The sequence below is a fragment of the Sorghum bicolor genome, chromosome 3, assembly GCF_000003195.3.
Source record: "Sorghum bicolor cultivar BTx623 chromosome 3, Sorghum_bicolor_NCBIv3, whole genome shotgun sequence".
In the NCBI taxonomy this organism is placed as follows: domain Eukaryota; kingdom Viridiplantae; phylum Streptophyta; class Magnoliopsida; order Poales; family Poaceae; genus Sorghum; species Sorghum bicolor.
In genome coordinates this window covers 58,181,106-58,322,211 of record NC_012872.2, presented here as the reverse complement: position 1 = coordinate 58,322,211, position 141,106 = coordinate 58,181,106, and the positions used below count along the sequence as shown (strand labels likewise).

Here is a 141,106-nt window from a genome sequence, read left to right as displayed (position 1 = left end):
CACATTCATCATCCGAAAAGAAGGCCTTCCTGATATTGGTAAGATGATACGCTTTTGCTACCTCGTCGAACAAGATAACACAATTCCGTAACCGTGTTCCTGCACTATTATCTTGGCCGGCTGCATTCAGTTGTGTGGAACCCCTGGGAAAAGAAGTCCAAGACGATGACAGACTTCGGCGACGACGAGTACAAGCAGATGCTGTGCGTGGATGCGGCCGCGGTCGAGAGGACCATCACGCTGAAGCCCGGCGAGGAGTGGACGGGGAAGCTGGAGCTCTCCGCCGTGGCGTCGACCAACTGCAGCGACCACCTGGATCACCCGGGCAGGCTGTAGAGCACTGGGTGGGTTCGTCGCCCCTGACGAAAGGCATGTACTACTTTTTTTCATGTATGTACATGGGGGCGCTAGGTCTGCAGGCTGCAGTATGATCTGCCTGCCAGGCGTGTCATGTGTGAGTTTAAACTAAATATGTCAGATGCAAGTATTTCTGTGATCTACATGTTCGATGTTGTTCGAAGTCTCAAGCGTTTATATATCTGCATCTTTCGAAGTCTCAAGCGCTTACAGTCCTGAAGCTAACTTGTACTGCTACCATCAGAGGAAGGCAGAATCCAAGTTGATGGATTTGGCTGTTTACATTATTCGTTTCTGTACACGATACCTATAAGGTTACACGGGATATGATATGGCGTGGTGGGGGCATGCATGGCTGCATGGGCGGCACTACAGACACTCCTGCTACGAGCCAAAGCTAAGCGGTGAACGAGGCTGGCGTAGCGTGGCGCCAGCCTGCAGTGCAACAAAAAGATACTACTGGTGCATCTGACGATCCTTGTCGAAGGCCTTGACCTCGAGCCCGCCGCCGTGCCTCTGTCTCAGGTCGTACGGCGCGTGCGTGCCGAGCAGTCGGTCCCAGACCACGAAGAAGGGCTGGGAGAAGTTGCGCCGGCCGCCGCCGCGCTGGTGGTGCACGTCGTGGTAGGCGGCGTTGTTCCGGAACGCGGCGTGGAGCGGGTTCCAGGGCGCGGCGACGCCGCAGTGGTCGTCCACGCCCTTGACGGTGGCGAAGACGAAGAAGGCCGCGGCGGCGCGCGGGTGCATCCCCGAGGCCAGGTACGCGGCGGCGCCCGACAGCGTCTCCGTGAGCACGCCGTCCACGGGGTGCCCGTACTGCGCCGCGTACGCGTACGGCGCCGCCACGCGGTGGTGCCACGAGTGGAACCGCCGGTACATGCAGGGGACCGAGTGCATGAGCCGGTGCATGAAGTACTGCCACGCGTCCAGCACCAGCATCGCCACGCCGAACCGCGCCGCCACCACCAGGAGCGGCTCCTCGTCCGCCGGCGGCGCGAGACCACCGTCGGTGTCGTTGGCGGTGGCGCCGTGACCCTCTAGCTGCACAATGACGGATTGACGGGCGTAAAAAGGATTAGTATTAGGTGGGTGCGTGCATGCATGCATCCTGCATAAATGACGTACGGTCAGAAATGCATGGATTCCAAAGAAACCGCCCCGTGATAGATACTCCTATGTCACGATAACTCCTACAGTCCTACTGTAGTTCACACGGCGCACGCACGCGCGCAACAAATGTGCATATCATGGAGTGCACGTACGTACGCGTGTACAATTTACAGCAGGCGGCTGCCCCTGTGCATGGCCACGGGCTGGTGCGGGGCGGTGCGGTGCCTGCGCTGCGTGGACACGGCAGGCATTGACCAGCGGTGCAGAGCGCAGACCGGTCTTCAATGCTTGTCAGGCTTAGCCATTCGAGATGCAGGCGAGCTTCCCCCATCCATGGAGTGCCACTTGACCGAAGTCTGTGGAGGCTTTGACACTGTGGGCGTGTTTGGTTGCTAACTACAATTTACCATACTTTACTTTAGACAAGTTTGACTAAGTTGGTAAGTGTTTGGTTCATAACTAAGCTTAGGCATAATTCTTTTGGGCTCCACATGTCATAGAGTTAAAAAGTGTGGCAAGATTTCTTTAGACATGGCAAAGTGTGGTAACTAATTTGCTAGCTACACTTTTTATGACTTGCCACATTTGTCAAAAGTTAGTTGTGGTAGATTGTGTCAAGCACTAGTAGGCGTTTTGGTCTCAACTGTGAAGTCTGAAATCTTAAGCCATGTGAAAAGAATGCACAAAACACCTAGGGGAAGAACCAAGAGCGGGTAGTCTGAAATCTTTCGTTTTTATTTGACAAATATTGTTTAATCATGAACTAACTAGGATTAAAAAATTCATCTCGCGATTTACAGACAAACTGTGTAATTAGTTTTTTTTTATCTATATATAATGCTTCATGCATGTACCGCAAGATTCGATGTGACGAGGAATCTTGAAAACTTTTTAAATTTCGGGGTGAACTAAACAAGGCCCTGGTACTAGCATCACTTCCCTTGTTTGTCGCAGGTTGCTTTGAATGTCGTGCGTGCAAGCATGTACTCCCTTCATCTCAAAATAAGAGTGTTTTTCAAGAAATAACTTTAACTAAATATATATTAAAAAGTATTAATATTTATAGTATATAATTAGTATCATTAAAAATATCTTTAAGTCTAATTTTTTAATAAATTTATTTAGAAATAAAAATATTACATTTCTTTTCTACAAATCAAGTCAAATTTGTAGAAAAAATCTAAAACGACGGGACGGACGACGGAGGGAGTATGCAAGGTTGACCCTAGTTTTGACCAATCCTTGCCCGCACGACGACAGGACAGAGACGACACTCCTTCCCTTTCCTCAACGGGAGCTTCACTGGCTTCAAAATTCAGACACGCTTCATGTGACTGTCCAAGGACTGAGACCAGCTCAGGGTCCATCCAATTAATTTCGGACCAGAGAGAGCGATATTCTATATATTTATCACTGATTGAGACCGAGTATATAAAAATTCTCCAGCACCGAGCTTCTCAAGCATATCCTCGGTATTTTACCACGTTTTATTAGTTAGTATTTTGACAACAGATCTAGTAAATTTATCTCTCGTGTAAACTATGCAAACTCTAGTTTAGAACGACTATATCCTTTTCATTCATAGTATAGTATATAACACCACCGCCCACCGTTCCAAGCACATATAACATCTCGTTTCTTCTTGCTTGCAACGGTGAGACAGAGCCACAGAGATGTGACTTGTGTGGCTTTGGGGCAATGTTAAAAGACAATAAAAACCATTGCCCTATTGTTATTGAAGCTTGTATAACCACATCCTGTATGTCTATATACATCTATGTTATGATGAAAAAAAAATGCGCTTTTAATTTATAGAGCGGTCCACAGCATGCATGCATGCAAAAACAGGGCGAGGACGACAGCAAGTTCTATATCTTGCTTGGTTAATCCTTCTTCTAATAACTAGCCAGATATCAACGATCAGAGATGCATGCAAATGCAATGCATAAGATGGATACTGATGAGGAGGAGGAGGAGTAGGGAGAGCTCTACTGAGTACTGACCTTGAGGACGGCCACGGAGATGGCGACCTGGATGGCCTGCTGCAGGAGCACCCCTCTGACGACGTCCTTCCGGGAGGCGATGTTCTTGGTCTCCTCGTCCCGCCGCGAGTGCAGCCTGTACCTGTCCAGCACCGTGGTGCGCGCCAGCAGCAGCTCGTACATGCCCGCGTACACCCAGTACACGGCCACCGGCGCCAGCGTCACCGCCAGCTCCTCGCCGTTCACGAACGCCGCCATCGATCGCAGCCGCCGGCGAAGCAAAGGCAAGTGACGACGAGCGCGCGCGCGCGCGCGAGGCGGCCGGAGAAGTAAAGACACCAGCAGGCAGAGCTGCTAGCTCTAGCAATACACGCTTGTTGCTGTCACCGCGCCGCCGCCGCCGCCTTGTGTGCTTTGCGAGCCTTTTCTTCAGCCGTTTTGACAGCTTCGCTTTTGCTGCATTCTTATGGGTTTCCGAGGTATATATGGGGCTCGATGGACCTGGACGAACTGGAAGGCGTCACCCTAGGGAGAGGGACTTGGCGACTTGGGCAAGCGCCCTAGCTCAGAACATCTCTAAAGACTCTCTATGTTCTTCCTAAATGCTAGGAATAGAGATTTTGATGAAAAATTACTCTCCAACAGGTTCTCTAAATGGTCATCCAAATATATCCATTGTCTATTCCGGATTTTTCGCTAGCCAAATATAGAAGATAAGAATAACTCTCTAGAGTGCGCATGAGATTTAGCAAAACTGTTGGAGAGTGGAAAGATATAGAAAGCGATTTTTATGCAAATGACTCTCCAAATGATGATTTAGAGAGTGAGATTTAGAAAGGCTCTTGGAGATGCTCTTAGGCTTCTCAAAAAATTTTGGTTTTATTTTTATTTGACAATTATTATTCAATCATAGACTAATTAAATTTAAAAGATTTATCTCATGATTTATAGGTAAATTGTATAATTAGTTTTTATTTTTATCTATATTTAATGCTTCATAAATGTGCTGTAAGATGTGACGTGATGGGGAATTTTGAAAAAAAAAATAGTTTTTGAGGTGAACCCAACAAGGCCTTAGCAGTCGTGCGTGAAGGCGCCAGCCGCCAGGCAATATCGTCGTCAGGTGACGACACGCCCGCGACCCACGGGATAGAACTTGCGTGCGTGGTGTTCAGAAGCAAAAGGCGCAGTAAGGCACGTTCTTACGAGAGCGTCAGAGCGAGAAAGAACTTTTCAACCCGTGGCATGTAAACATATATAATGCTCCCATTCAGCGAGCACAACGTGTTGAAAGTAAGTGGAATGTAATTGTCATTGATGATTATTGTATTGGTCGGATGAACGACAGTAGCTGGTTACGTATACACACAGTAGATATACGACAGTAGCCTGTGCTGACAGCAGCCGATTAAGCCTTTTAACTGCATTGTGGCTGACGACGATCGACAGGTTTTGTGCATCCATGCCAACCGACAAGTCCGAGGAAACAACCAGCTGCTAGATACGGCACGTTCCTGATGCACCCAGGTTCGCACACATTCTCCCTCTTGGCTGGCCGCTGGCTTCCAGATGCTCAAAGCTAAAACTAACGAAGAGCTAGCTAGCTAGCTGCTGCATGCGCGCGTGCCTTGCCCTGGCCCCTCTCGGTGTAAGCCACCACCTGGTATGGAAGTGTGTTTGGTTGCCAACCTCTTGGAGTCTGGCTAGTAAATTAGAGCCGGGTTGGGTTGCACTTGGCCTAGGTGTATATATTAAGCCAGGTAGGCTTTTGGTTTACAGTGTGTAGCTAGCTTGGTTGAGGTGTGATCTTGTTTGGTTGGTTGTATGAACTCCTTGCTGTACTAGTGTAGTCATGATCAATCTTTTTGGTTTGTTGGACTAGGCTAGTTGAAGTCACCATTTTCTTTGTTTAGGTGGACTTACCACTGATGTCCCTTCAGCTTCCCTCCTTGCTCATAAATACGACCACCCCCTCGTTCGCTGACCCCAGCCAATCACCCCCCTCCCAGCACTTTCATCTCCCTCTCGCTGCCTCCTCTCCTTCTCCGTCCATTCTCAATCCCGTCAGTGAGGACTCGGCAGAGATGAGCGACTATGTCCCCGCCGTCGTCGATGAGGTTCGTCGCGGCTTGGCCCGCTGTCAGGGTGGTTCCGGGTGCACGTGCAACTCGCACCCGGAGACGACGGTCCGCCCCGAGTGCTCGTGCACACCATCTGCGAGCCTCGGGCGTCGAGTCACGACGAGAGCTCGCGCAACTCACCGGATAACAGCGCTACTGAGGAGGACTCCGCATCAGAGGTAACGAATCGTTTCGCTCCTATTCTCCTCTCTCCCTAGGGTTTTAGTTGAAGTGGCGAGAACCCAATTTTCCATCCAATCTTGCTTGATTGTTCTGCATACAACGTACTCCAAGATGTCGATTTGGGATAGATTGAACCAAACCCTAAAATTGGTCCGGTTTTTTGCTAGATTTATGATTGATTTCTGTTTTCCCCTTTACTTTCGTAGGAGCAGAGCGACTCGATTATCCATGATGTTGTGATCGAGCATGACTGGTCTGGCATGCGTGTCGTGCGGCTGCGCAAATGCGCACATGGTCGCCATACCATCATGAAGCGTGCTTGGGGTGGCAAGAACACTGGCTGCGCTCTGGAGGTTTCCTTATGTTATTTCATTCCTACAAATGTGAATTGTGTACATTTATATCTAAATGCTGACTGAACTGAACGTTTGCTCAATTCGAAATGACTCATATGTATGTACCTCCCACTAACATAGGAGCAGGAGGAGCACTGTCAGTTCATCGAGTGGCAGGATGAACCTTGGCCAGAGCGCCTTCAGCGCGCGAGAGAGCATGAGGGCAAGAGGGTGAGAGAGCGTGCGAGAGCTGCGACGGAGTGGATAGATGAGTGAACAGTGTCCCATGAACAGTATCCCAAGAACCCTAGTCGGGCGGTGAGAGCTCCCTTTTTATTCGGTGGCTAACCTTGTCCAAGCGACCCACGTCCAAGCTCGCGGTCTGAGCTGGGTCTGGCCTGGCCCCAGAAGAATCACTGATTTGGTGATCCCAGTTGGGCCTGGTTAACATGGTACGACTGGCTTCTTGTAGCCAGGCCCCAAGCCTTGGCCAATGAACCAAACACCTAGTTTTAAGCCCGGGTAAGCCCATGGCCAGCCTGAGATGGCAACTAAACACACCCATGGTCTCGCATTTCCGTCGCCGTCATATCGGATGGACGAATGACGTTGCGCATGTTCCTCACATCTGCCGCCAGCCCGTGATCGTAGCCGTAGCTATAGGATGAAAACAGGTTGGATATGAATATATTTATTTTTATATTTCGATTCAGATTCAGATTTAAATACATATAGTGTCAATCATGCCATGTAATATATGTTTAGATATCGATATTATAAATATACGGTTGATTGTTTAGATACGATACACTATAATAGATGTTGAATATCCACTCTCAAATACGGATAGATGTAAACCTCTATAAATAGATTGAGTCTCAAATATTGTGAGAAATATCCGTAACATTTCTCATCCCTACGTAGCTATATATCAATCGAGGTTCAATTAATAATAATCCGGTCATTCAGTTCTCAAAGAAGAAGAAGAAGATTCAAGGACTAGCGCTGCTCCGCGGCACTGCGGTGGACCGCTGGAGGAGGGCAGATCACAGATCACCCTGCCTCACTTGCTACCTGGTGGGAGCATATGGCAAACAAGGTGCCAAAACAAGAACATAGACGCTTCAATGGAGTTTGCATATATATATTGTGTGGAACCTTTAGAAGGAAAAAAACAAGAGAATCTTTTAAAACATGCACATGACGGTGCAACAAGTTGCCTCCATAACCAAAGATGACATAATACAGAAACATAGAGCCATGTCAATGGGTGGGCAATCAATTTAGTAGAGTTTGGTTCTTTCTTTCACTCTGGTCCAAAGACCATATTTTTGGCATGTGTACTAACGAAGAGCTCCTTCCTTTACTTAAAAAAAAAAGGAAAAACAGTCAGCAGCGGCGAGAGCCGGGCATAGCTTTAATTTGCCGCTCGCGATGGCGTCATGGCGATGACCCATGGGGCGACGAACGATGACCGAGCCAGCGGCGGATCGGAGTCGCCGTCGCGTGTCGTCCACCAAGGTCCACCACGGGCTGAGCTGTGCCACCGCCCCACACTGCAGCCACAGAGTAAAGCACGTACGCACGCTATCTCGTTCCGCGCTTCGGCCAAATGAAGCCGCCATGGAACGAGGAAAACCGGGTCCTTTTTGTGGGTCACATTGAGTGTTTGTGAGTTGCGACACTGACGCACTGTAGCATTTTTGTTTGTTTGTGGCAAATACTATTTAATTATAGACTAATTAGGTTTAAAAGATTCATCTCGCGATTTACATATAAATTATTCAATTAGTTTTTGTTTTCATCTATTTTTAGTGTTTTATGCATGTGCCGTAAGATTTGATTTGACGGAAAATCTTAGAAACTTTTATTTTTGATGTGAATTAAACAAGTGCTAGAGTAACAAAATCCAAAAAAATTTTACATCGCCTCAGTCCTCTAGATCCAGTCTTCAACACATAAGATTTGGTTGTTTTTTTGACATAGATAGCAGACAACAGCAAATTCACAGTTTCAAAAAAAAGAAAGAAAAAAAGACAATAATTTGGGTCCATAATTCAGATGAACATGTACATAGCAGCTTACCAAAGCACAATAAACACACAAGTTGCTATGTACATGTGACTTGTTGTAGCTACGTTATAGATGAAGCAAGTTGCTATGTACATGTACATCCGAATGATGGACCAGGATTATTGACTTTTTTTTCTTTTTTGAAACTGTGAACTATCAACTATGCTGTTTGTCTACCATCTATGTCGAAAAAACAACCAACGCCTTGTTTAGTTCAATCCAAAAACCAAAAACTTTTTAAGATTTCCCGTCACATTGAATCTTGCGGCACATATATGGAGCATTAAATATAGATGAAAACAAAAACTAATTGCACAGTTTGCCTGTAAGGCCTTGTTTAGATGGGGAGTGAAAATTTTTTGGGTGTCACATCGGATGTTTCATAAGATGTTAAAAGAAGTATTTGGATACTAATAAAAAATAAATTACATCCTAATTAACCCATCATTAGCACATGTAGGTTAATGTAGTAGTTATGGCTAATCATGGACTAATTAGGCTTAAAAGATTCGTCTCTCAATTTACAACCAAACTGTGAAAATTAGTTTTTGTTTTCATATACATTTAATACTCTATGCATGTGTCCAAAGATTCGATGTGATGGATGAAAAGTTTTTGGGTGGGTAACTAAACTAGGCCTAAATCGCGAGACAAATCTTTTAAACCTAATTACTCAATGATTAGACAATGTTTGTCAAATAAAAACGAAAGTGCTATGTAATACCCGATTTTAAGGACAAAACCAGATATACACTATATATGAGTTTTAGAAGTCAATTCTCATATATAGCTACAAATAAGGGGTAATATCAAAAGACAATGCATAAACATATAATGTACTTAGTATAAAAGAGATAACCTTTAATAGCAAACAGCGGATAGATAACTCCAACTTCGGGTATTAAATCCACTCTACAGGATCCAACTGACTGGTTGATCACAAGCCTAAACTTCTCCTGAGGTTTGGGGGGAAATAGCAAGAGTGAGTCCATGTCGAACTCCACAAGTATAGCAACTAGATTGTATAGCTCCCACAATCTCATGATCAATGTGACATAAATAATGTAGAGCACTAAACAATAAATAATGAGCATATTTAACACACAAGATTCATCACCCTTAATGTAGATGTCCCCAAGGCCGCTCCTGACCGTGAGCTCGGCTAGTATACTAGTTTTTAACCCTCTGCAGAGGTTGCACATCTTTACCCATGAGTCATGATTTACCCTTTCGCCCGAGGTAGCTAGTCTCTTAACCCCCTTCCTAGGGAGGTCGACAGGGATCACTATGAAGTCTTTCAAAGGTTCGTCTAACAAGCTAGGGCCGCTTGGTTTCATTAGTCAGTCCGTGTGATTCACCCGCAGGAATCCACGGTCTGCTATTCCCCAATTGCGCCACAACGGGTAACCGCTAACGAGCTAGAAAAGTTACTCATACTTAACTAAAGCCAGAGCCATTATAGCCCTCATGGTTGCACTGTTGTCCCGGGTGATCACGTACAGACAAATCATCAAGTTGCTAAAAAGTTATTTTTATCGTTTATTACTTAACATTAATCTAGCCACACGATCATGGTCACAGAAATAAAATCCAAATGCTATACTTGCCTTGATCAAAGCTTTTCCTACTGGTCTTTGCTTGTAGTACCACTCTTGATCATCCACGAACTGCTCACCGTCTAATCACGATCATCGATCACACAAACAGTCGAAAAAAACATACATGAAACAAACAAGGCTACAATTAGAACAGTACACCAATCATATGAAAACAGTATGAAAAGTTTATAAAAAGATTCTACGCATCGCTACGATTTCATGGACGTAAAGATCGCGAAAATCGGAGTTGAAACGGAGAAGATATGAATTTTCTAAGATTTTATATAGAGAAATAATTAATTAATTAGGGTCACGAAAATAAAAGGTCTCAAACTGAGTATATAATTTTCCTAACACGTAGAGCTCATTAATATGAACCTAACGCGATTTGAATGGGTCAAAACGGAGTTAAAATGAACATTTTATGGCTAAAACAGTTTTAGTGGCAAACTTGTAATTATTGAAAACGTACTTTGAATCAACCCGAGGTGGATTACGCTTTCAAAGTCAGATTGCGTATTTTCTAAAACATGTTATGGAACGCGGGTTCTAAAACAGAAAAAGGCAGGGTCTCTTTAGAAAATTTTACCCCGAAGGGGTATCTTCTATTGTGGACCCTTGATCTCGATCTGGACGGTGGAGATCGGTTGGGGGGGGGTTTAGTCGCCGGAATAGTGCTCCGGCCGGCGGTCCTCCATGGCCGGTGGCGAATTTCTCGCCGGGGCTCGTGAACTACGCGCTGAGGTCCACTAAAAATGGAACCGAAGGCATGGGAACGAAGCGGGGACTCAAGCGAACTCACCTAGGGCTTCTTTTGGGTCGGGGAGAGCTTGGAGGTGCCGGACGTCGCGCGAAGGCGGTTGGATGAGCTCCTGCAAGGTGCAGCAGCCATTAGGGAAAACTGAGGTCCGACAGAGAGCAAAGTCAACGGATCGGCGACTTCGTAGGGGTGATGCGAAGCTCGTCACGGACCCAAAATCGGTGGAAGGGCAACGCAGATCGACAAGGGCGACGGCGGCTTCACTGCTTCTCCAATGAGATCCCAGAGGCGGTCACGGGATGGAGCTGGGTCGCTCGACTTCAACAGATGGAGAAAGGAGAAGGCGCAGGGAAAGGCTATGAGTTTTATAGCGGTTCGGTGCATGCTTGGGGCAAGAAATCCCGAACCATCCGGGATTTTGTTCTCGGACAGAGTCCGGCTTGGCCACGCCAAGGAAGAAGAAGGGAGAGGGCGCTGCCAGGTGGGCCCGATCCGTCAGCGTCTGGAAGAGGAGAGGAGGGAAGCGCTGGGTGAGCCGAGTGGGTTGCGGCTCGAGACGAGGGGAGAGGGGGAAGGGCGCGGGGCAGGCTGGGCTGCGGCCTGGTTTCCAGGGAGCGGCTTCCTCCTTTCTTTTTTTTTTCTGTTATTTCCAAACCCTTTTTAAATCAGTTTGAAAACCATTTTAAAGTCAGTTGGAATTATTTCGAAATTTGGGATCAAATCACTCAGCAAACAAAAGATGAATTCTCCAGCATGAATTCACATTCAGGTTACTAAACCCTAGGATTAATTTTATTTAAATGAAAATATTATTTTCCTATGTTTCATGAGCACAGAAATTCATAATTAAATCATTTTAGCTCTAATTCCCAAAAAATTAATTTTTAGGGTGTTACATGCTACAGTGTCAAAATCCAAAAACTTTTCGGTTTGTGGGTATTATAGCATTTTTATTTGTATTTGATAATAATTGTCTAATTATGGACTAATTAGGCTCAAAAGATTTGTCTCTCAAATTACAGTGTCTATATTTATGCTTTATGCATGTGCCGCAAGATTTGATGTGGTAGGAAATCTTGAAAAGTTTTTGGTTTTTGGACGGAATTGCAAAATGGGCACTGTTATTGTCCAATCATGAACTAACTAGATTCAAAAGATTTGTCTCGTAAATTACAGATAAACTATGCAATTAGTTTATTATTTTTAATCTATGCTTCATACATGTGCCATAAGATTCGATGTGACGGAAAATCTGAAATTTTTTGCAAAATCTGTGAGGAACTAGACAAGGCCTAACAAAGCCCAAATCTCACGTGTTGAAGGGTTGGATCTGTTTTGAGCCACTGGATCTGATTTGGAGGGATTGATGGAGGATACGTTGTGACTTGCTGAATCCCTGTCCGGTGTTTTTAAGGATGGAGATAACACTCTAAATGGATATCCGTGGTTTTTCTCTAGTGTTGATTTAATAAACTAAATAGATAATTATTTTTCTTATTTTTTTATTTAGTTCATTTGGGTATCAGCACCATCCCCATCCTTACGTGTTTTCGTGTAGCGCTGTATCGTATGGTGGAGCACAGGGGCGCATTCGCGGCCTGGGCTTTGGGGGCCCGGAGGCGCGGCCCAAGATGTTTGGGAGCAGCTCTTCACAAAAAAAATGCAGCCCACCAGCCCCCTGCGAGGCCCAGATTTCCAGCCCAGCAGTCCTGCAAGCCGCCGGCCGCCGCATCCTGAGTTCCTGATGCCACCATCCGAACGGCTGAACGTCGACGCTACCGAGCCGCCGCTCCTCTCTCCTCTGCTACTCGCCTACTCCGCCTCCGGCCTGCGCCCTTCGGTCGTCCGCTCGTGCCTCGACTGGCAGGCGTCCCCGCCGCTCCTCTTTGTTACTCCGCCTCCGGCAGTCCAGCCTCTGCGCGCGGCCGGCAGGATCCGCTCGTCGCCCGCGCGTGGCAGGATCCGCTCGTCCCCGACCGGCAGGACCCGCGCGGCCGGCCGTCCCGCCCCCACGGCCCCCCTGCTGCCTGCTGCGGTATATTTTTGTCTCTAATTTTCCAATCTTGACGTCCTATAAACAGATACCTACGTAGGTGATTGAGTTCTATCAAATTCCGTCAGGCTGATCTCTTACACAGCTGAACACAACTCTGACTTTGGTACCAAAATCACAGCGTTTTTAGCTGAATTTGAGCCCCTGCAACTTCTAAACGGTGTAGATTTTGATCATGTCCTTAAACAAGACTGGTAGGCCTTTGTGTCCAAAACATATTTGTTTATGATAGACTGAATCGTCAACACGTGAATTTAAGAGGAATTCTTTGATGAACATAGGATCTCAGTCTTGGTTATGAGCTCTGAACTTATAAATTGCTATTAAAAAAAGACATGATCTCATTTCTTATATCAAAACATATGACCAGTCCATGTTTCTGAGACGATTTTCCAATTGCTGCAGGACCTGATTTTTGGGCGGGCGCAGTTGCGGAGATGCAGAGGCTGGGGGATTTCAGGCTCCCTCCCTTCTTTAACTACCCGCCTTACTTCACGTAATCTGTCCTTTTTCTTGCTCTATCCACTACCTTTTATTCTCTTTCCAAACACTTCAGTGACTAGGTCTTTGCCTGCTCTCAGAAACAATGCCACCAATGTTTCTATTATCTGCAACCTTGCAGCTGTATGTGTAGGGATAATCGATGATGCTGAATTGGTTACAGTTGTAGTCTCGGTCAGTGTTTTCAGGACGAATAGTCCAATGCGAATTTTCACTCCTATACTTGGTGGTTTAATGAAATGGATTAATTACTTGTACTTGCTTTTATGCTTGCATGTTTCATACTAATGGTGCTTGCTTTCTCTTTGTTTTTTTTTTAAAAAAAACAAAGATTGATACAGAAGATGGATAATAAGGCATAAAATGACCTCTAAAAATAGAAAAGCAGTTCATGGGCACCTACTCGTCGGCATGTTGGCCCTGTTAAGGTACATTAGTCAAGGGGTATTAGTGTAATCTCCCTAGTCTAGGGTCTCTACTGTGTCCCCATGTATTCTATATATAGTCCCTCTAGGCCTCAATAGTATTAATCTAGTTCAGTCTCCCTTTATTCATAACATGGTATAGAGAAACCCTAGACTAGGGAGATTACACTAATACCCCTTGACTAATATACCTCAACAGGGCCAACAATTATCTTGTTAATTAATGACAACACATACACTTTGGGCATGTTCTGATTTGGCCCAACTTGTACGAAATGCATGTCGACCAACAATCTTGTCAGGGCCTGAGAGTTTCTGGCCTAATACAAGTGGATAGATGCTGTCTCCTGGCCCATTATGTTTTTATTTTATTGAATGGGAATTTTTCAGTTACTAGGTGTCATGTCAAGAGAGCATGCGGCACCATCACCATTGATCTAAAATTAGCTAGGTTATTATTATATCGATCGGGGATAGCCGCTAATAAGGACCAAACATTCTGTTTGTGTTGGCAATGCATGCATGCAACAAAAGTGTCAGAACACCACTGCTTGCTTGCATTGCATTGCTCGTCGCTGGATCTCAGTCTATATAAGAGGAGGCAGCTGATCGAGGAATGAAATGAAGAAGTAGGGAATTAAACTAAATAGCGATATATAGATCGATCGAGTGGATGTCGACCATGCTGGTGATGAGTAGACAGAAGAAGTTACTACTCTTGTCGTCCGGACTCCACGGTCACGGTGCTACTATCGTCTGCGCCTAGCCCGGGCAAAGATGGCAAGCCCCTCGGCGCGGACGGCAGCAACACCCTGACGATGGAGTCCGACTACTTCATTGCCTGATGGCTCCATGTTCTGGTAGGGGTGGACTTTTGGTTTTCTGTTCGGTTCTGGATCGGTTCTTCAGTTATTGAAAACATTCCCAAAAAAAAAATTAGGAATCGAGCATTTTGGTTTACAGTTTGGTTTCGATTCTAAACGAACTAATTGGATTTTGTGAGAAGAGGTTAAGACAAAAAAGTATATGCAGGTTCTAAAGTAAATTTAGGAAAAACTATCTCTATTTTAGATAATAATAATTGATAAAGGAACAATAGCAATATAGTAACACAATACTTGGCATTTAATATGAGACATCACACATAAACTAAATAGTCTTACAGAATACCAGTAAGTGAACTAAAATTCATGTATTTTGGTTCTTTTGGTTAATTCAGTTATCTGAGAGTCGGAACTGAAATTTCTTTGGTTATATATTCCTTCCTATCTGGAATCTATAAGGAGCTGAATATTTTGTTCCGGTACTTTCGGTTTCGGTCAATTATGCCCACTCCTGTGTTTAGGAACGACGCGTCGCTGCCCAAGCAGAATGCACAAAGCAAGATCGATAGGTGGGATGGCGAGGATGAGGCAGCTATGCTGCGGGTGCTGGGATCCAAGGCAATAGTGATGATTAGCTATGGAACAAAATGTGGTGGCTATCACACTAAGAATAATATTTTTTTAGTAATAGCACAACACATGTTTATGTTGTGGTATTATTTTGTTCTAAAGAAAAGAAAAAGGGAAAAAGAAAAATAGGAGGGACATGACTCCTGTCATGTTCCCTTTTGGATTCCTACTAGGGTCGTAGTAGATAGGATAGATGCTCTGCCTCGTCGCTGCTCTTCATCAGGTGGTATGGATAGAATCCATGAGTCTCCTGAGACGAATTATGTCCCAAGAAAGGGTGTGACCTCAGCGTAATTAAGTTGAACTCCTCCCTCAAGTGCACCATCCACGGCGGACAAGACGCCCTGTATGTCGACAAGGGTCTGCATACGTCAAGTCCTGCACCATCAAGGGTCTGCATAAAGTGTAACATATTTGGGCATTCTCTTTGTGCATTATTGCATTTACTCACTTTGTTAGTTATCAAAATTGCTGTTCCATTATCTTCAAAAGTCCATTTGAACTTGTTTTCATGCACTCTCTCAACACCAGAACTGAAAATTATAGCATGCTATGCTAACATATATCCCTCAGTTTGCAGCCTGTGCGTGAAACGCGGGAAAAGCAAGTGCAGTTATGGAAAGATCTGATACTCGATTACTGTAGAAGTCAGAAGATACATACAATATCCCTGGAAGAAGATTTCCCCTTGTTCTCCAATCCAAAGATAGAGAGTAATACACATCTATATTAATTGTAGTTTTGACATATGTTTCCTACAATTTCAGCGAAACATGTTCTATTAGCATATCTGTTGGCTCACTGAAAATTTGTGCCTTGCAATCTGGTGTGATGATAATGTACACAGAAAACCTACCATGAATCATTTTGAGCATACTGTACTAGTCAATACATATATGATATATTGAACCACTAGATAGTTACTTTGTTTTTGTACACTTATTTTAGTCATTGCACTGCATTTACAGGCTTTTTGTAATGCAGGATCTCTTAGCCATGAAGCAAAGGAAGTGTTCCTTGCAGCTCTCGTCAGTGAAGGTTCATTCTGTAACTATTAATACTTCTTTATTTAGCTTATGGTAGATTTTATAGTGTGCTATACTGTTTGATAATCAGTATGTGTTTAAATTTTTTTGCTGAACCTGCAGGTCGTGCAGAGTGGATGGACAAAGGTCACAAGAAGTGCCTAATTCTTTGGCTAAGGATTCAGGATTGGGCCAATTTCATATTAAACTTTGTAAGATTCCTATGTATTTCCTGAGGTGCTATCTGTTTATGAACAAATCGGGCAATGGTTCATTGTGCCATGACATTTCTCTTTGCATTTTGATTGTAGGTAAAGGATAACGGGTTGGAAGTAATGACTATCGAAGAAATACGATCTGGAATTGATACACGTGGAACTGGTGAGTTTAGCAAGCTTTCATAGTAATAAGGCCAGATTTGACATCTTCAAACATCAGTATTTTTGTGACTGGGAAACTGACCTCAAACCAACTTGCAGTAAAAAGCACTATGGTGCCTATATGTTTACTTGTAGGTGGTATTTCGTCAGTAGTATAGTACAAAGCATGCACTAGCAAATAATAGAAAATCCTTTTATCCTTTGAAAACTGGATTGCCCTTTTTCATTTATTTTCATTGTATATGGACTCTGTTACAGAACTTGAGGGAATTGATCGTGGTGTTCTCATGCGGGCTCTGCGGCAGTTGGAGCAAAAGGGAAAAGCAGCTATCTTCAAAGGCACCTCGGCCGATGATGAAGGTGTAAAATTTTCGGTGTAATTCATTTTGCAATCCCCAAATTGGCAGGCCAATAATCTCGATCAGTCGGTGTCCTTGAACATGGCATGGTGCATCCATAACCTCGATCATTCAGTGTCCTTGAAAATGGCATGACACATCCCTGCCCTGTAAAGCAGTATGGCTTCTGGTCACATCCGTCCTGAGTAGTATGTTCTTCAGTGCTGCAGTTGTTAAACTTCACAACTCATCTTTGCTGTAGTGAAAAATTGACCAAGCCTGATTAAAAATCATCTGTGGTGGCAGTTGAACTGGTCATTCCTCTTATGCTGATTTATTTTCCTATATCTAAGCAAAGGTGTTCAGGAAAGGTGTGCCATGTGTCAGACGAATTTTGAGTTCACTCGGAAATGGACGTAAGTTTCCCAGGTCGAATAGTACAGAGAACAAAATTTATCTGTGTTTGTTGGAGCAAAGGAACGTTTCATGTGAGGGGAAAAAAAATCCTTGCAAATGTTGTATGTTTGTTATGAAATTTTTTGTGAAGCATAGAAGTGCATGCATACGGATACGGTGTTATCCTCCTTTGTGTACAACCTCAAATTCAAAGATGCCAACGTTTTCGTTGCTTTTTCCCGTGGAGCCGACACTTTCGTCGCCTCAAACTCCTTGTACGCCCCGGAACTCGAGAACTTTCCTAGAAGCGAGCTGTTGATCGCCCAGTTCACGAAAAAACGAGTCAGAGTCCAGATTCTCTCTTGCTAGTTTTGCTAGCATCCCAGCCGTCCGTCCGCTCCAAGCAGAAGCAGAGGCTGGGATCCACGCCGGCGATTGGTTTCCACGCAAGAATTGGATTCGGCCGTCCGGCCACTGACAGATAGGCCACGAGGAATCAATCAGCCTGTCCCAATCAGAGGAATCTGTGGGCGGGCGAGCATCTGGCAGCGGCGAGTGGATGAGCGACAGTTTGCCGTCAATCTTGCACGTCAGCTACAAGCCTACTACGGCCTTGTTTAGTTCACCATAAAAAGCAAAAAGTTTTCAAGATTCTTCGTCACATCGAATCTTATGACACATGCATGAAACATTAAATATAGACGAAAACAAAAACTAATTATACAGTTTAGCTGTAAATCACGAGACGAATCTTTTGATCCTAGTTAGTTCATGATTAGATAATATTTATCACAAACAAACGAAAGTGCTACAGTACCGAAAACTTTTCACTTTTCGGATTGCTCCACCAATTTATTTTTGTTCAGAAACGAAAAATGGACGCGAGAATAATTCTCTGCGACCAGTAGCTAGTGGATAGCAAGCAATTGGCGTGTTGATTTGACGCCGGCTGCTCTCAACGATCAGCCAGCCATGATGGTAATGGCATCGCATAGTAGCCACTAATAATAAGGGAAGCACGAAGGAGGCCCCAGGAAAGAAGCGCTGGTTCGATGAAGCTGCATAAATAAAGCCAGCACGCAAGCCAGCAGAAGCCCATTTACATATATGCCCTTGTCCCGGTGCCTTTCCCCAGCCCCAACTCCATTATTTGCTTGATCCTTGACAAGAGAGAGAGAGAGGGAGGAAGACGAGAGGCAGAAGCAAGGGAGAAACTGCAGTTCTTCGGTTAGGCAGGTTTGTTTTCTCCTCTCTCTCTTTTTTTCCCCCAAAAGAAATCGGGGGAGCTTAGCTTTTCATGGCAAAAACTTGATTGCTTGTTTCTTTTTTTTTCTTTTCTTGCTGGAAATAGGAGGGCACAGGAAGGAAGGGGGGAGATGGCGTCAAAGAGGATTCAGAAGGAGCTCAAGGATCTGCAGAAGGACCCTCCCACCTCGTGCAGTGCAGGTCCTACTCTTTCTTGCCTACGCATCTGTCGATTTTTTGCATTTTGAGCCATACCCCTGTGTGTGTAGCTGTCAGATTTTGTGCACATGCTTCTGAACAGGCTTCTTTATTCACAGCTTCACATGTTTGCCTCCTTTGGTAGAAGTAGAACTGTACCAGCAAATTTCTAGACAAGCCAGGCAGACTGATAGTCGGGTAGATATGAGATGTTACAATAGTTATTACATGGAAATGAATTGGTTCCATTCTCACTTTTAGGTATGGTCGTAAGGTCGTTGACGGACGCGCAGGGGTTGGCCTTGACTATGTTGTGCAAATCCTTTTTTGATTTTTACCTTTCTCTCAAATGAACGGGATTAGTTAGCAACTTTAGATTTATATGTCACATGCTTAGTTTCCCTGCCAAAAATGGGAAGATGAGGGTGATATGTCAAATCATTTCATTTCTCCATTCAGTGACTGATGTAACGAGTAGTTAGCAACATAAACACAAACATTCAAGGAATATTATTATAATCACACTGAGGAATAGCTAGCATGTAGGACTCATCCTTTTTATGCTTGCCATTAGTGTTAGTGTTATTGCGTAACTAGAATGAGTTGTTCATAAAAGTACATAAAAGTTGTCATAAAACGATATATATTCTGGGGCATAATCATTGGAACACATCAAGTTACATGAATGGACTATTTTCTAGTTCGACAAATCATTCAACAATGTGACCTAGAATGATGACAGAGCAGTCTTCACTGGAAAAATGATTAGCATATCTTATTTATGGATAAAACTATATGTTTCCATTGAGCTCAGTTTTCATGTTTAAACTAGCTATACCCATGCTGTTTTCTGTAGGTGACATGCCAGTCTTTTTTTAAGTTGACATGTCAGTCATTTGTTTTTTTCCCAAAACAGTATAAAGTGTTAGTATACCATTTTCTGGAACCCTAGTTCTATTTTTAACTGCTCTGGGGATCAGAAAACATGTCTTTGTTTCTTTCAGTTGATGTACAAGCATTTTAATTCATAACTTGATGTTTCAATTACACTAGTTGTTTGGCCTGTCGAGATCAGGACATCGAACTATAACTGGAAGAGCCATGGTTATCAAATTGCTAATAACTTAATAAGTATTTTTTTTCTCACTTTCTTGATTGTGCTGTTGACCTTGGTGATGTTGTTGATTCACCGTGACAACACCATACATGAAAATAAATTATGGTTTGGAGTGCATATATGTACTGGCTACTGCTGTGTGCACGTGAAGTAATAAGCTGTCAGAATTTGTGGAGAAAGAAACTGTCCCTTTAGTTGCTTTGGTTTACAAAGAATAGACTGCGAACTAAAACTTGTTTTTCCATTTTTCTCGTTCTAATAGAATCTGTGGCAAAGCTTTTACCGCCCTTTTGGGAAAAAACAAACTAAGGCCTGACAAATAATGTCGTTCATCTTCCTTAAGTGCTATTTGGTTTTTCTTGTTTGAAGCTCTTTTAGTTGTTTTGTCTAGTAAGTTATGTTTCCCACCGAATCTCTAGTCCTAGACAGCTAGACCATATGCCCATCAGATAAGATGGCTTCAGTCTAGTTTGTGACCCTGGCTTTTCTTCATTCAAAAAACCATTTTGTGTCCCTTGTTGGTGACAACATAATCTTATTTGACAGGTCCTGTTGGTGAAGATATGTTCCACTGGCAGGCAACAATTATGGGTCCATCTGATAGCCCATATTCTGGTGGAGTTTTCCTAGTTACAATCCATTTTCCTCCTGATTATCCTTTCAAACCACCAAAGGTACAGCAAACGGTTAAGCATTTGGCCAATGATCATTCCTTATTTTTGTGCATTTTTTCCTTATTAATTTTTCCATTGAAGTTGTAAAATAAACAGATGCATAAGCTCATTTACTTCCCAAGAACATTACTCTGACATATGCACTTTATACCTGCGTCTTTTTTTGGTTGGGAAGGGGGGGGGGGAGAGCTGATATCTGCGGTGTTTAGTACCTTGATAATTCATATGATCTAATGTGCAATAGCCAGTAGCTTATCGGTGAGGTGCCATGCCACTAACCGCACTTGCTGAAAACACTGACTTTTTTTTTGGATTGGATGGACTCTTATTAGTGCAAGCTTGAAACTTTTGAAGTCTGAAATTCATATGCGTTACCAAATCCAGATATCCTTAAAAATGTCAGTCATATTCCAAATCGTGTAACCTATATATTCTATGCAATACGCAGGTGGCATTCCGCACCAAGGTGTTCCATCCAAACATCAACAGCAACGGGAGCATTTGCCTTGACATCCTGAAGGACCAGTGGAGTCCGGCACTAACCATCTCCAAGGTCGGTGATTACTCTCATGGATAACATTATCTTTTCCATGGTTGTAGGCTTGGGAGCTTACCTACCAGCATCCTCAATCTGCTCGATTTCAGGTGCTGCTGTCCATCTGCTCCCTGCTGACTGATCCAAACCCCGACGATCCTTTGGTCCCCGAGATAGCTCACATGTACAAGACGGACCGGCACAAGTACGAGAACACCGCGAGGACCTGGACCCAGAGGTACGCCATGTAGTAGTACCTGGCTGGCCTTTGGGGCCGCCGGGTCTCCGGAATCGTCGCTGCTGCTGCTGCGTTGTGTTGCCGGACCTGGACGTGTCTCCATGTTTTCGATCTGTCCTGTATAATGAATGATGAATCAAATTGGGTTTGCAGTACAGTGCACCACCGTGTGGTGCTGAATGCTGCTGTATTGTGTCACTTGGAAGCTGTTATTCTGAATGTCAAAAACTGGTGCTTGGAACCGTTTTGCGTCGGATGATGCTGCAGGCTAGTCCATGTTTGCGTCCTTTTTCCCTTTCACCTGGCTAGTCCCTGTTTTGCGTCGGATGAAGCTGTGTAAGTCTGTAACCAGATAATCTGGGCCGGTAACTAGAGGCCCATAATGGAGAAACAAACCAAAGCCTAATAATGCCACCATCGCGCAGAAAAGAAAAAAAAACAGTCGTGGACTGGCGGAAACGGCAGCGGACGGCGCTTGTCAGCTTGGGCCTTGGGATTGGGACCTGGAGAGTTTGAGGCCCCTGCCTGCCCTGGATCTTGAAATCTCTTGACTCGTCCACTGCACGTCTGCACCAGCAAGATGTCTCCTGTTCTTCAGTTTCTGATGCTTACAAAACAAAAGCTCTGCTCGTGCTCCTCGCACTTCAAGATTTTTGCACATCTCACGTACTACCCACATGTTATCCTAACTCACATACTCACATGTTATCCTATCATTGGGGAGAAATCCAAAATCTATCTACTGCAGACTATGTCTATCTCGGCTCATGAGCCATGCCATGTAAGCAACATGATTTAGCGGGTCTCATGTGATCTGATGCCGTTGGCTGTCGCATGGCTTTGTAGCTGGTCATGTACACTTAGAAATTTATTTTTTATAGTACACGAGAACATACATTTTATACCCCCATCTTGTCTCCTGCCCACAACGCTACCATTGATTGAGACGAGGAATTAGAGGCAGAAGCAAAGCGGGGTCAGTTTATATTAGTAAGACAGAAGCTCTGTTTCCAATGCATGTCCTACTAATGCTAAGAAAGCTTTTGGTAACATTGGCTTTACAGTTTCGCTGTTCTCTCTAAATTATTCTGTTATTCAGGTATATTGAAACACAGAGCTCCTGCCGTACGTTCCCAATAAAAAAGGATAGCATTGCAGAGGATTCAGAAGGAATTCTTAGACACGCAGCTGCTTCTTTTTCACATCAGGCGTGTATATTTTGAGTTACTCTTTTATATATCTTTTTACTATATTGAAATGTTCAAAAAAGCATAGTGATCTGAGCTTAGCATGCAAGTACCGCGAGGAGTATTCGCCTATTCGGTCATGTCATGCTCGTACGAATCTGAGACACCTCGCACCTGGCGCCGATTATGGCCACTTGGCCATCATCATAAACGTCTTTAGGTCCCATTGCCTTCTCATCAGCCGGACTCACTAACATACTTACAATTTACAAATGATGGAGGGACACGAGATGTCACATACAATGACAGACTAGGAAAATATAAGGCCAAGATATGCTCTGTAGAAGGAAAACATCTTAGATTGTGAAAGAGTAAGGTGGAGAAAACATATATGCTCATCCAACAATATATCGCAATAGGCTGGCATATGCTTTTTTCTGGTATATCATGATTGTGAATTTGACTGGTATCTGTATAATATTTTTTTTAGATTACTTAAATAATACATGCTGCCTATTGAAGAACATCACCATCTGTGCATATAAATAGATCTCTGTAGAAATATGATGGTGCATATACATGTCCTTAAATGTTCATGTAAAGTGGTAATAAATTGCCGAAACTTTTTGGAGCAGTCTGTCTTTACAATTGCTCTTGTTTGCAAATGAATAGAGTACCTAATTGCGCAAATAAGAGTTTCCTTTGGGGGTATTTGTTCACTGCTATATGATTTGCCTTTGAAATTTTCTTCCACTCAAATAAGTACCCTTTCTTGATGGAAATGCAATCTTAATTGATTGACAGATCCTAAATGTGAAATGAAACCATCTGCTTTTGGCAGGCAACAATGTTTGACCCATCTGCCCATATGCTGGTGGAGTCTTCAGCTCCAATATTGACTTCCGGTGATTATTCTTTTAACCACCAAATTCTAAAGGTAGTAGAATTTGTGATAAGATCTAAGTCCCTTGCTTCAATGCAAAAATGCATCTGCGTCATCAATGCTTAGTGTTCACATAGTTTTCATTCTTTACAGCGTCCTGCTTTTGATTTCCTAGATTTCAGTAAAAACTAAAGAAACATTCCTTGCTGGATACAAATTTCAGAAACAAAATTGTGTTCTATTGGTGAAAGATGACAGAAAACTTGTTGTTATATACATACTAACACCTTGCAGTTCAGATCGACAGTTGTGCTTATGGAATCACTGCTGCATGATCGGACATTAGCACCGGTCGGGAAGGGCCTGTTGTCCCGGTTCCCGAGTCGGTGCTGCCCTTCCGGGACTAAAGGCCCACCCTTTAGTCCCGGTTCTGGCAACCGGGGCTAAACCCCCCCCCCCCCCCTTTAACACCGGTTGGTACCAACCGGTGTTAAAGGGTTTCTTTTTCTTTTTTTTGGTTCATTTCTTCGGTTCTGTTTATTGTTTATATATAATATATAATAATAGGTTTTTCAATACATGTTTTGCTGATACAATAATATATTTATATTACACGCATATGAAGCATATATAAATAAAAATTATAGGCTTAGCTTAATAATTAAGCTTTGCCTATAATAAAATGAATAGACCACATCAAAAATTAAATAGATATGTAAAACGCTTTTTATATATATAGTTTTATATGTACAAAATTCGTAACACATATATACATAGAGTTTTTTCTCCCAATGTCTACAAACGATACAAATGATCATCGTTGTTTGGAATAAGAGTTTCGTTGCCGTTGAAGTGAAACTCGCCGTTTGGATTGATCACTTGGTCGCGGAGAAATCCTGCTATCGTCTCTTGGATAGCTTTGATTCGGTCTTGTTGTAGGACCTTTTCCCTCAGCCATTTCGTCTTTAATTTGAAATAAATAAAAAAGGTATTAGTTATCTAAGTTATTCAATATAATTCAGGAGATAATGAAAAGAGACATGTAACGTACTCTGAGCGTCTCTATGGATGTTTGATTGACTTGTGCCATCATGAATTTGCACACGTAATATGCACATAGATTGTTCCCCCCTTCTTGTCTTAAACACCACTGTACGATATATATATAAAAATATTCACGACCACGACAATAAGAAGGCTAAAAGTTAGCGAAAGTTTGTTAGCTAGTAGAACTTACTTGTGGATGTATTATGTTAAGCGGCGCTTTACATCCACTGAGATGTTCAAGGTCAATGAATCTTTTCCAAACCCTATACACAGCCATTGTGGATCGTGAACTAATAATTACAGAGTCATATTATGTTATTTTTGTAGCTGAGATCGATATTACGTACCTTTAAATAATGTTTACCATTTGTTGATAATTTTCTTGTGGTTTTCTCATTGAGTCAAAGATTATCAACCGGTTCTTGGGAATTTCAGTGACCATGAGTATCCAGTGAAAGTTGTTTACACACACATATATATATAGTCAGTCCTATAATGTAAAATAAAATATGCATGCACTTAATAACTATATAACTCACTCGAAGTTGAAGGGGAAGAGTATTTTTTGTTTTTCTTTTTGGTTCACAAAGAACCTCATAAGATTGGTGCAGACTTCTGTCTCATGATCTGCTGTCCACACTGCCTGCGGAGCCTTGAAAACAATATAAGGGTCAACGAACCCAATACTATTGTCATTTCTCATTCTGACCTCTCTCATTTGGTGCCTGCATATATACATACAAATCCTAAGTGCGTAAGGATTATATACATGTAATTAAAGAAGTTAGAAGTATAATAAAAAGAAAAAAATACTTACAGACAAAAGCAGCTGACAAGAGATTTGTCAAGAGCGTCGAGGTGGCATAATTGGTGCAATTCTTCGAACTCCACGTATATGAAGTCATCTCCACGGAAGTAGTGATGTTGTCTAATACGAACAGAAATCCAATTCTCTCCCCTTTAGATGCCTCAATGCACCATTTGTTTATTGCAAACATTTGTGTGCCGAGCTCGTGTAAACGCTTAGGGTCGAATAGACTCCTGCCCGGTTCATATCTTGCCCTCCATTGATCAACTACCTCGGCTTTTTCAAATGTTTGGCATCCAGAATGGCGGCAATTTCTTCCATATTTAAACCGCTCTGTCCAAAGTAACGCTCAAGCGAGTCTAGCTCAGACAACACTAAGGATTTCTTTGGCATCAAGTCTTCATTTGAGCCGTATTGATTTGGCACAATCAAAGGGGGCACCGGTTTTGATACTTCTCCGAGCTATAGGACCCTCTTTCCTACTCTCTTCTTAGTAGGCTGTGAAGACTTGACCAGAGACCGCTCATAGTCCGAAAGTGCTGGCTTTTCCTGAGCTTCGCGTTGCTTCTTTTGATGGTCCGCCACCTTCTGCCTCAGTTCTGATGGCTTCACATAAAAGTACGGCTTTTCTGGGTTAAGCCGTTTTTTCCTATCCTCCTTTATTTTATCAAAAAATTGTTGGACCTCAGCTTTGGATGTAGCAATTACCTCCTCTTCACCCTTTTCGTAAGGTAATTTTTCTGGCGTCTTAGCTCTCTTTGCTGAGGCAGCCTTCTTTGGAGGTGGGACCGATGACTTCGGTCCTTCTTGGGCGGACCGCTTCTTACTACCTCGCTTTGGAGGCGAGGGGACGGACTGTGCACTCTTTGGAGAGGGCGGTGCAGGCGGTGGAGGTGGTGGGACCGATCTTTTTGGCGTTGGAGAACGCGGTGGAGGAGTTGGAGACCTCGGTGGAGTTGGAGACCTCGGTGGAGGAGGTGGAGACCGTGGTGGAGGCGGTGGCGGGGTCGGTGTGGCCACCGCAGGTGTTGGAGGAGATCCAGCATTGTCACCGCCCGCAGCACTATGATGCTGAAAGGTCCTAATGTGGCTAGAGGGAGGGGTGAATAGCCTATTTAAAAATTCTACAAACTCACTAGAGCAAAAGGTTAGTAAATAACAAAGCGAAGCCTTTTGCTCTAGCTCTAAAGGGGTGTTTGCAAGCCACCTACCCAACAATTCTAGTTGCTATGATCTCTATGCACACAAGAACTAAGTCTCTACAAGTTACACTAGAGAAATAAGCTACACAAGTCAAAGTAAGCAACTAAACTAATTACACTAGTTTGCGGTAAGTAAAGATAAGATGAGATATTTATACCGCCGTGTGGGGATGAACCAATCACCAATATAAACAATCAAGCACCGGAAGAATGCCAATCAAACACAATTGAGACACCAATTTTTTCTCCCGATGTTCACGTGCTTGCCGGCACGCTACGTCCCCGTTGTGTCGACCAACACTTGGTGGTTCGGTGGCTAAGAGGTGTAGCACGAACCTCGTCCTCACTAGGACACCACAAGAACCTACCCACAAGTGAGGTAACTCAATGACACGAGCAATCCAATAGAGTTACCTTTCGGCTCTCCGCTGGGGAAGGTACAAGACCCCTCACAATCACCGGGAGATGGCCACGAACAATCACCAACTCGTGCCAATCCTCCTCCGCTGCTCCAAGCCGTCTAGGTGGCGGCAACCACCAAGAGTAACAAGAAAACCGCAGCCAAATCGATCCCCAAGTGCCACTAGATGCAATCACTCAAGCAAATACACTTGGAATCACTCCCAATCTCACAAAGATGTTTAATCTATGAAGGAGATGAGTGGGAGGATTTTGCTTAGGCTCACAAGGATGTCAAGTATGTTAGAATGCCAAGAGTGTGAGCCCTAAGCCGACCAAACACGTATTTATAGCCCCTCAAGCAAATAGAGTCGTTGGCTCTTTCACTGGGCAAACTGCGGGGTCACCGGACGCTCTTAAAGAGGCACCGGACGCTCAACACCTGCGTCCGGTGCTCCAACATCAGCCGCGTGTCAGAATCTAACGGTCACCTGCAGTGCACCGGACGCTGAGCAAGTTGGCACCGGACGCGTCCGATGCACACCGGACTCATGCGCAGAGAGCTCCGCAAACTCGCAGGGTCACCGGACGCGAGCCACCGGACGCACCCTGAGTGTCCGGTGCTCACCGGACTCATGCGCAGAGAGGTTTGCAAAACCTCCTCACACCAGACGCACACCACCGGACGCTCCAAGCTGCGTCCGGTGCCTATCGTCCGGTGCCTAACCCTAACCGAGTCAGGCTGCCTGCTCACCTGACGCACAGGAACAGCGTCCGGTGCTTCCGAGTCAGCGTCCGTTGAGTGTTCCTCAGTGAGAAACACTCCCGCGACTTCTCCAAATTTCCCACCGGCGCAATAGAAAATATGCACTTCATTTTCTCAAAAACCCATCCTCTCTCTACCCTTGAAACTCCACCTCCTTCTCAAAGTGTGCCAACACCACAACGTGTGTACCAACAAGTGCACGTGTGTTAGCATTTTCATAATCAATTTTCTTTGAAGGAGTTAAGTTAGCTCACTAGGTTCTAAATGCATGCATATGATTAATGACACCTAGTGGCACTTGATAACCGCTTAGCCAAGGAATTCCCTCTAAATGTGATCACACCCTCTGTGGTGTCTTGATCACCAAAACCAAAACCCTAAGCAATACCTTTGCCTTGATCTCCATAGGGTTTTGTTTTTCTCTTTCTTCTTTTCCAAGTTGAGCACTTGATCACCTTGTGGTCATCACCATTATCACCATGATCATCACTTGCTCCATTACTTGGCATGTACCAACCTCATTAAGTCTACACACACACTTAGCATAGAGGTTAGTACTAGGGTTTCATCAATTATCCAAAACCAAACTAGGGCTTTCAGATGCGCTGGGGAGAGAACTGGACTTAGGTTGGAGGAGTCCCTGCAAAGAAAACAATTACAAGTTTTGTGAGCAAACTTTTTTTAAATTTCAATACATAATAAATAATATAAGAAGTAAAATCACACACAAACCTATGCTGAGGAATAATTATGAAGCGCTTGCGCCAACAAATAAATGTCTTCTCAGCTTCACCTAAGGTCTTCTCTCCGTCTCCCCCTTCTATGTCTAGTGGCACATTGCCACAACCTTTCTCAACCCTATCAACTGAGACGCTAGCATATCCACCAGGTACTGGTCGATTATGGATTCTTGGAGTTCTCGTTCGGTCGATAGAGTTGACAACAGCGATAGCCACCTTTTTGGTGGCATTCCCATCTGGTACATGTAGCTCACAGGTAGTAAAAGCCTCTGTGACATCATCCACAGGGAAGTGTAGCTTCGTGTCATCCTGAATGGTTGGTACTTCCGTGGATGCACAGCTGCTTTTCAACTGGCCTGGGGGGCTAACATTGACCTCAGGCTGTGATGTACCTTGCCCTTTCGTCATTTGACTAAGTGTTGCTTGCACTTGCCTTTGAATCTCTGCCTGCATCCATTCTTCATGAGCTTTCTCGCGCTCTTGTGACTGTAGAACAAAAGCTTCCAGGCGGTGGATCCGCTCTGCTTCCTCATCCTTCTTTCTCTGGCGGCTTCTGTAGGTATCTTGATCGGCTTAGAATGATTGCAGCCACGGAACTGCCCCATAGCCTCTCGTACGCCCACCGTGCTCAGGATTTTCAAGCGCATAGGTGAGTTCATCCTTCTCCCTGTTAGGCCTGAACTCACCAGACTGAACCGCCTCTCGTGCACGGACTAGTCTCTCTGCTGCTCTAGAGATTTCTTGGCCCCAAACTAGCGCCCCGGTGTCTGGGTCCACGCTTCCCCCATGACCGTAGAACCAATGCTTGGAGCGCTCGCTCCAATTCTTTGCTATTGTCTCAGGTGTGACCCCCCTAGCAAGCATCTCCTGTTCCATTCGGTCCCACTTGGGAATAGCACTCTTATAACCACCTGATCCCATATGATGGTGGTATGTCTTTTTACTGGCATTCTCTTTGTTTCTATTGGCTCGTTCCTCGCCCTCTTCTGATGTTTTGTACTGCACAAAGTCATCCCAGAAGGCCCTCAGCTTTACATATTGCTTGAGGTTGAAACTTGGAGTCTCGTTTTTCTTGACATATTTATTGTACAAAGACTTCTTCCAATTCTGGAAGAGTACTGCCATCTTCTTCATAGTCCAGTCATAAATTCGCACCTTCAACTCTTCATCGTTGGTGTCGAAGATAAAAACGTCTGTGACGGCTTTCCAAACTAACTCCTTGTCACGATCAGAGACAAAACTGATCTCAGGAGCACCTCGCTTCTCTCTCCATTCACGAGCACTGATCGGTATTTGATCTCTCACAAGATATCCACAGTGACTAACATATTTATTTGCATGCTCACCAAGTGGTCTGCCTGTAGCTATCTCAAACTCAGAGATTACATAGCGGCCCTCCAACGGCTTCTTTGGCCCTCGTGGAGGTACGCTTCTCCCTGTAGAGGTCGATCCAGAAGGCTACACGTAGATATAGAAATAAAAATACTAAATTAATAACCAAGTAATAAGTCTAAAACCTAATGTAAGAGATGCATTAATTATATATGTTTACATTTACATACCTCGCCAGTATTTTCTTCTTGTTGCACGACAAGTTGTTGCTCAGGGGCATTGCCCTCTTGTTGCTCAGTACGATTGCCTTGCATGATCTCGTGGTAATCAACAAAGTACTGACTACCGTCGTCGGTCATATTTTGAATGGCATCTTCCATATAATCAGGATCATCATGAGGACGGTCAGCCATTTCTATGTCTGCAACCATACATATATATTAGAGACTTCCATATAATACACTAGAATAATATACTAAAAGAATAATACTAGAATAATAGTACAAACAATAATATATACAAAACACTATAAAATAAAATAGATATTAGAGACATATATACTACTAGTACTACTACAAATGAAAGTGCTGGAGTTCTCCAAAAATAATACTAGAATCTTAAGCCTAGTAATACACTAGAATAATATACTAAAAGAATAATACTAGAATAATAGTACAAACAATAATATATACAAAACACTAGAAAATAAAATAGATATTAGAGACTTATATACTACTAGTACTACTACACATGAAAGTGCTGGAGTTCTCCAAAAATAATACTAGAATCTTAAGCCTAGTAATACACTAGAATAATATACTAAAAGAATAATACTAGAATAATAGTACAAACAATAATATATACAAAACACTAGAAAATAAAATAGATATTAGAGACTTATATACTACTAGTACTACTACAAATGAAGGTGCTGGAGTTCTCCAAAAATAATACTAGAATCTTAAGCCTAGTAATACACTAGAATAATATACTAAAAGAATAATACTAGAATAATAGTACAAACAATAATATATACAAAACACTAGAAAATAAAATATAATACAAGAATAATACAAGAATAATATACTATAAATATATACTAAAAAATAATACTACAAATAATATACTAAAAAAATAATACTACAAAATAATACAAGAATAATATTAATATATTACAAATATATACTAGCATAATATAATTTATAACAGGTCAACACTACACTTATACTAATGTACTAAAAACTATTACTAGAATAATATACTAACATCATGCATTATTTTTTAGTGTATATATATATACTTAATATATATACTAGCTAGCATTCATTAATTATTATTTTTGTGTAAAAATATATAGAAATCACTAAAATTGCAAAGTGATTGGCATATAATTCATAACATTTATTTATTTTATATATATAAACTACAGTGGAGTATTTATTATATATATATATATATGTATATATCGATCTCGGTTTTGGATTATACATGGCGTGTGATGCGCGGGGCCGGGCGTGGAGAGGCGTAGATGGCGGCGCTGGTGGAGATGGTGGTCGCGGCGGCGGCGCTAGTGGCCGGAGCTGGCCGCGGCGGCGCTGAAGACGGCGGCGCTGGAGATCGGCGAGGTCTCGCGCGGGCAGATGAACGAGCGGCGGCGCTGGATACGATGAACTCGACGAAGACGAAGATGAACTGCTCAGATCCAGTGCGCCCATGACTTAACTAGAGGCGGACCCTTTAGCACCGGTCCGTGGCTGGAACCGGTGTTAAAGGGTCCCTTTAGCACCGGTTCCAACCACGGACCGGTGCTAAAGGGTCCTAGGCGGGCTCGGGCGGGGTCCTGAAAATTTTCAGAACCCTTTAGCACCGGTTCCCACTATGGGCCGGTGCTAAAGGCATTGTTTTTTTACTTTAGGTCATTTTAAAGTGTTTAGATATACAGTTTATATTATAAATTGTATAGTAAATTAAATATTTTGCATAATATTTTTTAAACAGTGACATATATTGTAATTTTTTTAATGTACACATGAAAATTTTTAACCTTAAATATCTTGTTGTATATTTATAATTTGCAATGATTTTGCAAGAAATGTTTAGTATTTTGTTAATGCAAAAATATATTATTCCAATAAATTTACAAAAAATTTATCCAATCAACTGGAAATCTATTTTCACATCATATTGACGTTAAACTTTTTATTTTTGTTAGTTATTACTCGGAATGGTAGTAGGGTATAGTTTAAATCAAATAAAAAATCTATTTAACATATAAAAATATATATCTTGATGAACACACCCTTTGACCAAACCGTAGATGGTCCCAAATGGAAAAGTCATGAATACAAAGTTTGTTACACTCATCAAGTTGTACATTTTGTCTAATGGTCAACTTTTCATTTGGAAAAGTTTGAACCACTGAATTTTGAATTTTCAGAGAATTCATAGCCACGCAGCGGTTTCGTAACCCTAGATGGTCTCGAATGAAAAAGTCATGAATACCAATATTGTTCCACTCATCAAAATCTACATTATATATATATATATACCATTTTTGCATTTGAGAAAGTTTTGGGAAGGTGTAGTTGAAAATCCACAATTGACACATATAGTTTCATATAGTTTGTGTGAGATTCAAGATTTGGTGGGTATTGTTAACTTAAACTTTATCAAATGGAAAAGTTGTGTATATAAAAAGTTTAGATCTTGATGATATCTAACAACTTGGTATTCAAAAGTTTTTCATTTTAAGTAATTTAGTTTGTCATTTGACCAAGTTTGACCAAAACTCGTCTTGGATTTTAAAGAAATGTGCTTAGGATTGGCTCAAACATATCCAAATGGAAAAATGGACAATATATAAAATGTATATCTTAATGATCTCTAACAACTTTATATTCAAAATTGTTTCATTTGAAGTCATCAAATGGGCCATTTGATCAAGTTTGTCCAAAGTCAAAGCATTGGTTTTTACAAAAACACCCTTTGACCGAACCCTAGATTGTCCCAAATGGAAAAGTCATGAGTACAAAGTTTGCTACACTTATCAAGTTCTACATTTTGTCTAATGGTCAACTTTTCATTTGGAAAAGTTTGGACCACTGAATTTTGAATTTTCATAGAACTCATAGCCACGCAGCGGTTTCGGAACCCTAGATGGTCTCGAATGGAAAAGTCATGAATACCAATATTGTTCCACTCATCAGAATCTACATTTCATATATAGACCATATTTGCATTTGAGAAAGTTTTGGGAAGGTGTAGTTGAAAATCCACAATTGACACATATAGTTTCATATAGTTTGTGTGAGATTCAAGAATTGGTGGGTATTGTTAACTTAGACTTTCTCAAATGGAAAAGTTGTGTATATAAAAAGTTTAGATCTTGAAGATATCTAACAACTTGGTATTCAAAATATTTTCATTTGAAGTAATTTAGTTTGTCATTTGACCAAGTTTGACCAAAACCCGTCTTGGATTTTATAGAAATGTAATTAGGATTGGCTCAAAATTATCCAAATGGAAAAATGGACAATATATAAAATATAGATCTTGATGTTCTCTAACAACTTTGTATTCAAACTTTTTTCATTTGAAGTCATCAAATAGGCCATTTGACCAAGTTTGACCAAAGTCAAAGCATTGGTTTTTACAAACACACCCTTTGACCGAACCCTAGATTGTCCCAAATGGAAAAGTCATGAATACAAAGTTTGCTACACTCATCAAGTTCTACATTTTGTCTAATGGTCAACTTTTCATTTGGAAAAGTTTGAACCACTGAATTTTGAATTTTCATAGAACTCATAGCCACGCAGCAGTTTCGTAACCCTAGATGGTCTTGAATACAAAGTTTGTTACACACATCAAAATTCAGAATTCTCAAATATAGTTTCATACAAAGTCAAGCCGACACAACAGTGAACTTCTTCTTGATGTATGACCCTTGGTTATGATCCTACCGTAACCATGGAGTATCCTCATTGTTTAACAGAATGCTTGGGTCTTTGTTGACTATGAAGGGCGGAATTCGATCATCCCTTTCGTAATCGCCTGACATGTCTGACTTGTCCTCAATTCCGACAATGTTTCTTTTCCCAGAAAGGACAGTGTGGCGCTTTGGCTCATTGATGATTGAGTGGTCATCATTTTTTCCTCTCTTTGGTTTCGTAGACATATCTTTGACATAGAACACCTGACTCACGTCTGCAGCAAGGTCGAATGGTTCATCTTTGAACTCACTATTGTTAAGGTCCACGGTTGTCATCCCATACTCATTGTCGACTGTTACCCCACCTCCGGTCATCTTCACCCATTGGCACCGGAACAAAGGAACTTTAAAATTAGCTGCATAGACTAGTTCCCATATGTCTTCTATGCGTCCATAATATGTTTGTCTGTTCCCATTTGGATCCATGGCATCCACGTGTACACCACTATTTTGGTTGGTGCTCCTTTTATCTTGGCCAACTATGTAAAATGTGTTACCATTTATCTCGTACCCTTTGTATATGAGGACATGCCATGATGGTTGCCTGGCCAACAAATAAAGTTGCTCATCAATGTTTTCATCACCTTGACATTTTTTGCGCAACCAATCGCCAAAAGTTTCCATGTGCTGACACATTATCCAAGCTTCATTCTTCCCGGGCCACTAGAACCGTAGGAAATCTTTGTGTACCTCAACATATGGTTCCACCAATGAGGAGTTCTGGAGAACTGTGTAGTGTGCTTTATTGAAGTAATCGTTTCCCGTACCAATATATGTTTTCTTCCCAAGTGTTCCCTTTCCGCTGAGTCTGCCCTCGTGTCGAGATTCAGGAATGCCAATTGGGTCAAGGTCTGGAATAAAGTCAACACAGAACTCTATGACCTCCTCTGTTCCGTAGCCCTTGCCAATGCTTCCTTCTGGCCGGGAACGACTATGGACATATTTCTTTAGGACACCCATGAATCTCTCGAAGGGGAACATGTTGTGTAGGAACACAGGACCGAGAATACGAATCTCTTTGACCAGATGAACTAGGAGGTGTGTCATGATATCGAAGAAGGATGGAGGGAACACCAACTCAAAGCTGACAAGACATTGAACGACATCATTCTGCAGAGTAACTAGTTGCTCTGGATTGATTGCCTTCTGAGAAATTGCATTGAGGAATGCACATAGCTTTACGGTGGCTAGACGTACGTGTGGAGGTAGAATTCCTCTTAAAACGACCGGCAGCAATTGCGTCATTAGAAAGTGACAGTCATGGGACTTCAAGTTCAGGAATTTCTTCTCTAGCACATTAATTATTCCCTTGATATTGGAGGAGAATCCAGATGGGACCTTGATGCTGCTAAGACATTCAAACATGCTTTCCTTCTCTTCTTTGCTCAGAGTGTAGCTAGCAAGGCTTAAGTAATGACGTCCATCATCTGTCTTTTCTGGATGCAGGTTGTCTCGTTCTTTCATGCGCTGCAAGTCTTGTCGTGCTTCAAGTGAATCCTTAGACTTCCCATAGACACCCATGAATCCGAGCAAGTTCACACAAAGATTCTTTGTCACGTGCATCACGTCGATCGCGTTGCGGACCTCTAGGACATTCCAGTAAGGTAGCTCCCAAAATATGGATTTCTTCTTCCACATGGGTACGTGTCCCTTAGCATCCTTGGGAATAGGTTCGCTGCCTCGTCCCTTTCCAAATACCACTTTTATATCCTTGACCATTTCGAGTACATCATCCCCGGTTCGATTGAGAGGTTTGGTCCGGTGGTCTGCCTTGCCTTTAAAATGCTTGCCTTTCTTTCGTACTGGGTGGTTCACAGGAAGAAACCGACGGTGGCCAAGGTACACGACCTTTCGACATTTTTTCAAAAATACACAGTCAAGGTCTTCATAACAATGTGTGCATGCATTATATCCCTTGTTTGACTGGCCTGAAAGATTACTCAGAGCTGGCCAATCATTGATTGTTACAAACAGCAATGCTCGCAGGTCAAAGTGCTCTTGTTTGTACTCATCCCACACGCGAACTCCTGGTTTGCTCCATAAAAGTTGAAGTTCCTCAACTAATGGTCTTAGGTAGACATCTATGTCATTGCCAGGTTGCTTCGGTCCTTGGATAAGCACCGGCATCATAATAAACTTCCGCTTCATGCATAGCCATGGAGGAAGGTTGTAGATACATAGAGTAACTGGCCAAGTGCTGTGACTACTGCTCTGCTCACCGAAAGGATTCATACCATCTGTACTTAAGGCAAACCGCAAGTTTCTAGCATCATCTGCAAAATCTGGGAATTCTCTGTCTATCGCTCTCCACTGGGATCCATCGGCAGGGTGTCTCAGCATATTGTCTATCTTACGGTCTTCTTTATGCCACCGCAACAACTTTGCATTGTTCTTATTTCTGAACAGACGTTTTAATCGTGGTATTATAGGAGCATACCACATAACCTTGGCTGGAATTTTCTTCCTATGACGTTCTTCACCCTCAACATCGCCAGGATCATCTCGTCTAATCTTATACCGTGATGCCTTACATACTGGACATGCATCCAAATTCTCGTATTCCTCCCCACGGTAGAGGATGCAGTCATTAGGACATGCGTGTATCTTCTGGATTTCTAATCCCAAAGGACAGACAACCTGTTTTGCTTCATACGTAGTGGTGGGCAATTCGTTGTCTTTCGGAAGCATCTTTTTTATGATCTTCAATAACTGCCCAAATGCCTTGTCAGATGTACCATTCTTTGCCTTCCATTGCAGCAATTCTAGTGTGGTACCCAGCTTTTTTTGCCCCTCTTCAGTGGTGGGATATAGCGATTTCCTGTAGTCCTCTAGCATGCGCTCGAACTTGGCTTTCTCTTTATCACTTTCACATTCTCTTTGTGCATCACGGATGGCATCACCAAAAGCATCATCGCCCCGATCATCTTCTGCCGCCACCTCTTCTTCATTATCTCCCCCCATTGCAACGTCATTGAAGCCACCGTACTGAGCAATAATATTGGCATGGTCCAATTCTTCTTCTTCTTCTTCACCTTCATCCATTATAATCCAGCTTTCTCCATGTTTGGTCCAACAAATGTAGTTTGGTACGAAACCTGACTTTAATAAGTGTGAATGAAGAGTTCTTGAGTTAGAATATTCCATCAAATTCTTGCACACGGCACATGGACAGCACATGAAACCGTCCCTCTTATTTGACTCGGCCACACTTAAGAAATAGTGCACGCCATTAATGAACTCTTCGGAGCGCCGATCGGCATTATACATCCAATTACGTGTTACCATCTGCATTAAATATAACATATATATTATGAAAAAAATGCACACATATAGTTTCTCATCTTATTGCACAACATGTCTAAGATACATAGTTGATTAATTTAGAAAAGCTTGGCTACAACAAATACAATCGCAACTAGCACTAAAAAACCAAAACTAAAATGCACTTAAGCAACATAATTAGTTCGCGTCCGATCCCAACTATAATAGATAGATCATTCGCTTGATCAACATCATTGAACTCCTTTCGTCGGCTCACTGCCTCACCACCTTCAGCCTCAACCACCTGTGCAAAAGATTTCTTAATGTGTTCAATGTATTCTTCCTCCCAGTACCAACCTGTACATCCACCGGTACCGTCCCACTGAAATTAAAAGAGAGAATCAAAAGTTTAATTAATATCATTTTAAAAAATATGCACATATATAAGCAAATGTCTGGAAATAACTCACATTACGATCTGGACACTTGTAGAATATACGACCCTTGTTTACTCTCTCTTTCGACACTTTGTACTCCATCAAAATCTTCTGCCCACACTTGCCACAAGTAATGAGAGGGAGTTCCGGACGGTATCGCTTTTGAACCCGTTGAGAGACCGAAGACCCGGTCACGGTTGCCATCTACTATCCATACTCAATTTTTAAACAATTATAAATTCCACATTTACTAGTAAACATGTATGATACAATGGACATTATATGTAGTAATAAAAATAAATCAAGTGATATTAACAAACCAATTAATTTGAACTATCCTACTTTCTAAGATCATAAAAATATACTATAATTCATTCTTGCAAACTACATTAATACTAGGTCAACCATTAAATACGATATATATATATATATATATATATATATATATATATATATATATATATATATATATATATATATATATATATATATATATATATATATATATATATATATATATATATATACTAATTCATGTGAATGATTCAAAATAACAACGTGGATTTGAGCTAAAAATAATGCGAACATCACAAGCCAAAAACAACATGAAAAGACAAGAAAGACAAAAGTTAGTCACCTCCAAGCACGAAGAGACGATGACGGAGTCGAAGAAGATCAACGATGGGCGTTGGAGATGAAGAACAAATAAAGAACAAGCAAGAAGAAGCTCCAAGAACAACAATGGTGCTCTCGGTTTCAAATGGGCAGAGGGGAGGAGGGAGCGGGCCTATAAACCGGAACTTTAGCACCGGTTCAGGGCAAAAACCGGTGCTAAAGGGTTACCTTTTAGCACCGGTTTGTAATAAAAACCGGTGCTAAAGGGTTTGCCTCGGCCCGTGGCTCTGGCCGGTGCTAAAGGGTCTCTGCCCCGACAGCACCTGTCAGTAGCCGTTGGGCAGGACCCTTTAGCACCGGTTCGTGTTACGAACCGGTGTTAAAGGGGTCTTTAACCCCGGGCGGCAAAAAGGCCGAGGTTTTTGACCATTTTGAACATCGACCAATGCCTCATTCTGTAGTAGTGAATATCACTAAATTACATACTAACACGCATGATATTGTTTGTGGTTATGACTATTACCATGCAAGCTTGAAACTCTTTATTCTAGGTCTGCAAATGCATTTGCCATATTGGGTATCATGTCTCTACTAAGCAAAACAGCAACAAATTTCGAAATTTTCTGAACTCTTAATATGCATTGAGAAGGTGGCAACTTTTATGGGCGCCTTGGCCTTGGCATCTTCAGTGGCCGATGGAGCCTTCAACATACAGTATATATTTCCAAGGTGCCTCTAGTTGGGGAGTGAAAAGTTTTTGGGCGTGTCACATCGGATGTTTCATAAGATGTTGAGAGGAGTATTTGGATACTAATAAAAAAATTACATAGCTCGTCTAAAAACTGCAAGACGAATTTATTAAGCCTAATTAATCCATCATTAGCACATGTGGATTATTGTAGCAGCTATGGTTAATCATAGGCTAATTAGGTTTAAAAGATTCGTCTCGCGATTTACAACTAAACTGTACGATTAGTTTTTGTTTTCGTATACATTTAATGTTCTATGCATATGTCCAAAGATTTGATGTGATAGATGAAAAAATTTTGGTTGTGGAACAACAAGGCAAGTAAGGCCTTGTTTAGATCTTTTTTTTTTGGGTTTTGACACTGTATCACTTTTGTTTTTATTTGACAAACATTGTGCAACCATGAAGTAACTAGGTTTAAAAAATTCGTCTCGTGATTTACAGATAAAATGTATAATTAGTTTTTTATTTTCATCTATATTTAATGTTTTATGCATATGCTGCAAGATTCGATGTGACGAGGGATCTTGCAAAATGTTCAAGATTCCCCGTCAAGCATTAAATATAGATAAAAAAACTAATTACATAGTTCACATATAATTTACGAGACGAATCTTTTAAGTCTAGTTAGTCTATGATTGAATAATAATTATCAAATACAAACAAAAGTACTACGGTAGTGTTTTGAAAAAATTTTGAGGAACTAAGACCTTGTTTACTTCCACCCAAAGACCCAAAATTTTTCAAGATTCTCCGTCACATCGAATCTTTATACGCATGCATGGAGTATTAAATATTGACGAAAATAAAAACTAATTGCACAGTTTGGTCGAAATTGATGAGACAAATCTTTTGAATCTAGTTAGTCCATGGTTGGACAATATTACCACAAACAAACGAAAATGCTATAATATCGTGAAATTTTCCCCTTAGACGTAAACAAGTCCTATGCGTTGTTGGTGTCCTAGTAACAACTTTTCACTGCATGTACTTCTCTCGTTGGCCGTCAGCCCGTCAATGCTGAGCTTGTACTGGCCAGATTCGCATCCGTACGTAACTCGACTGACGATGGGATTTTCTGGTGCTAGAGAATCAAATCAATCGATTGGTGTACTATGTTCTGCTCTTGGGGTGGGTGTCCGGGTGATGCGATGCGATACGATGCGAGGGAGGAAGAGGGTTCAAGAGTTGTGTTTACTTCAAGAAAGTATTAGGCCTTGTTTAATTCAGGCCTTGTTTAGTTCCGAAAAGTAAAAAGTTTTCGATACTGTAGCACTTTCGTTTGTTTGTGATAAATATTATCCAATCATAGACTAACTAGGATTAAAAGATTCATCTCGTGATTTACAGTTAAACTGTGTAATTAGTTTTTGTTTTCGTCTATATTTAATATTTCATGCATGTGCCACAAGATTCGATGTGACGGAGAATCTTGTGGCACATGCATAAAATATTAAATATACACGAAAACAAAAACTAATTACACAGTTTAGCTGTAAATCACGAGACGAATCTTTTGATTATAGTTAGTCCATAATTAGATAATATTTGTCACAAACAAACGAAAGTGCTACGGGGCCTTAGAGTGAGGTCTTTAGCTGTTAAATCTAAGAATGTCGCCGAGATGCTTTGCTGTCCTACAGTCTACAACTCCTGCACTGCACGCAGTACCCATGCGTTTTTACTGTGCAACGTACCAACTCCAATCATGCATGCCCATTCTACGACAAGCTGCATGCTGCTCGCAGTCCAGAGTCCAGACTGAAGGAGTCCAGCGTCCCTTCAATTCATCAACCGAAGTAAGGCCTTGTTTAGTTTGTAAAAATTTTGGTTTTTGACTACTGTAGCACTTTTGTTTTTATTTGACAAACATTATCCAATTAAGGAGTAACTAGGCTCAAAAGATTCATCTCACAAATTACAGGTAAACTGTGCAATTAGTTTTTATTTTCATTTATATTTAATACTTCATGCATGCGACCAAAGATTCGATGTGACGGGGAATCGTGAAAATTTTTGCGAACTAAACAAGGCCAGCTCAGCTGGAGCGAGATTTTCTGTAGTGTCGCTTTTACTTTTTACTGCTGCCTCGTACGAGCATGCAATGCGACAGAGAGTTGCCAAATGTGCCACCAAGACTGGTGACTTCAGTTGCCATATTATCACTTACTAGCTGCTAGCCCTTTGGCTTCTCCAAAGGTCGTTCTTCCTTCACCCAGATACAGATGCAGTGCAGGTGAGCCAGTTGTAGCTCTTGTTACTACCTTCCAGAGTTTCAGGTCCAGTGTCTTCAGTCCCTAATCACCGGACAAATCCCAAATGCGGAGTCTGGAGCAATGTGAACACCATTAGCGAAAAAGGCAACACCCACCGCACGTACTGTCACACGAGCCCTACACACCCCAGGCGGCCGGCCAGGCCCAAGTTTTGGAATGCATCTTGCCAATGCCCGGGTAGTGCAGTGCAGAGCATCGATCGGCAGCCTTGCGACGACGGACGGAGACTCTCGCTAGTCGCTCCCGCCGCTGGGCAATAATAATAATACCGGCGGCACGGGCGGTGTTGGTGGTTGCGGCACCCCAGAAATGAGCCGGTAATCATGCCGCGCTCACGTGGCGACCCTCCCCTGCACCTGCACGCCCCCCCCGTCCGTCCTGCAGCTGCAGCTGCAGCTTTCACTACCGCAACTGGTGGAGTCTGGTGGTGGGCGTGCTCGACTGCTCATTCATCATTCATGGATGCACACGCAGGCAGCGGCCCGGCCGGCGGCGGGGATCCATCTCCATCCGCCGCACCTGACCTGACCTGATCTCGCACGGGGGTTTGGTGAGCCGGACCCTGCACGCTGCGTCCTGGTCTCCTGGACAGCACGGCAGTCGGCAGCAGGCGTGGGATCATTCGTCCGGCCTGATCGATCAGCCTCAGAGGGGACAGTGTACTCCATGGCTGGCTTTTGACATTCCATCGCAGATAACAGCCCACTCCTGGCTGGACACTGTACTATACCACCATTAGCAGGTCGTTGGGGGGCAGCAGAGGCGCCACCAGCCTGCCCGAGACCGCGGGCCATCGGACTCCCAGTCCCAGGACTCATCAGGAGGAGAGGAGCTGAGTGAGGACAGTTCATGCGAGTGCAAGAGAGCAACCCCAAAGTAGTAACGGTCCTGCTCTGCGTCGCTGGAACGGATCACGGTCTCAAGAAAAATGAATTGCGCTCGCCTTTTTCTCTGGCCCGATCGACCCCTCCCCTGGTCGGTAGGTGAACAGACTAGCCGACCTTGTGTTCGATCTCGGCCAGGTACTGTAGATCGGACCGTCGGACTAGGTGGACGCACACGTCATCTTCTTCTCCCCCCCTCTCTCCCTTTTCGTCTACTATACGTTGCCACACCCTCACAATGAGTCGCGTGTCTGTCTGCCACTGTAGTAGTAGTACAAGGTTAAACCGCAACGCCGATGAAGCCATGCACGCTCCCCACCGCACACCAAGACCGAGTGTTTGGCAATCCCAATCCCAATTGGAAGAAAATTTCGGACCGGAGCCGCTCCTGCTGCCCTGCTCAGCTAGAGCAGGGGAAGCGGCTATCCCAGCCCGGCGTGCGCCGCGCCGCGCCGCGCCGCCCGAGAGACAAGAGAAGAGAGTATAGAGAACCACAACGACGAGAGGCGAGCGCGCGGCGCCGCAAGCGGAACAGGACGAGCACCGCCCCGCAAAGCACGCGATGCACCCCGGGCCGGGCGCACCGCAGCAGCCTCCAGTGTCCAATCCAACGCGCACTGCCCGATCCATTCGTCCGCTTCTCTTCTCCTCCATTTCTTTTTTTACTACTACGTCCCCTCCCCGGCGCGTTGGACCGCTCGCCGGCCGGTTGCCCGGTTGGCTGTTGCTCTCCACGCGCGCCGGTACCGGAGCGGCTCCCGACGCAATCTGCTGCCCTCTGGCTCCACCTCTGATGCCCCCTGCGTGCACGGCTGGACCAACGCTCTGCAGGAGCACTTGTTTGGCAAGAGGGCAAGGCGTCACTGCGTCAGCAGACTGCAGACTACTAGCAGTAGTCAGTCAGTCCCCATTCGCCCGTAGCTCGGACCAAGGTAACGGAAAGTACTCACGGGCCACCGGAGCGTACTACTGTAGTACACGTCATAAAGCTCTCTGTCTGTCTCTGCCTCCGCGCGGCGGTCCACGCACGCCGTCCGCTTACGTGGCGGGCCGGGACCGGGACCGGGACCGGCGCGCGGCGAGCCGGCGGCTTCAGGATAGCGGCGAGCTTTTGGCCTGTTGTTGGTTTTGGCCAATGGGCAAGAGCCATTAGCAACTGTAGCGAGTCTCCACAAGTCACACGGACCTGCAGAAATATCTACTCCTACTACTTTTGGAAGGATACTAGTACTAGCCTACCGATCGTCTTGTTCATGCCTTCGGCGTCTGTCCTTGTGATGCAAAATCATACATTCTCTCTCTCTCTCTCTAAATAAGTATATATGACGCGTTTTGAAAAATCAAACCAAATTTTGATTTTTGACCAATGTTATACCAAACAAAGCACCATCTGGTTAACCACACCATATAATTTCATAGTATTTCTGTAATTCTAGTCAAACTTAAGACTATGAAACACAAGATATGTGTCTATGTTAGGACAAAAGAGTACTGCATTACTTCTATACTCGTGATTGGTGCAAGTGCAACAAAGAGGAATGCTCAGAGCGTCTCCAAATATGTCCACAAAATTAGCACTGACTCAATGTTAAGGTCTATATGGTTTTATCTAGGGCTAGTTGTTAGTTCACAGGTTGTTACTTGTTAGAGCATCTCCAAAGTTCCAAAAAAATGGTGAATCAATGTGTTTTTCGAATGGCTAAAAAAAGTTGGGAGCACATTTGTTAGGTTCCTCCGATAATTTTCTAAAATCTTGCTCCTAGAATATAAAAAACAATTTTACATCAGCAATCTCAGACAATTTCTAAATCATCCTAATAATTTTTATACTTTTTTCCCTTACTATTAGGAACCCTATCCTAGTCCTTATTTTTCTCCACGTCCTTCCACCCCGGATCGGCTCATCATTATATGTGCATATATATTTTCGCGTGATTGGGTTGATTTTCCTAAGTGGATAAAGATTGGGAGTTCAAATAAGGAGATGCTGGAGAGAACTTTTTTAATCTTGCCAAAAAATAAGATTATTCTAAGTGAATTTTGGGAACTCTTGGACATGCTCAGAAGTAATTGATATGTGACTACATTTTATTCTTGTGTTGTTTTGATACGTTAACTTGTGGTATGTAGCTATTAGCCCACTTTAGCTTTCCTTTGTGAATTAGTTGCTAGTTGAAATTTGGAATTTAGATTTTCTAACGACCTTCCATGTACAAAAGTCTTTCAAAAATTCTAAATCTAAATTTTCAAAATTTTAGAAAATTAAAATAGTTTTTTGGCATTATAAATAAGATTAAATAAAAAATTTTCAAATACAAAGTTCTAGACCTCGTTGACCTCTATATTTTTGTTATATAAAGGTTGTTTTCAACAAATTTCATATGCAAAAGTTTCGATTTTTAGATAATTATTAATTGTTGTGGTATAATAGTAAGGAGGAATAATGGCACTTTTAATTTCTCTCTCCCTTATTGACTCCTAGCAAATATTGTTTTAATTATCATAGTTTCTAAGAGCCAATTTCCACAATTAATTAATTAATTAATTAATTAATTAAAGGGTGTCATATAACAAAAATAGCATCGAGTAGCGCCCATCAGCAAATATCAACATTGAAGGGATTTCTACCGCAAATTTACACAAACTTTACTTACCCCAAAATGCATATTTTCAATCTTAGGGCAGCTTCAACAATATAACCAATAGCTCTAATAAACTGGTAAACGTGGTGTAGAGATACATCAATAAGCATATCACGTTGCGTGATAGAGATCGTATTGCTAGTCTCTCTTCTTCTTCTCCTTCTTTTTCTTCTTCTTCTTCTTTACTATCAACGAGTTGATTGAGCTGGCTAGCTCTAATAAGTCGGACCATTGCATTGGGAGCACCCCCTAGATAAGTGTGTAATGTCATTGCGGTTGAATCAGGCTCTCCATAGCGCTAAGTTCATACTTCCTGCTACGTAGTACCTGTACCTCATCATCATCTTCGTTGTTAACCTAACAGGCAGTCTCTTCACTTGCATTGTCACTTTAGCTGTTTAGCAGTATAGACGACTATAGAATCGGATGGGTCCCAATTTTTTATAATTTGGCCCTTTTTTTGAAGAAAAATCTCTTTTGGACCCTGGAAAACTTAAACTCAGTTTTGGACCCAGGGGGTCGACGCCATGCTTCATAGCGTCGAGGTTACACGTCTCGACGCCATGAATCACGATGTCGAGCTCCCCGGACGAGCCCAGCGTGGCGTCCGACGTGGCAGAGAGGTCGACGCCGTAGATCACGGCGTCGAGCCTTCAACTACAAATCACCAGGCTCCCCGGGGCGTAGTTGTAGACGACGAGCATCTCGCCGTGGTCCGTGCACCACCCGCGCAGTTGCACGAGGTTCCTGTGCCGGAGCTTGGCCAGGTTGCAGAGCTCCCTGGCGAAGCGGACGCGCAGCGCCGGGCACGTCTTCATGCCCAGACGCTTCACGAGGACGAGGACGCGGCCGTGGCCGGTGTCCAGGAAGCCCTCGTACCCTGTCCCGAAGTCCAGCTCCGCGACCACCTGCGACTCGAAAAGTCGTTGGTGATGGCGACGATCTCCTTGTAGGGTATCTCACGCTCCATGTCGACGTGCGGGATCGCCGCCATGGTAGATTGCCGCGACGATGACTGCCGACCGGAGCTGGAGTCAGCGGACGCGGACCTGGAGCCGGCCCTACTCCCGTCTTCCGCGGTGTGGTAGATGGTGTCCGCGGCCGCGGTGGCGTAGACAGGATTGGACAGAAACGTCATCGCCGTGCTCCGGTCGGTGGTGACGGTCGTGGCGCCGGAGTCGGAGGCCGTCGAAGTGGTGAGGGAGATGTATTTCGGGAGCGCCACGAACGACGGCAGACGCGGGAGTTCGCCGCCGGAGCAGCTGTCGGAGAGGTTCTCCACCACCCACCTCATGGTCGGACGCGCCCTGGGGTCGTGCAGCGAGCAGAGGAGGTCGAGGTGCATGACCCTTCCGACGTCGAACAGTGCGGAGGCGCCGCTGTCCGGCAGCTTCGCGTCCGCGGCGTCGAGCAGCTTCCCCTCGTCGGACAGCCGGCGCACCCAGTCGAGCATGAAGATCTGGTTGTCGGTGTACGCCAGGTCGACGGCGTCTGCTGGTTTGTAGTTGAAGGCTCGACGGCGTGATCTATGGCGTCGACCTCTCTGCCACGTCGGACGCCACGCTGGGCTCGGCCAAGGAGCTCGACGTCGTGATCCATAGCGTTAAGACGTGTAACCTCGACGCCATGAAGCATGGCGTCGACCCTCTGGGTCCAAAACTGAGTTTAAGTTTTTCAGTGATACAAAAGAAAATTTTCTTTAAAAAAAGATCAAATTGTAAAAAAATTGGGCGGATGCGTCGACTCTAGGGGTCCATAGTCCACACCGCTTCAAAATGCAGGGGTGCGTGGGGCGAGGCCGCGAGGGTGTCCATGCATGCATGGGCAGCTGGGCACGGAGTGAGAGCTGAGGCGGGAGCAAAAGGATTTCTCAAAGCTGAAATGCTGTACGGACGGACGGGCAGGGCCAGCCACACAGGTTTGTCCCCCCTTTTCAAGCGTCTAATTAAAGGCAACTCAAACCAAATTTAAATAAAAAAATATAAGGGAACGAAGCTAAAACTAGATTTTAATTTGGAGGGACGACCTCAAACCAGAAGCTATCTCTTAGAGAGTCCAGTGAGCTGAGGCGGGAGCAAAATATTTTCTGACGCGTCACACTTTGTCAGCCAGCAAATGCTATATATAGCAGGGTACTCCCTGCAGAGGTTGAGTCACCGTTGAGGTTCCTCTGCTAGAGAGTTTGCTTGTACATTACTGTACATAATGTTGTACTAATAATAATGCCTGGCTTAACATGGCTTTGGATATAAATAAAGAAATAATACCGGACGGTCGCCTAGGCTGCTTGTGCCACGCGTGTTGGGAGGTCGAGGCCTAAATCGCCACTCATCCATCACCGGCACATTTACATAGGGACAATGGCCTTCTTCCTATTCTCTTTTTTATTCCTTGGATATAGGTTCTTCGAGCTACTCTTTTCGGTCCACTGCTGTTAGCCATACCGGGACCTTGACCGTCCTATTATGCAGTATCCTAATCCTAACACACATGAAGCTCCAAAAAGACAGCACGCACACTAGGAGGCATCACTAGCTTAGCTACTAGGGGTCTAAGACGACTAGCTAGTCCTCTAGCTACACTGTTTCGAAGCACACCATAGTGTGTGGCGAGGAGCCGTGGACGTGTATACACATGGTGTCACGGTGCATGCATTTGGACAAACAAACAAGTGCTTTCTGTGCAAGCATGTGCACAACCACCCCTTGGTATAGTATGAAGTGACGTAGTGAACGCGAAATTTGGAGCAGCAAGTAGACAGACACTAGACATGGACTTTAGATCCTGCAATGCAGTAAGAAAGCAACGTCCTTACACAAAACCCTGGATTTCAGGAAGGCGAAGAGTACGTATTGCACCATGCACGTTCCCTGCGACGACTATTTTCTTTTCCGATGTATAGGAGCGAGTATGTACAGCCAGAGCAACAATTAAGCATCGGCATTGCACTTCAGATCTAAATTACATACGGCAGGTAATTGCTTAGGCTGTAAGCATATATTTCGCTTAATTGGCCTAGCTTAGCTCTGATCTGATGATGATTGTGCTAGCTCTCTCTCTTTCTCTCAGTATGTACTCGTGCGGAGCAGAGCAAGCATATGTTAAGTTGTAGGCACGTACGTACTACGTATAAAGGGGGCCGTGGAGCGTACGTGGCCGAGGCAAAGAAAAAGGAAAGCGTACGGAAGCACCGCTTTAGTGATTAGTATTATGTTAATATAAGCCTGATCTAGCTTATTAGCTTGAGCGTTGCTTGCCATGTGAGTCGGGCGTGCGCGCGAAAGGTACACACGGTGATGGTATGAGTAGAACGGTCCCACCCGATGGAACGCGACGGCACACGTGTATGGTGTATGCGTGCACCGCACGGGTTGCGGCCATGCACACAGGCACACAGCACACAGCTGGGGAGGGGATCGAGCGCGCGGTGGACCTGTGGCTCACGTGCAGCTGCAGGCAAAAGAAATCTCTGCGATGCATATGCATGGCAAATTAAGGACGTGTTCAGTTCACCAAAAATTAAAAACTTTTCAAGTTTTCTCGTGACATCAAATTTTACGGTATAGTATTAAATATAGATAAAAACAAAACTAATTACTTAATTTATCTGTAAACCGCGAGACGAATCTTTTAAGTTTAGTTATTTTATGATTAAATAATATTTATCAAATAAAAACGAAAATACTAAAAGTGTCAAAATCAAAAAAAAACTTTTTAGATGCCTAAAGCCGTGAAAAATCTCAGACCTGCATGCGGCTGCAGATCACCGCCCCGCGCGGCCATCCGGTCGGCCGCTTATGCGCGTCCCGTTCCCGTCCGGCTTTTCTCTCACTCGTCGTATACTCAGCATTCGGTGTATCCCCGTACACCGTACTCCTATGTGTAAACAACAACTACTAGTCTACTACTACTAGCATCGCTTCATTTAGCATTTACTGAGTTTTTTTTCCTTATTTTGATCCCTTTCATGTTGTTTATTTTTTTGTTTTCTTTCGTTTCATTCTCAGCAAGCACTAGCAGCAGCCAGCAGATAGTAGCCTTGTCGTACTATAGATAGACTCCTGATGCTGTAGTACGACACACACAGGCACACAGCTTTATTAGCAGCCCACGATGAGCTACAGTAGGCTCTAGAACTGAACTGCTGGGTTTTTTTAAAAAAAAATATATTTTTTTGAAAGTTACTACTCGTATGAGGTAGTAGTAGTTCTGCAGTACAGTAGAGTGTGCGGCCGGTAGATAGTTTGAGCAGCAGTGTCATCGCTGAGTCACTCCAGATGCGTACAAGCAGGCCGAACTGTAAATTAGCTCTCGACCGTGCCTGAATAAAAAAAAATCGTCTGGTTTCTAGGAGCTCAAAGGATTAGCTAAAGTGCGCCACGGCATGCATGCATGCATGTGTTCAAACTGTACGCTGATGCTGCTAAGATATCTACAGTATACTTATATATATATTACTCTTATCGGCGATGCACGCTCGCAGCTCGCTTGAATTCAAAGGGGGACCTTCACTCGAATATACAAAACAAATAAATTAAGCAAACAAAGATCTCTCTGTGGAATTAACTAATGGGAGAGTGCTCACGACGTGCGTGTTCCGCGTAAGTTTGCACCACATTGCCGGCCGTTGCTACTGCTGATCGAACTTAAAATCCTCCGGTACTTTTAAGCGATCTCAGAACATCTTCATCAGGAAGACTACCTATCAACCGCTCTACTCATTTTTTTTATAATGGAGGCTAAAAAAACATCTCCAAGCAGACTTGTTTGTCACCAAATTTCCTCCTCTCATTACTTATTACTCCTATTGGGCAGTCTATTTTCTGGTTCGGTGGTTTTAAATCCGCACCCGACTTCCTCGCATCTGTCGTTGAAGTCCGTTCAGCCACCACCAACTCCTTCATCACCGACGCACGTCCCCCTCGTTAGATTTGGAGGTCTGGTGGTGTCTCCTCCGTCTTCTTGGCATCTCATCTGCCCATGCAGGTGCCCTCTTAGCGGTGGCTCTCCCTCGGCGCTAGGTCTCTTCCTGACGATGGCCCTCCCTCGGCGCTAGGGGCCATTCCGATGGTGGCCCTCTCTTGGCGCGAAGCCCTCGCGAGATGGCTTTGTTCGTGATGAGGAGATAGGTAGTGAGGACGGCCCGCCCCAGAAGTGACGTCCTCGTGAGATGGTCATGTTCGTTGATGGCCACAAGGATAGGAAAGAGAATGACATATGGTTCTTACATGTCATTCTCTACTGAAATGAATCTTGAGGATCGAAAGTCCTAGAAAATAGCACAAAATATGCCTCTTGGAAGTAGGTGGAAATGAACACCTTGACCTCATGTAGTAAGACATCACATTGTCATTGGCGTTTACCAGAGGAAAATACGTTTGTAAATGTAAAACTGTGAACAAATTTGGCCTCCCTACGTCATGTCCTATTATTCTTGTTCTTATTATCTCCTTTTCTAGCTCTCGTCAATGGCTAGTGGAAAGACGAAGAAGTAAGATCCTCTAGTAAAGATTTTTTTCGCAAAGGAAGGATAAAATTATATTAAAACTCGACACAATAGATCCCTAAATTACATATAAAAAATCTAAAATAGAAAAGATCTGATATTTTATCCAGATTCTTCCATCGTCTTTACCTAGTGCCTTTTTTGATGTACATAATCTTGTTGAACATTGAAGTGAGAGTACGATCCTTACGTTGAATCCAATGGTCAACACCCCAAAACATTAGATATGCCGCAACATCCAACATTCTAGAACAAGTCCAAAACGTATCTGAACCGAAAAGAGCATTTGGAGTTCCATTTTTAGGTACAACATAGGAAGTATATTCATTAGCTCCAAACCTTGATTCTTCCTCCCTGCAACCATTGACAATGAGATCGATGACCTAGAGTAAATGTTCACGTTGGGAGTGCCAAGGAGCACCCCCTCCCTTTGCTGATAATGGCCACAAATTGACCGTTTGTTGATGAAATCGACGTCTACAACGTCGATCTCCTCGTGGTAATCACTGAAGTCATCACAGGTAACAAGATTCTGACCGAAAATCATCTAAGAGATGGATCCCCTCTCCTTCTTACCACCGACAGACACACCAAGGAGAAAGGAGAGGGGCCTTAGGCGGAGGCAACAACGACAACATTATCTGTTGGCCCTAGGTGACGAAGGCTCTCTATGATCTTATGGTAAACATTTTAGATTTTTAGTGTGTGAAGAGCAAAGATCAGGTCAAAATGACCAAATGGGGCTATAACTTGCTATTGTAGTAGTGTTACACATCAAGGCCATTGGCACTAGGAATATTATTATCATTAAATAGGGTGTCATATAATCAATTATTGGGACATAATAATGTTTTGAAGAAAAGAACTGTTAGATGAGTTTTATATGGATGAAATCTCATAAACATTGTTCCCAAGTCCTAAACTCAAGGAAATCTCAAGAAACAACCAAAGCGAAACTACACATTGTAGAAGGCGGTTTCAACCATTAATCAAATAGTATTTACTCATGTGTCGCACTTGAAAGCAACAGAATGAACCTCCTCAATTTAGGATTGGCTTTTTTTTTTGACACAATTTAGGATTGGCTTAATAATAGTCTTTTCTTTCTACACCTCTCTTCAATCTCATACGCGTGAATTGCAGGATGTGTTGGTTGATTTTCGATTGGTTGAAAAAGGGTGTGACCAAAAGCTAGTGGGAGCAAGGTTCAAAATGTCACTGGACTTTTGGTATTTTGGGGCAGGACTAATAGAACACGACAATACCTAAACGTTTCTCGAATGATTCATATCCCTACCAAACGTTGCCTGAGATTTATAAAGAACAACCCAAAGGGAATAGGTTTAACATGGTCCACGGTGAACCCAATGACTCAGGGGAGGAAGAAAAGGATGAATGATATACAGAATGATTGGTTGTGAAACTAGTACGTTGACTGGAGCGATACAGATACATATCGATCATCTGAAATTTAGCATCTTATTTTTTTCATATACTCTGATCTATGAGAAACCCAGTGATGTCTGATCTGAGTACTTGTTTTTAAGTATGATTCATACAGTAGATCATCAGAGTATAGTTCAAAGCTGTGTTTATAGTCATCTCTGCTAATAATGAGAATTGGACCCGGGACTCAGGATATTATTCAGTAATGCAAAATTTTAATTTGAATTTAAAGAAACTGATGTACAGAAGCATTTGGGAGAAGCGCAAGCTGCACAATGGAGAACAGACATCACAAATGAACCCACTACTATCCAAAAGGAGTGTGCCATCTCTTGCATTACGCGGTCCTGTTCGACGTGAATGTCCTACGCGATGAGTGAGCAGAGCACCGTCGTCTCCGTCGTCCCTGCTGATTAGCGCTAATGTAGTACCAGGAGTGATGGGTTCGTTAGATTAATGGCTGCGGTGCAGAGGGCCTCTGACGCCGGTGCTCCGCCCGACGATTTGACCGGCCATTTTCTTCCTTTCCCCGTCCGGCCCACGACCGACCGGCATCACGTGCCGCCCCACCTCCACCTCCACCTCGCATCCGCATCCGCATCCGCCCGCGCCCCGATGGCCGCCGAGCCAGCCCCACCGCGCACCCCGTAACGCGTCGCGCCGCGACTGGCTCCCCCGCCACCTGACCGGACGGGCCCGGCCCCTCGCGCGCCGAGGGAGAGCCAGAGGCTGCCCGCTGGGTCCCGGAGCTCAGGAAGGAGGAGGAGGAGGAGGCGAGGAGCAGGACCACGCGGCCGCGGGGGCCACGCCCGTAGCCGTAGCAGCGCGTGGCTCCGTACCGGTACCGCGCCCAAAAATATCGCGACGGGACGGGAGCGCTGTGCCGCTGTCTGCTGTTCGGGCTCTAGCCGCGCTCGCGTGTGATCATTGACGTCCGTGACCGACCCACCCAGCGAGCGAGCCGGCATCAGCGCCGTGCATAATTTCACGCCGTACTGATTTCAGTGTCCCCCATTGTTGGAAAGAAGAAGTGCTGCGGGAGCCTCCAATCTCCAACGGGGGGCTGCCCAAAACAGTGGTGCACGGGCCAAAACTGACGAAGGACACAGCACGTAGCCATGTTCAGATCAGACGCCACGCCACCACCTTCGAGTCAAAGCGCAGGCCGGCCGGCGACTCGACCGCGCGCAGATACAGTACAGTGGCGCCCCATGCCGTCCCACTTGCACTGCGCTGCACGCTCTGCGCCGCGCGCGCCAGCGGCCACCGTGCCAGCCAAACATGGCTGCACTGCACTGGCGCAGCCTGCAGCCTGCAGGGTGCAGGGGCAGAGCAGTGCAGGCTCGTGGAGTTTACCTGCACTGTCAATGTGACGGCCCTCCTCCTCCGCTCCTCGTCTGCGTCTGGTGGTGAATGGCCGAGCCGAGTCCGGTGGTATGGTACGCCTCGGGGTGATTAATCTAGCCGGCGCGGGATTTGAAATGGAACCCGGCCCGTAAACCCACGCAGCGGGGAGTAAATGCGGCTGGAGGAAGGGGTTAACCTGCACAACTTAATTACGGTTCGGGCCAGAGCCTGGGTTAAACAAGCGCGCGCGGGCCTGTCACCGCCGCGGAATCGGGCGTGGGTTGCAACCGAGGCTGTCGGGTCGGGGGATCCTATAAGACAGACGACGGGTGGACAGCGGTAACCAATCCCGCGCCTTGTCCACTCCACTCTCCCAAAAACCTCCCCAAACCCCCAGAAACTCCCATCCCATCACGCACCTCCATCCTTCCTCCGCCGGCACGTCGCCACCACCGCCGCCGTCGACTCCCACCCACCTCACAAGGTCTCCTCCTCGGCTTTCTCCACGCCACACCACCGCTGCGGCTGCCACCTCCCTCCCTCCGTCTCCGGCCTTGTTCTTCGCGCTTTTTATTTCGTCGGTGGCTCGGTGCTCCTGCTCCAGCACCTTCTTCTGTTCCTTCCTAGGACCAGTAGGAGTAGCACTCCCGAGAGCGAAGAAGAAGCTCCCTCCTCTCGCCGAGGAGCCAGCAGCAAGGTCACACACTCACGGAGCTCGAAAACCGTTAGAGATAGGACTACTCGTATCCACGGCGGGGGCCGCGGCAGCTGCTGCTGCGTCGGTCTAGTAGTACGAACGGCAGTGGAGAGGACGGGGCGCGGCTTTACTGCTAGTACCTCTGCTTTCAGCTACTACTCGTAGCTGCTGCTCCTGCTCGTCCTGCTGCATTTCCGCTGCTCTTTTTAAAGAGCCCGTCTTTACTGCGGCCACTCCCTTCCCCTTCCTTCCTCGCCCCGGTCTGCCTTCCTTCCTGCTCGCATCGCCTTCGCCTCCCTCCCTCCCCGACCCTTTGCTCTTTATTCCCCTGCCGATCCGCAGAGCAGGAGGGAATCCACCCGGCCGTCCGTTCCGATCGCCCCTGCAGCTTCTTTTCCTGCTGGGGTCAGGGTTGCTGCAGCTTGCGCGGGGGGCTGGTTTTGGTTGGGGTTTCTTGTGTCATCTCTCCTTCCTTGTAGCTAGCTTGGGTTTAACTCCCGGCGTGCCATGTCGCGCGCGCGCACGGTGCGGATCTTCTGGGACGATCCTGACCTGACGGACTCCTCCGGCGAGGAGGACGGCTGCGGGGCCCGGCGGGTCGGCAGGATGGTGCGGGAGCTGCCGCCCATGGCGGCACCAGCAGCAGCAGCAGCAGCAGCACCGGCGGCTGCTGCCGTGCCGGATCAGTGTAACGCCGGGGACGGCGACCGCGGGAGGAGGGTCGGCGTCGGCGTCGCTGGCCCCGTTGGCGTGTGCAGCGGGGCGCGGAGACGGCTGGGCAAGGGTGGTGGCCCGGGCGGCGCGGCGAGCACCAAGTTCCGCGGCGTCCGGAGGCGGCCGTGGGGCAAGTTCGCGGCGGAGATCCGTGACCCGTGGCGCGGCGTGCGCGTGTGGCTCGGCACCTTCGACACCGCGGAGGAGGCCGCGCGCGTCTACGACACCGCCGCCATCCAGCTCCGCGGGCCCAACGCCACCACCAACTTCTCCTCCGCCGGCTCCGGGGCGGCCGGCCAGCTGCAGGACCCGGCGACCCCCGGCGGGTACGAGTCCGGCGCGGAGTCCTCGCCGGCGGTGTCGTCGCCGACGTCCGTGCTCCGCAAGGTCCCCTCCGTGTCCTCCCTCGCCGAGGACTCCTCCAAGGACTTCGACTCCGACGTCGCGGCGGCCCCGTGCGAGCCGGCCGTAACCGAGTGCCGCAGCCTGGCCGTCCTCGAGGAGGAGGAGCTTGGCGAGTTCGTGCCGTTCGAGGACGCGCCGGTCTACGCCACCAGCGGCTTCTGGGACTTCGAGCCCGACGCCGGGTTCCTCTACGCCGAGCCGTCGTCGCCGGAGCTGTCGTGGAACGCCGCGGCCGCTGCGGGCGCCGAGCCCGCCTCGTCTGATGACGCGCCCAGCTGGGCCGCGCCGGCGTCGCCGATGCAGGAGAACAACGACTACTTCCAGGACCTGCGCGACCTCTTCCCGCTCAACCCGCTTCCCGCGATTTTCTGAACAGGCTGGCGGAGTGTGGCGGACGGGGAACGCCGGAACCGGAACGGAGACCCCTCGTTGATTCGTCTACCGGATCGTTTTTTTTGGACGTCGAGAAGTGTGTGGTGTGTCCTGTGTCGTGCCTGCGTTGCGTGCACTGTGTACTTGTACGCCTCTTCCTTGCCGTACGTGTTTTTATTTTTCGAGTCGATGAGAAATGTAACATGCTGCCGATGAGTACGTAGAGTTTTGAGGTGCTGGAGTCTATGAGTTAGTGTATTTCTACGTGAATGTTTTTTGTTAGTACCGTCCAAATTGTGATGCCTACATAGATGCTGGTGTAGTACTTGTACTGTCCCACCTGGTATACCACCAGTCTCGTATGCTCTACACTATCGTACATGCACGACGGCCTTGATTTGGCAACGAGCATGCGCGCATTCCCAGTTCCCATTGCTAATTTTGCTATGCGGCGTGGTCCAGACGGCAGACGCGGCCGTGCTTGTGCTTGAAATGGGGAGGCCATGATGCGGCTGTGCGGAAAGTCTGCTGGTTTTGGTGGCGGTGGCCGGCTGGGTCCCCGCCGTGCCCGCGCGCCATGAGTGGGTCGATCGTCCGCCCGATCCTACGGGGCCCGGCCACGGCGTACACGCGCGCGGGACCTTGCGTCGTCGACCGGTCGGGTACAGTGACCGCACCGACCGCCGGCGCTGGCGGCGCTCCCGCGACGGAGCCGGGGGAGGTTCTGTCCGTTGGTCCATTCGACATGGCCAAGGCTTTCCCTCATAATAAGGCGCCGGTGCGTTCGTGTCCGTCCGAACGTGTTTGTACACCGGGCGCTGCGGCGCCACGTTTCCTCCCGCGGTTGGGAGTCAGGACATGGCTTGGTGCCCGTAGTAGCCCCCGTACGTACGCGCGCGCGTGATTCCTGTGACTCCGGCAGTGGAATAAGCTAGCAAAACGTAGTACGTGCCGCGCGGTGCGCGCGAGGGGCCGAGACACGTCCGAGTGAATGCGCGCGGGCGCCGAGCGGGGCGAGGCGGCAGCGGCGGCGGTGGTCCTGGCTGCTGCTGGCTCCTCCTGATGAGGCGGTCGTCCTCGAAGGCAGGCCCACGACCACGTAGCGACCCGGAACGGGAACACGTACGCACGCCGGGTGACCAGTGACCACACGCGGAAGACAACGTAGTAAAAGATAACGGGAGGGCCGGCGCCGCATGGGTACGAGACCAAGGTACGTGGCGCGGCGGGAGGACAGGCCGGCGCGCGCGGCATGCCGGATTGCATTAAGGTTCCACCGGCGGATAATGGGGGTCACTTTGCGGCCCAGATAGTCGCTGTACGCCATGGGTGGGCCGGCTCGTGCTCCTCCAACGGCGAATTTTTTTTTATTTTTAGCCCATTTTTAAAACAAATTTCAATTTTGACACGTTTTTGAAAAAAATTTCAAATCTAGACCGTTTGGCCCCGCCACCATGCATGGCGGGGCAAAATCACTGGACCCCGCCATGCATGGTGGCGGGGTACACCCTGCCACGTGGCATTTGCATGGCACTCGTGGCTAAAGTGGGCTGACGTGGACCCCGCCGTGGATCTTGGCGGGGTAGGGGTACCCCGCCGTGGATCATGGCGGGGTATGCCCGCGCCCTACTTAGCCGGCCGAACGGCCATCTTTCTCTCATTTCTCTCCCTCACTCAGCCCGAGGGTCTCTCTTTCTCTCCCTCTCTCACACCCGAGCTCCGCTCTTCTCCGGTGCCCCTCCGCGTCGTTCTCCACGGTTGTTTTTCCGGCCACCCCTCGTTTGGAGAAGGTAAATTTCTTACAACCTTTACGTTTTCATAGTTTAAATAACTTCAATTGTTTATTTTTAATATGTTTAGTAAGTCTCTTGTTACGTTACTTTGTTTAGTTATGTGATTTGTGTTGAATTATTTTCGCGTATTTAGATGGAGGACTCGTATCGTGAGTCGATTTGGCGAAAAAAGGGTCGTCCTAGAGAGTTGTACCCCGATGTGTCTTGCAAGGATGCCCCCGTGCCTCCCGAGGAACCTATTCCTAACTGTGATTGTGGACATCCGGCACACGTGAGCCAGTCGAGACATCCGGATACTGCGGCACGTTGCTTCTATACTTGTTATAGTTATAGCGTAAGTCACTGTGCCCTTTATTTTTCTTATTGGTTTTTTATGTTTTTATTCCCAATGAGACAATTGAAACTCTTTTGTAGCCCTACTTCCGGTGCTTTTTCTTCCAATGGATCGACGGGCCGGACAAGTTTGACCCAAGAATTCTGCTTTTCTACCCCGGCGTTGATCATTGCAAACGTGAGTTGTTTACTCGCTGGGTTCCGCCCCCCCTAACCCTCCTCCTATGACGGAGGAAGAGAAGGCCGTCGCCTCTGCACTTCGGCTCGAGGATCCTCCGAAATGTCATTGCGGAGAACAAGCCGTGATAAATCCACGGAATGAACTAGAGTTTGTTTGTCCTCTGCGGCGTGAAGTAAGTTTTGATTCAATCTTAAAATTTCAGTTGGTATATGTGTGTTCTAATGTGTTCTTTTTGTAGGATCGTGGTTTTCGAAAGTGCCGTTTCAAGGAGTGGATCTATGGTCCAAAGAGCCATTGGCCAGAGCCTGAGAAGCAGGAGGAGGTTCTAGAGTGGAAGAAGAAGCGGAGGTCTATTGCGCCTCCCGTGATGTGCAAATGTGGTGTTGAAGCTAGCTACGGCCTAGTTCCTTCAGGTCTTGGGATTGGCCACTTCTGTGGCCACATGATCGACTATGATGAGGTTTGCTAGGACTGTGCACATTTAGTACTACTATACTCATATATTTGTTTTTGTACGCTAACTTTGTATTCATATATTTCCCGTAACAGAGCACTCAGAAATGCAAATGGGAATCATCTGATGATGTGTTTAAGTTCAAAGATGAATATAAGGCAAGAGTAGCAGTTCGCAAGACGAGAGGTTATCCTGCAAACTACGTCACTGATTTTGTGAAGGACCATAAGAAGAAAATGCTTGCATTCGCCCAGGAGTTGCGTGTTCGTAACCCTGCGAGTATTGCATGGAAGAAGTGGTCCGAGGAGAGGGAAAAGGAGATAGAGGAGTACCGTGCAAGCAAGGCTGAAGAGCATGCAAGGAAGGCTGCGGAGGAGGCTGAGCGAGTTGAGATGCAATGCTTGAACGATACTATTGCCTCATTATGTGCTAGTGAGTCATTTAATTTTTGAAAGTGAAACTGTTTGTTTCTCTGAAATGAATATGTTATTAATTCTTTAAATTTTGTACTTACAGAGATTGGATGCACCGGAAACTGGCAAGCAGATGTGGGCCGTGCTAAGTACGCGGAGAATATGATATTAGGGCGGGACGGTGCAGTTGGTGGCACTGCTAGCCGTCCGATTGTGGTCGAAGAGGAGACCGAGGCGGAGGAAGACGACGACACCGGAAGGATAGGCGACCTCATTCGTCTTGCCGAGGAATTGGGGTACCCTCAGGAGGAGCATGACTATGAAATGGGAAGGATATGCGACCTACTTCGTCTTTCAGAGGAGGGTGAGGCGTCAGGGCCGATGCCTGTCGGTGCCACAGAGGAGGGTGAGGCTGCATACCACAACCAGAAGACATCGGTCTACGACTCATGGTGGCCAACAGACATGACCGAGGAAGAGGGACAGTTATACTCTCAGGCGGCAGAAGAGGCGGAGGCAGCTTACTACGAGAGACAGGCTAGTGAGGCCAAGGCAGCGGAGGCGAGCATGGGTAAGGAGGCTGTAGTGGACGATTGGGAGTCCGAGGACGAGTTGCTTACGCAGTGGTGCACGCAGTTTGATTGATGTGGTAATGTATGTGAGTGGCTTAGGGTTGAGACTTTTGTACTATGAAACTTGTCATGTAATAATTTGTACTCCGACGTATTTCAATTTGATCGCTCCTCGCCAAAGTCCACAGCTGTCAGAATGTTTAACTAACATAATAATTTAAAAAGATTTTCTAATATGTTTAACTAATATAACAATTAAAAGTTTTGTTTCTTGCGTGTTTAGGTGCTATTTTTTTGTGTAATATTTAAAAAGCAATAGAGGAAGTCACTTTGATTAGTGCCATGAAAGGTACATGGGGTTCTGGCCAATTTCTGGCTACCCCGCCAAGGCTGGGGGCGGGTTAGGGATACCCCGCCATGGACCATGGCGGGGTACCCCTAACCCGCCCCCAGCCATGGCGGGGTAGCCAGAAATTGGCCAGAACCGTTGCTGCAGTGTCTTTGTTCGGTTTTTGTTAACCGATTGTCCTGGTTCGCAGCTGGTTTGGCAAGACTGAGATTTTTACGTAAATACCAAAGATACTTTAGAACGAACAACTTAAATAATTCTCACTAATGCTTAAAAAAGGTACATCAAATATCTAGAAATATGTCAGTTACCAACGTGCTGGAAATAACAATATGTCACAGGTACTACATGACAAGTCCCAACTGCTAAACATGTATAATCTAATCATCGCCAGGGGTGTAGCGGTTTCGCGGCTTCCGTCGCCTCCTAGGATTGGTAGGCACCACGTTGCTTGTCCACCCCACGTCCGTGCGGTCTCGCCGCTGCCTCTCGCGCTGCCGCCTATGGATACGCTCCATCTCCTGTGTGGACGAAGTACCCTGCAAACAAGCACCCTAATGAGCAATTTTAATTTTTGAATCATGCAAATATAGAAAAGTAAAAGCACAGCATAGGCACCTGGTGCTCGACGTGTGTGTACTCCTCCTGTGTGTACTCCACCCCCTGTGTGTACTCCTCCGGTGTGTACTCCACCCCCTGTGTACCAATAGGAGCACCGCCTAGCTGTGAGGTACCCATCTCCTCGTGACCGGTGAACTCCCACTGTAACTCGTCGTCGTCGTCGTCGCCACTAGTCGTGGAGTACTGAAGGGCCTCGTCGTCATCGTCCACGTCCGCTGGACCCTTCCCTGTGTACTGCGGAGTACGTACAGAGGAGGAAGCGGCCCTAGCCGAAGTGGCTCTAGTGGACATCGAGGCCGTCTGGCTCCTAGACAACATGGGGTGCAACGGAGGCGCATATGTCGTGTCTGCACAGCTCAGCTTAGCCGCTAACTTCTTGCAGCCCTTTTTGATTTTCTGCAGGTTAAAATGACAACATGCATTATTCAGTTGTAATTGCTTTGTAATAATGAATTTTTTTATCGAAAGTACCTTCACAAAGCTGCGAAGAGGGTTGCTCTTGTCGTCTCTACTCCGGAACAGTTGCCTACTAGCTTCCTCGGAGTAGTTAGACAACTGTTGTGACTACAACATCACACACAACATTAACTCGATCATTTGGACAACTGTTGTGCCATAAACATCAAATAATACATGAAAGTCCAAGGTACTTACCACATATCTATTTAAGGGGGCCCTAAGAACCTGTTTGTCAACCCTTTGCGCCTCGTCGAACGCATCGGCGATGTCATCCTCACCACCCTCATCTGCAGGGGTGTTGGTGTACGGAACCATGATATGAGTCCTCGTACTCCGGTGCAGCCACTGTAGGTACTCCATCCATCTGGCCGGGTCGTGCGGTGGTAGTGAGTTGACGAGGGGAACCTGCCTGTGATACCAAGTCTGCAAATGTGCATCGTGCCTGACCGCCCAATCCTTTTGCGTGGACCGGAACCTACGATCAATCCTGCAAAAATATATTGCATTAGCAACGAGCCAGTTTATGGAAACAAACAAAGTGCCATCATACCTATGCAGCTCAGCGTTTGTGGAATACAGCGGTGGAATCCCCTGCAGCCTCCCGAACTGTCTGTAAACCCTGCAAGGGTAGTGCATCTCGACCACGTGGAAGAAGATGAGTGGGCCATCGTAAAGCCAATCGCTATCCTCCTCCTCGCAGCGTGGACTAAGGTACCCCTCTAGCTCCCACCGAGACCACGGTGACCATGTGACCTGCAAAATTTGTAAACTTATTTTTAGTATTTCAAAATAAAACGCATTAATAGTGCATTTAGTACTAACAGTGAATTGAACTTACGTAGTTGTGTGTCAACACGTCTAGCTCGTCAGTGTACTGCCTGTACCTCCTGTCTGCTTCGCCCCTGACTACCTTAGCATCTGTCCAGAGGAAAAGGGCGGTGGGTCCAACATCTTCATGCACCCATACCTGCAATTAACACAAACATAATGTCACAAATGCCTTAAGTGTTATGAACAAATCGAAATAGCAAATGCACTTACAGGCAAACCCGGAGGTTTAGTGGGCCTTCCAACTGGAAAACGCTCCCAAATCCAAACCTGAAGTAGATATGAGCAGCCACCTAGGTTTCCATTCGAAGACTGGCGACGACAGGCCTGGCAAAGCTGACGGTATGTCCATGCAAGCACCGCGGTACCCCAACTGTAGCCGGCAATGTTGTCCAGTGGCTGCATAAGGATCCTCAGGAAAATCCAGCTGATGCTGTCTCCTGAGGAATCAGGGAACAAGAAACCCCCCAAGAAGTGCCACAACCACACCTTTGCATACATCTCCACCTCATGATCTGGAGCATCAGGCGGTGGTCCTGCACCAAAGTTCTGCGTAATCCAAGACGTCGAGACTCCTGAGGTCTTCCTGCAATTACCAGTAAACCAATATTGTATAAATATAGATGTATCTAAAACGGTTGTATTAGTAATTTCAATGGGACTCAAATATGAACTTACTTGGTGCCTTTAACTTCAGCATCTGATGACCGCCTGCCACAAAACTCCTGTACCAAGTCTAGCCAAGTAGACTCATCGACGACCCCAGTCACCGGATGACCAGACAAACTCAAACACAATATCATCTTCACATCCAGCAATGTGATAGTCATTTCTCCACAAGGTGTGTGGAAGGTGTGTGTCTCTGGTCTCCACCTGCATCGTTATAATGTTGTGTATATCAATTATTTGAGGTCACATATTTAACAAACAAATTAAAGTAATGTAAAATGCTATGTTACCTGTCAACAAAAGCAGTAAGAACTGCAGGGTCTAGAGTGGGAAGTCCACTGTTGTAGACCCGGACGATCTCAAGAAAGCCTGCACGACGAATGTACGGCGCGTATCGCTCGTTCCAGCTGTGTACGTGGTGCGTGCGACCACGAAGCACACACAACGGCCTCTGCTGCTCCGACAAGGCCTTGGCCCGGTGGTCCTTGTCGTAGTCTGCCTCAATGAGGCTAAAGCGGGGATGAGGTGCCCACGCCGCCATCGTAGCCCGCCTGTTTCAAAAATGAAATAAACAACATTAGTACAATTATTAACATTAGTAATAAGACAAAGCAAGTACATTTGAAGACAAATAACATAAATGCATGATTACTAAGAATTTTGATAAGCACAAAGATTAATAAACAACCTCTTGTCTACCCCTCCTATGAAATCTAGCGTTATGACCAGGTTTCTTGCAAATGCTGCATAGGTTCTGCGCACGTTCTTCGTTGAAGTCACCGCCACCATACATGTCATCGCCATAACCTTTCATATTGTCCATATCGCCTTTCAGTCGCTTCTTCTTCCTCCTTCCCTTCCCTACCTTTCTTAGATCCGGATAAGGCACGTAGTCCTCACCATAATATGGAGGCCACTGCGACTCGTCAAGGTACGGCTCGAAACTCTTCTCCCAAACATTTAGGGTGTTGGCACGGAGATACAAGGGTGACATGTATGGTTCAACTGTATGGTCAAAACCTCTAAGCCGACAAGACGTAATCATGTGTGAGCAAGGGGCATGCATGATCTGAGGTACGTTGCAACTGCATTCTACTTTTTCGAGATCCACACGGTACGTTCGCCCACCAAATCGTTCGCCGCCAAGGTTTGTGCCCCCTCTAGCTCGTACGCTAAAAACAAGTCTTTCTCGTCCATAGGGCTCACCAACCTGTTGCTTGGACAACTCCTCAGCCTCCTGCAAATATTCGTGTGCAGCCTTCCCCCATCTTCCAAGCTCCTCTTCATTCCTCAGGGCTAGGCCATACCGCGTAACAAAATATTCATTGCACTTCTTAAAAGAGAACTCAACAATACCGGACACTGGTAGAGATCGAACGCCTTTGAACACATGATTGAAAGACTCAGAGGAGTTTGTTGTCATTATGCCACACCGAAACCCACCCTCATCATATGCTAATGCCCACTTCGCTTTATTTTCCATCTGTTGATCTAACCATTCCTTGCCCGCTCGGTTCATCATCTTCTGTAGTTCCGCCATTGTCTCCTTAAACTGGTGTTCCGTACGTTTATTACAAAGTTCCTTTAACTTGTCTGCCACCTCCTTCTTCCGTTGACGGCGCCAGAAATTAGCGGCAAAATGCCTCATGCACCAACGATGCACTAGGGGTGGGTGCCCATCAATGTGTTCACCGGCAGCATTAAGAATTCCAATGTGACAGTCCGATATCAAACAAATGGTGCGAGAAGGACCAAGGACGTGAAGACGGAGCAGACGCATGAACCATGACCACGAATCATTGTTCTCCCCCTCTGCCAAAGCAAAAGCCAGTGGCACAATTTGATTCTCAGGGTCTACAGCAGCAGCCATCATCAATGTACCTCTGTATTTGCCGGTGAGGAATGTGCCGTCAACTAGAACAACTGGCCGGCAATACTGAAATGCACGCTTACACTGATCAAAATACCAGAACACACGGTACAGAATATGCCTCAACGGGTTCTGAAGATAAAACCCTCCTGTGTATATGAACCATCTCATGCCAGGGTTGAAGTGTTGCATTGCACACAAAATGCGTGGAACCCTGTTATAGGCTTCCTCCCAACTACCCCACCGAATTGCCAGGGCAATTTGCTTTGCCCGCCATGCCTTTCCATATGTTACCTCATACCCAACAAAAGTGGCTATGGTCTCCTGCAAGAAAGACACCGATACGTCGTTGTCCGCATCTACAAGACCCAATATACGGCGAGCAAGGTACCGAGCCGTCAACTGGGGATGGTACCGTTTGCCCTTGTTAGTCTGGCATCTGTGCGGCTGCTCCACTGAAGTTACCTTCCACTTCCCATCACTCGACCGTTTCCGTGCATTCAACTTCCACGTGCACGGGAACCCTGCCTTGCATACTATTTGAAATTTTACCTCCTTGTCGGAATGCCGAACCGTGTACGGCCTATGATGATACACAGCATAGTCCTGAAGGAACAACTTCATCTCAGACATCGTATTGAAAAGCATTCCCTTCCTGAGTATTAAATTTTCATGGTTGTACAATGATTCCTTACAAATCTGCAAACCCGTGTCACAAACCGCCATATGCGACATGCTGACATCCATATAATTTGGAACACCGGTAAAGGGCAAGCCAGCCTCCCTCAGCTGTCTAAGCTCTGCCGATGTATAAGAGGGTGGTGCAACGTAAGGTTCCGCCACTCGAACCCGACCCCATCCTTCGTATTCCTCTCCATCAACTGGATACCCTGTGGCTAAATTGCCGTGAGTGTGCGTTGCATGAAGTACCTCAAGCGGAACTCCTGAGGGCATGCCACGAACCGGTGCACACATGCCAGGTGAACCTACTTCCTCATTTTCTGATTCCTCAGAATCAGAGCAAACATCATCACCAATCATTTCATCCTCTGCCGCCTCATTCTCCTCTTGTTCAAACTCGTGTACATCAAAATCATTTCTTATTTGACCAACTGGAGGAGATTGAACCCGCTCCTGCGTCCAATTACCATCCAAGTCCATACTCTCCATAGTTTGTTGGACCTGCACACCACAATCACCACCGTCGTCGAAGGACGGCTCCTCATTCTCAACAGTCTCCAACACCAACTCAGCCATGCCTACATTCGAACCTTGGATGACCCTATTGTATCGGGACCACTCAGCTTGGTTGCACAACTCCATCATCACATAGTGTGCCCTATTCTTTCCAACATCAAACCTACCCTTTAGTGTGAAAGCATCGCCAAACTTCAAACTCAAACGCTCACATAGATCACTAAAACTAGGGGGACCATCAAACCATTCCAAATCCTCAGACATATCCTCAAACTGGCAATCCTCTCTCCTAACACTTCCTCCGTAAAAAACTCTTACACCGTAATCCATCTACAAAACGATTTGACATCTGATCATCAACTAACCAACATGGTAGTACGAAATACTAAATAACTAACTAAATTCTTAACTAATTCTGACATAACCAACTAACTTACTAACTAAGTACTACGTAACTAAGTAACTAACTTACTAACTAAATTATTAACTCTACTAATATTAACTAACTAACTAACTAATTACTAACATAACTAACTAAGTAACTTACTAACTAATTTATCACCTCTACTTATATAAACTAATTCAAAATAGTGTAATTTGGATAATTTAACTAAAAAAATTTAACTAAGTAGCATTTTAACTAAAATTTAAATAACTAGCAATTTAACTAAAATTAAACTAACTAACTAAATAACTAATAATAATCGTTAAATAAATAACTAGCAATTTAACTAAACAAAATTAAAAAAATACCTTCAAACGCCCGAGGAAGGAGGTCTCCGAGCCGGCGAGGGAGGGGGCAGCGCCTCCAAGGCCGCGGGCGGCGCCCCAACCACCGGCGGCGCGCGCCGCGGCGTGCGGCGGGCGGGCGCGGGGCGTGGCGGGCCGCAGGGGCGGGGCGCGGGGCGCGGCGGGTCGCGGGGCGAGGTGCGGCGGCGGTGCGGGCGCGGGTCGCGGCGGCCGGGCGTGGGGAGGGGCTGCGGGAGACTCAATTGAAATCCGAGAGGGGGGGGCGTTTTGTCAGGTCGCACCCCGCCATGATCCGTGGCGGGGTTCCCTACCCCGCCATGATCCGTGGCGGGTTCCACGTCGGCACACAGGACCATGCAGTGGCCACGTGGCAGGGGCAACCCCGCCACCATGCATGGCGGGGTGCAGTGATTTTGCCCCGCCATGCATGGTGGCGGGGCCAAACGGCCTAGTTTTGAAAAATTTTTCGAAACCGTGTCAAAATTGAAAATTGTTTCATTTTTGGGCTAAAAATAAAAAAAAATTCCCAACGGCGGGCTCCCGGCCAGACTTGTAGTCGGAAGTGTTCGGTGAACGTGGGCTCCACGGTGGTGCATGGCCGCAGAGGCGCGTGATTCTTGTGATAACCTGTTGCGTCGCCAGCGCCATGGTGGCAGTGCACCGTGCTCCTGCACGCGTCGACGGTGGGCTGTGAGCCGTGGACGGGTAGAGACATTGCCGCTGTAATGTGTAGGAGAGCACGGGACCAAGATGGTGAGGAGGTGCTGAGAGAGGAGTGTCTCGACAGCGCAATTCATTTTGTGATGTTGATGTGGGAGTTTCTGAACATTCGATAGCAAGAATGAAGACGACTAGACAGACAGGTAAGTACATGAGAGGTCGCCAGGGGATCTTGTCGAACACCTTATTAGGTCCATTCATAGTTCCATGTAGTTTGATTAATTTGGATGTTTGTCATTTATATATAATCATGTATTTGAATTCAAATTTGTGCACTTGAATTTATGAATTTGAATATTTATAGAAACAGAAAGTAGGGACTTTGATTTAGGGCTACTATTAGAATTGAAGGGCTCAAAAGCACGGGAAGCACTAAAGTTAGAGAGTAGAGGCCCTTATTTGGCTGGAGTTACTCTAGTAAGATTAACAGAGTAGATGCCCTGATTTAAATGGCTATGGCTAGAGTTGCTCTTATATACTACAAGGTAAAGAGTGTTTACAACATATACAATCCATGTACAAATATTTAGTAATCAGATTGCAAGGCCTCCAAGGAAATGTTTAGGAAGTTGAAGTTACCCCTTAAAATTAAGATCTTTGCTTGGTTCTTACTCAAAGGTGTCATTTTTAGAAAAAAAAAATCCAAATTGAAGATGTAAATAAGGTCATGATTTTTTTTCAACAAAAAAAATACCCAACATGTGATTTTGTATTGTCATGTTGCAAGATTTGTGTGGAAGATTGTTCAAGTTGCATTTGGTTGACATTCTCTAGAAGTTTTATCAAATGTTTTTAGGCAATGGAATCACCAACTACGTACAAAATTGTGTCAAAAAATCTGGGTGTAAGCAATTTGCAATCTGCTAGTCTATTTGGTTGGTTTAAAATGATTGGTTTTTTTTTAAAAAAATATAATATTCCTAATTTTTATGTAATCTTGAGAGCAACATACTAGATATGCTACTTGCCAATTCTTCTTAAAGAGCACAACAAACCCATAATGAGCGGGCATGTCGTTCGTTGGAGACAAGACAATGAAGATCTTCGCCAAGAGTACATGGCCGTTTTCTAATAAGTTTAATACTCACTGCCTTCGTCAGATTAAAGACTCACAAAAACGAAGTAAAGTTTGGAGACAAGAAGGCTATATGTAGAGACTAGATAAAATTTCCTTTTAAAGAAAAACGAAACAGAGAGATGAGACATGAATTCCTACTTAATACGTGATGGGCCGGGCTGTCCCTCGAGGTCTAGAAAGAGAATGCAACGAGGTATAGCCCAATTGTAGAATTTGCTGAACGGGCATAATTGGTAAATTGACAGGCTGAGATTCTTGGGTATAAACCTAGGCCTTGTTTAGTTCACTCAAGATCTAAAAACTTTCCAAGATTCTCCGTCACATCGAATCTTGCGGCACATGTATGAAGCACTAAATATAGACGAAAATAAAAACTAATTACATAGTTTATCTGTAAATCGCGAGATGAATCTTTTAAGCCTAGTTACTTCATGATTGGACAATGTTTGTCAAATAATTCACCGTTCGGGTTGTTTGGCAGTGTCTACTCTACTCCCTATACTGGGGCTCCAAAAAAAACCACTAGTACTACGGTAAAAGAATATCCATCGTCATCGGCGGCATGGCTAAATGTAGTAATTTGGATATTCTTTTACCATATATATATAGCCACAATGACTTGTGATTTGGACAGTTGGTCTGCGACTGTGAGGAAACCTTATGGTGCCCATCGCCAATGGGCAAGCGGTGTCGAATATCCTGGGCGAAACGACACCATTGCCCCCTAGTTGACTACGCGCGTCCCCGCTATGGACAAACGATCCTCAGCTCAGCTGCAGCTGCAGCCTCCAGCCCACCAGGTAAATCGCTCGAGGGACAAAACTACGTACTGGTCCGTTTCCGTGTATATCCACTGCCCGACACATCACACACAGCCGCGTCGATCCCTCGAGACGACGAGCACCTAGTGATCAAGCCAAGCGGAATATGCTGACAACCAGCACGTCGTCCTTGGCCTCGTTGCAGACGCCCCCCTCTCGTTCATCGACCTTGTGAATTGTGATGGGCTCCCGGTTCGTCCGCCGGCTATAAGAGAGCCCCAGCGAGCAAGCAGCCAATTAAGCACCAATACGCACGGATCAACTTTGCACGCACAGGCACACACACACCTGCCGTCGTCGGTCGGCGAGAGAGATGGCGGCGGAGGGCGGGTCGAACCTGGCGGTGCTGGACGCGCTGGACTCGGCGCGCACCCAGATGTACCACATGAAGGCCATCGTCATCGCCGGCATGGGCTTCTTCACCGACGCCTACGACCTCTTCTGCATCACCACCGTCTCCAAGCTGCTCGGCCGCATCTACTACCCGAATGACAACCTGTACCTAGACAAGCCCAAGCCTGGCACCCTACCCGTGTCCACCAACAACCTGGTCACCGGCGTCGCGCTCGTCGGCACGCTCATGGGCCAGCTCGTCTTCGGCTACTTCGGCGACAAGCTGGGGCGGAAGCGCGTGTACGGCATCACGCTCGTGCTCATGGCCGCCTGCGCCATCGGCTCGGGCCTCTCGTTCGGCAGCACGCGGCACGCCGTCATCGGCACGCTCTGCTTCTTCCGCTTCTGGCTCGGCTTCGGCATCGGCGGGGACTACCCGCTGTCCGCGACCATCATGTCCGAGTACTCCAACAAGAAGACGCGGGGCGCCTTCATCGCCGCCGTGTTCGCGATGCAGGGCGTCGGCATCATCTTCGCGGGGCTCGTGTCCATGGTCATCTCGGGGATCCTCCTGCGCTACAACCCGGCGCCGTCGTGGACAGAGGACCACGACAGCTCGTTGGGTGACCAGTTGCCGGCGGCGGACTACATGTGGCGCATCGTGCTCATGCTCGGCGCGTTCCCGGCGCTGGCCACCTTCTACTGGCGGATGAAGATGCCCGAGACGGCGAGGTACACGGCGCTCATCGAGGGCAACGCCAAGCAGGCGGCCAACGACATGCAGAAGGTGATGGACGTGGAGATCCAGTCGGAGCAGGACAAGCTCGCCAGGTACAAGGCGGCCAACGACTACCCGCTGCTGTCGAGGGAGTTCGCACAGCGCCACGGCCTGCACCTCATCGGCACGGCCACCACGTGGTTCCTTCTGGACATAGCCTTCTACAGCCAGAACCTCACCCAGAAGGACATCTTCCCGGCGATCAAGCTGACGAGCCCCGCCGGTGACATAAACCCACTCAAGGAGGTGTTCGAGATTTCAAAGGCCATGTTCCTCGTCGCACTCCTCGGCACCTTCCCCGGCTACTGGGTCACCGTCGCCCTCATCGACAAAATGGGCAGGTAACTTAAGTAACTAAGGTCGCCACGCCGCCGGCTACACATCAATGTCAATGGAACGACTTGATGCAAATTAAAAATGCACGCAGGTACCTGATCCAGCTCATCGGTTTCTTCATGATGTCCGTGTTCATGCTATTGATGGGCATCATGTACGATGATCTCAAGAACAAATACACCACGCTCTTCGCCCTCTTCTACGCGCTCACCTTCTTCTTCGCCAACTTCGGGCCCAACAGCACCACCTTCGTGCTGCCGGCCGAGCTGTTCCCGACACGCGTGCGCTCCACCTGCCACGCCATCAGCGCCGCGTCAGGCAAGGCCGGCGCCATCGTCGCGGCCTTCGGGGTGCAGAGCCTCACGCTCAAGGGCGACATCGCGTCCATCAAGAAGGCGCTCATCATCCTCGCCGTCACCAACATGCTCGGCTTCTTCTTCACCTTCCTCGTCCCGGAGACCATGGGGCGGTCGCTCGAGGAGATCTCCGGGGAGGACGGCAACGCCGGAAACGGTCCCGGTGTTCCCGCCGGCGCGGCCATGGGCGCTGCGGACGTGAGCAAGGATGACAAGATACCTGTTTCCAGTACTGAGTGGCAGAGCTCCATGCAAGCGTGATCGATGCCTCCAGTAAGCACACACCAAAATTACAGTAGTACGTACCGTACGTAATACTATTGTTGCCGGTTTGAACAGTGTGGAAATTAAGGGACACGAATAAGGGCAACTACTTATATGTTGCCAGCTTCTAGTTCTAGCCTAGCTTGAGAGTGTTCCATAAAGTTTGAGTATTTATGAGAGTGTTTCATACAATTGTAAGGAGGTGTTCTCTGTAATAATACTTAAATTATAATTTATGTCATTATTGACATGCCACAATTTTGTATCTTTTGTTCTATGTATTTGTTTTTAAAAAAACAAAGATCATATGGTTGTATCATCATTTTGTTTTAATTTGTCCCCACCCTTCTGTCTCTCTCCTTCATTGACGGATGCAAAGCTGATATATAGGGAAGCTCTCTACCTCTTCTCCTTCCTCCATCTCCTCTCCTTTTCTTCTCTCCTCCTCCTTTTCTTCCAATAGAGTCCCCACCCACACCTTTGATTTGCCTCTGCCCCATCTGCACCCCAGTCTAGTTTTATAGGTTCATGGCTATGTGGCATGTGCCTTATTGGGTTTGTCCAGCCAAACCACCTCGTGTTTCGTCCGATCACACAATCTCTCGTTACCATCCTATTATTCATGTTTTTCTTTAACCTCCGACTACCTTCTCCTATTCTTCTTCCTTACAATGTTGGCCCATTGTTGTCGGGATCAGCCACTAGTCCAGTACCCTTGTCATGGCGGGATAGGGTTTTGTCAAAGCGCCATGACACTACCCACTAGCCCAATGCTTCAAGATTAATTGGTCACATCCTACCAAGAACAACCTCCTCATAGTTGCGTCCTATCATTCTTATTGTTGCCTCCATCATGATCTTACTCATTGGCTATCCACCACTACCTTGTTTGATAATGTTAGCACTACCTTGCCTCACTGTTCTTGTCCTATCACTATTGTGGATTTGGGCAGCTGTAGGCGTCCTTCTTCTCAAAGAACTATTTCTCTTAGGGAACATCACTACATAACACCTTATACATGCTGACTCGTAACCATTATCCATGCTATCAGAACAAGCATTACTATAGATAGGCATATATAGTTGTTTCGGTCATGGCACGAATAGCAGAGTATATGTGCCAGGTGTTATGATATGGTAGGAAAATTAGTGCATCACTGTTGGTAGATGCAAATATATAGGTATCCCCATTGGTGCTAGTTATGATTCTGTAGGAATATTAGTTTTTTGGGACATGAAATTGTATTGATTTATCATGTGCATTGCTAGCCTTGAAATGCTTGGAAGTAAGTTCTCCAAGTTATAGCTAAATCTTGTGATAGTTATTAACTTTAAAACTTTACCAAAAGCATCCTAGAAAAGGTGCTAATTGGTAACTTTGAAACTATATCAAACCACCCTAAAAAGAACAATTTCAAGCAATACACGGGTGGGGAGGACAATAGAAGATGCTATAATTGTAGTGACTACAATTCGTGTAAAAAATTGTAGTGACTACAATCATCTCTTTTATGATTGCTCTCATCCCAAATAGTGGAAGAAAAAGAAGAAACGAGAATAATAAGAGCAAGGATGACTCCTCAAGCTTTAAAACATGGAATAAACCTTGATCGCCACATTCCAACCCATGATCTCTAGTACTATGCATTTAGGTCATGATGAGTACTACATCTACTCCCTCCATCCTAAATATAAGGATCTAAGGTTGTCCTAAGTCAAGCTACCATAGACTAAGTCTATAGAGAAGATCATTAACATCTATGACAAAGAGATAAATGATAAAACTTATTTCATAATGTATATGATGGTGCTAATTTGATGTTGTAAATAATATATTTTCTTCTATATTAACTTGGTCAAACTTATGACAGTTCCATATAGAACAACTCAAAACCACTTATAAGTAGAGAGATAGAGATAGAAATAGAGATAGTTCGAGATATATATAGAGATAGACTACAAATTATTTTATAAAAAAAATCTACCTAAGCAGACCAATCATCTTCACAGTACACAAGACTGATTAACAACCATCTAGCCATGGTTTTCTCGCAAATTATAGGGCCTGGTTGGATATCCTAATTAAAGATTATGAGAATGTGAATCCAAACATTGAGTCTATAAACTTTGGAGGATCATGGATAAGAAAAAAAAGATGTATGTTTGGATCCCTAGATTATAACAAGATATTATAAGTAGGCGAAGATGTTTCTTCCCATTATCTCCAAATAGTATGGTGGAGGTGGATAACTATATTCTTATAATCTTGTGGTTGTTTTATAAGAATCTTCCCTATAATCCACCTGTTTGGATTTTATTATCATTCTTCATCTCATTCTCATATTTTCTTTAGGTGAACCAAACAAACCCTATGTAGTTTGGTTAACTAAATACCCATAACCACGGATAATAATAAATTTGTAGAGAATTATGTTGTTGGCAATTTCATAAAACTCTCAATATGCTAAGTTTTACCAGAAAGTTATAGGACACACTCAAGTAAAGTACTAAAGAGCACAAAAATTATAGGCCACTCATCAAAAACTACAGGTAAAAGTTGAGAATGTTATAATATCATGCTTATTCTGATTTATATTTACAAATTTAAATGCTCCAAAAAGGGATATATTGGACAATGTTTTCAGCATCATGTAACCAGGGAAATTTCAAAAGTTTTATGTGATATATGCATTATTACCCCGATGATTTGTTTGAATTTTCTACTCTTGAAGATATGCCGGTGGAGATCGGATCAGATAATTGAATTACTGAAAGCACCACTAGTATTGCACACCATTGCTGTATCATGCAGATGAACGAGAAAAATCAGTCCCCCCCTAATGAGTCATTTGCAATAATTTCGGCTCCTTCAGACCTCTCCCCGACTGAAAGACAGGGCGAAAATGTCCTAGAAGTAGCAAGGATAAGATGTGTGCATAGTTTTTTTTTTTCTTTTCTGGTTGTGGTGCAAACTGGATCGATCGATTAATCAAACACCGTTAATGACACCCTCAATTAGCGCCAAATTACAAAGCGGATGATTTTTTTTAAAAGAGCTTGTAGGCGGAGGAGGCGTCCAATGGGTGGATGAGGTAGGTGAGGACAAGCGCCACCAGCATCAGGACGTAGGCGATTCCCTGGTCTACACTTGTTCCTGCCAAAAAAAACGTCAACAAGAGACCAAATCATCATGAAGAAAAACAAATCATGAACTGTCAGGCTGTGTTCTTCGACGCAAACAACGTAGCTGCATAGTGCATCCCTTCCACAACAAATTGCCTGCATCGGCTATTCCTCCCCCCAAAAAGAAAAGAAAAGAAAAGAAAAGAAAAGAAAACACGCAACAAGAGTAGGGAAAAAAAAACACCAACAACGATGAAAAAGGGGATCAGAGAGTTGACCGTCACTGGTAGCGGGTGCTGGGGCGGGGGCCTGGGCGTTAGCCGCGGCGGCGAGCACGGCGACGACGACAGCCATCATCACAAGGACAACCGCCGTGGATCTGGAGATCGGCGCCATTTCCTTGGGGTTGCTCGATCTCCTCCTCGCGGGAACGTGGGGGGCCGTGACACCGATCAAAACGACGGGCTCCTCCCGGTGGGTGCCCCCTCCCTCTCGCTCGATCTGAGGGGGATCAGGACGAGAAGGAGAGCGCGCGCGCGGTGGCGTTTGGCGTTTGGCTCCGGCGATGCAGGAGGGAGAGCACCGGAAGGATTTATACACAGCCTTGTTATTTCGTGGTGGAAACTGAAAACCAAACGGAACGCAAGCATGCAGGGATCATCAACAAGGGCCGGACGAACGGCCTCGCTCGTTCCTCGCACTGGCACTCGCACGCTCGGATTCAGAGCGGTTAAGGTCAGATGGACCTGCGAGCCTTTTCCATTCGGGCTTGGGCGTTTAGTTCCGAAAAGTGAAAAGTTTTCGGTACTGTAGCATTTTCGTTTGTTTGTGATAAATATTATACAATTATGGACTAACTAGGATCAAAAGATTCGTCTTGTGATTTACAGCTAAACTATGTAATTAGTTTTTGTTTTCGTCTATATTTAATGTTTCATGCATGTTCCACAAGATTCGATGTGACGGGAAATCTTGAAAACTTTTTGGTTTTTAGGTGAAACAAGGCCTTCGCCCATGTACTGAACCAGTGGCATTCCCGACGACACGTCCCCTGTGTCCCTGGCTACCAGCTTATGGCCGTTGTCATCGACAGTTCAAGTGTACCAACAACTTCCTTCGGTAGTGCCCAGAAGGTGTTTGATGGAATGCCCTGCAACCAGGAGGCGCCGGCAGCAAGTGTCCTTCATGCCATTGTGAGCAACATGTGTTGGTACCCTGTGTCCATGGAAGTGATGCGTCAGCTGTTTAACCCTTTATGGCGCGAAGAAGGTGCAATTGTTCTTGGCAACAAATCGAGCAGAAGGTCTGATCTCGTTCCAATCTTACAATGATGCTGTGCAAGCTTGCGAAGCTCTCCATGGCTGCTGCATCTGGGATGGTTGTTGTATGATGAACATCACTCATGTGCCGCCACCTACAGTTTCAATAGCACCTTCCTCACCCAATGTTGTCAGCACGCTAGCTGTTGAGCAACCTGAAAACATGATGCGATACGCCATCACTACGGCCAGTCCAACAAAAGAGAAAGAACTGGTAACTTCCCCACCCACAAGTATGCCTCCACCACCGGCATTGACTCGCCCACTGGCAGCAGCATGGTGAGGCCGGCCAAGAACACATCCCCGGCATCTCTTGCTGCTTGGGATGTTCCCACCTCGAGAGATTTGCAGGCACCACATTCTCCAAGTGCAGGGGATGACCTCGCGTTACCATGACCACATCGGCAACATCCGCGCTGGCTTCTACACTATTGTTTGCCAAGGATGTGGCAACGGGCATCTCGTCGATCTCAGCTGACTCACCAAGGCTGCATCAAGCGCTAAAGATGATGGTACCAACGACTTACTCACCATGTGCTTGACAGCAGTCCATCCTCAGTCGACTAGTGTTTCTCTTTTTGAGATGGCTACCAATGTTCCTGAGGCCCATATGGTACTTGGGAGACCACCTGACAAAAAATCAGAGATATTATGGACACCTCTTATGAAGTCCCTGTGGTATTTTATGTCTGTCATTCAGTGGATGTTGTGCAGCTCAGGCAATGATGGTCACCCCCTTTGAAGGATAGTAACTCTTTGCTCAGTTACATCGATCAGTTATGCTTTAGATTATGGCAGCCCTTTAGTTGTGCCCATTCAGATGTGCAGTTGAGAAAACACATTGTCTGTAACCTGTCTGTAACATTGTCAGTTATGCAGATGTGCCCATGCTTAGTTTCATATGGTCTATAACCTGACGAGCTGCAACAGAAAACACATTGTCATTTTTGGGCTTCAGATTTTTCTTTGTTTCTGGACACCAAAGGGGAGGAATCTCATATATGGTGGAATTATTGCTAGACTCACATTAAGTGTTATGCCTACGAGGAAGTCGCAGTATGTTGCTAACAAGGCTTACAAGGGAAACTCACGAGTAAGAGCTCTGATAGGACAGCAGCAGGCCATTTGCAACCTGACAATTACAAAAATTACAGTTTGGAAGGGAAAAAAATAGTCAGTACAATGATTTAGAAGATGCTGCACAAGTGTGGAGTTACACAAATCACAAAAAGAGTGAATGCGATCCTTCAGTTTTATGGCCATCCCCATCAGTTTGAAAGGCCAGTATTAAAAGATCCAGGAGTGAATGCGATCTTTCAGCATCTTCTATCTTTATGGCCATCACCAACTGGAGCTGCTCGGTTTGGCATGGCCATTCTGATTTCACTAGCCTTATTAGTTTGGCGTGCCTGGAGTGCTGGGCTGAGACTTGACGACTGTACTTTGCTTTCTCCATACATGACCAGAACCAATGGCCACAAGCTACATGCAATTATATCAGGCAGCAGTTCCAACAAAAACATCTCTGTTAATGTTCTACTGAAGCTGATACTTTGCCACTTTGGCTACTTCAGTTTTATCCTCAGGCAGTGGAAGATCCACGAGGATTGTGGTCGACAAGTTACAGGATATTCAAGTGTGTTTAACAATTTCATCTACAGTAATTGTGCCTCAGAAAAGGTTAACAGCTTGAGGACAAGCTATTAGTTAAGGAGAGGGGAATGTCATGACCTGGGCGGCTGAGCCTACAACAAGGAAAAAGTCTACTTTTCCCCCCTCAATTTTTATGAAAGTCCCCTTTTCCTCTATCAACTCCAAAACCAGGCAAACCACCTCCCTTAACTTTTGAAACCGTGCATTTTACCTCTCTGGAGCGGTTTCAAAGACGGTTTTGCTACAGTGAGTTGATTATAGGCCTGCAAGTATTTTCCATTTGGGCTTGGCCCATGTACTGAACCATATGGGTGTGTTTGGTTTGTTGCCCCAGTTAGCCTGTATAGCCCAAACTAGCCAGGCCAGCTCAAACATAGCCTCAGGTAGCCTATATAGGGTGTTTGGTTGTTAGGCTGACCCTGGCCTGTTTTCAAGATTGAATTGTTTGGTTTGATGTAATTCTCCTTGGCTAGCCCAGTGTAGCTCACTTATGGGTGTTTGGTTGCTACTGATCTAGTAGGGTGGCTTCACCAAAAGATTGAAGAGGTAGCCTTACCCCTGCCCTTTCTTCGCTGTGTTATAAAGGACGGCAGACCCCTCCCACTCGTCCGTACCCTTTCGCTCACCTCCCGACGCCTCCCACTCGCCCCTTCGTCTCCTCTCGCTCAGATCCGCCGAGCCCTCCGTCCTCCGCCGTCGTCTTCAACCGCGCTCGACGATGAGCGACTGCCAGCCCGCCGCGGACGCCGAGATCCGCCGTGGCCTACTCCGGTGCGAGGGGGGGTCTGGTTGCGAGTGCGTCTCGCATTCTGCGACCGAACGCCGCGCCTCGGCAACTCCATCCGGCAGCGATTCCGTACGCAGCCACTCCGAGCCCGTCGGTGTCTCGTCCGACAACGGCGACTCCGACCACGATGCTTCTTCGGAGGTAGGCCTCTTCAACATCGCTCCCAATCCCTCTATCTGCTAGGGTTTTAGGTTTAGGAACCGAAGAAATTGTTCCCCTTTTCATGGGATTGAGCGATTGATTACAGTTGTACTTTAATCCGCTTCCGAATCCGGATGTATTGTGCAAAACCGTAACCTACGAACCCTCAATTTCATGATTTTGATTCTGGTTTTTTGGTCTGTGTTGGTTGTTCGAGCACGAATCGTAGGAGGAGAGCGACTCGTTCGTTCCGGATGCTTATCTGGAAAGGGATTGGTCCGGCCTCACTGATGTTCATCTTCCAAAATGCGGCTGTGGTCTGAATGCTATTGTGAAGAGAGCCTGGGGAGGCAAGAACACAGGCAGGCGCTTCTTCGGTTGCCCAGTGCAGGTGACTGTACAACAGATCCATATTTTCTTTTATGTGTATTTAACCCTCAAAGATCTAATCAAAGCATGTTATTTGTAGGACAACATTGAGTGTTGCCAGTTTGTTGAGTGGATCGATGCCCCCTGGCCACAGCGCCTGCAGCAATCCCTCAAGGAGCTTTGGAAAGAACTCAAGACCACCAGGCGCTGTGAGGCAAGGGCAAATGAGGAGTTGATCGAGGCGATCCGCCTCAACTACGCCGTGAACAATGCCAAGGTCGAGCTGGAGCAGGAGGTCAACCGCACCAAGCGCATGGCCGAGATGATCTGTTCGCGCTATAAGAGGAAGGCTATCAGCATTGCAGTCGAAGCTGGAAAGCTCAAGTATCTGGTGTACTGTTTGCTGGCAGTGATTGTCGTCTTGGCGCTGGCCCTGTTTAGGAAGAACTGATGTTCAGGTAGCTGGGATTTGCAGGACATTTTGCTGATGTAGGATCGTAGCAATGTTGGTCCACTTACGACTCAGCTGTTAGTAACCACAACAGCTTGTAGTCTAGGTCTTTTGGTTTAGGTTAAGTTAGCTTCAGGCATAGCAGACGGTGCAGTGATGATAGTATATCCTACTGGTGTTGGGACTTTGTACACCAGTCTCTGGAACTTTGGTGAAAACATTTCAGTGCTACTGAGAAATGGTGTTTGTTCTACCGTTGTTCAAATCTCTGAAATGGTGTTTGTTCTACGAAATGGTGTTTCTTCGATTAAACCGAATGGTGTTTGCACTCATAATCTAGTTTGAATTACACTGTCTTCATGACGAAATAGACTTGTAATGAAATAGGCTTCCAACATTACAGCTGATCATTAATCTACTTAAAGATGAAGAAATAGACTTGTATGATTACAATGGCTATCAGAAATCCCAGCAAACAGTCCTTCACATTGACTTGGAAGACCTTCTGCTCGATTGGAAATTCTTCTGGTACTCTTTCATGTGTCTTTGCCATGCTTGCTTTTGCCTGGAATTGAAGCAAGGCCTTTTCAGCATCATCCCGAGAAGCAAAACTGCAATGCAGATTGCCTCGGTACCCTGACACTTCACGGTTGCAGTCCATCCAAGTCGTGTACACACCTGGTTTGCGCCCAACAAAAACGACATAGAATTTGGTCTTCATCACTGCAAGCATACAGAATTGTAACTAGCCAAGACAAACATACTCGGTATGTCACACAAATTCGAACATGTAACTAGCCAGCATAGAAATCTTCAGTACATCACACAAATTATAACATGGTGTTTATGACAGCAAAATGTAGCAATCAGACTATGAGAGCTAACTACAAGGATAGCTAACTATCATGATCCACCCAGGACTGCCCTAAAATGATAGCTAACTAAGTGTCAATGGTCATCAAAATGGGTTGAACTGCTACATTGCGTCAGCACCAACTGCCCTTACTGGAAGGCCATCTGACTCTTAACTTTAGCAAGATGAGTACTGATTCACAGTTCCTTGTCCTCTGCAGTCATCCCCACAAACACCAATGCTGACGCCTTGTTCTGCATGAGATAGTTGAGGCAAATCATCAGATCAGATCTAGCAAAGTTGGGGCAGGTCATGACAGCATCATAAATCCCTGGTGCAGCTTCTGAATGGTTGCCTTCCTTGATAGCACTGCTTAGTCCCACCACTGCCTCTGTCATTCCATGCAGAAGTGCTGCATCATCCTCATTCAGAACCCTCTTCCTCTTCCCACTGCCATTGTCTTCACGCCTAGCATTGGTGCTTTCTTCATGCTTAGTCTTGTTGATCCTCGCAGCTTTCCCTTTGGTGAATGAATGTCCTGCATCTCTGTTGCTGTTTACTCCTTCTGCCTCAAGATCAATGGTCTCTGTTGCTGCAGGCTGGCCAAGTGGTTCATTGGATCCCATAGCAAACTTCCCAGTTGCGACACCACATCCAAACACAGTTTGCATGTAATGATAATGCATGATGGGCACATTGAGGAATTCTGCATCTTTGGGATGATCCTGCAAAGTAGATGAGTTAGCAACAATTAGACAGTGTAAAAAATGTGATCAATTGAAAAATAGTTGGAAAACATTTACCTTGACATGTCCATGGTAGTGTTCAGGATCAAGGGTTATCATGCACAGATCTTCATCCCAGTTGGCGCCACTAAGCTCCTTCAGTTTGCACAGTCTTTTCCACTTTGCACTCCACTTATGAAGATGGTTGTAGACTTGTGATGCAGTCACTGGGGCATTGATGAAGGCCTGCAGGTCCTTTGCCACACCCTGAACATGGATGTCTTTGAATCCTTTATCAGTTCTGACCCCATCTGCAACCAGCATCGAGAACCTCTCTAGCATTCTGGCAGACATCAGGGTGCTCCAGTTCAGCCTTGGTACCTGCACACTGGCTTGCTGAACAGGTTGCACCTCTGGCACTTCTGGCCCTGCAAGATCCTCCCCAAAGATGTGGAAGGCATCGATACCCTCCATAGCTACCAGAACCATGGAAAAGTACAAAATAACGAACAAATGGATGGAACACTTTGAAAATTAGACAAATGGATACACAAACATTTCAAGCACAACGTAGTACCAATCACAGAGTTCGAATTACAAAATACATAACCAAACAATAGAAATGAGACTTAGTTCTACAACACAGGCATCATAGTCTTAGGGACTGGTCTCAGCATTTAATAATACATGTTCATTGGGTCTACAAAACATACTGCTGCAGCAATGTCAACTAATTAGCCCCAGTCCTAGTAGACCACATCTGTGATGCCCATTCATCTCTCTTGGCAGCCCAAGTGGTGTTGTCATAGCCATTGTCATGGGGTCCATGGTGATGAGGAGGGTTGGGCTCCCATTCTGACTCCAGAGGAATGATCTCATCTTGACCAAACCTAAGAATCCAATTGTGCAGGATGCAACATGCTAGGACTAGCTTAATCTGAGTCTTGTAGGGATGGAATGGTTTGTTGTATAGGATCCTGAACCTATTCTTCAGAGAACCAAATGCTCTTTCAACAGTAACTCTCAGCGAGGAATGCCTCAGGTTGAACAACTCCCTTGGGTTTTGGGGGCTTCTAACACCGAACTCCCTAAGATGGTATCTTGTGGCTCTGTATGGGGGGAGGAACCCAGGCTTCACAGCATACCCAGCATCAACAAGGTAAAACTTACCTAAACATGAGGGGAGCACAATATTAGATCTTACAAGCAGTACCTAGTGGACCATGTCTAACAGGTTGTCAAAGTAGTAAAACTACCTTGTGGCACTCTAAGGCCATCCTCCCTCTCCAAGGCATCTCCAAGGATCCTAGCATCATGTGCAGATCCCTCCCAACCAGCCAACACATAAGTGAATCTCAGATCGAAATCCACTGCAGCAAGGACATTCTGTGTAGTAGAATGCTTTCTCCCCATGAAAGCAGCCCTATACTTTTCAGGGACTCTGGCAAGTACATGCGTTCCGTCAATAGCCCCCACACAATCCTATCACAATATGCAAGATTAGGAATAAGGACAACCTACATGATAAATAGACATTGGGTGTAGTGAAGAACTCCAACCTTGAAGAAAGGGTTCCACCTCCTACTGTTGTTAATTTTTGGAGCGACAGCAGTAGATGGTGGTAGTATCATATCATTCCTCAGCTCCCCTACTGCATACAGGACTTCTTGGAAATATCTGCTGATGGTTTCTAAAGACCTCCTAAATACAGGAGTGAGAACCCTGAATCGCTGGTTATGACCAACAACCATCAAGAACATTGCTACCTGTTCTTCAATACTCATGTGGATGCTGTCTCTGAGAAGGGCTCGGTTGCGAAACAGGTGACACAGCTGAAAGAAGGGCTCGGTTGCGAAACAGGTCTCATGTAGTATCATATCATTCCTCAGCTCCCCTACTGACAAGCTGACGGCGCCTAGTTGAACGAACCATGGTGCTAAACAAGAAATTAGACATGAATTAGAAACCAAGGACCCCGTCTCCAAGGATCAGCTGCACCACCACTAGGTGTGCCTCCCAGATCCGAAAAGAACACATGACTTGAACATGAGATGGACTAATCTTTTGCTGGGTAAACAAAATTAGGGACATTTGCAGCAGTATGAGTACAACCCTAACAGATTACTCGAATCGGCTGCGTCACCAATCAGTGCGCCACCCAGATCCGTAAACATCATCGACCAAATCCCTAAAGCTCAGCGCAAAAAACCAGGGAAATCGCCATAACAGTGTTCGCGCAACACAAGAATACACGGAGAGGAAATAGAGGGGAAGAGGAGGAGTGCTGCAGCATACCACCGCCACGGGGCCTTACCAGGAACACCGACGAACTCCGCCGCCTGCGATGGAACGGCCAAGAGGAGGGAAACAGGGGGGACGCGAGTGAGAGCGAGGCAGCGAGAGAGAGCGGCGGATCGGGAGAGGGAGAGTGAACAGTAGCCCGAAACCCTAGCCAAGCGGTGAGGCTCTGCCTTTTATTCGGTGGCCGTCCAAGGCCAAGCGGACCGCGCGGGGAGCCGGACGGAGCCTGGCTCCAGAAGAAACACCAACCCCGTGTTTCTTTCTGGGCCAGGCTCCAGCTGTACGGCCGGCCTCCTGGGGCCTGGCTAGATGGGCTGGCCTGCAAACCAAATAAGCTATAACTGGCCCAACTGAGCCAAATCCCATCCTAGCAGCCCAACCAAACACACCCTATATGTCCTGGTGTTTTGTTCTTTTGAGTTCTTCCGAGTTCCCTAAAAAATCCCCAAATTCTTGCTATTCTACCCCAAATTCCAACTCTAGCTATCTAGGTTCGTGACACAAATTCTTCCCGACGTGTGCGCGTCACTGATTGAGCTAAAGAACAAGATGAAACTCTAAGTCTATGTATGTTAAGAATAATAACATGATGATCTCAGTCCACAATTAATAACGTCATCCACTGAGTACTACACGTGAATTGTGAACACCAGTGCCCTCTTTACCTCTATACCTATCTAATATTAAAGAGCAAAGGGTTTTTTCTCACCCATTTTTTATTCTCAGAACACCCCTGCGTCATTTATGCCTCGTATATAATCTAAACTCACGACCCATATTCAACAACTCGCGTCCAATGATGATGGTACGGAATCCAATTCCAAAATATGGTGTACAGACACATTTGCTAGTTAAGTCATAATAATAGAGGGGTGCTTTAAGAGAAAACTCTCTATCCAAAGTTAAGAGGGTGTGCCTTATTTATCACTATTTTTTTTTGTTTTCCTTGTTTGCCATCAAGACAAACTGTGTCATCCCCAACATGCCACTTCCAATTGCAATTAAGGAACCTTACTGTGTCTCCAACCTCTGTTTCCGAATGAACTCAGGTAGCAGTTACACCAGGTACAAAGGCAAATCAAACACAGCCACACAGGCGTATGGCAAACTAACATAAGTACATAACCGAGTACCTGGTCCAGGCTGAAATCCAGTCAAGCAAACTGCAAAGCCAAGAATGGGATGTTCAGCACCCTTTGGATCTTTAGCAACGCAAGGCCCCAAAAAATTTTACCCAGGAGAACCGTACCAGGGACAACAGATCACAGAACTATATCTTGCACAGCCAGCAAAAACAATCTCTCTAACAGAATGATAATCTGAATCTGAAATAATTGCTAAAACCAAGAATTAACCCACAGGATAAAGTTTATCAATGGATAAGCAGGCCTCCTCACAGAATCCAAACATCAACTTAGCATTAACAACAAATCATCTTGATACTGTTTTCAGAAAAAGGAAAAGAAACCTCTCTCCAAAACTCTTCTGAGTCTGCAGCACATTCTATTCCAAGTGCCAGTTTCTCTTACCACAAGTTTTTGTTCAAACTCAAACTTTGCATACACATAGTGGATTAACTCTCCATCCTTTTTTTTAAAAAAAATTAATGCACCAGTTTAGGTGTTATCGTGGTTAGTAAAGTGGTAACACCAGATAAGATCTCTTACCGACTCATCAACATACCGGGTGAGATGGAAAATAAAGGGTGCATATACGATGGGCAACTGAGCTCACTCAGTATTATCTTTCAAAACACAATGCAAGTAAAGAAACAAAGTTACTGCAACTTCTACAACTGCTAGCCGTTCTAATCCATGAAGATGATTAGTTTCAGCATAAGCTATATACATCACATTATCACAACAAAACATAGTAACCCCTTCCATATGATAAGTGTGCAAACCTTACCAGATACAGTTTTGCCGCTTTCAACGAAAGTATTTATCATCTTTGTTCTTGTAAATACCGAACAATTGCTCACAGCACTGCACTACTACTCTCTCAAGAAAATCATGCCCTGTAGAATCATGCTTCACTAGGTCCTCAGCAGTTCTTTTCAGCGGTCCCTGAAGGTTGCCATCCAAAAGAAATTCCACCAACACAGCCGCCCTAAAGGAACATCGTCAACAAGTACAGCTTTAGAAACCGCGACAATGGGCAAAGTATTGTGCCATTGTAAGACACAATATCAGATGTTACTAGAAATTGTGTTTTGAATTTTGATAACTGGGTCATCATGAATAAACATATTAGCTTTGGCAAAGCTTTTCCAAGATGAATCAAAATTTTACTAGAAAATTTAATCAATGCACATATGTCAGAATTTTGATAAAACAAAAGTATTAACAGAAACAGCAAAAAGGTAAACACACTATTGGCTAAAGATGCTTTGCAGAGTTTTAAGATTCATGAGTAAGCAGAAAACCACACTGTTGATTAACTAAATTACAGGATATCTACTCATAGACATTAAATTAGGAACTACATACTATGTGCATAAGCTCATTAAAGGGGACATATATTTAAAAATTAGGATCCGCATCAGAACATAGCTCCAAAACTTAAGGAACTGAAGTAAATACTGATATAACCAAATCGAAAGTCATTCCTCACGAATACAACCATATGTCCATATCCAAGATGGAATTAAATTACTAACTCAATCCAAATATTTTTAGTCACTACTCATTACTCAAACATAAATACAAATCAGGCAACTAGGACAATTACAATGTTCATGACTTGAAAATTAAATGATTTATGTTTGATCTTGCCTTCAAATATCCATTAGAGTTAAAATTACATGTACCTTAAAGCTACTTGCTGAATAAAACACAGTTATGAGCTAAGACAGAGTAGAAAGCTAAAGGCTGCATATACTACCAAATATCCTACACAACTGCTGTCAGGCAAAAACAAGCAATACAAGTATGGGCACAAAACTGATGATTATTCAAAGCATATGACTTTTAACCTCCCAGGGACTCAGTTTTAACAAACCTGTGTGCATCAAATTTGGTGATTCCTCCCTGAGTTATAAACTTTTTCTGGCGGTGAAGAGCACAAGAAGCTTGCATGCAGAGCTCCTTATTTGCTACGCATGAGAAAAGAACATCTGAAGAAGATTTCCAGTGTCCTGTAACTGCTGAAGGCAATGAACTCTCTACTGACATTTGCTCCGAATGAAGCGCAAGATGGTTTTTCTGCTGCAAGGTGGCTGACACTGGCTTATCTGATGTCGTGGGACTGCATCCATGAGTATCCACCCAGCTCTGACATGGACTGAGGTTAACCCCTTGTTCCCTAATTCCCTCAGTTCTTGACAGCACCTTTGTGTGGAGCACTTGGCCATCTGGTATCCCTTGCTCTCTAGTATCCTTAACCACAATGCTAGCTTTGTCCACAGTTCCATTATTAGTTTCCAGCGACACCTTTGTCTTGTGCACTCCACCAATTGCTTTCTCCTGCCCTTGGATAGACTTGAGAACCATGCTGATAGTTCCATCCGATGAAGAATCAGTGTGCTCCATGGGCGTCTCAGCACCAACTCGGGCTGATGCCACAATTCTCCTCACCGTGTCTGTAATCCTTGGAGTTCTCACCTGAATAGGCGCATCGTTCTCTGGACCAGCAACATGACCTTGTTGCTCACCAATCCTCGCTCGGCCTTCAGAGCCATCGGGCTTGGAGCAGTTCCTGCGCGGGCTGTTCCCAGCAGTGGAACCAGTGGGCGGAGGATTCAGCATTGTCCTGGACAATCCCCCATTATTCCCCGATTTTCCATTCCCAGTCCCCTGCAAGAAAGCCGCCACCTTTGGATCATCAGGGCTACCAACCATGTGCTTAGCGACTGCTTCGGGGATTCCCCTGTTCACGGGAGAAATCACAGGCCGATCAACCCCCAAAGGTCCAGCAGAATTCGCCTGCACATCTCCATGCCCCTTCTTGGGTTCGCCATTAGCCCAAGGCTTAGCTCTCCTCCGCTTCTTGATAAGCTGGCTGAGTGGGATTTTGTCGTCGTCGTCGTTGTCAGGCGAGCACGCGGACGCGGGTGCCTTCCTCTTGCAAGAAAGCCCCGCGCGGCGCCCTTCGTCGCCCTTGGACGCGGACTCCTTCCGCTTGCAAGAAACCCCCGCGCTGCGCCCTTCGTCGCCCTTGGGCGCAGACTCCTTCCGCTTGCAAGAAACCCCCGCGCTGCGCCCTTCGTCGCCCTTGGGCGCAGACTCCTTCCGCTTGCAAGAAACCCCCGCGCTGCGCCATTCGTCGCCCTTGGGCGCGGACTCCTTCCGCTTGCAAGAAACCCCCGCGCTGCGCCCTTCGTCGCCCTTGGGCGCGGACTCCTTCCGCTTGCAAGAAACCCCCGCGACATCGGGGCGGAACTCCCCTTCCTCCAACTCGTCGTCGTCACTGCTGCTGCAGAGGTCAATAGCCCCTTTCGGGCCCGGCTCCTCAGCGCGCCAGTCGACCCGCGGCGCCGCGGCCGCGATCGCGATCGCGCCACCCGAGGAGCGGTTGCCCGTCCCGCGGCTCTCCTCCGCCTTGAGCGCGAGGCAGCGCTCCACCAGGTCCTGGACCTGCGCGGCCAAGTTCGCCAGGCCCATCCGGGCCTCGGCAAGCTCGTCGTCGACCTGGGCAAGCCTGCGGTCGCGGTCGCCGAGCACCCGCGAGGCCGCGTCGTAGTCCGCCCTGCGGCAGGTGGCGCGGAGGTGCGCCACGAGGTCCGGGCCGGAGAGGAGGGCGAGCGCGGCGTCGAGGTCGGAGGCGTCGGCGCCGGAGGACATCGTGCCGGGGGGGCGCACGTTGGTGGGTGGTGGCGTGAAGGCTCGACGCAGGCTGGGGGCACGCGCGCACGTAGGAAGAGATCGCCGGGGCGTGGCCGCGTGGGGGCGTGGCTGGGCTGAGGAGAGGAGCGGATGGGGGACTGGTTGGGGTTTTTGGCCTCGATTGTTGCGGACTTGCGGTGTTGGTGGAGGTGGAGGGACGTGCTCCCGTTCCAGCGGAGAAGTGGGTGACTGGCGGTTTCGCTTCGCCTCCTCGGCTGCTTCGACTTGTTGAGGAATCAAAGCCAACAGGATTAGGAACGGGATGCTGTGCTGTGGCCTGCAGAAGCGCTGCCATTCTATACTTTTTCTACCGTAGACATAGCTAGGTCTTGTCACTTTCACCGAAAACCCAATATTTTTCAAAATTTCTCGTCACATCGAATATTTAGACGTATACATAAAGTATTATATGTCGACGAAAATAAAAAACTAATTGCACAGTTTGATCAAAATTAACGAGACGAATCTTTTGAGCCTAGTTAGTCCATGGTTGAACAATAATTATCAAAAAAAACGAAAGTGCTACAGTGTCGTAAAAGTTTTCCCAACTAAACAAGGCCCTAGCTGCAGCTAGCCACGGCAGCTAAACGCCAGCCAAACAAAACAACCCACAAAATCACAAAACAACATACGAGCAGGGGTTTTGGGGCGTTGGGTTGCATATCTAGGCTTTGTTTAGTTCTAAAAAATTTTGCAAAACAGGCATTGTAGCATTTTCGTTTGTATTTGACAAATATTGTCCAATCATACAGTAACTAGACTCAAAAGATTCGTCTCGTCAATTTCGACCAAACTGTGCAATTAGTTACTCTCTGTCAAAAAGAAAAGGTACCATAGAGTTTTGGTGTATGTCAAATTTACGATTAGTTTAAGGTTATCAGTGTTAATTTAAATGGTGAACAGTCAATTACCCTTTATTCAGCGTTAAGACGGTTTAAACAATATCTAAACGGAACTAGAAGGCCTAAACAATCTTGTGTAGTAACACTAAAGTATACATATTTACTTATGTAAAAAATAAATATGATAGAAAATATACATATTTACCCATGTTGTTTATAAACAATAAGTACTGTAGCAATTTTTTTTAAAGAAAACTAAATTCCACTCAACCACATACATTTATGGTGTTAATTAGTTGGGTGCCAATATAGTAGTTGTAATCATATTATTGATTAAAGGGTGAATTAAATGGTTGTTTAGCTCATTTAATCACACTTGATTCGACTTTGTTTAGACCATTTAGACGGCTTTAGTGATTTAAACATCTCACTATTTAGGGCCTAAATGATAGGGTGACCTTTGTTTATTGTTTAGACATTGTTTAAATGGTGTGTCCACTGTATAAGTACCGTTGAAGAAACTTTGCTTCATCTACTTGTGGAATGTCCCTTCGGCCATGCTTGTTGGAGCACTCTAAATCTGGTGGTGCCAGCCTACAATGACTTCTTCCAAGTCCTTGTCATGTCAGCTTAGAGCAACTCCAAGAGAGTTGATAAAAATGGATGGCTAAATTTAAGATTAAGCCAACCTCTAAAATAAAAAATCATATAAAAAAATAAAAATCTCCAAAAGTCTTTCTATATGACAAATCATATGGCTAGCGAGACATGCAAGCTATATTTACCATGCGAGAACTCTGGATAGATGACTTGCTATTTTAGCAAACTAAATACAATAGTTGTTGGACTCTCTTTTCTCTCCCAAAATAGCCAAATATAGAATACATAACATAGATAGCTCTTCTCTTGGAGTTGCTCTTAGGGGGTGTTTAGTTCTCCATAAAATGCAAAATGCAAAATACCAACTACTTTAGAATGATGAAACACAAAATGCCAAAATTTAGTTCCATCCAATTTATTGCTCTCATAAAGACCTCCGAAATAGAGAATAACCACCTTTGTGCCAAAAATTTTGCATGGTATTTAGTTTCGTTATGCAAATGATGAACCAAAATCCAAATTTTTTTGGAATAGAAGGGGAACTAAACACCCCCTTAAAGAATCAGATTAGGCTCCTTTTTTTCATGGCAATTATGATCACTGTATGTTGGTCCATTTAGACAATCCGGAATGACAATCATCTTCAGGAATGTGTTGGCCTCGGTTCAACGCTGCAAATCCATCTTCAAAGAAAGAGTTTGCTCTGGGTATGCTACGAGCATAATAAAAATATCACCCTGGCAAATAGATACATGGCTAATAGATGATAGTTGCTAATTGGATCCACCTGCTAATAGATGGCTAGATAGTGAATATCATTTGTTAGAGATTGCCAGATTCAAAAAAACAGATTCAGATCCTTTCTTTTCTTTTCTTTTTTTTTTGCCAAATGTTTCCAGCTCCACAAGCTCGAATAGTCGAATCTGATCCACCATTTGGTGGATCTGCCCCTCCACCGGCTCCCCGTGCGTTGCCACCGGCTCCGTGCGATGGCCACCATGCCCAGCTAGGGCCGTGCCCGTCGTGCCTGCACCCCTGGCCGCGCACGCCCCTGCCTCCATGCCCCTAGCTGTGGCCGCCGCCCGCCGGCCTTGCCTCCATGCCCCCGACCATGGCCGCCGGCCCTGCCTACGCCGGCGCCCCAAGTGCCCTTGCCTCCGCGCCCCCGGCCGCGCCCGTGTCCGGCCATGGCCGCAAGCCCGACCTTGCTTGGCACTGAGTCGTCGAGAGGAAGAAGGCTATGGTTTTCTTTTATTTTATTATATGCCCCTGACATGTGGGTCTAGATGTCAGTGAGACAGAAAGAAACACTAGAGCTATACATAAACACTTCATTGAATCCCAGATTCACGGTGGATCTATGATGAAGCTCTACCAATTAGGCCCTAATTTTCAATTGCAAAATAAGGAACCTTCGTGTGTTTCCAACCTCTGCTCTCCGAGTGAACTCGTACAAAGGAAAATCAAACACAGCCACACAGGCATATGGCAAACTATCATGGCCAGGTCCAGGCTGAAAATCCAGTTTTAGCAATCTGCAAAGGCAAGGATGGGAAATTTTCCCCAAGGAAACGTACCAGGGACACCAGATCAGAGAACTATGTCATGCACAGCCAACAAAAAGAATCTCACAGAATGATAATCCGAATCTGAAATAGTCGCTAAAACCAAGAATGTAACCCACAGAATAAAGCTTATCAATGGATAAGCGGCTTCCTTACAGAATCCTGCTCCAACAAACAGTGGCACTCCTGCTAACATTTTCCGTTAGCATTAGCAACAAATCCTCTTGATTCTGTTTTCAGAAATAGAAAAGGAAACCTCTCGCCAACACTCTTCTGAGTCTGCAGCACACACTATTCAAGTGCCTGTTTCTCTTACCACAAGTTTTTGTTCAAACTCAAATGTTTGCATGCTTATAGTGGATTGCCTCTATCCATCTTTTTTTTTGTATTTTTTCATGCGCCGGCTTAGGTGCTATCGTGTTTGGTAAAACGGTAGCACCAGATATAATCTCTTATCGACTCAGGGTGAGTGGAAAATAAAAGGTGCATATACCATAGGCAGTTATGACTTATGAGCTCACTCAGTGTGATATTCCTAAACACAATGCAAGTAAACAAATAGAGTCACTGCAACTTCTACAAATGCTACCCGTTCTAATCCATCAAGATGATTAGTTTCAGCATGGGCTATATACATCACATTATCATAACAAAACATAGTAACCCCTTTCCATACGATAAGTTGTGCAAACCTTACCAGATACAGTTTTGCCGCTTTCAACAGAAGTATTTATCTTCTTTGTTCTTGTAAATATTGAACAATTGCTCACAGCATTGCACTACTACTCTCTCAAGAAAATCATGCCCTGTAGAATCACGCTCCTCTAGGTCCTCAGCAGTTCTTTTCAGCGGTCCCTGAAGGTTGCCATCCAAAAGAAATTCCGCCAACACAGCCAGCCTAAAGGAACAACCTCAAACATGTATAGCTTTACTATTGCGCCATTGTAAGACACATGATATCATATATATTACTACAAAATGTGTTTCGGATTTTGATAACTGGGTTACCATGAATAAATATATTAACTTTGGCAAAGCTTTTCCAAGATGAATCACAATTTTAATAGAAAATTCAATCAATAAACATATGTCAGAATTTTGATAAAACAAAATATTGACAGAAACAGCAAAGAGCAGACCACACTGTTGGCTAAATATGTTTTGCAGAGTTCTAAGATTCATCAAATAAAAAGAAAACCACACTGCTGGCTGACTAAATTACAGGATATCTACTCATACATCTCAAAGACATTAAACAAGAAACTACATACTATGTGCATAAGCTCATTCAAGGATATACATTTAAAATTCAGGATTGGCATCAGAATAGTTCTGAAACTAAAAGAACTGAAGTAAATATCGGTATAACCAAATCAGTGACCATTCCGCACGGATACAACCATACGTCCATACCCAAGATGGAATTAAATTATTAACTCAATCCTAATATGAATAGTCATTACTCATTACTCAAACATAAATACAAATCAGGCAATTGCTAGGACAATTACAATGTTCATGACTTGCAAATTAAATGTTTTATGGTTGATCTTGCCTTCAAATATTCATGGGAGTTAAACTTATATGCCTGTTAAAGCTACTTGCTGAATAAAACACAGTTATGAGTTAAGACAGAGTAGAAAGCTAAAGACTGTATCAGGCAAAAAAAAAGCAATACGAGTATGGGCACAAAATTGGCGATTATTCAAAACATATGTATTTTAACCTCCAAGGGACTCAATTTTAACAGACCTGTGTGCTTCAAATTTGCTGAGTCCAGTACATCCACTTCGTCCTCCTTCAGTTGACTGAGTCGTAAACTTTCTCTGGCGATGAAGAGCACAAGCAGCTTGCATACAGAGATCCTTATTTCCTAGGAATGAGCTAAAAACAGCTGAAGAAGATTTCCAGTGTCTTGTAACTGCTGAAGGCAATGAACTCGCTCGACCTTCAGAGCCATCGGGCTTGGAGCAGTTCTTGTGCGGGCTGTTCCCAACAGTGGAATCAGTGGCCTTAGGACTCGGCATTGTCCTGGACAATCCCCCGTTCTTCCCCGATTGGCAATTGCCAATCCCGTGCACGAATACTGCCACCTTTGGATTATCAGGGCTACCAACCATGTGCTCAGCGACTGCTTCGGGGATTCCCCTGTTCACGGGAGAAATCACAGGACCTTGTTTCTCACGAGTCCTCGCTTGGCCTTCACAGCCATCGGGCTTGGAGCAGTTCTTGCGCGGGCTCTTCCTAGCAGTGGAACCAGTGGGCGGAGGACTCGGCATTGTCGTGAAAAATCCCCCATTCTTTCCCGATCGACCATTCTCAGTCCCCTGCACGAAATCCGCCACCTTTGGATCATTAGAGCTACCAACCATGTGCTCAGCGACTGCTTCGGGGATTCCCCTGTTCACGTGAGAAATCACAGGCCGATCAACCCCCAAAGGTCCAGCAGAATTCGCCTGCACATCTCTATGCCCCTTCTTGGGTTCGCCATTAGCCCAAGGCTTAGTTCTCCTCCGCTTCTTGATAAGCTGGCTGAGCGGGATTTCGTCGTCCTCATTGTCGGGCGAGCACGCAGACGCGGGTGCCTTCATCTTGCAAGAAACCCCTGCGCGGCGCCCTTCCTCGGCCCTGGACGCGGACTGCTTTCGCTTGCAAGAAACCCCCGCGACATCGGGGCGGAATTCTCGCCCCTCCTCCAACTCGTCGTCGTCGCTGCTGTTGCAGAGGTCAATAACGCCTTTCGGGCCCGGCTCCCCAGCGCGCTGGTCGACCCGCGGCAACGCGGCCGCGATCGCGCCACCCGAGGAGCGGCTGCTCGGCCTGCGTCTTGCCGCCTCGAGCTCGTAGCGCTCCTGCTGGGCCTGGACTTCCGCCGTCAAGTCCGCCAGGCCCGTCCGGGCCTCGGCGAGCGCAGCCTCGGCCTTGGCAAGCCAGCGGTCGCGGTCGCCGAGCACCCGCGCGGCCGCGTCGTAGTCCGCCCTGCGGCAGGTGGCGCGGAGATGCGCCACGAGCTCCGGGCCGGAGAGGAGGGCGAGCGCGGCGTCGAGGTCGGAGGCGTCGGCGCCGGAGGACGACATGGTGCCGGGCTGCCGGCGCCCGTTGGTCGGTGGCGGCGTGAAGGCTCGAGGCGGGCTGGGGGCACGCACGCACGCACGCAGGAAGAAATTGCCGGGGCGTCGGGGCGTGGCTGGGCTGAGCGGATGGGGACTGGTTGGGGTTTTCGGCCTTGCTGGGAGCTGGAGCGGTGTTGGTGGAGAACTGGAGGGACGTGCTCCCGTTCCACTTCCAGCGGAGAATAGCGGGTGACTGGCGGTTTCGCCTCCATTATTTCGAGGAATCGAAGCAGGAGGCGGCGGAGTAAGGCCGTGTTTAGATCGAGGATAAAAAATTTTTATGTGTTGGAAGGATATCGAAAAAAAAATTTAGAAACTAATAAAAAAACAAATTACATAACTCGTTAGGAAACTGCAAGACAAATTTATTAAGTATAATTAATCTATCATTAGCACATGTGGGTTACTGTAGCACTTAAAGCTAATCATGAAGTAACTAGGCTTAAAAGATTCGTCTCGCGATTTTCAACCAAACTGTGTAATTAGTTTATTTTTTTATCTACATTTAATGTTTCATATATGTGTCCAAAGATTCGATGGGATGGATGAAAATTTTTTAGGTGAGTAACTAAACAGGGCCTAACTGCTCCCACTGATGCCGTGGTGCGACGCGAGTATCCATCCGTGACTGCTACTGCTGGGATTTTTTTCATTGTAAAATTTTTCAAATTTCCCGTCACGTTAAATATTATGACACATGCATAAAACATTAAATAATTAATTATACAGTTTATTTGTAATTTACGAGACAAATTTTTTGAACCTAGTTAATTTATGATTGGACAATATTGTCAAATACAAACGAATATGCTACGGTGCTCATTTTACAAAAAAAAAATTGAAACTAAACAAGGCCTTAGTCCTCGTTCCGCATGGATTCATTCCGAATGATAAAAAAATAGTATAAATTTGCATAATATTTTTAGCTAAAATCATTCATCACCTTCATTTAGTGAGAAACGAACAGGGCCTCAAGATTGACCAAAATTACAGTAAAAAATATTAACATTTATATCTTTAAATAAATTTATGATAAACAAATATTCCATAACTAATCTAATGATACTTGTTTTTTATGAATCTTAGTATTTTTTATATAGATTTAGTCAATGTTCAAATTGTTTGACTTCTCAAATTATGTTTTGATATTTTTATTTATAGGGACTAAATAAGTAGTAAAAATAATATATTTTGAAAAGTTAGAACAACTTATAATTAGAAATAAAAATAGTTCCTAATACATACGTCGTCTTACCGGGAGCAGCTTGTATCCATTGAACAAATATAGGTTCGATCAATATTTGCTTTTTTGAGTACCAAAAGCAACCATAACGTCGTTATGAACATAAAGACACAAGGTATAGAATTCTAGGAAGAGGTTAACCTAACTTAAATGATATATGATAGCTTCCTTATGGTCTAACATTCTTACCAATACATTATCTTCACTTCGTTCCGGATTATAATCCCTAATGAAAAAATAGCTCCATGAGCAAAAGCCCTTGTCATTATAAGCCTGCAATGTATTGATGATGAGTGTATAAAGCAACTTGAGTAGTAAAGGCTTGTGTTATAAATGCATAAGCAGGTAAAGAGTACATATGTTGACCTACTAAATAAGTAATAACCCCTAAGGAAGGTAGAGGAAGACCTAATGAAAACGAATCGAATTATTGATTGTATTGTAAAGGCCTTTATGAAGCGAATACCTCTTGTTTCAATACTTTTTATTTTCAAATCAATAGTGAGCTTTTGGGTATTAGAGCCATTTGGCTTTTGAAAAGTCCACAAGGTCATAGAAAAAGCCCAAATAAATAGGCTTTAACTAACACTCCATTATTAGTAGTTATAAAACTAAGTTATCGAATCTTGAATTAGCACAAAAGTGTATGTTGTATTTTTAACTATAAATAACTCTATTATTAATAGACTAAAATTGAAGTTACCCAATCTCAAATTAGCATGAGTATATAAAGACTACAATTGCTTGTTGTACGCTTGCATTGTGATCAACCACAAATTGTCCTATGCAGCACCCTACTTTCAACTCCCTTCCTCCTTTTTAGAGATTTTTGGGACACATGATTTTTAAAACGCGAGAAGGGAAAACACATAGGAATGGAGTTGCATGGAAATTACAATCTTGTAGGAATTTAAAATGCAAGGAAGTTTTCATTATGGCCTTGATGCAACACATAAAAAAAGTTCCAAGAGAATTCTAGATATAAATGAAAGTTTTCATGAGGTCTAACCTCATGCTATTTTTTGTGCAAAATTTCCTATGATGTTATACACCTCATAGGAATCCAAAGGATCTTCGTGAGTTTAATTCTTTTTTCAGAAGGTTATATAGGAAATTTTCATACATTTTTAAAAACCTCCAAAACCCCTATAGTTTTCCTTGTTCCGAAAGGGCCTTGGCCTCTCACATAGTAGGTTTTCTTCTCGCTTTTTTGATAAACGATGTAACCACCCTCAATGAATAAAGTTCTTGCGAGGTTTAAAAAAAACCGTGCCCATACATTGCAGCTAAAATTATGTCTTGCATCATGTCATATGTTCTAATATGTTTTAAAATCAAACCAGATTCAAGAACAAAAAGAAACACAAATCAAAACTGGACATAAGATGACTAGAAAAAATGTATATAAAGGACGCAAGACGCTCGAAAAAACATATATGAACTATACCTGACTTCCACTAAGTAGTTAGGTAACAGGAGGCCAAACAAAAAATAAAGAGGAAAGTTTGACTCTTTAATATTAGAGATAGATACATATATACTTTCTATGTCCTTGAATAAAAAGATTCCTAGATATGTCTTGAGTCAGTTTTTAAAACTGTGGCCAAATTTCTAGAATAGAAGGTTAAGATTTATGGTATTAAACTAGTATCATTAGATTTATCAGATTTATTGTAGAGTATGTTTTCATAAAATACTCATTTTAGTCGATGATGTTAATCTTTTCTATAAAATTAATCAAGGAATTGATTTATTTGGGGATAGAGCGAGTAGCATGCATGGCTGCGTGGAATGTAAGGGACTATTTGTTTAAGTTATAACATTTGAGCTTGTGGCTAAAAAGTTGTTTTTTCTTATTTATTTGTAATAAATATATAGTTTCTCAACACAACAAAATCAGGGAACTTTTGTTTTGTTTCATCTTCTAGCTTCTAAGGCCAATTTCAATAGGGTTTTATTGGAGTTTTGTGGATATTAAATATGGTGACATGGCGCCGTATTAATAAAGAGAGGGATGATAAGAGTTTCATGGAAGTAGAGAAAGTTTCATGATGATAAAAATTTTCTGCACTGTTTTTAAAATATAGATGTGTTACAAACTAGACCATAAAACCCACACTAAGAATGACCTAACAGAAATCAGCAAACACTTCGATAACAACCGTTAAAATCTTTGTACTAAAATCATCCTTTGAATTTTCTTTTGCATGATATGTAATACATTTATGATGGACAACAATCAATATTTGAAAAGCACGTAAAGCCAGCATTATGGTAGCACGCACGGCTCCAACAAACAAACCATAAAATCCCCAATGCCACTACCTCTCTTGATTTTTTTATCGTTTTTTTATGAAACAAGATGTTACCCTCTACTAGGATGTGTAACGAAAGGATAACAAGTCACAACAAAAAACTAGGAACACATAGAGAAGTAAAAAAGGAAGAAAAAGAAAAATTACAACGAAGAACTAGGAAACATAGAAGGAAACATAAAAAGAAAAAGAAAAATCACAACAAAGAACTAGGAAACATAGAAGGAAAAAAAAAGAAAAATCACAACGATAATAACAATAGCAAAACCCCGTTTACTAATGCTCATGCACTTGTAAACTTGTACAAGTAATTTTTTTTTTTGCAAATTACTATCTACAAAATACAACATAGATGTTCACAACATATGCACATCCATACTCTATGAATGCACTCACCTAAATTCTTGAGACTAACGAAGTAACCATAAGCACCTTATTATGTTGATAAATCATCGCTTACCACTGAAACTATAATACTATTAAATTATAAAAAAATTACTCTCATAAAGAATAAAATCTAGACATGAGATGCTATTAAAATTCGTGTAACCACTAACCTATAGGTCTTTTTGTCACCTGTGGTAGGCCTAATTTGTAGGCTACGCATTTAGATGCTATGGATGTTAAGAAGCCTTCTTTAAGTATACCTGTAGCCCACACATACACAAGCCGAAACCATAGATTACGATCCACCGTGCCCAATATTTTTGCAATTTAGCTCTTTTTTTAAAATAAATTTATATTTGACCCCTTAAATGACATAAACTGATCTTTAAATCTTAGGGGTTGGCGTCAGAACTCATGACTACGAGGTAACACATCTCAGGCCTTGTTTAGTTCACTCCAAAATCCAAAAAGTTTTCAAGATTCCCTGTCACATCGAATCTTACGGCACATGCATGAAACATTAAATATAGATGAAAATAAAAACTAATTAGACAGTTTGCCTGTAAATCACGAGACGAATCTTTTGACCCTAGTTAGTCCATAATTGGATAATATTTGACACAAACAAACGAAAATGCTACAGTGGCCGAAAACTTTTCATTTCGCGAACTAAACAAGGCCTCAGCGCCACAAATCATGGCTTCGAGGTGCTTGACCACGCACATCAAGGTATCCTAGGTGGCACTGACGTGGCTGGTACCTCGGAGCCAGATCTTGGCGCCGACCTCGGAGCCGAGATCTGTGGCTCCGGCCTCGGAGCCGAGATCTGTGGCTCCGAACAGTTTTACTGTCTGAGCCTACTCTCATTTGTTCGTCCTCCCTCTCAGATTCTTGCCCTCCATAGAAACAACTACATAATATCAAAGTCTCTAGACATCCAAAATAAACAAATTCATGCAATCCAAATACATTATCTAACTACATCACCTAGTAACCTAACTAAATATCTATCTAAATTTACTATCTATCTATATAAAATACATTTGCTAACTACATTGCCTAATTACCTAACTACCTATCAAATCTAACTACAAAACTAGATAACTATAGCTAGATTATATATAGAATTAAATTAGCTAACTATATGATTATATAACTAGTTAGGGCTTAATCGACCACTGGAACTGGGGATCGGGCGTCATGAGGCCCGCGTGGCAGAATGTGAGTTCGGCTGTAGCTCTGCTCCAGCTTCCAGTTTCCTGGTCAGTTTTCCTGAGAGTTGAGATTTGAGACTTGTAAACGTTAAGGAGGAGCACACATCGCAGATCTTTCCCTTTCTCTCTCCCGTAGATCAGATCACCGCATGGCACAATAAGTGTTGGGCAGGAACAAGTAGTGTGTGGTTATTCGTTTGAGTTTATTAGTCGAATCTACGGATCATTTAGTAGTATTTTTTTCATAACAAATCAACGAACAATATGTTTTTTTCATTGGACAGACTCCATTACAGATAGCCCAAAAGCATGGACGACGAACTACACCCTCACAGTAGAGCATCTCCAACAGTTATGCAATTAGAATTTGCCATTTGTTGAAGTTTGCCAAGTCCCTAAACGTTTTGCCAAAGGAAAAATAAGTTCATCTCCAAGTGTTTGGTATTTTTGACTTGGCATATCCAAAAATAGTGGACCCAACTATTTTTGTTCGAGAATCTTTCATCTTCGCGGAAAATTTTCTGGCGCGTCGCGTGGGCGCTCGTCGCGCGCCACTCTTTCGCCCGTCGCCGCCAATTCTCTCGCGCGTCGTCGCTTGGTCCACGTCGACGCTTAGTCCAGGTCGTCGAGATCCGATCGAGGCAACAGTCCCAGGGTGCACCGCGGCATCCAGGTCGCAAGGAAAAAAGAAGGCGACACGCAGAAAAAAGGAGGTGGCGCGCGGGGGAAAGAAAATAGTCGCGTGCGGGGAGGAGTCGTTTCGCGGAAAACTACCGCGACGTGGGGAGTACGGGCACGACAAGGAGTCCAAGATTCTCAGAATATCAAAATTGCCAAGTCATTGTGCCTATGCAAAAATGCCAAGTTTGGTCCATTAAATGCCAAGTTTGGCAGAATGCATAAGTCAAATACAAAACTGTTGGAGAGCAATTTTTAAAAATTTTGATAAATAGCCCTTTTTCAGTACCTGGTCGGCCGGCGACACGAGCCGAAACCTTACGGGATGGGATCACGGCCCACCGTCCACGCACAAGAAATGAGAGATCGATCATTAGAACGAGGTGGCTGGCGGATGGGGTCGCTCGTCGCTAATCGTCAATCGAGCACTGGACAGAACTGGAGCGCCATGTGGCCCGCGTGGCGGAACGCGAGTTCGGCCGGAGTATGTGCTCTGCTTGTCCAGGTGAGAGCTGGTGACAGTGAGCACTGAGCACTGAGCAGTAGTTGCATTGTATGGAGACAAAGGCTTTGTTTTCCCAGTATAAATTTTTTAAAGGTATTGTACCACTTTCATTTGTATTTAGTAATTATTTTCCATTCTAAACTAACTAAATTTAAAAAAATTATCTCGTAAATTATAGTTAAACTATACAATTAGTTATTTTTTATTTATGTCTAATGCTTGCCGTAAGATTTGACGTGACGAGAAATTTTAATTTTTTTTTGGATTTTAGGTGTAAAAGACAAGTGACGGAACACGAAAACAGACGTTGCATGCGCGCATATACAGTATGCTCACATGCACCTCGTACAGAGAGAGGCCAACAAGCATGGACGACGGACGCATACAGTAGGCGGCACAGAGGTGCAGTGCCGCAGCTAACATGCTCGCTCGCACAAGGGCTGTCTTTTTCTCGCAGCACCGTACAGTAGAGGCCACGGGGCCCAGGTCACGGTCACATGCTCCGTCGACGTTCCGTTGCAGGCCACACCCTGCTCTGCCTCTGCTCGATCGATCGGCAGTGGCCAGATCTATCTGGACCTCATCAGCTGCTGGATCGGAAGGAATATTGCCGGTGCAGTATTTGGATCGGTCTAGTGGGCAGTAGTATTGGAATATTCCTCTTTTCCACCGGCATTCATCCACCGAGACCGATCAGAGAATACCACCCGATCAGAGAATACCAAGGCCTTAGTTGTGTGAAATCTTTTTGGATTTCGCTACTATAATACTTTCATTTTTATTTGATACATATTGTTCAATTATAGAGTAACTAGATTTAAAAGATTGGTCTCGCGATTTACAGCTGTATAATTAATTTTTATTGTTATCTATATTTAATGCTCCATGCATTTGTCGTACGATCCGATGTGATGGAGAATCTTGAAAAGTTTTTGGTTTTTGATAGTAACTAAACAAGGCCCAAAGCTATCAACTCTGCATTGCTAGCTCCCAAGTTGCAGAAAATCTTGAGAAATCCGAAGCATTGCGTGCCCTCAAAATTCTACATGGTATACAAACGGCATTTCGCTACATTTTGCAGTACTACGCTGCAAGCAGCCCAACGTACCGCGTTCACGGCACTGATTGGGGGCGTCTCGGTTCGATTGATTCCAGAAATTAACATCAGCCCCATGCATCGCGTCATGTGCCTACAAACTGTTGTTATCAGCCATCCAGGAGGCTATAGAAGTAAACAAAAAAAAGGGAGAGAAAAAAAAGGGTTGTGTTGGCATCAGACGCTTAACTGCTTACATACTTGCGCTTCGTCATCATGCAACTGCCACAGATACACACATGGTTTTCGTGAGATTATTAATCTACTGTGATCCCGTTACTTCAAGCGGGTCTCGATTGATGACAACACAGCCGTAACGCAGCGACCAACTCAAGGCGGATAGCATAGCAATTGAGCAATTCTATGCAGATGAAGCTGAAGCCCACAAAGATTCCCTATTGGGGGAGACGACACAACAAAGCAGATCACCATCTGATGGACGAAAATGAAGGAGGCCGTCCTCGTCAGGCCCCACTGGACACTGGTGCACCACAAACAGCCACAAGTAATGCTGCCCAGTGTCCACTGCTCTCCATCTCGATCACCTCCTGATCCGAGGATCGTTCCAAATGTGTTTTTGGAAGTCTAGCTGTTGCAATTTCGTAACCAACTATTTTATTTGTATTAAAGGTCTGTTTAGATTGGAGATGAAAAATTTTTTAGTGGCACATCGAATGTGTCGGAAGGGGTTTTTAGAAACTAATAAAAAAACAAATTACATAACTCATCTGGAAACTGCAAGACAAATCTATTAAGCATAATTAATCAGTCATTAGCACATGTAGGTTACTGTAGAACTTAAGGCTAATCATGGACTAACTAGGCTTAAAAGATTCGTCTCGCGATTTTCAACCAAACTGTGTAATTAGTTTATTTTTTTATCTACATTTAATATTCCATGTATGTGTCTAAAGATTCGATGTGATGGATGAAAAAATTTTATGTGGGAACTAAACAGGGCCTAAAAAATTACCAGAAAAATTCAAACTCTAGAAGCGGCGCTATAATGGCTAGAGCTATCGCAGTTTTTTTTTTTTTTTTTTTTTTTTGCAATCGGGTATAATGTATATAGGCCCGTATTTTATTAAAAGGAAACAACTGTGCTTTAGATCATATTTGATCCACCCAGCTAGCAGCAATTAACCGTTAAAAATTAGCTGGAGTAGTTTTTAAACAGACTCAGCTAATAACTTGTGTTAGCCACCTCATTAGTACTGTGGTTGCAAGACTGCCGCTACACTAGGCGTATCTGGAAGGGCATTGCAACATGGCTAAGTAATGAACCGCTGCGCCCTTCTACCTGGGTGCCAGCACTGTACAAAGTTGGTGGGACAACATGGATCACACACCTTCGATGGCGAGGCGAGGCCTTCGTTCGATCATCATGCTCGTTTGTTGGGAGATTTGGAAAGAAAGAAATGCACGAATCTTTGAGCACAAGGAATCTGCGACAGCGCAACTCCTCCAGAAAATCAAGGATGAGGCAAGAGTGTGGGTAATGGCGGGTGCAAAGCACGTTTCTAACTTATTTTTGCGCGCTTGATGTAATTTGTTCCTAACGCGAGGTTTTGGAGTTGTAGCTGTTTTTTTAAGATCTTAAGATCTTTTTATACATGGCTGTACAGTGCCTGTCTAGGCTCTTCCTATTTAATACAATAGGCAGCTCTCCTGCCGGTTTCGTTTAAAAAAAAAAAATGGATCCGAACCTGAAACCCGGCCACAGAACATCCTGGTTCCTGGCTCCCTAGTGGCGTCAAGGCGGGAACTCAGGGACAAAACCCCCCGACGCGTCAGCGCACGGACGAGACAAAAAGCCGGCCGCGCTGCCCAGCTGGCTCCCACGCCTCGCCAGCTCGGACCACGCCCCCCCGCGGGCCCCGCATGGCAGCCTCTGCACGCTGGACCTGGCCCGGCCGTATCTCGCGCCCTCGCGCTCGCAGTGGCGGGAGCGCTGTTTCAGTTCGATGGCATTCTTGTAATAAGGTACCGAAGCGGTGGGCTTTTCTAGGCGTCAGGTACAAGCTGCAGAGGTTCCGAAAGACCAAAGAGGACAAGACCATGGCTGCTCGCTCGCTAGGGCGCGTTTCTAACGCTGCCCACACATCATCAGCCTAGTGGAGAAGAAACCTCCGCTCTCCGGGTCAGGTTCTCGCCAAGCACGCGGTTCACCCACCCATCCTTTCAGTTTCAGGTAACCTCCTCCTCCTCCTCCTCCTCCTCCCGTGTCTTGGTCTGGATTTTGATTTCCATCTGCTTGCTGCTGGCTTCTGTTCCCCCTGAGTTTATTTGATCTGATAGGTTGCTGTGTGCTTGCTTCGCTAGTTCACTGCGACCGGTCTGCGATCTCTGATCATGCTTTGTGTTTTTTTCTTTTCTTTTCATTTCGTCAGATCTTGTTTCGGGTTCAACAGGAGTTGGAGGGAGTTATAGAGGAGAGCTGGACAGGCGACATTTCGGCGGTATGTCTCTTGATTTTCTCAGTTTTTTTTTCTGGTTTCTTGTTTCCCAGATTAGGTGTGCTGTTGTGATGTTCTTGCTCTTGCGGTAGTCAAGAAATTTTCTGTAGGAATGTGTGTGCGGGTGTGCGTTCTTGGATGGATCGTTGTCTGGCCTTGTGGGCCTGCACGTTCTGATGTGGCAGCTGACATGGATCGCTGCAGAAGCTTAAGATTAGAACACCAGAAACATGTCGTTCTCTCTTCCAAGTCTTAGCCTTCGTTGCCTCTTCCATGTCTGTCTTCCTTTCTGGATAGGAGTATGCGATTATATATCTGCGGAGTGGTTGGCACTTGTCAGTCGTCACTCGTTAATTTTGTGTTCGTGCATTATTTTTCTGAATATTCCTTCGCTAGCTGGGACCCGCATGTTTGTTACCACTAGTTGATGATTTCATAAGACAAAATACTTTGATCTGGTATTTCCCCAATCAGCTCGCATATGAGTATGTAGTGGTATTATGCCATGAACAATACTGGGCTCATGCTCAGAACGGCTCCATATGGCATTTCAAATAGGGCACCCTTTCAAATATGCATCTGAACTTACGCAGTTCTTTTTTACAACAGCTTACACAGTTATGCTGCCCAAGAGGTTGGGCGACGACTGAGACTTGGTAGATGAAAATAAATAAAATGTTTATAATGTACTAATCCAGATTGCAAATTAGCTCAGTCAGACTCTGGTTTTGAGATGGCCTTGCAGGCATAGAAGATACATCAGATATATGTCACTATATCTATGTGCTACTGCAACGAACTTCCAAAGTGTCTTTCACAAGTAATAAGTTTATTATCTAAAAAAGAGTACCTTAGTCTTAATATATGGTGTTAATGGTAATGCTGTGGTAGTTCATAGAAGTTTCTTTTCTTCTGTCAAGCATGATTTGCCAAGATCTAAAATGCAAAATGTAATTCCGTTTTTATTTTTTATTTTTTTACTTCCTATCTTCCAGGACACCACATGATGTAAGAAAAATATCCTAAAAATCCCACGGTGTAGTTGACGTTTTGTAAATTCCGCTGCATTAAGCAATTATTTGATTAAAAGATCACTTACTATCAATGCCACATATCACTGCATACAAATGAAGATCATGATGTAACAACATGCCTCCAGGGAAACCAGTTATATGTAACTTTAAGACCTCATAACCTAAACTATGTTGCTCATCATTTGGCGTACATATTAGTTACAGAACATGAAGTCCATACTTGAAATGTTTGACATTCTACTTCGTCTTGCTTCCCGAGTAATCACCTAGTTCAGAGTCCGCGAGGTGGGGATAAAATCTTTGTAAATTCATCTGCCCCCTTAGTGCGCCATTAGGTGGCACGTTGTTGTAATCAAACTATTTCTCGATCTTAATACAATGATACACAAGCCTTTTGCGTATTCGAGAAATAAACTTCGTCTTGCTTACCGGTGCTACTAAATTTGGCTCCAAATTCTGCATACGAGCTTCACGAATTAAGGCCTTTGTGCATTCTGGGAATATACCTGTACATTCAACTCTCCAATTTTGCTAACTTGGTGATATACACCCCTTCAAAGACGTTCAATCTTTTCCAGTTTACACTTATTCAGCTATGTGTGCAGAGAGTATTTTCAATCATTACTTAGTTGAACCATTTCCATTGAAAAAACTATATTTGTTTTTCTTGGTTCTTGGATTTTTTTTTTTGCTATTCTAGTTGATATGATCCACAGATGGCTTCCTATTCATTGACTTCCTTTCCTTTTTACCCATTCAGGAGCAAAGCTAATCAGGAGCTGCAGCATGATATGCCCTCAGTGATGATCAATTTGGTCTGAGGAAGATATTCTGCAAAGAAATAGTAAAGCTAAAGCTTGTGGATACAAGAACTTCAGCATGACGAAGAAACACAAAATTAGAAAGTCCAAGCATCTTTTAGAGAGCAAAAAGGGTATTCTCTTAATTCAAGACTAATATTTACTCAAATGATTTTTTATGTACATACAGGGATCTCAAAAGGCCTTTATAAATGAAATTGTTTCACGTCAGGAGACTATTCCTACTTATCTACTGTTTTATTTTTGCCATTCTGTTTGGCTGATCTCAATGTGATTACAATACCAGATTAACACGCCTGAGTCATATGTGTCCAGTTTTCATCATTAAAATGCTTTTGATATAACTAAAATTGCGTTGTTTTAGAAGAACTCTGCCCTGTTATTTAACTAATGGCTTTCCTGTTTCTAGTGAGCTGTTGACTGAAAATAATAGTGTTATTTTGTTTTTTCAGATGTTGATGAAAATGTGGAAAACATTTTAAGAATGATAGGAGAGGAGAACGAACAGACTGAGAATGAACAAGATGATTCTGAAAATCCCGTCAAGAAATCAAAGTTATCTTCCCTTGTGAAGGGCTTCCATGAGGACTATGAATACCTTCACAAGCACTATAAACAGCTAATTAGCAAACTAGAAACTGTTGGCCACAGTTCTTCAGGTTCAGATTCATCTGATTCAGACGTGGAAGGAGACAGATCAGAAAATAATGTAACTACACCAAAAGTAGTGTTGAATGAAGAAAACGGCCTGAACCATAAGCTTGATGAGGATCATAGCATGGAAGCAGAAATTGAGAAGCTAAAACAAAGTACGGAAGAACAAGCCAAGGAAATATCTGATCTGAAGCAGCTACTAGGAAAAACAATCAAGGATAAAGAAGCCACAAGAGGAGAGTTAAGTTTAGAGGTTGCAAGTTTGTCATCTGAGAATGAAAATCTGAAATCATTAGTTGAAACTGCAAAGAGGGAGGAAGGAGACTTGCTTAGCATCATACAATGTAAGGAGAATGAGGTCAAAACATTGTCTAGTGAGAAGCAAACTATTGAAGAAGAGAGAGATAACCTGAAGATGTCAATTGTAGACATGAAGAAAGAGATGGAAGATCTGAGGAATCAGCTGAAAGATACAGTGGACAAATGCAGCATCATGGCATCAGAACTAGAGAAGTCCCTGAAGGCTGAGAAAGAGGTGCAGACCTTATTTGAAGAAAACCAGAACCTGAAGAACCATAACCTGATGCTGTCGGTGGAGCATGATAACCTGAAAGCACTTCATCATAACTTAGATATTGAGTGCTCTCAACTGAAAGCAACCATTGCGGAAGCCAAAGCTGAAAATGAATCATTGGCCACAGAAAATCATTCAGCTGAAAGAAAACTCCAGCAACTGAGGCTGGAAATAGATGGCCTGAAGGCTGAGACCACAGAGATGATGAACAATCTGAACAAGGAACGAAGTACTGCAGCAGAAGAAAAAGAAAGGCTAACATCAGAAAATTCTATGTACTTGAGTGAGTTAGAGGAGGCACAGTCTAATGTTAAGGATCTAGAAAAGGAACTGGAGTCAACGAAAAGTGTTCTCAATAGTCATATTGCGGAGCTACGGAAGGAGAAGAATTCTGCCACATCAGAGATAGAGCGGCTAGAGGCTTCTTTGATGAATCTTGAGAACGATCTGTCACAGCAACTTGATAGGATTTCAGATATGCAGAAGACTAATGAAAACCTGGATCTGGCAAATTCTAACCTGCATAATGAGATTGTAGAAGTACAAGGACAGAAGAATGAAGCTGTTACTTCTATAGTTAATCTCGAGAGCATGTTAGAACAGCAAGTACAAGAGATTTCAAATCTTCAGGAGGCCATCAAAGACCTCAAAGCAGCAAAGACCGATCTGTATAATGAGATTACAGTACTTCAGCAGGAGAAAATTGTAGCACTGGCTCAGTTACAAGAATCTGAGGCTCAAATCAAGAATCTTCGGAGTGACTTGGAACTGCAGCGCAACCAAATTTCAGTTATCCAGCAAGCAAATGAAGAAATGCTGGATAAAAATTCTAGCTTTCACAAGCAACTGGAAGAAACTAGGACTAATCTGCAAGAGGAGATCATTGCATTACAAGGAGAGAAGGAAGAGGCCATCAATAGCTTACAGCAGTCAAATGATTCACTCAATACCCTAGAACTCCAGTTAGAGAAGCAAAGAGAACAAATTTCTGTTCTGCAGCTTGCTCATGAGGACTTGCAAAAGAGCAATTCCAACCTAGAGATGCAGTTGGAAGGGGCGAAGGTTAGTCACCATGCTGAAATTTTAGCATTACATGATGAAAAGAACAAGATTATTTCAGAGTTGCAGCAGTCCGATGGTTGTATCAAGAACCTTAGAATTGAGTTGGAGCAAGAAAAAGAGCAAACCTCAATCTTGCATCATGCTAATGAAGATATGAAGAATAACATTTCTGTCTTGGAGAAGCAATTGGAGGAGGTCAGGAGCAGTTTGCATGCTGAAATTGCAGAAGTACGTGCAGAGAAGGACACATCTCTATTGGAGTTACAGACGTCTCAGGCTTCTGTCAGGAATCTTGAGATTGTGGTTGAAAAGCAAACTGAGAACATTTCAACTCTACAACAAGCTAATGATGAGTTACAGAAGAACATCTACACTTTGACTGAGCAATCACAACAAGCCAAGGCAGAGATGCAGGATGAGTTGAAGGCAATACAAGAAGAGAAGGATGCAGTGCTAACACAACTGAAGCAGTCAGAGACTTCAGTACAAAATCTTGAGAATGAGGTGACACGACTGAAAGAGGAGCTTTCCATACAGCTAGAAAACAACTCCACCTTGGACAAGCAGTTTGAAGAAGCCAGGAGCAATCTGCATGCTCAAATTTCAGACCTAGGTGCAGAGAAGGACACAGCTCTATTGGAGTTACAGACGTCTCAGGCTTCTGTCAGGAATCTTGAGATTGTGGTTGAAAAGCAAACTGAGAACATTTCTACTCTACAGCAAGCTAATGATGAGCTACAGAAGAACATCTACACTTTGACTGAGCAATCACAACAAGCCAAGGCGGAGATGCAGGATGAGTTGAAGGCAATACAAGAAGAGAAGGATACAGTGCTAACACAACTGAAGCAGTCAGAGACTTCAGTACAAAATCTTGAGAACGAGGTGACACGACTGAAAGAGGAGCTTTCCATACAGCTAGAAAACAACTCCACCTTGGACAAGCAGTTTGAAGAAGCCAGGAGCAATCTGCATGCTCAAATTTCAGACCTAGGTGCAGAGAAGGACACAGCTCTATTGGAGTTACAGACGTCTCAGGCTTCTGTCAGGAATCTTGAGATTGTGGTTGAAAAGCAAACTGAGAACATTTCTACTCTACAGCAAGCTAATGATGAGTTACAGAAGAACATCTACACTTTGACTGAGCAATCACAACAAGCCAAGGCGGAGATGCAGGATGAGTTGAAGGCAATACAAGAAGAGAAGGATACAGTGCTAACACAACTGAAGCAGTCAGAGACTTCAGTACAAAATCTTGAGAATGAGGTGACACGGCTGAAAGAGGAGCTTTCCGAACAGCTAGAAAACAACTCCACCTTGGACAAGCAGTTTGAAGAAGCCAGGAGCAATCTGCATGCTCAAATTTCAGACCTAGGTGCAGAGAAGGACACAGCTCTATTAGAGTTACAGACGTCTCAGGCTTCTGTCAGGAATCTTGAGACTGTGGTTGAAAAGCAAACTGAGAACATTTCTACTCTACAGCAAGCTAATGATGAGCTACAGAAGAACATCTACACTTTGACTGAGCAATCACAACAAGCCAAGGCGGAGATGCAGGATGAGTTGAAGGCAATACAAGAAGAGAAGGATACAGTGCTAACACAACTGAAGCAGTCAGAGACTTCAGTACAAAATCTTGAGAACGAGGTGACACGACTGAAAGAGGAGCTTTCCATACAGCTAGAAAACAACTCCACCTTGGACAAGCAGTTTGAAGAAGCCAGGAGCAATCTGCATGCTCAAATTTCAGACCTAGGTGCAGAGAAGGACACAGCTCTATTGGAGTTACAGACGTCTCAGGCTTCTGTCAGGAATCTTGAGATTGTGGTTGAAAAGCAAACTGAGAACATTTCTACTCTACAGCAAGCTAATGATGAGTTACAGAAGAACATCTACACTTTGACTGAGCAATCACAACAAGCCAAGGCGGAGATGCAGGATGAGTTGAAGGCAATACAAGAAGAGAAGGATACAGTGCTAACACAACTGAAGCAGTCAGAGACTTCAGTACAAAATCTTGAGAATGAGGTGACACGGCTGAAAGAGGAGCTTTCCGAACAGCTAGAAAACAACTCCACCTTGGACAAGCAGTTTGAAGAAGCCAGGAGCAATCTGCATGCTCAAATTTCAGACCTAGGTGCAGAGAAGGACACAGCTCTATTAGAGTTACAGACGTCTCAGGCTTCTGTTAGGAATCTTGAGACTGTGGTTGAAAAGCAAACTGAGAACATTTCAACTCTACAGCAAGCTAATGATGAGTTACAGCAGAACATCTACACTTTGACTGAGCAATCACAACAAGCCAAGGCAGAGATGCAGGATGAGTTGAAGGCAATACAAGAAGAGAAGGATGCAGTGCTAACACAACTGAAGCAGTCAGAGACTTCAGTACAAAATCTTGAGAATGAGGTGACACGACTGAAAGAGGAGCTTTCCGAACAGCTAGAAAACAACTCCACCTTAGACAAGCAGTTTGAAGAAGCCAGGAGCAATCTGCATGTTGAAATTTCAGACCTACGTGCAGAGAAGGACACAGCTCTATTAGAGTTACAGACGTCTCAGGCTTCTGTTAGGAATCTTGAGATTGTGGTTGAAAAGCAAACTGAGAACATTTCAACTCTACAGCAAGTTAATGATGAGTTACAGAAGAACATCTACACTTTGACTGAGGAATCACAACAAGCCGAGGTAGCGATGCAGGATGAGTTGAAGGCAATACAAGAAGAGAAGGATGCAGTGCTAACACAACTGAAGCAGTCAGAGACTTCAGTACAGAATCTTGAGAATGAGGTGACCCGACTGAAAGAGGAGCTTTCCGTCCAGCTAGAAAACAATTCCACCTTGAACAAGCAGTTGGAAGAGGCAATGTTGAAAGTGTCTAATCTACATGAGAATCTTGAGAAGGCCCAGGCTGAAGCAGCTTGTCAACTTGATGGCATGAGTACAAAAACAAAAGATCTGGAGAAGACAATCAATCTATTGTCTTCTGAAAAGACTAAGTTGGAGAAGGATCTGAAAATTATGATTGAAGCATGCACAGAAAACATGTCATTTCTGGCAGGATTTGAAGATAGAGTTACACAAAAAATTTCTGATCATGAGGCAGGACTGAAGGTTCTCCACCAGAGCCTTAGAGGGGCTGTTGGTAGCTGTCAGAGGCTTCAGTACGCATATGATGAGGTGTCCACAAGGGCATCACATCTTGAGATACTTGAGAGGAGTCAGATGGAGCAGATAGATCAGCTAGAGCAGAAAAACACAGAAACTTTGGAGAAACATCGGCTTCTGGAAGAGGAAAAGTTATCTGCAAACAAGGAGAATATTAAGCTACAAAAGCATGTCCAAGACCTTGAAGTTCAGCTCCAGCTAGCAAAGCAGAAGATTAAAGTTACCGAAGCAGAAAGCAAATGCAAAGAAGAGAGATATGCAGCAACAGCGGAAGCGTTGCGGGCAGAGATCTGTCATCTTGAACAATCAGTACAGCAGTTTTCAAGGAGAATCAGCTTGCTGGAAGGAACTCTCCTGCAAATTAAAGGACATGCTGAATCAGGGGTCTCTAAATGGGCATCCAAATTGGATGAGCTAGAAACACTCTTCAGTCAGAATTTTGTGCTCTTCATTGACCGCTCATCTGCATGTAGTGACGAGCTTAAAGCCCTGAGGAAGAAGGTACATGATCATCTTAAGGAACAGAAGGAACTTGCCAATGTGAACAATGAGCTGGCTATTAGGTTGAAAGAGAAAGAAATGGTAGTGTCAGAAATGGCGAAGAGTGCTGCTGAGGCAGAGGCAAAGATGCTCCAGCTCGAGAAGACAGTGGACGAGAAAGAAGACGAGCTAGCAGCTAGAGTGCAGGAGAAGAGAGAAGCCATCAAGCAGCTGAGCGACACCATTGTTTACCACAAGAATTACAGCGATGACCTGGTGCGCTACATCCGCAGTCAGAGTCGCCCTCGCCTCCCGTTCTGCCTTTAAATTTGGAAGTCAGAAAGATGTAAAGGCTCCATTCTAGCTGTGAATTTTTGCAGTAAGGAGACCATTGCCATTTTTCTTATGTATCATGTATAGGGCTCAAATACTTTCTGGAGGTAGTCATATACTCATATTCAGTGGCTTGTGCATTCTATTCGCTACTAAGGGGACTGCTGTAGTAATTAATTTATTCGTTTTGCCTTATTTTTTTATCGGATTGGTCAATATACTACCTGAGACTGCGAAGGTAAGCTCAAGAAATATTCAGGTTTGCAGTTTTCAATCCAAAATCGCACAGGAAAGAAACGCGCCTAGTAAAGAATCTCTGCCACACATTTTTGTTGTTAATGACAGATTGCAGGATTGTCTTTGTTTTTCCTCAGTTTTGGTTCAGATTGCATGGAGTCTATATTTAAACTTTCTTCATCTTGGAGCCTTTTGTAATTGATTGCAGGCGTATGAAAACTATCACCAGATCCATCATTGGCTGCACTTTATCACCAGATCCATCATTGGCTTGTAGGCTGAGTTTCTAGGCACTTTTTCAAAAGTAGTTTTCTATGCAGACTTCTGTTGACAAATGGAAGCCAGTTTTGCCAGCATTCATCCCCGCCATTCAGGTTTAGATACTACACAATTCCAATTTCTTACAATCTTACTGTACCAACGCATGAATATGCCACAAGCCGTTTATTGGGGTGGGGTGGGGTCGCAGGCATACCTGAAACTGCGTTGCACGAGTGCGGTCATTGGCTTTTGACGAGCTCGTTGTAGCGTCAGCTTGCGCCAACGCGGAGTCGCGGAGCGCGCATCATGGTGGCAAACGCGCGGCGGCGCACGCCGTTGCAGACAGGGCTTTGGTGCCGGCGGCGCGCGTGCTGGGAGAGCGAAACGGCAGCGTGAAGCCGGAGCGGGGAGAAACAAGCCAGCGATGGAGGCGGTCGCTCGCGGAGCTTGGCAAAGGCGACGGAGCCCCGCCGGCCACGGTTGGTGTCGCCGTGTGCAAGGCCGTGCCGTTACCGCAACCCCACTGGTGCCTGTGCCTCGCTCGTTCGCCGGTTGCGCCGCCGGGAGCCCACCTAGGCGAAATCCAAAAATTTTCAAGATTCTCCGTCACATCGAATCTTGCGGCACATGCATGAAGCATTAAATATAGACAAAAATAAAAACTAATTAAATAGTTTGTCTGTAAATCGTGAGACGAATCTTTTGATTCTAGTTAGTTCATGATTGGACAATATTTATTAAATAAAAACAAAAGTGGTACAGTAGCGAAATCCGAAATTTTTCCGGAACTAAACAAAGCCCTATAAGAACTGGGCTTGGTGGGTTCGTAGAGACACCGAGTATACGGCCCATGTTGTCTATACAAAACTGTTGGACTATGCTCCACGCCGCCACCTGGTCTTCTCAAAATTGGAAAGATTCACAAACGAAGTACTTCCACAGAAGAATCACTCCCTCAAAAATGAAAGAATTGATTCTTTCATGTGAGTACTATGAAGAAGTAACAGTCGCAAAGCGAAGTTTGAACGGTTCCTTGTCCATTCCTGTCTTGCTAGTTGCTAGTACTCTGATAGGGCCATAGGGGTCCGGATAGTACTGTTCTGCACTAGTGGCAGGCAATATATTTTTTTCTTTTTACCTCTATATAAAAAAGGCATTAGTATTTTGCCGGTCGTCGCGAGCTGTACTCTTTAATTTCGCTACTAGTCGATAGATAGTTTTCATAACGAGCAAGGAAAATATATAGAGTCTGTTCTCTTTTCTTTTCAGCCATACTTTTTTTGTCAGTCAGCAGTGTTTTTCTCTCACAATAAAACAGTTAACAGTAATTGCCTGAACCATATATGCTTTTAGTAGAACAATGTATAGAACGATATGCACTAGTAGTAGTCTGGTGCTAGCTTATCACTAGCACTAGCAAACACTAGTATAAATGACTGGGTATGTAACAGAGATAGGTTAAGCGAGCTTTAGGCCTTGTTTAGTTCACCCAAAAACCAAAAAGTTTTCAAAATTTCCTATCACATCGAATCTTTCGGCACATGCATGAAGCATTAAATATAGATGAAAATAAAAACTAATTGCACAATTTAACTGTAAATCACGAGACGAATTTTTTGATCCTAGTTAGTATATAATTGGACAATATTTACCACAAACAAACGAAAGTGCTACAGTAGCGAAATTCAAAATCTTTTCGCATCTAAACAAGGCCTTAACTTCATATACCAACCTAGTTTCATGAAAGCTATGGTGCTGCTATGTATGAGTAGGACAAAGATTCATGAATTTTCTTGATCTATGTGAGAAGATCCTTTTTTAAGCATAATGTCTGGACGTATGGTTTATGTACTCACCATACCATAAGAACCGCGACCAGTCCACGGCGATCTGATGTGTCTCCCTCGCACATCATGATCAGCCAGGCCAGCAAGCCTCGCAGCTTACCCCAAGATGAAACCGGCCGGTCTGTCTCCGTGATGACTAACCAAGTACTGGTGGCCACATTGTAAACACAGGAGGCAGTAATGTGTCGCTGATACCTTCCAGGCCAGACGACGACGTGCTTTGACTGTGTAGTCAGAGTAACTCCAGACACTATAGTTTACGTTGTGATAGAGGGCCATCTTGCATTGCTTGGGCAATATATAATGGAGATAGAGATCCTTCGTCCGGCCTGCATGCGTCGGTTTCTGTCTGTTTCGAGCCAATTCTCTGTTACGTTTCGTGCGCCGATTTTGTTCGCGGGCCCAGTTCATGGTTATGGTTTTATCGTTTTTTCGGCGGTCTGGGTCTACCGGCTCTCACGGAGACTCCGACCGAGACGTCTGTCCACGATCAACGCAGTCTAGAAGCCATATATGACTACGGCCTTGTTTAGTTCCCAAAAAATTTTGCAAAATTTTTCAGATTTCCTGTCACATCAAATCTTTAGACACATGTATGAAGTGTTAAATATAGATAAAAATAAAAACTAATTACACAGTTTGGTCGAAATTGACGAGACGAATCTTTTGAGTCTAGTTAGTCTATGATTGGACAATATTTGTCAAATACAAACGAAAAAACTACAGTGTCGATTTTGCAAAATATTTTGGAGCTAAACAAGGCCATATAGTTAGCTATCGGCATCATTAATTCACCTAACACTATCAGTAATTAATTCCCGTAGCGTACTACAGGGACTTTGGAAGGTTCTGTACAGTGTGTCCTAGTAAGACTCTACATAGGAGTACATACAGTGTGAACAGTGAACTGCATGCATATGATGCATACTCCGTATGCGTATACAGCACAAAGGTCTGTCGGGTCTTTGCCGACAAAACATATGGAAACGGTCCGCAAATGTATATCCGATAATACATGGTACAGTATTGTCTTGTCTCTCTTATTTCCAACTTAAATTTAGTACGCGCGTGGTACCAAATCTTTGGAAGTATTCTAGTACAGATATCTTAAATTTCTGTTATAGAACATGCATAGATTGCTACAAAATCAACATTATGTTAAAATTGTTAGCACAATCGGGTATACATGAAACACGATATGCATGTTAGTTTTATGGACGAACTAGAGTATATATAGGCACACATTATTCTGTTTTTGTTGTTCAGGCCCCTTTGGGACACAGTATTCTCAAAACATAGGAAAAAATATAAAAGTGGAATAACCATAAAATTGAAATCCTAAGTTACAAATAAGCGTTTGGATGAGAAAGAGTGAAGAAAAAAAACCAAATCGTGAGCTTATATTAGGCCTCATGCTTCTTACTATTACTAATTAGAGGTCCCAACAGAGACATTACAGTTAACTGTCACCAGACGCGCTAGAAAAAAGATAATTTCTAGAAATTCTCACAATAATAAAAAATATCTAGCCTTTAATTTGATAGGCTCTAATCATCATTTCTATATATTTATTAAAAATTACACACCTCTACCATTATAAAAAATACATAAAGTAACCCACTAATTTTGCATATAAATTACCCACCCCCGCCATTAAAAAAAATCAAAATAGTATATAAATTATCTATACTTGTCATTATGAATTTTTTTTTCAAAATAACCCCTAAAGTTATATCTAAATTTCCCATTTTGTCATTGTGAAACATAATTTTTCACAATAACCCTCTCACATTGCATCTAAATTACCCACCACTCTCAAATCTATATGTAAATACTAATATATGCTCTTATAGAAAGAATAAATCAATATTCATAAAGTATGAGACATATATATTTCTAAACTACAAACTTCTACTACTATGGAATTAAATAACCATAATGCTATGTTTGACTATGTATACCAAGTAAACATATATACATTAGGATAAATATTTGTTTTAATAACTTATAAGCATGAAAGATGTTTAATTAACAAACCACATAGCAATAACATAACAACGACAATTCTCCCTAACAATGAATTTCATAAGTTGTTTTGAAATAACTCTATACATTGTAACTAAAACATTATCATATCAATATTGGTAATTAAAATTTTAGACTCTATGATATATAAAATAATACTATACACATGTAATCTCTATAATATAACAAATTTAACAAGTTCAGTGCTAGGGCACACTCTGAGTTTCAACTTAATTAACATGCGGAAATCAATATTACTACTCCCTTCAGTCCATTTTATCTGGCACACATGCATATCAAGATTCAAACTTTAAAACATTGACCAATAATTAAGATAATATTTTAAACTATTATAATACAAACTTTATATGATTAGATTTGTAAGAAATTATACTATCCAATGATTATAAGTTTATAAGCATAAATAATATAATATAGAACAAATGAGTGGTTAAAGTGTAATTTAGGAGATTTTGTCATTCTAACTTTAGCCAAAAAAATGGACCGGAGGGAGTAAGACCTAAACACTTTTTACTAAAAATAAATTTTGAATAAAAAATAAAAAAATAAAAAACTAGAGTTTCTTTTAACACATGAAAAAATTATATAACTTTAAAAGTTGAAAGCTAAACTATAATTTGTGAAGTCACAGGAAGGGATGTAATAAGAGTTTATATATCTTATGATTATGACTAAATGCATGTCACTCTAAAAAAAGATAAATACTAGAAATGCTAACTAGAGGTCCTTAATGGAGGCTCTACATTAATCCTCATGAGACACAATAGGAAAATAAAAGATAGATCCTAGATTTTTCTCACAAGAATCTAAAACATTTGACAATCAATTCAATATAACATAATCACCATTGATAATAATAGCTATCGGATCTATTCTATTTTCTAAATAATACCAACCTCTGCTATTACATAAAACAACATAGAAATAACTCATGACACTATATTCTATATTTAAATTACCCACATATACCACTATGAAACATGATCTAAAGTAGACCTAAATTTGCATCTAATTATTCAGGTACTCCTATTACAATAAATAATTTATGTAACACAACTTTCATCTCATTACTAAGAAAATTAACTATCCTCTCAAATATATATATATATCTAAAAGATAATTAGTACCCTATTAAAATTTGTTTAAATAAAAATAGAGCAGATAGATGTTTGTACATTACCCACTTCTATCAATATTAATATATTAAGTTCTAATATGTAAGCATACCCACTGTGTCAGCATGCATGAGCGATAAATATATATATGTTATGTCTCATCAACAAAATATTTCCTTAACAACTCATATACTAATACGCTAACAAATTTTAAAACCATATTAGTAACCTCCATGACATAATTTATATAGGTTGTTGTTTTTATCTATATTTATATATTTTAACTAAATGTTTAACATGTCTATATTGATAGTAACCATAATTGCACGTATAATTCCTTGATAGGAAAATTCACTCACCTTACGAATTGTGTTAGACTACAGATGGCTATAATTTTTTAGCCCATTAACATTACTCTAGAATAATTCAATCATTATAAGGCTTAATAAGATTTAAAATTCTCTTGAGGTTAGCACTATTGCCCGCATCCAAGATCTCATTTCAAGCTCTATCAGTTGTTTTAGGTGACATGGTGCAAGTTTTAAATGATTGCATATGCTATTGTAGTATTTATGAATGTAGTATACGACCTAAAATCCTTAGTTTAAAATAGTTCAAAATGAGAGGTAGTAAAAGATACAATAAGCACAAGAGTTTAACTTGAGGAAAAAACTTGCAGTCAATAAAAATCTAGTTAAAACTTAAAAGTCAAAATTCAGATTCATGACTTAATATGTGATGCAACAAGAGTCAACATAGTTAATGTCACCTTCAAACTAATTGCGTATTAAAATATACAAGGTGCCATGCAAAAGTAAAAAATATGAATATGCATGGAAAATATATAAGTCAGTCCCTTGCAAAAAAAAATTATACTAAAAAGTATCTATTATGTCTATTTTGTAGAAAATAAACAAAGAAAAAACATACAATTTAACATAAGTATTTTTATTAATTAAATACATTAGAAGTATATCTTTAAAAATTCTAGTCTGTGCGAGAGCACGGGTTGATGGACTAGTATTATCTAATAGAAATTTAGGCCTCATGGTTATTATATAACAGAAATTTAGTCTGATGCTTATTTTCCTCCAAAATTTAAGTGCTATAGGATAGCTCCAAAATTTAAGTCCTGTAGGATAGTTCAATGTTTTGTTCCAAATAAAGGTTCTTATTTGAAAACTTGCTATAGAAATTAAAATATTTAAACCGCTAATATTTTCTTCATTTTTTCTGCTTTCCAAAGAGAGCCTCAATGTTTTGAATCAGTATGTATGTAGTAGCGACATAAGCATCTTTATCACTAGCTCGGCGCATTATTCTTATCACAGGACCGAAACCTTTGGCGCACACTCTACCTCGCCTATCTCTGTCACGAATCAGACATAGTAAAATTTGTGGAAGCGGACGGGATCAAAGCGAGAATTGAACCAGCAACGACGATAACGAGAAGAAAGCGAGGCATGCGCCAGAGCACAAAAGATGCCGTAAGCATGGTGACGTTATGGCGTCGTCCACACACTAAAATAAATTGATTCCCTGCAGAGAATGAAAACGACGTAAGTGTTGGGTGGCTTGTCTTGGCAATATAGGAATAGGATCTGCAGAGACGTGGTAAAAAATACAGGAAGGGACCCGCCCTCAGTGTCACTCTAGCTCTCTCTCGCTCGTGTTCTACGTTGGAACATGTCAAAAGCAGAAATTAAAACCGCGTGGTGGTTTTCTTCGGGTTTAATTTATCTCTCGATTTTTTGTTCCCACTTACCACTACTTGCCAAAACGACGATTAGTATCATGTTTGTCTAGTGCTAGTAGCTACACCCAAGACGTGAGTTACGGTGCAAATTAACCAGAGCACAGCAGCACGGAGACTTGAGCAGAACATAAATTCCAGCTGTCCTATGTTTAGTTTGTAAAAGGCTACTGTAGCATTTCGTTTTTATTTAATAAATATTGTCCAATCAGAGTAACTAGGCTCAAAAAATTCATCTCACAAATTACAGATAAACTGTACAATTAGTTTTTATTTTTGTCTATATTTAATGCTCCATACATACGACCCAAAATTCGATGTGACGAAAAATTTTGAAAATTTTTATGAACTAAACAAGGCGCTAGTATCGTAGCTAGTGTAGTAGAGCAAGAACACACCACCACCAATCATACGCGCGCGCCCGTGCCGTTTATTTCAAGAATAAGAAAGTCAAGCTTCTTTCCAAAGCATATCATATCCTCTTCCTTCTCCGTGGACGCGTGAGGATCGGGTCCTCCTCTCCGATCTTATATGCTCCGACAATGCTAACACAGGAGATCAATGTCAGTGTGAGCAAAATCTTGACGCGAGACCAATGCAACATGCATGGGCATGAGCATGTCCTAGCAGAGCCCACCACGGTCTTGAAGCTAGGCCCACACAGTGCAACCCCTGCTCTGCACACATACACTGTATACTATCCATATCGTAATGTGAAGAACGTGCTGATGATCCACGACCGCGATGGCAAAAAAATTGGCAAAGCCGCCTTCCAAATGCAGTGCATGCAAGCAGAGCCACCGTGTGCTAGTGGCTGCTGCCGTACTTGCCATTGCAACCACGGCGCCACCCACAGGCCACCACCACCACCACCGGCACCAGCTAGCTCCTGTGCGTGTCGCTGGCATCTCGTCCCAGCCACAGCCGCAGCAGCATTTGCGTCTCCACAGTCCGCACGGCAACGAAAATGTTGTGTCCGGCCACTTTTCGCACTAGTGTTCTGCTGTGTGTTGTTGGAGGTGAGTCCAGGTTCGGACCACCGAGCCGAGAACGCTAGGCGCTACTGGATATGGAGCAAGAGTATTATTTCGGATTTGGTGTCGAGGTAAAAAAAAAAAGGGCTTTGGATTGTAGCACAGATTGGTTGTGTCTGATTCAATTATCGTGGCTTGTCTCACCAATATAGGTGTAGTCTTATCTTATGGAATCTACGGCGAACCTCTCTCTCGAAAAGGTGTCTCCCTACCTCCAAGGCTACTACTATTTTCTTGATTTTGTAGAATAGGCTTTTTAGGATGCAAGAAATTTCACAAGGTAAAACTCTTGAGATTCAAAAAAAGATTCCACAATGCAAAGGAGACGTTAACTAAAAAAACTACATTCCAATAACTTAACTTGTAGAATTTGAGAAATAATATGCATAAATAGGATTAATAGTTTCACTTATGGAGCGCTAGCTCTGCCGGCTCTCCTAACCACTTCGTATAGTTCTTCTCATTCAGTGGTATTTTTTAATTGTCTTTTTTTACCTTCATGGCGGGTGGCGTTGTTATCACCTACCTCAATGTTCTACCTACATTCTACAATCATTGTTGGGCAAGAGACCTCTCTAGGTTTCTCTCTAGCCGAGTCGGCCACTTCCAATCCGAAACGTTAACCTTGGCCACAAACCTTTAGAGCATTGCTAGAGCGTCACCATGTGTTGTCTCAATTATCGTGGCTTGTCTCACCAATACAGGTCTAATCTTATCCTATGGAATCTTCGGCGAACCTCTCCCTCAAAAAGTTATCAGCATGCCGCCAAGGCTAATAATGTTCCCTTAATCTTATAGATTTAGACCTTTTGGAACGCTTAAATTTTACAAGGAATTTTATACAAGAATTTCATAGAAAAAACTCAGGATTCAGATTTTTTTTCCACAATTCAAAGAGGGCTTTAAAAAGAAACTAAGATTCCAATAGCTCAACTTGTATACTAGTGTTTCACTTATGGATCCCTAGCTCCGCCGCTTGTCCTAACTATTTTGATAATTTAGGTGTGTCTTCTCATTCGCTAATCATCTCCGATTGCCTTCTTTCACCTTCATGGTGGGTGGTGTCATTGTTGTTTAATGTTCGATCTACCTACAACCCACAATCATTGTTGGGCAAGAGACCTCTCCGGATTTGTCTCAAGCCTAGCTGGACACTTCCAATCCAAAACCTTTACCTTGGCCATGATCCCTTGGAGCATATACCACTACAACATCACCGCCATTGACAAGACTTGGATATGGGATCTTCATCCCACATTGACATCCTTCCTTCCGGTTTCATTCCCAATTCTATTCTATCTTTAGATCGGATTTTCCTTGATTCAAAAGTGATTTTGCCTCCACCATGAGGCCGGGCTCTCTCCATACACGGTTAAATCAAGAGGCCTCTCAATATGCTTTTTCCTTCCACCTATTCACCTTTACCTACAATGTAAATGATGTTATCTACTTTGAGAAATTCATTTGTACGATAGAAGATGGAAGTGTGCCATTTGAATATTAATCCAAAAAAGTCTAGTGAATTGAGCTACGATCAATTTGGGTTAGCTTTCTTTTGGTGAAATCTACTTACCTAGGTTTAAGCTATGAACTTGGCACATGCACTCATAATATTGTAGTTTTTTAATTTAACACACTATTTTTTTAATTAGTGATAGATAATATTTTCACGGATAAAAAGGTGCTTATAGTAACTTCATTAATCTTAAGATGTGTTGGCCTCTAAGAGATGCTCATCGGAAAGAATGTTTATGTTTCCGTAAAAAAAAAGAATGTTTATGTCTCCGATTTTTAAAAAGAAAAAGAAAAATTCAATGTACTTTCTGAGTTCTTGTACCACAAGATCATGAGTGTCAGCTGGCAAATGTGCTGCCCTAGTAGGCCAGTACTAATATAGTAATATCCCTATCCAAAGAAGATGCCGCACCAGGTCCCACCCAAAAACCTCCCCTGATGAAAAAGTGAAAAAGAAAAAAAACACACCAAGAAAAGGTCGTTGGCGCGTTAAAAATCCTGTGGACCCTAAATAATCTGCATTTTTGAGTCGACTCTAAGCGTAGTAAAAGTGGACGAAGTAATTACTCCTACTACACAGCATCTCATCAGTCAGTAAAAGGACCAGAAGCACGATGTGCACCACTAACAACAAAAGAGCGATCCAGCTGTGTGAGGGAACCAGTCAAAGTGTGCACCGGACTAAAAAAAAAAAACATCTCAGCATCTTGGGTGGCCATCAGTCCCATGACCAAAGACGAAGACCGGTCCAATTCAAAACCTTTGAATGTTATCCTAGTGGTACACAAAGGTCCTTTTAAACACCTTCGAATTTGTTTCCGCTTAGTCCAGTCAAAGTTCCTACTCTTCCATTCCACCCGACCCGACGACAACAGCAGCCAAGATACTGCTGCTGCTGCTGCCTCTCTCGTCGTCTCCGATTCCGATCCTCGGTCGGCCGCCGGCTCTCTCTATAACTATAAGAACCCCTCCTCACCCTCCCCGTTGTACGCTCTGTCACACACGCATCATCACCTACACCTCGACGACACACACACGCAGCCGCCAAGACAACTCGTATGAACAGCCAGCACTCAGGTGAGTGAGCGAGCGAGTCAGCTGCCAGCCGCAGGGAGCCGAGTGAGCTAGCTGCGAGCGACTGCGATGGAGGGGGGAGTGCCAGAAGAGAAGTGCGCCCTGGTGGCGGAGCTGGTGCAGGTGCTGGAGATGGCGAGGCAGCTCGAGACGCACATGGCGGTGGTGGTCCAGCAGCAGCAGCAGGGCGGAGGCGGTGCCGGAGGAGGGGCGGACCAGCGGTACCGGGCGCTGGTGAGCACCATGCGCGCCTCCATCGACAGGGCCGTGCACATGGCCGTGTCCTGCTGCGCCGAGGGGCGTCCGGGCACCGGGCAGCTGCCGGAGTCGCCGCCGTCAGGTGGGGATGGCAGCAGCCCGCGCAGCGGCGGGTCGGACCACGCCGGCGAGCTCCGGGGCCGTGGCAATGCGGCCGCCGGCCAGTGCAAGAAGAGGTAGGGAGCTAGTCAAAGCAAGCGCCTACTACTGTCATACTGTGTGCGATTTTTGGTTTGTGATCATATCGAACTCGAACACGATGCAGGAAGACGCTGCCCAAGTGGAGCACCCAGGTGAGGGTGAGCGCCGTGCAGGACGTGAGCCCCCTGGACGACGGCCTCAGCTGGAGGAAGTACGGGCAGAAGGACATCCTCGGCGCCAAGTACCCAAGGTCAGCGCGCGCGCCGGCGCCGGCGCCGCACAACACAACCCTTTTTCACCTCTCACCTGTTCTTGGTCATTTTTTTTTCCAATCGATTGATTGATCCCCAAGGACTCCAACCAATTCTCGCAGATCCTACTTCCGGTGCACGCACAGGCACACGCAGAGCTGCCAGGCGAGCAAGCAGGTGCAGCGCACGGACGGCGACCCGCTGCTCTTCGACGTCGTGTACCACGGCGCCCACACGTGCGCCCAGGGCGCCGCCGCGCACCCCAGCAACCAGCAGCCGGCGGTCCAGGAGCAGACGACCTCCCCGTCCCCGGGGTTCGAAGCAGGGACCGCCGTGCTGCCGTTCTCGCTCCGGCCGGCCTCTAACAAGCCGACGACGGGCGCCGACGCCGCCGCGACGAGCAGCCGTTTCGTCACGACCGGCTGTGTCAGTGTCACCGCGTCTCCTTTCCTGTCGCCGGCGACGCCAGAGAGCCAGCTGGTTAGCAGCAGCAGCAGCGGCTACGCGGTGGGCGGTGGCGGCGGCGTGGCCATGGCCGGCGTCCGGAACGTGCCTGACGTGGAGCTCGCCTCTACGACCAACTCCCCTATGGCCATGGGGGAGATGGATTTCATGTTCCCGCTGGACGCCGCCGATTTCTTGGAGCTGGGGAACCCGGCCAGCTATTTCTAGACGACACAAACGTACGTGCCTTCAAAGTTTGCGAAGAAATACCGATAGGTAAATACGACGAGCAAGCTTTGCTTCCTCTCCCACTGTCATGCCTCACTGATGATGTATAATCTCCCCTGGCAAGTTGTAAGTCTGCAAGGGTAGATAGGGCGGCTATATGGCACGTCACACGTCCAGCCTAGCTACGAAGCCTTTCTCCAACAATATATGTATAGTATAGTTGCCTGCTCTCTTGCGTATGGTTCGACTTTACATCTTCTTGTTAGCTACATGCACCGGCCTAATAGAGATTCATTATGAGTATTTCCACAATACACATGGTGTCCCCTTATAAACGTAGTCAAATTTAAAATAGTTTAATTTAGAATAAAGCTATAGTGCTACAGATATGACTTTCACGGCCGGATGCATCACTGATGGATTTTAAGAAATCGGCAGTAGTGATAGCACATCATTGCTAATTTTTTGCTAAAACCAGTGATAGGACCAACCGAGACACTGATATTGGGGTCTTTACTGTCGGTTCATATCACTATTGAATTTAGCCAAGAACTAGCAATTATATTAGGTCATCACTGTCGGGTTGAGCCAATAACTAACATTCCGACACTGATATTATCACTCTCGGTTTGTGGCTTGAACCGACATTAATATATTGCAAAAAAAACTTCATAACTTTCTCATATGATGCCCAATGAAGACGAACTTTATATCAAAGTTGTAGTACTTGACGAGATCTATGACTTTGTATTTAAATTTTTTTGATTTGAGATCATTTGAATATCCAAATATATACCACAATATTTTATAGTTAATATCAAAGGAATACCATATATGTTCTATAGTCATAATTGAGTGTGGAGTGGTAATTAAGGCTCGATGTAGAAGCATCCAAACACAAAAGTTGTAGATCTTAAAAGGCTATACAACTTTGTAGTTTACAACTTTGTTGTTTGAAATCGTTACGATGTCCCTCTATTTGATTCACATGATTTCATATAAGAGTTAACACTAACTAAGGCCATATGTTTTATAACCATTAGTGAGTATGCAGTGATATTTAGAAGAGACCAAAACAAAGTTATTGATACCAAAAAGTTATACAACTTTGTAGTTGACAATATTTTCATTTGAAATTGTGATAAAAATATTTTCATTTGAAATTATTTATCTAACGAAAATCATGTTTGATTTCTAAAATTTAAAATTTAAAATTTTAAAACGACCTTAGATGGAGAAATGCCAAAATAGAAGTTGTAAATCTTAAAAGGTCAATCAACTTTGTAGTTAACAACTATTTCATTTAAAATCATTTATGTAGGGAAAAATACGGTTGAGTTTTCTCAAATTTAAAATTCAAAATTTTCAAATCACCTCGGATAGAGAAATGACCAAAACCAAAGTTTTAGATCTCAACAAGTTATTAAATTTTATAGTTAATAACTTTTTTATTTAAATTCATTTAGGATCCTAAATGCTCATTCCAAAATCAAATGAACATAAAATGACTAGGACTAAAATCTCATTTGGACTCAAGCTTCTTGCAGGTGGAGTAGTTAGGGGACGAACTCCGTCTAGAGTTCGAGCGCCGGTGGCTACAAATCGCACATTTTTCGTGTGAAAAATCTTGTGACTAATGACGCTCCACATGTAGCCCCACAGTGGAGTCTCTCCTGGTGTTAAGTGGGGTCTCTTCCCATATTAAAAAAAATCCTATTTTTTGGGCCTCTTCATCACTGTCGGTATGCCACTGTCAGTTCAAAATCTAGTAGTGTAGGTTTTGAACCGACAGTGATGTAAAGAATTGGGGTAGTGAATAACATGTTTTTTTAGACATAGGAAGTAATATTTTTCTCAGGGACCTTTCGAAAAGCAGAGAGTTTGCGCAATTCACAACAAAATAATTAAATTAATCCTAGACATCAGAGAAACCACATGAAAAAAAACTCTCACAACGCGGCTAATTAAGGTCTTGTTTAGTTCCAAAATATTTTGGACAAAATACATTTTTTTTGCTATTTTGCATTTTGGAAGTAAACATGCCCAAAATATTTTGGTTCTAAATTTTTTGCAAAATTGAATAGGGACATTGGCTTTGTTTAGTTCTAAAATTTTTTGCAAAATGGACACTGTAGCACTTTCGTTTGTATTTGACAAATATTGTCCAATAATAGAATAATTAGGCTCAAAAGATTGGTCTCGCAAATTACATATAAACTATGCAATTATTTATTTTTTATCTATATTTAATGCTTTATACATGTGCCGCAAGATTTGATGTGATAGGGAATCTGAAAAATTTTGCAAAATTTTTTAGGAAGTAAACACCAAAACCAAAAAATTTTGGTGGGCTGCTCAAGGTTTTGGGTTTTTGGATTTTTTGCAAAATACTTGAGAAACTAAATAAGGCCTAAGACGAAAACCTCTAGTAAAACCCCTAACAAGGACAGCATGGCTAATCCAATTCTGGTGAAGACCGCCACAAGTTATGGCTATTGAGATAACTGCAAATCGGCCAAGCATCTTTGACTTCGTATAGTGGGCCTCACACAACTTAGAGCAGCTACAAGAGCTTTTTTATATCCTTTGTTGTTGATATATATAGGAATACAAATGTCGGTGAAAAAAATATCCCCAACAACTTTTAAAACAAGTGAACGGAATCATCCATGCATGTCGTGTCGGTCATCTTGTCTGGTGTGGAACAACCAAAAGATATACATGCTTGTCTAGACTATGACCACAACTCATCGCGTTACAGGTGTCATGCCACGATATCTTTTAGGCAGTTGACGAATTGATCATAAATCTAGTTGGGTTTCTTATGATAGAACCTGTCCACTTAGGTCTAAGTCCTCGACTTGTCATAGGTACTCGTATTTTTCTAGATTTCTAGTTTAGAATTTAACGGTGTTATGCTTTTATATCTTCATTGATGATGAGTTCTCATAGGAGTAGGGTTTACGTAAGTGTGTTCATAGGAATAAATGTGTGTGCTTGTTGTGGATGTCTTGTACTATGTAATTTTTTTAAAAAAAATATTTTAAACAGTTGTTTGATTTGTCCTTGTTTAGATCCAATTTTTTTTGACTTTGACATTGTAGCACTTTCGTTTTTATTGGACAAACATTGTCCAATCATGAAGTAACTAGGCTTAAAAAATTCATCTCGTGATTTACAGGAAAACAGTGCAATTAGTTTTTATTTTTATCTATATTTAATGCTTTATGCATGTATCGCAAGATTCGATGTGACGAAGAATCTTGAAAAGTTTTTGGTTTTTAGGGTGAAATAAACAAGGCCTTAAGCCTTAGTTCACTCCAAAAACCAAAAAGTTTTCAAGGTTCCCCGTCACATCGAAGTTTTGGGCATATGCATGAAGCATTAAATATAGACGAAAATAAAAACTAATTGTACAGTTTATCTGTAAATTGCGAGACAAATCTTTTGATCCTAGTTAGTCCATGATTAGACAATATTTGTCATAAATAAACGAAAGTGCTACGGTAGCGAAATCCAAAATCTTTTCGCATTTAAACAAGGCCTACTGTCACAACTGCGCCGTACTTTTTTATGCATCTGCAGTTTAAGGTTGTCGCCCATGCACGGAAATAGACTCATCATTCGAAGGTCATTTTTCTTTTGCGCACATGATATTACGTCAGTATACTTCCAGCAAATCACAGCACGAGCAGGTACAGTATCGCGACGCACATAATGCGGACGATTTTAAGTCAGCGTCGTCGAATTGTACAACAGGACGTACATGTCTCTCGATTTGATCCACACGATCGAACTCACGAACGGATCGTGTGTTATTATTGTACTCCATTGTATATAATCCTGATGGATCCAATAACCGAGCGATTCAGGTCTCGTCCTAGCAGCAAATGCTGTCGATGTCCTGTCACCGCACCAATCACTTGCCCTCATCCGCAGGTCACTGACCAGGTGAAGACACCAGCAACAACGACTGCCGGACGGCAAGGTTGTGAATCCTGAAAATGACACTCTTACTCCCTACGTATCTTTTTAAGTGTAGTAGATCTCAAGTCAAACATACTTAACTTTGCTTAAACTTATTTTTTGATTAGACAAGGAGATTACTAATATTTTTGATACATAATAAGTATTGTTAAAATTAATCATTGAATATATTTTAATAATACACTTATATAGAGATACAAATGTTATTAATATTATTCTTAAAATATATTATTAATATTTTATATAAATCTAGTGAAAGTTTGACTAGAATAAAAGACTATTCAATTTATTCCAATTATAAGACATTTGACTTTTTTGATACAAAGTTTGACCACTCGTCTGATTTAAAATTTTATACAAAGTATCACTTCTTTGTCGTGGCTTATTTTATTAATAAAATTTCTTTAAAAATGACTTAAATTTGACTATGTTTTGCATAATTTTTTTGAAGTTGTCAAACTTGAAGTTAAAAAGTCAAATATTTTATAATTTGGGATGAAGGGAGTAGGAGATAATACGTATTATTGTTATTAATGTTATTATATACTAGTCAGTGTAATTATATATGCAATGGCGCATGCATGCTCTCCATGGCGGCCTTTCCTGACTCCTGAAGTGCATACATACACTGTGGGCATGGCTCACTTTAACTCATGGAGCTTGTCATCGTGGGAATGTAACACAATGTATGACTTGCACACGACATACTTGTAGGTGGTGTTTGGATCACTACTACGATAAACTTAACTAAGACGGACAAAAAGGATTTTTCGAGGCCGTCCGCCTCAGTCCATAGGTCATTGTAAATCAAACTTTACCAATGCTGCTTAAGTGCCCCGCCTTGGTTAATCAAATAAAAAAGAAAAAAAAGAAAACTTGTGGATAAGCCCAGTGGATAATGCCTCACTGATGTATAATCTCCCATGCATTGTAAGTTGTAAGTCTGTGAGGGTAGATAGGGCTATATTGGCACGTCACACGTCCAGCCTAGCTATGAAGCCTTTCTCTAACATATGTATAGCTGCGTGCTGATCTCTTGCGTATACTCCGACTTTACATCTTCTTGTTAGATACTCACAACACATGTGGTATCCTTACAAATGTAGTCAAATTTAAAACAGTTTAACTCAGAATAAAGCTATAGTGACATGTATTTCAAGGACACAGGAAGCAGTATTTTTTCAAAGGACCTTCAACACAGAATAAGAGAATTAAGAGAAACCGGCCGGACCAAAAAAAAAAACTTACACCAGGATTAACTAAAACGAAAACCTGGTAAAAACCCCCCTAACAAGGACCATCATGGCTAAGAGAGCTAACTCAACTCTGGTGAAGACCACCAGAAGTCATCGTGGCTGAGCTCATCACAAAATTGGCCAAGCATCTTTGACTTCATATAGTGGGCCTCAGACGGCTTAGAGCAGCTACAAGAACTTCTTTATATTCTTTAATAGCTCTCCACACTGCCAAACAAGGAATAGAGAAATTGTTGGAGTGTAGATAGATATATATAGATTGCTTTTTATTATAATCTCTCTTCAAATAAGGATTCAAAGAGTGGATTTAGGAAACAAAAACCGTAAGATATGCTCTTAATATTAGTATAACCATATCCAAAATGCTTGTTGTGCATTATTATTCAGATGTTATATATATATATATATATATATATATATATATATATATATATATATATATATATATATATATATATATATATATATATATATATATATATATATATATATATAAACATCACAATGACTTCGACTTCCCCTAGGTACAATAATCACCCATGAATGTGGGCATCCCGTGTGGCCTGGAACAACACAAAAGGTAGTGGCTTGTTAACTTATCACGCCACAGGTTAGTCATGCCACAGTCTTTTAGACAATTGTTTGGTTCACTATCATAACTATGGTATTGCCAAAAAAAATTTAGCATTATATCCTACATGTTAGACTTATTTTCTTACCATTGAACTCTCTATGGCAGTTACAGTTACCTAAGGTTAGACATGGCAAACTGCAACACTAACCAAATAGAGACAGAGCTTTTGTTGAGATAACAACGAAAGTGCCATGTAACCGCTAACCACTAAACACAATGCATGGCCTCCTCCAAGCCGATGCCTCAAGGGAGGAATTGTAAGTGCGAGAAGCCCGTCACTGCGGTCCAAAAAAAATACTAGCTAGATATTGAGGGTCCTCTATAGTTTTTTCCCCGAATACCTAGGTGTCTTACAAAGCGAGAGAAAAGACATTTCAATGTCACACCCGAAACAAGTGTTGCTGTCATTGACAAACAGGGGGAAAACTAGCAACCACTATGCGGGGCCGGGAGTGTCTTTGGTCTTTCCATATCACACACGCTGTAAGAGCAAGGCTAATAATATAGTCGATTGTTGCAAGGATCTTTACAGCATACCACTCAGCCCACCCATATAATAGCTCTTCACTATTAATCACTTGTCTCTTTCACGGAGTTTCTTGGTTCTTGTGTTTAAACCGGCTATTGACTTACAACCCATTTATCTTCTTTTTTTCTTCTATACGTCCCAGTATTTAGTCTGCTAACACCTTGTTATATAGGCCCGTCTCAACAGGGTTTCATGGGAGGTTTTATACACATTTAAGAGGATGCCACATTAGCAAACTGTATGAAACGAGGAGGAGAGAAAAGAAATTCATCTCCTGGCCACGAAACGAGTGGGCGGCGTTTCCAACAGCATGAAACGAGAATGAAACCTAGGTTAAGGAGCTCAGCTTCATGCGGGAAGAGATGGATAAGAGGAAAGATATAGATGAGAGAAAAAATAGTAAAATAACTTATGAAACCATATAATAAAACTTTGCACTATGAGAAAACCTCATTTCATATGTTGGAGACTGGGAGGTGAAACTCACCGTTGAATACTTAGCTCCGAAGGAAGAGTGCGCCGTCTTCCGTACCGCACCACGACGCCACTCAGGCACTCACTAGCCACAGTGTCGCCCGGACATGGAAATAGCCTCATCATTCGAAGATCATTTCTCTCGCGCGCACATGATATTACGTCAGTATACTTCCAGCAAATCGCAGCACCAGGTACAGTATCACTACGCACATGATGCAGACGATTTTAAGTCATCTCGTCAAATTGTACAACAGAGGGACATGTCTAGATTTGATCCGCGTGAACTCACGAACGGATCGATCATGTGTTATATACAGTATATATAATATCAGGACGGAACCAATAACCGAGCGATTCAGGTCTTGTCCTAGCAACAAATGCTGCCACCCGCAAGTCACTGACCGGGTGAAGACACCAGCAACAATGACTGCCGGACGCAAGGTTGTGAAGTATGACGATGACACGCTAGTACGTATTATACTAGTCAACGTATGACTTCCACACGACATACTAGTACTAGTAAGGAACCATGCGTGGGGCCTCCATTCTCCAGGGGCCGTTAGCATCAACATCACGTAAGTAGAGGTTAAGAGGAGACACAAGTTCAAACAAATGCATCTCCCAAAATTACATAGAAGAGAATGTTCTACTAATGGGAAGGAAGATCTGATACTTCATTTAATGTCATGTGACCCTTTAAACCGCCTCTTGGCCCTGTTGGCCCTCCTGTTGGCCCAAACCTGCATCCAACATTACCGAAATTCAGACGAAAGAAGTAATCTAAAAATTGAATCAACTGATGTCATGTAAGTAGAAAACTAAATTGAATAGAAACTAAAACTAGTTAACTCCAACCACTTTCTCAATTTAGTTTCAAAACGTTATTTCTGCATCAGTAGGTTTAGAGTCTTAACAAAATTGATCAGATAACAAAGAAACCTACTTCAACAGCTAAATCAATTATTAAAGTAATCAACAACAATTTTGGGATATTATTATTATAATAATAAAAATAAACACCAGAAGCTCCAGCAAAGAGGAATGAGATCTGACTATCGGCTTTCAGAAATTTATATACGAGAGAATTCCCTATCCGCCATTGAAAATAGCTGTTCTTTCTCTGCCATCGTAAAGTTAAATTTTCCTTACTAGCCATCAAGATAAATTTTCTTGACCTCCCTACCACTCTCGTTAGCTCCCTTACTCATCCAACGAGTTTCTCCTGTTTCTCAAATGACCAAAATACACTCTCTTGCCTTATCCCCTGGCCATATGAATCTCGCCTCTGTCTTTCTGTTTCCTCTCGCGATTCACCTAGGGTTTGGGCAGAGCAGGGCAAGCGCCGCGCACGGGCGTCTGAGCAGTGCGTGCAGGGGTCGAGCAGCAAGGTGACAAGGTGAAGGATTGGCTACTAGATGCAACACTAGGGCCAAAGGAATTGCAAAAGAAGATTAAGGAACACCACAAAGTGAAGATCCATTACAAGAGAGTTTATATGGGTAAGGATCTTGCACTCAGAGAACTATATGGTGACTGGAATAGTAGCTTTGACAATCTTTATAAGTTTAAGGCTGTTGAGAGATCATATCCTAGTTTAGTAATCATCATTGACCATAACACAATAAAGGGCAAGATCAGATTGTTCTTTGCTTTAAAACCTTGCATAGATGGATTCCTTAGTGGTTGTAGGCCGTATTTGGCAATAGATAGCATTTCTTGACAGGCAACTTCAAAGGGCAGCTAGCTACTGCTTCCGCAGTTGATGGTCATAATTGGATGTTTCCAGTGGCTTTTGGAGTGATGGATTCAGAAACCAATGATAATTGGATTTGGTTCATGAAAATGCTTAGGGAGGCAATAGGCTCACCAAGTGTGTTAGCTATTTGCACTGAAGCTGGGCAACCAGTCATGGCAGGAGTCTCAAGTATTTCCAGAAGCTGAACATAGGGAGTATATGTTCCATTTGGTGACCAACTTTAAGAAGTAGAGAGGTAAGGTATCTGATGATCACCTTTGGGCAGCAGCCTACTCATGGCACCCACACTTCTTTGAGAAGCACTGTTCAGTAATGGAGCAAGCAACAGCAACTGAATATCTTAGGAATTGGCACAAAAAGTTGTGGACTAGAAGCCAATTTTCAACTAGATGCAAGGTTGACTACGTAACCAACAATCTAGCAGAGAGCTTCAACAATTGGATAAAACAGTATAAGTCCATGAACTTGGACGACTTAAATGGACAAGATCAAACAAATGCTTATGGTAAAGTGGAACCAAAGGAGAAAAGTTGCCATAAAGTTGGAAGGTTCGATTCTACCCCCAAATCATCAAGAAATTGAATGAAAGGAGCAGGGACTTGACTTGGATGTCTCGGAGTGCTCAAGTGAAGTTGGTGAGGTATCTCTACTAAGTGATAGTGGCTTTAGCTGTGTTGTAAACTTGCAAGATAGGACCTGCACTTGTAGAAAATGGCAGGTTTGTGGCATCCCTTGCGTCCATGCCATTGCTTTTATCACATCTTTGACCAATGTACCTCTTGAGAACTATGTGGACTCCTATTATTCTGTACAAAAATTTAAAGCCTATGATCACCTAATCCCAGCGATGCCAGACAAGTCCCAATGGCCCAAAGGTTGCCATGGATTCTTCCACCCCTTTTAAAAAGCACGGCTGGTAGGAGGAAGACAAAGGTTTAAAGGCTCTAACGGGAGGCAACACAACTAGAAAGAAAGGACAACACAAGTATCCTATTTGCAAGGACTATGGGCATCATTGGCACAAATGCAAAAAGGGTGACCCAGCTGACATTGCAGAAATGATGTCTGTGAGGTACTAAGCTGCAGACTTTTGTTAGCTTTTTTCGGTTATTGTTTATGCAGTTATACATGTTTTCTTTTGGTCAAAACATGTATCTAATTAGAAAACCATATAGAACATACCCTTCCTTTCCTTTCCCATTCACACAGCAAAACAACCAGAAGTAAGAAGCCAACGAAACCCCAACTGAAACCATTGATAACAATGGAATCGATTCCTTTTATCTTTTCATAATCTTTGAAACTGACTTGCAATACACTATATGTTAACCATCCATAACTTGAAAGAGCTGTGCATCCAAGATTAACTTCTGATAAATGCCTCAAGGTATTTGTTAGGTTTCCACAGCTCCAAAGACAAAGACTGACAACAATCATATGCATCAGCCACACAATATAACAAAGATGTTTTGCATTGATAAAACTTGTTTAAAACCAACTTATGATCTGTAATGGTAATGGGTATTTTGGGATAACTAGGCCTTATGCTTTGCCAAGAGATTGAGAGAGACTAGAATTGTTTCTTCATAATTCATTGCTTGGTTATATCAATAGAGTCTACACATATTTATGTCCCTTCTACTTCATCTTTTTTGCTAAATAACCTATCTGGGACTAATATAAATTGCAAATACAAAGATAACTAAACTTATAAAGATAACTGGGCCGAACTATCAGCCCGTCGGCCCTAGCAGCCTGTTGGCTGCCCATGACATGATCCTAAAAAAGCTCCTATAATCTATCACAGAGTCTCGACCTATAATTATTTTAGACACTGTTTACTGAAGCATCATTATTTTAAACTTAGTTATCAATGTGTTATGAAATAACATATGAAAGAGAAGTTACTTACAATGGTAGCAGGAGGATCACCAAGCTGATCACACCACCTAAGAGGCCAAAAAAATTAATTACAAAATTATTATAGCTCAGGAAGAAATAATTACAAAATAATGATAGGTCAGGAAAATTAATTACAAAATTGAATATATATGGGCTATTTAGCTGCCTGTGTTTTGAATATAATTCAACATGTTAGTGGTGTGTGCCTATTCTACCCATTTTATTCTGACGAGTCCCTCCGTAACAGCTATCCATCCCACAACAATAAGATAATGTGCTGCTGCCCCTCTCTTCTGTTTTTCTAAGTAGCTGGGAGCTGGGAGTGAGCATGCAAGCTTAAGGAATCAAGTGCCGCAGAAATGGATCCTCTTAATATCATCCGAAAATAGTATATACATACTATGTCACATGAGGCAGCATGCATCTTAAAACAACTATTTGAACATTTATCTATATAGCTAGCTGACTATATGCAATATTTTTATCATCAGAATATTCTGTAAAAGATTTGGATAGTTGCCATTCTGGTCAAGCTATTACCATTCAGAAACTATATTCCTACATACAGTATGCTAGAAATATCTTTAATTCACTTCAACAAATCAATTTGTTAACCTATTGCAGTAGGCTACCACAAACCAGCATTCAAGTGTGGATGGAACATTTTTGCTGTGTAATGAAAAGAACATGCCAGATTTAGCAAGGTTGGTGAAATGCAAGCGTACAGGATGGTGGATTGTTTAGTAGAATGGACTGGAATGTACAGGTCGAACCATTGGGCTATAGTAAAATGTACTCTTATCATGAAAAGAAAAATAGTGTAATTAATTTTAAGCAAGTTAAATTTTGTCTAATACGGTTAGATTCGTGGATTGTATGTACCATGTCTATAGTATGCTCTTCATTTTATTATTAATTGACTGCAACCATAAAACTTGCCAATTTTAAATATAAATATCTCTGATAATGATCGAACCGTAAAACATAAGACTTAACTAACAATAACTAAGATTACTCTTGAATAAAATACTACAGATATCTAGGAAACTCACAGATACTACTACAATCCAGCAAGATACTACTATAAAAACTAGTTGGTTGTACTCTAATCAGTATGATATTACTACAAATAAAAAAATATTACAATTTGTCGACCATGAGTAAAATACTTTAGAAATATAGCACCAAACTCATTGTTTTAATGGTTGCAGGGTTCACACACGTGACTGCACAGGAAGAATCTAGCTTCTACTGTCATAGAATGATCATACTAAAGTTTTACTGTTGCAGATAACATTTTACTCTTGCAGAGAAAAGAGATTTATTGTTTTTACCATTCCAAAGAAAGTTTTACTCTTGCGGAGAAAGAGGTGGAGCTGATTCCTCGAGCTTTCATCAGTTTACGTTTTAGAGAAACAATGAAAATTTATTACATCTTACTACCGCAGGAGGTTGCCAGAATAAATATTAGACCTGACTAGCGCTGAGAATCAAGTGGATGGTTAATTTCAGCATACTTTACTGCTGTGGGATGACATTCTACTACCGCAGAAGTTTGCCGGAATAAAATCAGAGAGGCTAGCACCGCTGAAGCACTGAATAATACTCAATACGCAGCACACGAATTAGCCCGGACTCCAGTTTCAGGATATTTTTTTGAAGAACCTGGAAGGGCTTGTGCCCTTGCAGTTAAATTTATTATATATTAAAAGTTAAAAAATACAAATAGCGAAGCCAGAATCGGGAAGATCAAGAAACATAAAAGGAAACAAAAAAGATAAGAAGAAGAGTACAGCAGAGGATCAAATTAACTGCAGATTTTGGAGCCATTGATCGAATATCATGGCTTACCTCAGGGCTGCAATGACTCTATCTTTCACTTTGTCGTTTTTGTCCTGAAGATTAAAATGAGGATAGAAAATCAGTGTAATCTGAACAAAAATTTGCATCAGACGAACAAAAATTCGCATCAGACGATACATTCCAGACAAGCAAAATATGCAAAATAATATCACTGTATCAACGTTTATTAATTCTTCCTTGAGGAGTTGAGGTGCTCACGGAGTCACAGATCACCCAGCCCATTTTTCATCAGTGGGGGTGGTGGATAGAGAGCGCGGCGAGGCAAGCGAACGTCTGCAGCCCGCAGGCTCCAGCGCTCATCCACCTCCCATGGCCACGGCCATCGCCTGCCGCCTCGCGCCGCGGCCGTTGGCCCCCCGCGCCGGGACTCCGGAGACATGCCCCTGCTCCCGGTTGCGGTCCTTCCCGACCGCGCGGTCTCTACGCCGCGGCCGCGTCCTCTGCCTCGCGGCCCCCGCTCCCGCTGCTGCCTTCACCGACGCCGGCCGCCACCTCCTTTCATCGTACGACTTGAGAGCTAACCAGTAACCTAACCACGCGCACGCATGGCGTCCGCCCTCAGGGAAGGGGAAGGGAGATGGAAGAGGAAGAGTTAGGATGAGGACAGGGCCCGACTGACATCTTTCCTTTCGGCCCTTGTCTCGCCAGCCCGCTAATCCAGAGCCCCAGCCCCAGATCCACACATAGAAGCAGTTGGAAGTGGCCCAATTAGGCAATTACCTTGTCCTGGTCGTGGGAGTGGGATTCCGACTCCGACTCCGAGGCCAGTCGTCCTGCGAGGCGTTGCTGCGGCTGGGGCTGGCATGTGTCACAAGGAGGACTTGTCCCATGAATCTGAGATGAAATTTATCAGTAGGCACCCCGATATTAAAATAAATACTACAGAGCAGAACAAAGATTTACACAGCGATTCACGTACATCTGTCGGTACAACGAGACCAGTATCTGCTGCTTCTCCGTCTTTGTTCGTCATCGGGGATATAGCAATCGATAACAACATGAATATCGCACTGACTATAAACCCTTTACGTCCTACCAGATACATCGCCCTGACAAGGGGGAAACGAAAAGATTACCAGAAAAAAAAAAACCCAGCATTAGCAGCAACAAACACATGCACAAACCGTTCAATCAACCACAGTGAAAGCCAAAAAAAAAATAGTTGGTACGCAAGGGAAAACTAGCAAGGAGATTCGATTAGAAGAGGGAAAAGAGGGAGAGAACGGAAGGAGATCGAGGATGAGATGGCACCTTTCTGCGCGCGTCTCCAGAGCACTGGGCGTGTGCTCGGAGAGGCCAACGCTGGCAACAAGCAAACACCCAGTCGTCCATCTCTGCGGCCGATCCCTTTTATCTCTCAAACTGGATGCGTATGGTCTGTTGGATCGATCCAGCCGTCATATCCAACGGACCTGAAAATGGGTTGGTTCACCTCGTGGGTTTGGCCTAGCAGAGGCGCAGGCGTGAGTTTCCGCTGACCTCAGCGGGGCCCAGCGATTATTCGCGAATCTATCGTACTTGCATTGTGTGCTTTGGCGTGAGCCTTTTTTTTTTTTTGAAAATATTGGCTTGAGCCGTTACCAACTCACAAGGCACGACGACCGCTCGACTACTTGGATGTGTCTTGCTATTTTCATGATCGTATGTATATACAAGAGTGCAAATAAATTGATTGAGTGTATTGGTGTAAAACGATTAGTGTTAAGTTCATTGTATTGATATAGATCAAGTAATTTCTATATATGCGGATGCAATAACTTTTGGTTGCCATTCGGATGGATACAGAGATTAGGATAGCACAAGATGCATTATATCCACCCAACCAAGATGGCTAGATTATATAAACTGCATCTACTGAGTGACAACCAAACAGACTTCATTCTTAGATTCTCCAAGGATTCTATCCAATCAGGATGGAATAAAAGATGCAGCAACCAAACACACATGTATTATGCTATTTCTTGTTTGTGATGTTGTGCATGCAGAATGTGATCTTAGCTAACGTGTTAACTTGGCACACAAGTAATAAATCCACATAAATTAGTGCCTAATATATTAGGTAAGTCCTTGACACGGTCATCGACAACTCTAAGTCTTTTTTTTTTTTGAAATCGGCTCCGTAAAGGAGGGAGCTCGCTCCAAACAAATTACCCACGTCCATCAAATCTAGAACCAATCTATTACATACATCAGAAAGAACAATATCATGGTCTCAGGAACAACACATCCACCTCCTAGTTTTGTTGCTATTATAGGTCTAAGTTCTTAACCGCCGGAGAACATCAAAGCTATGAGCCGGTGACTATTAGATCAAATATGTTACATCTACATCATCATATCATTTGAAACAAAGGCCTTGTTTAGATGCGAAATTTTTTTAGATTTCGCTACTGTAGCACTTTTCGTTTGTTTGTGGCAAATATTGTCCAATTAGAGACTAACTAGGATCAAAAGATTCATCTCGCGATTTACAGACAAACTGTGTAATTAATTTTTGTTTTCGTCTATATTTAGTGCTTCATGCATATGCCGCAAGATTCGATGTGACGGGAAATTTTGAAAACTTTTTGGATTTTGGTGGGAACTAAACAAGGCCAAAGGCAATCATGACAAAACTTCAAGCTCTAGTCAGTTTGGCCTTAATCACTCCATGTTTTTATGTCTAAGTTTAATTTAACGGTATAGTATGTTGACTTGTCTGCAGTGGTGGAGCTAGAGCAAAATTAAAGAGGTACACTAACTTTGTGGGTACATATATTTTTACTGTATGGATGTAATATGGTGAAAAATTAAACATAACTACTGTTTTTTTTCTTGGATGCGGCCGCACTCCCTAACTTGAACATGAATCCGCCCATGCTTGTCCGCCGCCACATTATTAGTGTTGAGCTCGTAACTCTATTTTAAAGTGTAAGTGTTTTTTATTTTCAGAGTAAATCTCACTTAATTAGATATATTATATCTAAATAAATAGTAAAAATAAATAAACATATCTCTAACAATTTAAAACAAAGTGGCTCAACTTGCTAGGAGCGTCAATTCACAGTTTTACACCGTAGCTGAAAGCCCTTGTGTAGTTCCGAAAAGATTTTAGATTTTGGTACTGTAGTATTTTCGTCTGTTTGTGGCAAATATTGTCCAATCGTAAACTAACTAGACTCAAAAGATTCGTATCGTAAATTACAGACAAATTGTGCAATTAATTTTTGTTTTCTTCTATAGTTAGTGTTTCATGTATGTGACACAAAATTTGATGTGACAGAGAATCTTGAATTTTTTTTGAATTTCGGAGTGAAGTAAACAAGGAACACATGGGTATGCGTTCATGGACATTCTACCGTACATGTTGAGAGCTGCATGCAACACCGTACGTGTGACTGCGACTGGAACTATGCGCAAGGCACAAGCAGACAAGCCCATGCAGAGATATGGATGCGGATCCGTTTTGTGACTTTGTCGGACGACGGTCGTTGTGCGTAGGTACACTATTTTCGTTTTTATTTGACAAACATTGTCCAATTAGAGCAAGTATTATAGTGGGCTGTAAGCTGGCTAAATGCTGAGATGGAGGAGAGAAGGGAGAAGAGAGAGAAGAAGCTGGCTGTAAGCTTACAGCCAACTTAGGCACACGAACCAAAAAACCTTGTGAGAGAGATAAGTGGGTCATGTATTAATAGTGAATAGCTAACTATTGTATGGGTGGGCTGGGAGAAGGCTGTAAGAAACCTTACAACCAGCAAGTGGGCTGTATTATTAAACTTGCTCTTATAAACTAACTAGACTCAAAAGGTTCATCTCGTGATTTACAGATAAACTGTGCAATTAGTTTTTATTTTTGTCTATATTTAATACTCCATGCATATGCCACAAGATTCGATGTGACAGAAATCTTAAAATTTTTTTGGTTTTTGAGGTGAACTAAGGTCTTGTTTAGTTCACCTCGAAAACCAAAAAGTTTTCAAGATTCCCCGTCACATCGAATCTTCCGGCAAATGTTTGAAACATTAAATATAGACAAAAATAAAAACTAATTGCACAGTTTACCTGTAAATTGTGAGACGAATATTTTGATCCTAGTTAGTCTATAATTAGATAATATTTGCCACAAACAAACGAAAATGCTACAGAAACGAAATCCAAAATTTATTTTTCTAAATATTGGTGATTAAAGCATAAAGCTCTCACGTGTGTGTATATATATATATATAGTCCGGTGATTTATTTTTCTGAATATTAGTGATTACTAGCAAATATATCCGTGTGTTGCAACAGGAGAAAAACATCAAATGGCCATAGAAAGTGATGACATAATGTTATATAACAACACATCATGCAAAGGTAGTGAAAGCATCTTTTTTATTTTTACATATTTAAATTGATTGTAAACTATTTAGCAAGCATAAATTTAGGTAAGTTAGTAATCAGTGAGATATGCAAGAATGGTGCTAAAACTTTTGCAGTTTTACCACAAATTAAGCATCACATTAAATAGGCTATCATAAAATTTTCATAATAATTGGAGTAAGATAATTACAATTTCAATTTTAAACTAAAAAGCATAAGCAAACATCTAAAAAAAAGTATACTAAAATTTGTGTTTTTTTTTACTGCATGGATCTATATATATGTGGAGCTAAACAAAATTTGTTTTGTAATTTTTAGATTTTCTTATGAATTACTATGCATTTATCGGTTTTCAGCCGATTTAAAGAATAATATAAAAGTAAACTAATATGACAAATACTTTGCACCTAGGCTCTTGTATTTTTCTTATTCTGCTCTTATGTGTATAGGAGATTTTGTATTGGGAACCCTAGAAAAACTTTTATTCTCTTTTTCTTCATCAATCGTTGAAGCAGTGGAGGGACGGGATGATTCAGATTGGCGAAAATTTTCATAATTATATATTAAAAAAAGATTTATTCCTTTTAATATTATTATTAATTATAATATAGGACTCTAACGTATATATAGTCCTATAAAAATATAAGAATTTACTAAAAATCTATATATAAACAAATTAGGATAACGATTCTAGAGTCCATACTTTTTACGGCACCTATATCCATGTTCCTTTATTTTCGTCATATAACTGTAGATCTAAAACAGCATAGATGGTCGAAGTAGCCAAGTCCAAACCACTGATGGCGAAGGCCACCGCCGTGAGAGCTTCCAATCTCAAATTGACGATCTTCTATATTGTCTTCTTCCTCTTTACTACCCTACTCTTTCTAGGCATCATTCTGGCCAGCCTCTTCTTGACGCCCGTCGACTTCAGCCCAGAGCCCCGGTTTTTCACCCGCCTGGTCGAGGTCCAGGGACTGGACGCGTGCGTCCCCGAGGTGCGCCGTCGTTCCCCGGTCTTCCAGTTGTCCTTGGACGTCGACGAGGTCTCCGAGAGGAGGTGAAGACCCTGTGCCGGCGGAGGCAGGGACGCGATGCTGCGGGTCTCGTACCACGGGGTCGTCCTGGCGTGGGGCCGCGTGCCACGGTTCTGCGTCGACGGCAGCAGCCTGCGGCGGCGGCGAAGCGCCAGCGTGGCGAGCGTCGTGGCCACGGCTCAGGGGTTCGTGATGCTGGAGGAGATGCGGCAGATGATACGCGCCGAAATCAATGCTTTCGGGAGCGTCGTGTTCGACGTCGACGGGAGTCTTCCTGGATTGGGCCGCCTCCGCTGCAAGACGTTCTTGTTCCAAGGCGAGCCGACGGAGGCGCTGCCTCCATGCTCTATTCAGAGGAGTGCTGAAGAAGATTTCTAATGTGTTGTGTTCCCTTCTTCTTTTATTATTATGTTATTAGAGAAATTTTACAGTGCTTGAAAAATGATATGAGCCTT

The 141,106-nt window shown here is 43.7% G+C and overlaps 15 protein-coding genes and 1 long non-coding RNA gene across 17 annotated transcripts in view; 9 read left to right on the top strand and 7 right to left on the bottom strand.

Moving 5' to 3' along the window:
- LOC8058267 (putative glucose-6-phosphate 1-epimerase) overlaps positions 1-553 on the top strand; it is a 4,457-nt gene extending 3,904 nt beyond the window's left edge. The window contains exons 7-8 of the mRNA XM_002458211.2: positions 1-38; positions 131-553. The exon at positions 1-38 is cut by the window's left edge and continues 62 nt beyond it. Coding sequence (XP_002458256.1) covers positions 1-38; positions 131-336 — 244 coding nt within the window. The 3' untranslated portion in view covers positions 337-553. The remainder of the gene's footprint in view (positions 39-130) is intronic.
- On the bottom strand, positions 381-3,707 carry LOC8060125 (sphinganine C4-monooxygenase 2). The gene is made up of 2 exons (XM_002456034.2): positions 3,471-3,707; positions 381-1,398 (listed from the first exon to the last, which is right to left on the bottom strand). The coding sequence occupies exons 1-2, from the start codon at positions 3,705-3,707 to the stop codon at positions 814-816; spliced, it is 822 nt and encodes a 273-aa protein (XP_002456079.1). The 3' UTR covers positions 381-813.
- On the top strand, positions 12,268-17,146 carry LOC8058266 (vacuolar protein sorting-associated protein 25). The gene is made up of 7 exons (XM_002458210.2): positions 12,268-12,553; positions 12,977-13,067; positions 15,525-15,664; positions 15,936-15,989; positions 16,100-16,188; positions 16,288-16,357; positions 16,615-17,146. The coding sequence occupies exons 2-7, from the start codon at positions 13,009-13,011 to the stop codon at positions 16,734-16,736; spliced, it is 534 nt and encodes a 177-aa protein (XP_002458255.1). The 5' UTR covers positions 12,268-12,553; positions 12,977-13,008; the 3' UTR covers positions 16,737-17,146.
- LOC110433794 (ubiquitin-conjugating enzyme E2 5A) lies at positions 17,979-21,368 on the top strand. The gene is made up of 5 exons (XM_021456394.1): positions 17,979-18,326; positions 18,442-18,536; positions 20,197-20,324; positions 20,773-20,877; positions 20,970-21,368. Exons 2-5 carry the CDS (start codon positions 18,467-18,469, stop codon positions 21,108-21,110), a joined length of 444 nt encoding a protein of 147 aa, XP_021312069.1. The 5' UTR covers positions 17,979-18,326; positions 18,442-18,466; the 3' UTR covers positions 21,111-21,368.
- On the top strand, positions 52,705-55,112 carry LOC8058265 (ethylene-responsive transcription factor CRF1). Its single transcript, XM_002458209.2, has one exon. The coding sequence runs from the start codon at positions 53,819-53,821 to the stop codon at positions 54,800-54,802; it is 984 nt and encodes a 327-aa protein (XP_002458254.1). The 5' UTR covers positions 52,705-53,818; the 3' UTR covers positions 54,803-55,112.
- LOC110433734 lies at positions 56,546-58,621 on the top strand. The gene is made up of 6 exons (XM_021456284.1): positions 56,546-56,592; positions 56,729-56,929; positions 57,010-57,281; positions 57,348-57,569; positions 57,659-57,995; positions 58,080-58,621. The coding sequence occupies exons 3-6, from the start codon at positions 57,153-57,155 to the stop codon at positions 58,619-58,621; spliced, it is 1,230 nt and encodes a 409-aa protein (XP_021311959.1). The 5' UTR covers positions 56,546-56,592; positions 56,729-56,929; positions 57,010-57,152.
- Positions 59,142-62,015, bottom strand: LOC8058048 (protein MAIN-LIKE 1). Its single transcript, XM_021456283.1, has 9 exons — positions 61,765-62,015; positions 61,484-61,678; positions 61,019-61,391; positions 60,816-60,944; positions 60,528-60,730; positions 60,173-60,464; positions 59,990-60,082; positions 59,516-59,914; positions 59,142-59,436 (listed from the first exon to the last, which is right to left on the bottom strand). The coding sequence occupies exons 1-9, from the start codon at positions 62,013-62,015 to the stop codon at positions 59,278-59,280; spliced, it is 2,094 nt and encodes a 697-aa protein (XP_021311958.1). The 3' UTR covers positions 59,142-59,277.
- Positions 68,221-70,156, top strand: LOC8058264 (inorganic phosphate transporter 1-11). The gene is made up of 2 exons (XM_002458208.2): positions 68,221-69,362; positions 69,449-70,156. The coding sequence occupies exons 1-2, from the start codon at positions 68,224-68,226 to the stop codon at positions 69,972-69,974; spliced, it is 1,665 nt and encodes a 554-aa protein (XP_002458253.1). The 5' UTR covers positions 68,221-68,223; the 3' UTR covers positions 69,975-70,156.
- Positions 72,723-73,823, bottom strand: LOC8057549 (arabinogalactan peptide 16). The gene is made up of 2 exons (XM_002456031.2): positions 73,379-73,823; positions 72,723-73,131 (listed from the first exon to the last, which is right to left on the bottom strand). Exons 1-2 carry the CDS (start codon positions 73,494-73,496, stop codon positions 73,025-73,027), a joined length of 225 nt encoding a protein of 74 aa, XP_002456076.1. The 5' UTR covers positions 73,497-73,823; the 3' UTR covers positions 72,723-73,024.
- On the top strand, positions 76,791-77,820 carry LOC110433733. The gene is made up of 3 exons (XM_021456282.1): positions 76,791-77,000; positions 77,230-77,391; positions 77,470-77,820. The coding sequence occupies exons 1-3, from the start codon at positions 76,791-76,793 to the stop codon at positions 77,818-77,820; spliced, it is 723 nt and encodes a 240-aa protein (XP_021311957.1).
- Positions 80,129-81,182, bottom strand: LOC110433732 (protein ALP1-like). Its single transcript, XM_021456281.1, has 3 exons — positions 80,958-81,182; positions 80,655-80,880; positions 80,129-80,568 (listed from the first exon to the last, which is right to left on the bottom strand). Exons 1-3 carry the CDS (start codon positions 81,180-81,182, stop codon positions 80,129-80,131), a joined length of 891 nt encoding a protein of 296 aa, XP_021311956.1.
- LOC8058262 lies at positions 83,425-86,767 on the bottom strand. The gene is made up of 2 exons (XM_002456030.2): positions 84,700-86,767; positions 83,425-83,808 (listed from the first exon to the last, which is right to left on the bottom strand). The coding sequence occupies exons 1-2, from the start codon at positions 86,478-86,480 to the stop codon at positions 83,628-83,630; spliced, it is 1,962 nt and encodes a 653-aa protein (XP_002456075.1). The 5' UTR covers positions 86,481-86,767; the 3' UTR covers positions 83,425-83,627.
- LOC8054972 lies at positions 88,547-92,866 on the bottom strand. The gene is made up of 2 exons (XM_002456029.2): positions 91,282-92,866; positions 88,547-90,427 (listed from the first exon to the last, which is right to left on the bottom strand). Exons 1-2 carry the CDS (start codon positions 92,604-92,606, stop codon positions 90,247-90,249), a joined length of 1,506 nt encoding a protein of 501 aa, XP_002456074.2. The 5' UTR covers positions 92,607-92,866; the 3' UTR covers positions 88,547-90,246.
- Positions 102,105-110,865, top strand: LOC8054971 (GRIP and coiled-coil domain-containing protein 2). 2 transcript variants are annotated; one of them, XM_002458206.2, is made up of 5 exons: positions 102,105-102,271; positions 102,471-102,539; positions 104,331-104,504; positions 104,844-105,302; positions 105,336-110,865. In XM_002458206.2, exons 3-5 carry the CDS (start codon positions 104,450-104,452, stop codon positions 110,654-110,656), a joined length of 5,835 nt encoding a protein of 1,944 aa, XP_002458251.2. In that variant the 5' UTR covers positions 102,105-102,271; positions 102,471-102,539; positions 104,331-104,449; the 3' UTR covers positions 110,657-110,865. The 2 variants fall into 2 exon arrangements, with proteins under 2 accessions (XP_002458251.2, XP_021311225.1); XM_021455550.1 differs by having other exon boundaries at positions 104,844-110,865.
- On the top strand, positions 121,284-123,549 carry LOC8054970 (probable WRKY transcription factor 41). Its single transcript, XM_002458205.2, has 3 exons — positions 121,284-121,978; positions 122,068-122,193; positions 122,317-123,549. The coding sequence occupies exons 1-3, from the start codon at positions 121,614-121,616 to the stop codon at positions 122,864-122,866; spliced, it is 1,041 nt and encodes a 346-aa protein (XP_002458250.1). The 5' UTR covers positions 121,284-121,613; the 3' UTR covers positions 122,867-123,549.
- LOC110433345 lies at positions 129,993-136,262 on the bottom strand. The gene is made up of 5 exons (XR_002450739.1): positions 136,190-136,262; positions 135,469-136,104; positions 135,259-135,302; positions 133,418-133,454; positions 129,993-130,489 (listed from the first exon to the last, which is right to left on the bottom strand). It is a non-coding gene; the product is annotated as an uncharacterized LOC110433345 (long non-coding RNA).

Excerpts from the sequence above, each read along its gene's own strand:
- LOC8057549 (XM_002456031.2), bottom strand. The coding sequence starts at position 73,496 with ATGGCGCCGATCTCCAGATCCACGGCGGTTGTCCTTGTGATGATGGCT. Across the intron at positions 73,132-73,378 it reads AGCACCCGCTACCAGTGACG|GAACAAGTGTAGACCAGGGA; the intron begins GTCAACTCTCTG and ends TTTTTTTGGCAG.
- LOC8054970 (XM_002458205.2), top strand. The coding sequence starts at position 121,614 with ATGGAGGGGGGAGTGCCAGAAGAGAAGTGCGCCCTGGTGGCGGAGCTG. Across the intron at positions 121,979-122,067 it reads GCCGGCCAGTGCAAGAAGAG|GAAGACGCTGCCCAAGTGGA; the intron begins GTAGGGAGCTAG and ends AACACGATGCAG. Across the intron at positions 122,194-122,316 it reads CTCGGCGCCAAGTACCCAAG|ATCCTACTTCCGGTGCACGC; the intron begins GTCAGCGCGCGC and ends CAATTCTCGCAG.
- LOC110433733 (XM_021456282.1), top strand. The coding sequence starts at position 76,791 with ATGAGCGACTGCCAGCCCGCCGCGGACGCCGAGATCCGCCGTGGCCTA. Across the intron at positions 77,001-77,229 it reads ACCACGATGCTTCTTCGGAG|GAGGAGAGCGACTCGTTCGT; the intron begins GTAGGCCTCTTC and ends CACGAATCGTAG. Across the intron at positions 77,392-77,469 it reads TCTTCGGTTGCCCAGTGCAG|GACAACATTGAGTGTTGCCA; the intron begins GTGACTGTACAA and ends TGTTATTTGTAG.
- LOC110433734 (XM_021456284.1), top strand. The coding sequence starts at position 57,153 with ATGACGGAGGAAGAGAAGGCCGTCGCCTCTGCACTTCGGCTCGAGGAT. Across the intron at positions 57,282-57,347 it reads TTTGTCCTCTGCGGCGTGAA|GATCGTGGTTTTCGAAAGTG; the intron begins GTAAGTTTTGAT and ends TTCTTTTTGTAG. Across the intron at positions 57,570-57,658 it reads ACATGATCGACTATGATGAG|AGCACTCAGAAATGCAAATG; the intron begins GTTTGCTAGGAC and ends TTCCCGTAACAG.
- LOC8058264 (XM_002458208.2), top strand. The coding sequence starts at position 68,224 with ATGGCGGCGGAGGGCGGGTCGAACCTGGCGGTGCTGGACGCGCTGGAC. Across the intron at positions 69,363-69,448 it reads CTCATCGACAAAATGGGCAG|GTACCTGATCCAGCTCATCG; the intron begins GTAACTTAAGTA and ends AAATGCACGCAG.
- LOC110433794 (XM_021456394.1), top strand. The coding sequence starts at position 18,467 with ATGGCGTCAAAGAGGATTCAGAAGGAGCTCAAGGATCTGCAGAAGGAC. Across the intron at positions 20,325-20,772 it reads ATCCTTTCAAACCACCAAAG|GTGGCATTCCGCACCAAGGT; the intron begins GTACAGCAAACG and ends TGCAATACGCAG. Across the intron at positions 20,878-20,969 it reads CGGCACTAACCATCTCCAAG|GTGCTGCTGTCCATCTGCTC; the intron begins GTCGGTGATTAC and ends GCTCGATTTCAG.
- LOC8060125 (XM_002456034.2), bottom strand. The coding sequence starts at position 3,707 with ATGGCGGCGTTCGTGAACGGCGAGGAGCTGGCGGTGACGCTGGCGCCG. Across the intron at positions 1,399-3,470 it reads TCTCCGTGGCCGTCCTCAAG|CTAGAGGGTCACGGCGCCAC; the intron begins GTCAGTACTCAG and ends GTCATTGTGCAG.
- LOC110433732 (XM_021456281.1), bottom strand. The coding sequence starts at position 81,182 with ATGAGTATTGAAGAACAGGTAGCAATGTTCTTGATGGTTGTTGGTCAT. Across the intron at positions 80,881-80,957 it reads GGTGGAACCCTTTCTTCAAG|GATTGTGTGGGGGCTATTGA; the intron begins GTTGGAGTTCTT and ends ATATTGTGATAG. Across the intron at positions 80,569-80,654 it reads TGGCCTTAGAGTGCCACAAG|GTAAGTTTTACCTTGTTGAT; the intron begins GTAGTTTTACTA and ends CCTCATGTTTAG.
- LOC8058048 (XM_021456283.1), bottom strand. The coding sequence starts at position 62,015 with ATGGCGGCGTGGGCACCTCATCCCCGCTTTAGCCTCATTGAGGCAGAC. Across the intron at positions 61,679-61,764 it reads CTTACTGCTTTTGTTGACAG|GTGGAGACCAGAGACACACA; the intron begins GTAACATAGCAT and ends ATAACGATGCAG. Across the intron at positions 59,915-59,989 it reads CTCTTCGCAGCTTTGTGAAG|AAAATCAAAAAGGGCTGCAA; the intron begins GTACTTTCGATA and ends TTTAACCTGCAG.
- LOC8058266 (XM_002458210.2), top strand. The coding sequence starts at position 13,009 with ATGCAGAGGCTGGGGGATTTCAGGCTCCCTCCCTTCTTTAACTACCCG. Across the intron at positions 13,068-15,524 it reads AACTACCCGCCTTACTTCAC|TTTGCAGCCTGTGCGTGAAA; the intron begins GTAATCTGTCCT and ends TATATCCCTCAG. Across the intron at positions 16,358-16,614 it reads AATTGATACACGTGGAACTG|AACTTGAGGGAATTGATCGT; the intron begins GTGAGTTTAGCA and ends ACTCTGTTACAG.
- LOC8054971 (XM_021455550.1), top strand. The coding sequence starts at position 104,450 with ATGACGAAGAAACACAAAATTAGAAAGTCCAAGCATCTTTTAGAGAGC. Across the intron at positions 104,505-104,843 it reads TCTTTTAGAGAGCAAAAAGG|ATGTTGATGAAAATGTGGAA; the intron begins GTATTCTCTTAA and ends TTGTTTTTTCAG.
- LOC8058262 (XM_002456030.2), bottom strand. The coding sequence starts at position 86,480 with ATGTCCTCCGGCGCCGACGCCTCCGACCTCGACGCCGCGCTCGCCCTC. Across the intron at positions 83,809-84,699 it reads ACCAAATTTGATGCACACAG|GGCGGCTGTGTTGGTGGAAT; the intron begins GTTTGTTAAAAC and ends ATGTTCCTTTAG.
- LOC8058265 (XM_002458209.2), top strand. The coding sequence starts at position 53,819 with ATGTCGCGCGCGCGCACGGTGCGGATCTTCTGGGACGATCCTGACCTG.
- LOC8054972 (XM_002456029.2), bottom strand. The coding sequence starts at position 92,606 with ATGTCGTCCTCCGGCGCCGACGCCTCCGACCTCGACGCCGCGCTCGCC. Across the intron at positions 90,428-91,281 it reads AGCAAATTTGAAGCACACAG|GCTGGCTGTGTTGGCGGAAT; the intron begins GTCTGTTAAAAT and ends TTGTTCCTTTAG.